This window comes from Orcinus orca, chromosome 9 (genome assembly GCF_937001465.1).
Source record: "Orcinus orca chromosome 9, mOrcOrc1.1, whole genome shotgun sequence".
Taxonomy (NCBI): domain Eukaryota; kingdom Metazoa; phylum Chordata; class Mammalia; order Artiodactyla; family Delphinidae; genus Orcinus; species Orcinus orca.
Window position 1 is genome coordinate 49,319,937 of NC_064567.1, and position 137,825 is coordinate 49,457,761.

General features: G+C 41.3%; 1 protein-coding gene and 1 long non-coding RNA gene across 5 annotated transcripts; one reads left to right on the forward strand and one right to left on the reverse strand.

The window, feature by feature from the left end:
* Positions 1 to 8,216: 8,216 nt before the first annotated feature.
* LOC117199851 (uncharacterized) lies at positions 8,217 to 14,564 on the forward strand. Its single transcript, XR_004481191.2, has 2 exons — positions 8,217 to 9,312; positions 13,960 to 14,564. It is a non-coding gene; the product is annotated as an uncharacterized LOC117199851 (long non-coding RNA).
* Positions 11,611 to 83,109, reverse strand: SNX10 (sorting nexin 10). 4 transcript variants are annotated; one of them, XM_004265654.3, is made up of 7 exons: positions 82,823 to 83,109; positions 37,335 to 37,381; positions 25,383 to 25,469; positions 21,538 to 21,638; positions 20,865 to 20,963; positions 13,905 to 14,117; positions 11,611 to 13,449 (listed from the first exon to the last, which is right to left on the reverse strand). In XM_004265654.3, exons 2-7 carry the CDS (start codon positions 37,356 to 37,358, stop codon positions 13,368 to 13,370), a joined length of 606 nt encoding a protein of 201 aa, XP_004265702.1. In that variant the 5' UTR covers positions 37,359 to 37,381; positions 82,823 to 83,109; the 3' UTR covers positions 11,611 to 13,367. The 4 variants fall into 4 exon arrangements, with proteins under 4 accessions (XP_004265702.1, XP_033276466.1, XP_049570738.1 ...); XM_033420575.2 differs by having other exon boundaries at positions 82,696 to 82,832; XM_049714781.1 differs by lacking the exon at positions 82,823 to 83,109 and adding an exon at positions 69,064 to 69,181.
* Between the last annotated feature and the right edge of the window lie 54,716 nt (positions 83,110 to 137,825).

Consider the following 137,825-nt stretch of genomic DNA (forward strand, 5'->3'; position numbering starts at 1 on the left):
GTCCCATACAGGATAAATCCAAGGAGAAACATGCCAAGACACATATTAATCAAACTACCAAAAATTAAAAACAAAGAAAAAATATTAAAAGCAGCAAGGGAAAAACAACAAATAACATGTAAGGGAATCCCCATAAGGTTAACAGCTGATCTTTCAGTAGAAACTCTGAAAGCCAGAAGGGAGTGGCAGGACATATTTAAAGTGATGAAAGGGAAAAACCTACAACCAAGATTACTGTACCCAGCAAGGATCTCATTCAGATTCCACAGAGAAATTAAAACCTTTACAGACAAGCAAAAGATAAGAGAGTTCAGCACCACCAAACCAGCTTTACAACAATGCTAAAGGAACTTCTTTAGGCAGGAAACACAAGAGAAGGAAAAGACCTACAATAACAAACCCAAAACAATTAAGAAAATGGTAATAGGAACATACATATCAATTATGACCTTAAATGTAAATGGATTAAATACTCCAACCAAAAGACATCGACTGGCTGAATAGATGCAAAAACAAGATCTGTATATATGTTGTCTACAAGAGACCCACTTCAGACATAGGGACACATACAGACTGAAAGTGAGGGGATGGAAAAAGATACTCCATGCAAATGGAAATCAAAAGAAAGCTGGAATAGCAATTCTCATATCAGACAAAATAGACTTTAAAATAAAGACTATTACAAGAGACAAAGAAGGACACTACATAATGATCAAGGGATCAATCCAAGAAGAAGACATAACAATTGTAAATATTTATGAACCCAACAAAGGAGCACCACAATACATAAGGCAAATGCTAACAATATAAAAGGGGAAATCGATCACACAATCATAGTAGAAGACTTTAACACCCCACTTTCACCAAAGGACAGATCATCCAAAATGAAAATAAATAAGGAAACACAAGCTTTAAATGATACATTAAGCAGGATGGACTTAAATGATATTTATAGCACATTCCAGCCAAACAGAACAGAATACACTTTCTTCTCAAGTGCTCATGGAAAATTCTCCAGGATAGACCATATCTTGGGTCACAAATCAAGCCTTGGTAAATTTAAGAAAATTGAAATCGTATCAAGTATCTTTTCTGACCACAATGCCATGGGACTAGATATCAATTACAGGAAAAAATCTGTAAAAACTACATATACATGGAGGCTAAACAATACACTACTAAATAACCAAGAGATCACTGAAGAAATCAAAAGAGGAAATCAAACAATACGTATAAACAAACAACAATGAAAACACAACGACCAAAAACCTATGGGATGCAGCAAGAGCAGTTCTAAGAGGGAATTTTATAGTAATACAATCCTACCTCAAGAAACAAGAAACAACTCAAATAAACAACCTAAACTTACACCTAAAGCAGAGAAAGAAGAATTTAATAAAACCCCAAAGTTAGCACAAGGAAAGGAATCATAAAGATTACATCAGATATAAATGAAAGAGAAATGAAGGAAACAATAGCAAAGATCAATAAAACTAAAAACTAGTTCTTTGAGAAGATAAACAAAATTGATAAACCATTAGCCAGACTCATCAAGAAAAAAAGGGAGAAGACTCAAATCAATAGAATTAAAATGAAAAAGGAGAAGTAACAACTGACACTGCAGAAATACAAAGGATCATGAGAGATTACCACAAGCAACTATATGCCAATAAAATGGACAACCTGGAAGAAATGGACAAATTCTTACAAAAGCACCACCTTCCGAGACTGAACCAGGAAGAAATAGAAAATATAAACAGACCAATCACAAGCACTGAAATTGAAACTGTAATTAAAAATATTCCAACAAACAAAAGCCCAGGACCAGATGGCTTCACAGGCGAATTCTATCAAACATTTAGAGAAGAGCTAACACCCATCCTTCTCAAACTCTTCCAAAATATAGCAGAGGGAGGAACACTGCCCAACTCATTCTACGAGGCCACCATCACCCTGATACCAAACCAGACAAAGATGTCACAAAGAAAGAAAACTACAGGCCAATATCACTGATGAACATAGATGCAAAAATCCTCAACAAAGTACTAGCAAACAGAATCCAACAGCACATTAAACGGATCATACACCATGATCAAGTGGGGTTTATTCCAGGAATGCAAGGATTCTTCAATATACTCAAATCAATCAACGTGATACACCATATTAACAAATTGAAGGAGAAAAACCATACGATCATCTCAATAGACGCAGAGAAAGCTTTCGACAAAATTCAACACCCATTTATGATGAAAACCTTCCAGAAAGTAGGCATGGATGGAACTTACCTCAACATAATAAAGGCCATATATGACAAACCCACAGCCAACATTGTTCTCAATGGTGAAAAACTGAAACCATTTCCTCTAAGGTCAGGAACAAGACAAGGCTGTCCACTCTCACCTCTATTATTCAACATAGTTTTGGAAGTTTTAGCCACAGCAATCAGAGAAGAAAAAGGAATCCAAATCAGAAAAGAGAAAGTAAAACTGTCACTGTTTGCAGATGACATGATACCATATATAGAGAATCCTAAAGATGCTACCAGAAAACTACTAGAGCTAATCAATGAATTTGATAGAGTAGCAGGATACAAAATTAATGCACAGAAATCTCTTGCATTCCTATACACTAATGATGAAAACTCTGCAAGAGAAATTAAGGAAACACTCCCATTTACCACTGCAACAAAAAGAATAAAATACCTAGGAATAAACCTACCTTAGGAGACAAAAGACCTGTATGCAGAAAACTATAAAACACTGATGAAAGAAATTAAAGACGATACTAACAGATGGAGAGATATACCATGTTCTTGGATTGGAAGAATCAACATTGTGAAAATGACTATACTACCCAAAGCAATCTACAGATTCAGTGCAATCCCTATCAAACTACCAATGGCATTTTTCACAGATCTAGAAAAAAATTTCAATTTGTATGGGAACACAAAAGACCCCGAATAGCCAAAGCAATCTTGAGAAAGAAAAACGGAGCTGGAGGAATCAGGCTCCGGACTTCAGACTATACTACAAAGCTACAGTAATCAAGACACTATGGTACTGGCACAAAAACAGAAATACAGATCAATGGAACAGGATAGAAAGCCCAGAGATAAACCCATGCACATATAGTCATCTTATTTTTGATAAAGGAAGCAAGAATATATGGTGGAGAAAAGACAGCCTATTCAACAAGTGGTGCTGGGAAAGCTGGACAGCTACATGTAAAACAATGAAATTAGAACACTCCCTAACGCCATACACAAAAATAAGCTCAAAATGGATTAAACACCTAAATGTAAGGCCAGACACTATAAAACTCTTAGAGGAAAACACAGGCAGAACACTCTATGACATAAATCACAGCAAGATCCTTTTTACCCACCTGCTAAAGAAATGGAAATAAAAACAAAAATAAACAAATGGGACCTAATGAAACTTCAAAGCCTTTGCACAGCAAAGGAAAACATAAACAAGATGAAAAGACAACCCTCAGAATGGGAGAAAATATTTGCAAATGAAGCAACTGACAAAGGATTAATCTCTAAAATTTACAAGCAGCTCATGAAGCTCAATATCAAAAAAAACCAAACAACCGAATCCAAAAATGGGCAGAAGACCTAAATACACATTTCTCCAATGAAGATATACAGATTGCCAACAAACACATGAAAGGATGCTCAACATCACTAATCATTAGAGAAATGCAAATCAAAACTACAATGAGGTATCACCTCACACCAGTCAGAATGGCCATCAACAAAAAATCTAGAAACAATAAATGCTGGAGAGGGTGTGGAGAAAAGGGAACCCTCTTGCACTGTTGGTGGGAATGTAAATCGATACAGCCGCTATGGAGAACAGTATGGAGGTTCCTTAAAAAACTAAAAACAGAACTACCATACGACCCAGCAATCCCACTACTGGGCATATACCCTGAGAAAACCATAATTCAAAAAGAGTCATGTACCACAATGTTCATTACAGCTCTATTTACAATAGCCAGGACATGGAAGCAACCTAAGTGTCCATCAACAGATGAATGGATAAAGAAGATGTGGCACATATATACAATGGAATATTGCTCAGCCAGAAAAAGAAACAGTATTGAGTTACTGTAGTGAAGTGGATGGTGGACCTAGAAACTGTCATACAGAGTGAAGTAAGTCATAAAGAGAAAAACAAATATTGTATGCAAAAAAAAAATGATTCTGAAGAACCTAGGGGCAGAACAGGTGTAAAGACGCAGAAGCAGAGAATGGACTTGAGGACATGGGGAGGGGGAAGGGTAAGCTGGGACGAAGTAAGAGAGTGGCATGGACATATATACACTACCTAATGTAAAACAGACAGCTAGTGGGAAGCAGCTGCATGGCACAGGGAGATCAGCTCGGTCCTTTGTAACCACCTAGAGGGGTGGGATAGGGAGGATGGGAGGGAGACACAAGAGGGAGGAGATATGGGGATATATGTATATGTATAGCTGATTCACTTTGTTATAAAGCAGAAACTAACACACCATTGTAAAGGCATTATACTCCAATAAAGGTGTAACAAACAAATAAATAAATAAAATTAATTAAAAAAAAAAAAGAAGGGGCCTACATAGGACAGTAATTCATCCCTGACTCTGGAACGTGCTCCTTATTAAACTGTGGCTGGCGCTGAGAGGGCGGGGCGGGTCAGAGATAAAATGCAGTCCTCGCCCTCCGGGGACTACTGCCTGAAGAGAAGATGGGTGGACAACGATGCAGCACAGGGGGATGGGTGCTTCCAGAAAGGCATGTGCGAATATGAGGCAGGTCCTGCCCAGAAAACACTGCAAGTGTCCCTGCCCTGTAGAGGGTGTTGTCAGAGTGGACATCTGCACCGGGAGGCATTTCATCAGAGTCCTGAAAAGGAGAAATTAGCCAAGGAAGAAGGCATAGGAGGGGAAATGAAAAGACCCTTCCAAGTACCGGGAACACGCAGTGATTTCATCAGTACCTCACACCTGCCCTCAGGTTGTATTATTATCTTCATGTGGTAAATGAAGAAACAAACTCCAAAAGTTAAGGGACCTGCCCCATGTCACTCATCTTTAGGCAGTGAGCCTAAGATTTAAACTTAGCACCATACTCCCTGACTCTTTACAGAACCTAGTCTCAGAAGGGGATTCCTTCTCATTTGGTGATGTCCACACATCCCTCACACCTTGGCCTCAGGAACACTTAGGATGAACACAAGTGTCCCTTAACCATTCTGGGAAGGAATCCAAAGTATTATAGATTCAAAAGATCATAAAATTTTTATTGTCTTCTTGGATACGGTTTTAAAAAACAGTATCTCACACACACACACACACACACTCTCTCTCTCTCTCTCTCTCTCTTTCTCTCTCTCTCTCACTCACTCACTGTATATCAACATATGAAAGGCACTGAGAAGTCCTGCAGAAATAATGTAATAGACCATGAAAACCTCCGCCCTCTCTTTCTTCCTTCCTTCCTTCCTTCCTTCCTTCCTTCCTTCCTTCCTTCCTTCTTTCTTTCTTTCTCTTTTTCTTTCTTTCTTTCTTTCCTTTCTTTCTTTCTTTCCTTTCTTTCTTTCTTTCTATAACCCTTATTAACACCTTTAAAGACATTCTGTATTGTCTTCTTATTGTAGTGATGAGGAAACTGCAGTCTACAGAGGGTGGGAGCTGCCTTTGGGTATATGTTAGTGGCAGAGCCAGAACCCCGTTCACTAGACTTCCTTCCTGTCAACACCCTCTAGGCTAAATCACACTTCAAAGTGTCCATTCCATACTTCCAATATATAAACAGTACATACAGCACATAAGCTGATAACCTGGTAATTGTCAACTTACAAATTACCCTTTTAAAAAAATACAAAGAAATCCCTAGGTGAGAGCTGAGATAGTGTATACAAATTTGAAGTGTGTTTATATACACTATTAATCGCCCTTGTCAAGGTTTATACTAGTTATCCAAGTCTTGCTGATATCAATTGTTTATCTTCACAGACTTCCCACTGAAATAATAATACCAATAACAACTACTAGCTCTTTTTTTGCTCTCAACGTGAAGGAAAACATTAATATACTGATGCAAATTTCCAGTGTTTATGCATGCGCTTAAATGGAACCAAAGCTGAAGAAATCACACCTTAACAAGATAATCACAAAACAAACCTTTGTACCAAGCACTTCATTGCTAGATCATATTCCATTATCACTAAAAAAAAAAAAAAAAAAAATTCTTTACTTTGGAATTTGGTTGGACTCAAGACAGCAAAAAAAGTGGGAGAGGAGATTGGAAATCCTTTCGTTTTTGCAAAGATTCACATTGTAACAATATTTCTTATATTAAAATTAAAGTTGTTTGGAAAATTTTTAAAGTAATATACAAATTTAAAAACACATTTCAAGAGCAGTCAGTATCCAACTTTGAATAGTATTTATGAATATTCTAGTATGAATAACATACTAGAAAAGGTCAACTGGGCTTTATGTCTAAAAAGTTAAATATGCAGTGCTTGTATTCTGCATTAGCAGAAGGAGGCAAATGATACCCTGAAAATGTTTTAAACGTGCAACTTTGCTTATCTTCCTGTATTAATGATCCTTATGGCAGTTGTTATATTAACCTTATCACGTTGCACAGTAATTGGGGAAACCTATTGTGAAAGAAAGGGAAGGAAAAAGCATTTAGTTTAATCTTCGAACTTTTTTCCAACCTAGCATTTTTCTGATGATCAAAGAGGGTGAAAATGAAAGTTAGATTTTTAATGGATTTTCTTAAAATCTCAAAGAAGAAACTAGAGAGTTCCAAATGGATGATTCATTAAACATTGTATTCTGTGAAAAGGACACAAATTAGATTATCGACAAACTGCTCATTATGTGAATTCTGGGTTTCATGAGGTCCACGAAGGAGCTCTGACTAGGAGACAGTCAGTGGCTCCTGAGAAAGCCAGTTTCTCCTTCAGGGCTCTGAATCGCTCATTTGTGGATATGATATTCAGAAAATGCCATTTGCCCCTCATAAGACTTCTATGTCCTTCTGCATCCATTTCTGTGTGCACACAGAGGAAATTCAAAGGCTCCATCTTTTAATCCCTTCTAACTTTGACAACTATACTAAACCTGACCCTGAGACTCTTCTACCTTCACCTGCTCTCAAGGTGCTTGAGAAACCAGCTAACTTTATGATTGAAATTAATGTTTTCATTCAACTGCAGATGCTTGTGCTCAGTACACATGCCAGCAGTGTGAGCACCAGCCCCTTCCGCTCCTTCAGCCAGGTAATATGCTTTTGCCTTTTTTTTTTCCTTACTTTTTTTTTTCCCCATTATCCTTTTAATACAGAGCAGGGCTACTGATTACAAAGAGGCAGTTTGACTCCAGCAATAGGTCTTCTTCACTAATCCTCACTGTCATGGAAATTCCAGCTGCTACAAGAATAAGAGGCTCAATCCATATTTGCCAGCTCTAATATGAAATCTGTCAGAACCCAAATTAATGAGTTCCAAATTCCTTACATCACGATAACAGGTTAAGACTGGTCAATTAATTACATAAATCCTTCCCGATTCATTGTGCATTTGCAGCCCAGATTGTGTCTTACATTACTCCATGACACAAGGCCTTTTGGCTCCTGTTGTTCTGCAGAAAGGCCCCATTTAAGTGGAGGCTGCCTGCCACAGGAAAATGTTAAATGTCACACGTTAAATTTGCACTTTTCTGTAATTGCTTTTGTTAAAAAAAAAAAAAAAATTAAACTACAGCACAGGGCTCCCAGTACACCACTATGCAGAGGGCTGGGATTGTACTGAATGGATCCCAGGGCAGGCAAGCTATCTTTTACAGTTTACACAGGTCTGAGAGTTTACAGTCTCCTTTGTACCTGGTGCCCAGTAGGCAGCGGAGCCCAGAACGTGCACGTTTGTGCAAATAAGCCAAAGCTTCCCTAAGATCTGCGGCAACAAAAGCATATATTCAGAAGATTCTTTTCCTTATGAAAGGATTACAATAGGATTCTTTAGCCAGTTTCCCTTTTGTTTACCAGTAAAAGTATTAGATATATAAAACACTGTTGATCTACTCACCTTTTCAGGACCATATATTGTACAAATATATACTTGTGCAGGTCTTTGTGTAGGCTTTGCTATTTGTATTTGTAACTGGCACACACCTACAGAGGGAGAATAATTGAGGATTAAGATCTCAAAGGACTTCAAAAATTATCCGGGCCTTATCCTTCTTAAAACATCAAAATGCACCTAGAATCACAACTAGTTAGATTTAGACCTAGAACTATAGGCGTCCAGTGCCATCTCTCTTCACCACACTACATTTCCTGATGGAGTGGACTTTTTAAGTACCTAGGTACTCTGTATCCAATGGAACCTGTTCCGGTTGTGTTTCCTGCATCATCCTTTTGAGGGCTGGGTGTTCGGCGAATACACAAGCGAGCAAATGATGCTCCCAAGCACCGATGGAAAGCTGTGTGAAGCGTGGGTTCTTTCCACTTGGGAGCCCTAACATCACGCCACCACACAGACAGCTAGCCAGACCCCAGGCGGCGCGTTCTGCCGCGGACCGCCGGGCCACCGCGCTGGCCCAGCAGCGCCCCCCTCTGTCCTCCCGCAGCCTTGCATCGGGTCGCCACTGGCCGCGCGCTTTTTTCCAGGGTAAAGGAAGCTCGGCCTCTGGGCTCCAGGCCTGATGGGGTGAGGGACTTCTCCCTCCCTATACGTCCCCCACCCTCCCACATACACACATTAAACCCTGACCCAGGGCCGTTTCTGGATCCAGAGGCACGCGCTTCTTACCCGGCGAGCAAGTCCCGACACCAAGCGTCGTCGGTCCCCTCCCTTCCCAGACAGATTAACGGGTTAACGCGACGGCGCGCCCACCCGCAGGTTTTATTTAGGGTTCTGGGGAGACTAGAGGAGAAAGGGGTCGACTAATGTGTGCGGTGCGTGCGCAGATAAAACTTTCGCAACGCGTGGGCTTGGCCCCAGCCCCGTCGCGACCCCGGGACGCTCCGGGGCCGCTCTAGGCCTGAACCACACCCGCGCCGGCGGCGCGTCGTCGCCCCTTCTCGGGCCGGGCGGCGGGGCGGAGGCCGCAGTGCCGCGCGAGCATCTGCAGAACAAAGACTCGGGTCCAGCCCTAGACTGAGAACGGCCGCCGCCGTCTCCCCGGCCCGGCCGCCCTGACCCAGCCAAGCCCGAAACCCACCCGAGCGGCGGGGGCCGGCTCCACGCGCGCTGCCAAACCAGCGGGGACCCGGAGACGACTGAACCCGGAGGCCCCAGGGGGTCATCGGTATTCAAAGCTCCCTCCTGCACCAAACCCACCACCCCAGGCCCCTCTGCATTATTTTATTTATTTTTTTCAAGCCGCCAAGCTGTCACTCTAACCCTGGGAAGGGGGCCTCGCGGTGCCCACGTTCGAGGCAGGTGGGCAGGGGAGGGAGCGCTGCAGGTCGGTGCTGTAAATCCTGTCTCTTTGCGGTTGTTGTTCCCACTCACCACCCGCTGCCCCCCTCCACCCGGGTTCCCCCCCCTTTCTTTCCGCCGCGCAGTTGCTATGGGTTACCAGGGCGGTTGCCATGGGTTACCGGACCGAGGCCGACTGGCTCGCTACCTGCCACGCAGTCGCCGCCGCCGCCGGAGGCTGAGCGGCCGGGGCGGGAGGCAGCGGGAGCGCGCGTGTGCGGGCCGCATCGCGGGGAGTGTGCGCGAGCCGGCCGGGCGCTGCAGCCAACAGGCGGCCCGGGTGCAGCCGCGGGAGCGCCGCCGCCGGTGGGGTGGGGGGCAGAGCTATAAAGAAGGCCCAGAGGTAAGAAACAAGCAAAAACAACCGCAAGTTATGCCCGTGCTGTGCCTCTAGCGGCAAAGACAAGCGGTGTGGGGCTTTGGATGCGTCTACACTTCTCGTCGGGGGAGAAAGGGTATTTTCCTCTTTGGCATAAACCATTTGCATGGTCTCTTTAGACCAGAGTTTAAATTCCTTAGAAAACTGTAGCTTAATTTTTTTCTCGTTTCCTATCTTTTGAAAACCAGTCTTTGGAATTTTGGAGAAAGAGAAAAGGGTCACTACCAGAGTTTGCGCAGCTAAAATAGTGTCCAATGCACTGTTCATAACAATGATCTAGAAAAGTTTCCAGCAAGAGTGAAGAGCAATTGTGCCTGACTTAAAGGAACAATGGTGACTCGTTTGTGAGCTGCATATGGCAAAGAATAGAGCCAAAATCCTTTGTAAATACTTCAAACTTAAAGAAATTGTTGCTTATTTACGTCCTAAACTTTTTGAACTCCATTCTACTAAAATGTATTAATTTCTTATGACCTTTATGTGCAAAGGAAATTGTATCTATGCTTTGACTGTCAACCTGCAATAACTAATTTCAGACAGTTTTGTGTATTCGAAAATATGTGTATATATTATATATACAATAAAGGTCTATATTCCAAACAAAAGCAGAAAATTGTATTGAAATAAATTGTTCCTACATTGAAAAGATGCTGCATTGTATTCATAGGATACCAACTAAGTGATTTAAATATTAAGAGGAAAACTATTTAGAAATAGAATAAACTTTTGTTATTTTTATCTTAAAATTTTAGAGGCCTTTCATGGAAAAGGGTCTTCATTTATAGCTGAAATACTGAAAACCTTATTTGTATCACAGTAGCTCAATGATGATGACTCCTTAAGGCACCAAAAAACATAAACTGAGTTCAAAACAACATTCAGTTTACTGTTGGGATATAATGGTAATTGTGGCTAGGATAAATGAATTTGTTTAAATTCTTAAGAGCCATGAAAGAAATTTTATTTTTTTTACCAGACTATAGTAAGGTTATTGCGTATCACTTGTTTGTATTTAATTACTTAGTAAAATGTGAACTAGGCTTAAAAAGCTCCTGCAAGATATTTAATATCTTAAGGGACATAACTAAAGATTAACATTTCTGTTTTTCCTTAGTAATTTTTAAAACTTGAAATTTTAACTAGAATTTAAATCACTTTCTTCCAAGTGAGACTTTGAAAGAAGCCCTAAGTAACAGGTATTGACTTTCATTGTTGACACCTTTGGGTTATATATAAAACCAGTTCTCAAACAGAACACATAAACCATCTTTATAGGTGAATAAGTGTGCCCTTTAAGAATTAGCCAGGGAAATACAGTTTTTTGTATGTAAATCATAAAGCAACCAGGATTAGAATTCTTTAAATTTGTTACATTTAAAATAGTTTTAAATAAACATCTATGCTATTTAGTTATTTAAGTAATTGTTTTCTTTTTCTAAAGAAAGCTTTATAAAAATATGGCGGAGAAAAATAAGAGACTTGAACAAAACAAGAAAGCCATTGGGGGCTGAAGTTCATTTAAATATTTCAGCTGCAGGAAATCAGTTTAAAGAAGCCAGTGCTTAGATATCAAAACAACCAAACCAAGGCTAAACCTTAAATGTACACAACTACAGTGAATATGAAACCAAATTTTACCAAAATTATTCATTAAAAATTACTCATCATTCAAAACACACTGAATTTAGATCTAAGACAGAAGAAATATATTCTCTTGTATAAAATAAGCGATCCAACAAACTGAAGTTGATTTTTTCATGTTTAATGTGAAAATGAAGATCTCATGAAGTTTACATATCACAGTATTAGGCATTACTTAATATCAATTTTGATAGCTATAGTTACATCATCTGAAAATCACATGACGATTGGTGGCACGTTATATGCTTTTCAAAACTGCAGTAAAACAGAAATAACGTGAATGCAAATACGTATTGCCAAGGACCTAGGGATCACACTCAAATGACTGGATGGCAAACTTTACATGTTAGCAAGATAAAAAGAAACTGCTAAATCTTTTTTTCCCCCGTATTAAAATAATGAGTCTTAGATGACAAAGTAACAAGATCCAAGATACCTTAAATCAAAATATTTACAAAAAGTTCAATAATGTTTTAGAGCAAACAAAAAACAAAAAGGCGAAATTAAGGAGATATTCGTATTCTAAATTTAATTTTTTCTGTTGGTTCTTAGTTACAAGCATTTCAAAGACTCTTTAAATAACACTTTTAAACTCCTAGTTAAAATAAAATGAGGTGAGGTAATATTTAATTAAAGCAACAAGTTATACCAGTTATGTAAAAATATCTTCCTGTTAATTTCAGAGATATTTTGTACCATTCAACCAGGAAGAAACTTGAACAATTATCTCAAGAAAATGCTGCTTTATCTGAAATTTGAAGTTCAACGTACTTTATCTAACACATTTAATCTTTGGGCCACTAAAAAAAGAAAAAAAAGACATTTAATTACTGCTTCATAAAATAAGCATTTATAGATGCTCAGGCAAATGCCTTAAAAGAAAGGACTTTTTAAAAATGAATAATTAATTCTGAAATTAGCAAGTTCATATCCTTTTCTAAATTATGGGAATATTTGTTGGCAAAATTTATTAATTTTTATAAGATCCTACTTTTAACTTAAAAAAGTAACAAGCAACTGTCACTGATACTGAAAGGTATCTAGTGATAAGAAATTGCACATTAAGTCAGAAAATAAATCATGAACCTATAATTCTAATTACACACAGATAATGAAAACAAATGGTTTGTTTCCAGAAACCATGTGTTAAAGCTGATTTTGGACAATGAAAATGTATTTCTGAATCTATATATTGCAAATATAAGCAAAATGACTAGTGCTATTTCTGGGCTTTTTCTCTAAGATGTAAACATAATTTTAACGTCTCTCTATTCATAAGATACATTTTCCATTTATGTGTGAAATAGAATACTGGAAAGGTTAAACACTCTTAAAACATTTCAATCAACCACCCCAAAAGTAAGTGTTTTCCCAGTGCAGGGGAGGTACCCACAGAATTCCAGCCGCCTGTCTGAGAGAGGCATTCTGGTCTGTGCCGAAAGTCTTCCTAGCGGCTAAGACCATACCTGCTGTGTTTATGCTAACACTGCTCCAGTGATACAAGAAGGAATGCTCTATCTGGATTTCAAATGCTACCTATTTACCTATCTTTTAAAATACAATAAAGCCAACTAGGTTTTTTTAAACATATAAATCATTTCATTTGAGGGCAGGATCTTGTTTTACCAATAGCGTGCGCCTATCAAGGAGAATACTGCATTCACTGGCTTTTAGCTTTTTACAGAAGCTTAGCCAAAATAGGACAACATAAAAATACCACTAATAAACAACACAACATCTTTACGAATTTAAATACTTAATATGACAGTGAGCTTTAGTTAAGAATATATTATTAGCAAGCTTTCTGCTCTATGACTGGACACAGTTTGCTATTCCTAAAATGGTAACATTAGAATTATTTTTCAGGATTCCTGCAGAGCTGTGCTCATTTTACATCCGTGTGAACTGCTGTCATCACTACTATGTCCAACCCCGGAGGATGAACTGGAAAAGAAGAGAGGGGGAAAATAATAAAAAGAGGAAATTGGTTTTCACAACACACTCAAAGCCTGAGTAACAGAGGAGAACTTTAATTATCTCCAGTCACAGAGAGAGACAGGAAATTTGGACTTTTAATTAGCCATTTGGAGTGCAGTTGGATATTTTTTTAGCTAGATAATTTAAACGCGAATAATTCAAGTCTGACTAAATGAAAGTCACATAATCAGAATGCAGATAATTGAATTTCTACTGCATTCATTAATTCAGTGTGGAGGTGTGTGTGAAGACTACTATGATGAGCTGTCACAGCTCAATAAAATCTCAGTCAATTAATTTTTTCATTATCTTAGTATTACATCAACAAAAAAGTGGAGTGTGTGTATATATCTATACACACGCACATGTGCACAAGGTGTTATATAAATACGTATACATTAAATCAAAGTGCAAGGAAATACCTTTCTGAATCATAATCTATATCATTTTCTTTTTTTCCTTCTTCTTCTTCTTCAGGGAAACGTCTGTTCATCAAGGCAAACTTGTGAATTGCTTCTTCTACGGAGTACTTAGTCTGCCCGGAAACACATGCCTCGATGTCTTCTGAATTCAGATGGCTTTGCAGGAAGAGGTGAAGGCTGCTATCTGAAAGCAGAAGTGCATTCTGTAGGACCCTATGTAAAAGAAAAAAGGAGACATGACCAGTGGACAGGGATGGACAATTATAGGGTGGGAAAGAGAAAAACATTAGAAATATGCCACTGAAGTAATTTCTCTACTATGGCAAACTTGGCATCAATTACGACTCTGCCTATTGAAGGGATGAAAGCATATGTTAACTTTTATTCGATGATTTGGAAACTTAGGTGAGTAAAAACATGAAGCTAATAGTTAAGAACATCTGTTAAAAGAATAACTTCAAGGACATTTCTTCAATTTAACCATCTGTTATGACCATGTGGATTAATTATGGAAATATTTTGCTTAGATAGTCACAGAAATTTATTCTGCTTTTAAAAAAATTTACTGCCAACCAGCATGTCAATTCTGTGATCTTTATTGTCTAGGCTGTCATAAAACATCAAAACTTTCAACTATTAAAAACTATATTGAAAAGTCAATAGATTTCTCAGCATGTCTTACATTTTCAGACTTTACAAGGATGCTTATATACACGTTCACAAGGGCTCAGTTGAGAGGTGGCTTTTTTGAATACTTAAGATTGACTAGAAATTTCTACAAAATCTTCAGCAGCACTACGTATCTATTTTAAAATGAGTCCCTAAATAAAATTGCTCCCAGCCAATTTTACCATATATGTAATTAAAGTATGATAATTTTGTAATAAGTACATACTAGCCTTCCCACACGCAAGATCAAAGTTTACAAAGAGAATACAAATTTCAGCAGGTGCATCAGAACTGCATGGAGAATGAAAAACTGCCCTGTAGCAGAATCTGCACGTGCTCAAATTCATATTAGCAGTGAATGTGTCTTTTTCTGAAATGCATGTCAAAGAATACCCTTATATTTAAATAAAAACTGGTTTTCTCTTTTTAGCAAAGATTTTGATGTAGGATAATTTAGTCTCTATTAATAGCTCGATAATGATATAACACAGACACTAAGACCAGATATAGGGGACAAAACTGAAACACTGAAACCCAAGTATAATTCTGTCCAACATGGGATTTTTTTCATATAGAGATCTATGAAAAACAGAGTATGTATTTCATACCAAACGAAACTTACTTTATATTCTGCATTTTTAAAACAAGGAATTAGATAAGTAAATCTCTTTTGGCCATTCATATTAATTTACTTAAAATCCAAGGTCACTGGAATATTTCCTTCTCTTCCATATAAAACAGAATTATTTCTTCAAGAAGGCAAGCGTCTAAAAATGCACAGGATCAAAACCAAAATCTAGCTGTCCTCTTTGCTTCAAATAGGCTTACAAATGTAGTTTGAGAAATACTCTTTACTGACCTACTAAAAGGAAAAGGAAAACCTTCGTGCCTTTTTAAAAGGCAAAGTCTCAAGCGAAGCAGTTAAATATTTACACTCCCTCCATGTCCTCTGCCCTGGGTGCCCTCAGAAGATGACCATATCACATGATAAAGATTAATTTACCAAGTATAAGGAGTAAAGTAATAAATCCCTTTTACTACTCTTTGAGATTTATTTTCTACCTTTATAAATGTTTACGACTCTTGTTTTGAATGCTTCAAATCAAGAGAAGATTTATATAGCAACGAGCCATTAATATTACCTTGCATTTGCTGTGAAGTTTGAACGGAGTGTTTCCTGTGTCCTTTGTCAGTGGTTTCCTGCCAGCGATGTTACAAGTAACTGTTCATAGGATTATACTTACTGCTTTGTTTCTGCTGGAAATGTATTTTCTTTATAAAATAATGGGTAATCTTTAAAACTGATTTTAGATGGTTTGAGGCATTACACCACAAAAGTAATGAGCGCTAATGCCAATGATATTGGACACAAATTCATTTTAGCTTTATTTCATGTCTAAAGCAATTCTACTGAGCCTTGAACTGGTCACACACTGTTATTAACTTGCTAGTAACCTAACACATGGGTACAGCAAACAAAAGTGATCAGAGTTGAGGTTGATCTGCACCTCAAGGCTACTGTCCTTTTTCTTGAGCTATAATTCAATTTCCAATTTTACTGTGCCTTAGACTCATTTCCCAGTGTTTTCTTTTCTGCTTAATACTGCCATCTGGAGGACATACAGGTGAACAGCCAGAGGGAGCCCGGCACACCCAGCTCACAATTCTGAACTGGGAGAAGGATGTTCAGGGAACATCTGAACACCCACACAGGCCCTGAGTTCAAAAACATGTGCCAGGCACAGTTTAGGTTTTTTGAATTGCTTCTGTCTGATTGGCTAAATTTATGTCACCGTACTCCATGGGTATGAGTTTTAAATAAGCAAAAATACTTTTTTATTGTATTTAGGATTTTTATTTGCAGTCCAGTATTTCATTCCAAAATTAAAAATACAAAATTTTTAGAGTGTTTTCCCATCTGGTTCAGTGAGCATAATTAGTTCATTTTAAGTAATATCTGGTTTAGTATATATCAGAGAGTGTTGTGACTGCCATCATAATATTAAACCTTATTTTACCTTAGTCATACTTGTGCCACATTTTCCACCAACAAATCTAACAGCAGAAAATCAACTTCAAACTTAATATAAAGAGTATTTAGTAAAACAGTCAATAAAATGTCATCTTTATAAGCCTCCATAAAAATAAATGTATACAATTTTCAGGCCTTTATAAAAGGAACAATAAATAGCCTCCAGAATTTTAAAGGAATTTCTGAAAGGATATTTACAACACAAGTCAAAAGTTATTCCTTTCTCCATACCAACTTTTAAATTAAACAAAGCAAAACCTGTTTTTCCTTGAATTAAACACAGCTGAAAATCTGGTTTTCCTCAACGTGATTTTATTAGGTGTATTATATATTGGCTCAGCTGAGAATATATATAGCTATGCAAAACCTAACTAAGGATGCCCTGAGTCTACTGAACCCAATATAATGATATGTATACATCTGTATAGCGTGTGGAAGGTTAGCAGTTTGATGTAGGAAAAAAAAATTAATTCAGCCTGTTTACCTCTTACCATGAGAAAAAAATAAAACCTACAAATCTTCATTGAAGACACTCATGATCTGTGCTGTGGTGCCCTCTATTGAACACAAAGACTTATAAAAATTGTGTGTGTGTGTGTGTGTGTGTCTGTGTATAAAACTAGCTGTAGTGTTTCCATCTTTTGCAAAAAAAATTTTTTATTCAATTCCTTAATTTTTTAAGAAATACAAAACTGTAATACAGAAGTCTACATTGTAAGGTACATGTAGTTACATTAATGGGGTGGATTCAGTAAAGAAGGAAAGCTGGCTCCCATCTGTGATAGCAATCAAATGTAAAAAGTTAGTAGGAATGCCAATTTCATAGTTAGAAACTTATCAACAGAATTTATCATTTAGTCTATAACTTCTTTTTTCACAACTATTAGTAAAAGTGATTTACAATTTAAAAGTAACCGGGGGGCGGGGGGAGACCCAAAAGGGAGAGTATAGCCAAGATTGAGGAAAAATGAATATATTTGAAAAATCTCACAATCATACTGACCAAATTTAGCTAGCATTTAAGAGTTCTAATTATAAACCTGCCAGTTCCTGGGATTAATATAGTGCCTCTACCTTTCTTATAATTTCCTTGTCTATAAAACTGAGATGAAACCTGACTCCTAACGTGGTAAGTATTGAGATAAAATATGTAAAAAGCTAAACATAGCCAGTGTTCAATAAAATAGTATAAATTACTCTTATTTGATATCCTGGCAAAGAAACAACTTTCTAATTCCTCTATGAAGAGTGGCCTGGATATGTACTTTGCTATTAATTATGCATTACTTCACAAATGACCTTAAAATGGAAAAATATATATTTGTATTACAGACATACACCTATGCACAGAGACAGCAGCATTTTGGTTTCAAAGGGTTTGAACATATATAGCGCTCTTAGTTCATAACTTCAAAACTTACCTAAAAACCAAGTTTTAAAAGTACCTGCTAAAAATCTACAACACAGGCATGTTTCACATTTTAATGCTGTGGTGTTTCCCTCTCAAGTTCCGAAAGCGCTCTACAAGCAAGGTACAGGCTACTAACGGTGGCCCTACTTAATGGGTAACCATCAGGGCCTCAGAGGACAGCAAGGTGGGGTCAGGACACAGATGGCTGGCTGAGTTGCATGTCACATCCAGTTTGCCAAAGCGGGCTTACGCTGGGGTGACAGAGGGGGTGTACCCGGGGCAAAGACATGCGAGGTTGCTATTTTTACACAAACTAGACAAAGAACATGAAGACCATGCATCAGAATCTGAGGGGCACAAAAAAGAAGGTGGCGAGGATTGGAAGGGTCACAGTATTCAGGGCATTTAGGTCAGGACTGAATCCAACCGTGTGGTATTAGACTCCTTACTTCCTTCAGGTTCAAACCACGTGGAAGCACCAGCTTTCATTTTTAACGTGAAACTCATCACTTGGAGACTAATGTTCACAGACCATAAAGGAACAAGTAACATCACAAGAGAACTTGGTGTCCGTTTCATGATTTGACTTCTGCATGGTAATCCAGATCCAATTTTAATGAATCTAGCCATCCCTGGTACATATATAGTTGCTTCCCACTAGAATGGAAGCTTCAAGAGGTAAGGATATGTGTCCATCTTGTGCAGTCCTATATCCCCAGTACCCAGCCTGGTCCAAAGCAGTCACTTAATAAATAGGTTTGCAGACTCCTTTCCAAGCCATCCTCTGAATGACTTAACTACCCACGAGGTCGGCAATACATGTGTTACATTATTGCGTTCTTTCTAGCAAACCAAGGCTCACAGGAACGAGGTGACTTTTCCAAGGTCGAAGAGTCAGAAAACACTCAGGAGCCAAGATTCACAGGAGACCTGGAACCCAGTTCCTCAAGCCCCTGACCCACGACACTTTCCATTATGACCTCTGCATCAGATTCAACCAGCTAACTGCGAAACGACACAGCACGCCCAAACAACCTAGAGTAACTAAGCACAACCCCTCTGCAGCCCAGTGACTCTCACTCTGGCATGAATCTGGTTGACCAATTGTGCAAGGAAAGGTCATGTTTAAAACAATGAAGTGATTCCTGGTCGAAAACCACATGCCCTGCACTTAACCAGCAACATAAATATAGAGACACAGACTGTCCTTTGATCTCAAATAAGGAGATTTCTCTACCAAAAACATGTAGCTGCCCAACGCTTCTGGGGACTGCAGGATTTGACTAGCTCTGTCCAGGTCTCACTGGCGATGGCCAGTCTGCAGCTTCCCTGAGCAGCATCTGGAGCGACAAGCCACTCTGCAAACTTGGCTGCGGGGACCACGTCTTAAGGGAGAGGCCATTAGCCACCTGGGTCCCATACAGACAATTAAAATTGGAGCTATCCCCAAAGGGAAAGGGCAGAAGAAATTTGACTGGGTCTTTGTCATGCCTATGATACCCCAAAGAACACCAGTGTGAGGTTTTCTGAGAACTTGGCTCGGTTAATCCATTCTTCTGGTCTCTTGTCATTTTTATTCCTCTGCCTTCTTTTTCTCTTCCGACCCTCCCTCAATTTATAATCTTGGATGTTTCTGTATGTCTCCATGACCCCCTCAAAGGAAAAGCATGATATCAATCTAATAGAAATAAATGTTAATATTCATGTGGATACTTAATACCCAAACCCTTGATGAGTGAGCCATGTGGGGAGAGGGCAGTATATTATTTCAGGCTAGCTCAAAGTTACTGTGTAGGAGACTCAAAAGGAGACGGCTTCAGATCCTGAAGCTAGTAGAAAAAGACAGTTCAGGAGACTGGGCCCCGCCACTAACTAGTGGTCATAGGACTCATCCTATTTCCTTATCTACAAAATAGCAAAATAGCAAAATTAGCTCAAAGCTATTTCATTTAAGTGCATTAAAATAATGGCCGATACTTGGCTACCACACATTATATGTCAGTCTGTTGTGAGTGCTTTACATTCGTTAACTGATTTAATCCTCTCGACAACCTTATGAAGTAGATACTATTATTACCCCATTTTATAGATGGGCAAACACAGGCACAGAGGAGGTAAAAGACTTGCCCAAGTCCCCAGCTAATAAGTAGCAGAAGCAGGATTTGAACTCAGGCAGTCTGGCCATAGGGTCTGTGTGCAAACCACTGTGTTGTCCCGTGGGATAGGTAGGTATTCCAGCATTCCAAAAAGAGGGGAATTATAGCAGTGTGAATTCAAGTCACTTTCACTGCAGTACCAACCATCACCAAGTACCCCAGAGTTAATAACCCACTGAGACTATTCAAACACCAATTAATACTCCCTTATAAACATTCTCTCCAAAGAGTATCATTAAGCTATTCATTTAGAGGAGCTCAGAAGGGTATTAGCAGCCCATCGTACAGCTGACTTCGGTCTGTTGATCCTAAATGTTGTAAATAAAGAGAATTTCTAAGAAGTGCCTTTTTAATAAGGCACATTTGTTTCCTGGCAAATTTTACTCTTGTCAGCTAAACTCCCAAGCAATTTGGCTCTGCTTTATAACTTAAGGGAGTATATATTTATTATCTGATTCAATTAGTTTATTGTTTTCTTTCTGGAAAGTTTGGTCCTGGATATGCACTGTGTGATGTGAGCCACAAGATGGTGCTCTAATATAGAAGATGAACTACTGAGCGTCCCTCCAGAGCAGATCACTAGCATTTTAGAATCAGAAACATTCTCCCCGACTTGATCACAGGACACTCAACTCTTGCAAAGCACTGTGCTCATATCTCCCGTCTGGCTGCAAACGTTTCTGCACACTTACTTTCGGAGGAAATCTTCCAAACCCTGACGGCGTTGATCTACATGCTGGCGATTGTTCATGTTGAAAAATAGGTTTTTAGATGGAAGTTCTGGCAGTTGTCTTATGAGAAAGAAAAAAAAAATGCTTTTAATCATCCAATTAAGGTGGTTTCGTTACAGAAATCCCTCAAGATGAAAGCAAACTGTGCATAATAATTATCACACAACTATTATATACATGTTATATGGTTACATTATATAATAAGGGTGTGAGAAAATCAATTAACTTAAACAAAAAAAAACATTTTTGAGGACTTCCATGGTCAATACTCATACAAGTCGGTATAATTCAAGTGACAAATTTTGAATTCAGATGCAGTAGTCAAAAAAAAACTAACTAAAGCTATATATTGCGATCAAGAAGAAAGCCTACGAAATCCTTCGTATTTTATATATCTTAATACATGTCAAATTTTTAATTGAAGTATAGTTGATTTACAATACTGTGTTAGTTTCAGGTGTTTTCCATTGTTTTTCAGATTGTTTTCCATTATAGGTTATTACAAGATATTGAATATAGTTCCCTGTGCTATACAGTAAACCACTGTTGTTTATTTTATATATAGTGGCATGTCAAATTTTAAAATATTGAATATAATAATAATGTCCCTCAATATACTCTTTAAATCACTTACACCAGTAATGCATTACTTTGGAGTCTCTGCCTCAGCCACACAAATTCTCTGTATCTTCTTCGTACACAGGATGTCTTCATTGTAAAACACATGCTATTGGTCTGTTTAAAGAAAACAAAAAATATAAGCCTCACCTGAGGAAAAAATGCTTTTCTTATATCTATAACTCCCTATATGCCCCCCAATATTCATCTAAAGTAGGATTTTAAAAATCAAAAATACATTTGCATTTATGCAAGACTCAAATAGTGCACATAACCCACCAATATAGCATCCATGAAGACAGCTGGGGTGACATAAATGAGCAGTGTTGTCCTGGGGCAAGGCAGGACCCTGCCCTTCCCTGAGTCCTGAAGTAGCTTCCTGCTCACCTATTAGCACTCCCTTCAGAGACAAATCATAAACATTAAACAAATCCTGAAGAATAAATGACCAATAAGAGCTCAGGGTCATCCACTGCATTCAACCCCATCCATCCATCCGTGGAGAAGCCTTTGGGGATTAGAAACACCTTCTCTTGGTCCTTCACATGACATCGCAGAAGCCGTTGTGTCCTTGATCTGGCCATCGCCGCAGATCACACAAATCACCCAGAATCCTGAAATCACTTTTAAACAAGAGTTCAGCATTTCCCTTCTCTACTTAGATGTGCAAGGAAGCGTGATCAAGTAAAAAGAGACATGTGGTGCACAGGACGAGTATGTGCATGGAGGACCCAAATTCTAGTCCTGGCTCTGCTATAAGGCAAGTCACTTCAACTCCAGTTCCCTGAATGGTAAAATGGGGATGAAATAGTACATCCCAATTTCACAGGGTTGTTGTTATTAGGATTGATAATATGCACATGGCAAATGTTATCTCTTAATAGTATTATTAGTTACTGGACATTGGTTTCCTTCCAGCTACCTTAAGGCAAACTTAGAAAAAGCCACCCTCAGAGTCCCTACCCAAAGCAAAACAGCAATGCTTCTCCTTTGGGTAAACACAAGGCTGGTAAATATGTGTGTTTCTCCTTTCTGTAAAACCAGAGACTGGCTTATGTGTCTGTTGGTTTTGTAAGAAGATCTCTATTCTACCTATTAATTTCAAAATTCTATTTCATAATCTTTACACTGCCAAATGGGAAATTGTTTTGCCCCCAAGATTTATATCATTTCAAAAACTGTTATCAACCTACCACTTAATAAGCACCCAGCCGCTGTTTTCCTTGGAAAGTGTCAGGGATGGTGTACATTAGTTCCTAACCGTTCCCATGAAATGTATGGCACAGTTCCTGGTATTCCTGAACTTCCTAAAATTCAAAGAACCTCAGGATGCAGAGAGGTTAAGAGACTTGCCCCCAAAATACTTATTGGCCTAAATCCTGTCATGGACGATATGGCAGCAAACGCACTGGATGGAGTCTGTGGCACAATACTAACGTTGTGGGACTTCCCTTGGTGGCGCAGTCATTGAGAATCCGCCTGCCAGTGCAGGGGACACGGGTTCGAGCCCTGGTCCGGGAAGATCCCACATGCCGCGGAGCAACTAAGCCCGTGAGCCACAACTACTGAGCCTGTGCTCTAGAGCCCACGAGCCACAACTACTGAGCCCGTGTGCCACAACTACCAAAGCCCGCGTGCCTAGAGCCTGTGCTCCGCAACAAGAGAAGCCACCGCAATGAGAAGCCTGCACACTGCAACGAAGACCCAACGCAGCCATAAATAAATAAGTAAAATAAATTTATTAAAAAAATAATAATAATGTTGTGTGTGTGGATTTCAAAGCACACCAGGGCCTCCCTCTAACGTGACCCTTAGGGACTCAGGCAGCAGGCCGTTTACTCCAGAATTCGTGCCCTAACAAGGCCTGGGTGAGTATCCTCTCAGTGCTCTCTCCCCAGAGAGGACCAGGCCACTGCAGGGCCTCTTGAACCTCAGGCAGAGGTGGAGTTCAGTTCAACTGCCTTTCATTTCTCTGCTCAGAATCACTGTGCATGCAATAACTGGAGATCCATCTGGTGCTTACACCAGACAAAGGTCTATCTATAAGTCCTTCATTTGCAGGACAAGCTCAGGAGAGGATATATGAAGGACTACCCACCTTGACAGTCCACTAGTTTAAAATTCCAAGTAAATGCTACAACTTCGGAGTTGCCTGGTATCATTTCCCTTGAGGTTAATTTAAGTGCGTTAAACACCAGCTTCTCTACCTGCAAAGCTCTATGGGTACAGCATCTAAATGAGGGTAACAAGAACTCTCCAGTCTCCCCACCCATTCCTAATCGTACAACAATAGGTAGAAGCCTCTTCAGGATCGGGCTACACTGAGATCACTAATTTATCAAGTTCCTCTAAATCTAGTTGCTTGCTTCTGCTATCTATCAAGCCAAGAACATTTATTCCTTGTCAATTTATAAGCATCTCAGAGAAACACCAGAGCCGCCACCAAATAACATGTGTGGAACCCATTATTTCTGGTTTTAGATGGACATTTCTGAATTCACATCATATTATTTATGTAGAAGAGAAGGATCTATACTTTCATTAACTCCCTGAAGATAATTAAATTTCATACCTACTATAAAGTGTGTCATAAGGACCCACAAATTTTTTAGAGGGAGTCAAAAGGCAACTAAAGAATTTCATTTCGTTTTCAAATGCTTAGTCTTACATACTTGTGTTATAATTTTCCACACAGAATGCATATCCGGTGTGACCTCAGGAGTAAAACGAAAACAAAATCAAAATACAAGGCGCACCCTGGCCATGGGCTTCAACACAATCATCAAAGAAAGCAGTTCTGAGTTTTTACTTTATTTTCCAAGTTGGGGAACTTTGAAAGAAAAAAGGGAAGAAAGGAGAAAAAAGAGAAGTTTTGTGGGTGGTATCTGGGTACCCAATATACCAATGTAGCTATTAACAATGTGATGATCAAAGGATGGCTAAATTTTATCTCACCTGTTCTATACAGAGTCACAGATAAAATCTGAGCCCATTTCTATGCTCTCAAGAAAAGTCTGGACTAAATTAGACAAAAGAAGTGACTATCTTCATGATCAAGGGCCAATAAACTATATACACCTGGGGGCCAAATCCAGCCGCCACCTGTCTTCACTAATAAATTTTTATTGGAACACAATTACACTCATTCATTTATGTATTGTTTATGGCTACTTTCACCCTACAACAACAGAGCTGAGTAATTTTGAGAGTCTGTATGGCCCACAAAGCCAAAGATATTTACTACCTGGCCTTTTACAGAAAAAGATTGCTGACCCTCATTCAAGATAATCAGAGGAGGCGACACACCACACAACACTGTTCAAGAGATTATGATACAGTACTATTTCCAAGTAAAGTAAATCATTTCTAGTTATTTACTTATCTTAATTACTCAGAATTGAGACTAAGGCAAAATAATTCCATATATTCATTTCCTACTTTCCTGTTCTACATATAAAACACTGCACATCTCTTTTCCAGAGAACACTACGTCCTCTCAAAACCTAAGATTTATCAGGCAATATAGTCTCCAGAAATATGCTATAACAGATCATAAAGACATACCATTAATGAGCTATAAAAACTCTTTCTGAATTTTAGATGTATTCACATCTTCATACATGAAGGCAATAAATATTAAAATATTAACAAAGGTACAATAAGGAATTCAAATAAACAACTTTAGGAACCATCGTACTACTTCATTTAAGAGACAAGCACTAATTGTAATCATTCAAATTCAGTTCTTTGAATTAGAAAATTTTTTATAAATTTCAATTATAAGTATATCATAGTATCCCATCAAATGTATGCTACCTAAAAATTACTGTGATTTCTATGGACTACTGACGGCATACTTACATGAATACATATCTCATAGTCAATATAAGAATGCCAGAAGTCCTCCTTCTGAATCCTAGGATCTCGAACCCAAACACTTACAAATTCCTGTAAAGGCATCACAAGCAAAGAAATAGGTTTCAGAATGGCAAGTAGGGCTAAGAAGGGCTGAGAGAAATGACTGTACAAGAACAAAACTGAAATAAACTTTAACCGATGTGGCTGTAATCCTTTAAAAAACAAGAAGTTAATGAATCAAGCACCACAGGAAGTCTAAAAAAACGCTGTTGCCACAAATGGAATTTTTACAATAACGCAAAACCGAGCTGGGTGCACTTTTGGATAGTTTTACAGGTTATGTGAAGACAATAAGAACAGATATTCTAAAACTGATTTTCAATTTTGCATCATGAAAAATAGGTTCACATTTTTATCCAGTTGTAAAAGTGGTCATTTCTTACTTTCTTCATTTCTCTGAATTAAAACTATAGGCCCTGCCTGCTAAATCACTTGCTAGAACACAAGAAAGAGTGACAAAGGCCATGTGAAAAGCAAGCAAGGAGAGCTGAAAATGACGTTGTGTGTGCACCCCAACTTCCTGAGAATAAGCACTACTAACTTAGTAACAGAAAGATGAGCGCCTTTGACACCCTCTTCTATTTTTAAAATATACCTTCCCGTGTAGTTAATCATTTCATCTTCATAACAACCTCATGTTATAGATAAGAGTTAGAAAAGTTAAAAAAAATACAAAGTAGATCATTTTGTTCCTTTTTAAAGATAGTAAGAACAGGAAATGGGGGTAAAATTTCAAATACAATATTTTTTAAAGTGCTCTTCATTAAATCAGCTCAATTTTAAAATATGAAAACGTACCACAAAAAAAGTGTTATGTTTGGCACAACAATTCATTGCTAACTGAATTTCATTTTAAATATTTTAACTTTTTGTTTTGAAAAAAGACTTCAGGGCTGAAATTTTAGGCATTCCTTACTGCTTTGCTTTGGCACATCTGAAAAGCAGGCCGTCAGCACTCTACAGCAGAAGAAGAAAAAAGATCATGAGGTTTTCTGGACAGAGCACCTCCATTCTGTTATGCAGATAATAAAATGAGAATTTTTCAGGACAGAGGATTAAGAGAGAAGGAGAAAAATAGTCCACATTCCCTTAAATCGCTTTTGCCACCTATCAAGTTCACCTTCTAAAGTAATGCTTTGCTCTTGCATTGGACACTTCTGCCCCACTGCTTGCCCTCAGTATATATACAGGGATGATGAGTTAATGTTCCAAAAAGTCTTATTTTAAAATCTTTTCATTATGTATTTTTAAAGTCATTTAGAAGACAGACAATAAAAACAAGACAACAATATAAAATACTCTAAACGTTTTGGCCATTTTTTCTTAAAAGCGTATTCTAAATTATAAGAGGGACTGTAAAGACAATTGTTAGTAAGAAGCCCTCTTACATATAGTGTGATTGGCTCAGGGTAAAGTAGATCCTGCCCAGAGGTGGAAATGAAACGGAACCCAGGCACCCTGCCCTTAGTGCGTATGTGTGCGTGTGTGTGCGTGTGTGTGTGTGTCTGTGTGTAACTCATTTTCCCAGAGTGCTTTTCACACATCCATAGTTCTTAGAAAGAGTGAATCAATCACCAATGAATCAATGAACAGAAGGACAAATAGGTCAGGAATAGGAGAGAAGACCAGAATCCAGGGTAGACCACATCTAACCCTCCAAATGCCCCCAGCACACTCAGGGCAAGGGAGAATGTTGACAAGGGCTGACAAGGTTATCCTACCCCCGTTAAGCCAGCCTAAGGAGAAGGCTGCTAGTCATCAGGTCACATGTAAGCCACACTCCCTCCCAGGGTGCTGGCAGTTCCACTTTTCCACTGGAGAGGCAGAAGTTCTTGAATATCCCACAGGGGAAATTAAATATTTCCAACAGCTCAATGTTCCATATTAACAGTAGAAGATATGCACCTGTTACTGAAATAGTGGGCCTCCACTCAGGTAAAACAAAAATGAAAAGACAAAGAAATGCATTTGTCAATTTTCTACAAACCTGTCATTTAAAAAAAGGTTTCTGAACTAAAATTATAAAGTCCACAATTACCACAGCATCACAGACCCCTTGAACACTCAACATATTATTAATTGAAGATGGTAGTAATGACAAATAGTTCTCAAAAAAATCAGGACTTCTTCCCCTGTATCTGTTCGCTACTGTCTAACTACTGACATCTACACTTTGAGTAACATGTCCCTTTTCATGGAAAGAGCACTGAAATTGTGGTCACAAGACCAGGGGTAAATTCTGATTCACTTACTTCCTAAATTATGAACTTATCCACTGAGCCTCTGCTTCTACATCAGGAAAATAGGAATGATGCCTGTCCGGCCCATCTCAACTGCTGGTTAGGAGGATCAAATTAAAAAATACCTGTGAGAGCACTGGGAAAATTTTCATTAAGTGCTACATGAAAGTCAACGATTATTACGTAGAAAGGAAAATGCTTATAAACCCAGAGCACAGAGGTCTTCCCATAGACCTTGGCAATAAGCAATTCAGAAAAGCTAATCCAGATGTCTACCTTTTTTTAAGTAAAAATTGATTAATTTAAGAACCTAGTTGCAAACACTTTAATACTGTCATTTCTCAGTGAAAGGCAGAGTGACCTAAAGATTTCACAGAAATTGCTTGGAGCAGGCCCCTCATGATATGTGTAAAAGGAATGAACATCCTAATGAACACTGTAGATTCTACAGTAAAGAATCTACTTTCCTCATCTTAGTGGATTGCAATTCTTGGATTGTACCATTCTTATTACTCATTATGACTAATCTTTATGTAGGAAAGATATGTTGAAAACATATTCTAAAGCCATGCTGGAAAAAGAATCCCCTAAGAACACAGCAATGCACTTTAAATGAACGCTCAACACTAACTGTGGAGCTAAGGCTGCAAACGCTTTTTCAATCCTGAAAATCTTTAACTTGGTTGAAGTGCGAAATGGCGAACTTTCTTCCTTCTCGTTCCCTTCAACGTTGCTGTTGCCCTGAGAGCCATCCCAGGCTGCTGTTCTTCACACCCTGTTAGGATTCCAGGATGACCTCATCCGAACATATGGTTTCAAGTGCTCAGCGTGACCTGATGATTCTCTCTCCATCCCAGTCCAGGCATCTCCCCACGTATCCAGGCTTCTGCCTAGACAGCTCACTGGGAAATCCCACAAGCACAAAGAATCCACGCCCTTCCCACATCCTCCTCTTCATCTCATCCCCAGCAACCCCAGCCAGAAACCCAGAGTCCCCAGACTTCTCTATCTGACTCACTGACCACGTCCTCCAGATTCACCCTTCTTTGACCCACCCACAACTCTATTCCCTCTGTGAGTGCTTTGACCCAAGGACTGCTTGCCCAACATTAATGCATGGGCTGCTAATTGATCCCTGGGCCCGTAATTCAGCCCCCACACTAAAACAAGAATGGCTCCAAAGCACACATCTGACGGTGTCATTTTCCTGCTGAAAATCCTACAAAACCTGCCCCATAACCTTCAAGACCAAGTTCAAACTCTGTAGTTAGCACAATATAGCCTTTCATGATTTTTCACTCTCCTAATCTCCAAAGGCGAAGCTTACATCCCCATACACAGCATGCAATTTCACACCTGCACGCCTTTGAACATGCTGTTCTCTCTGCCTGCACTGCTGTCCTCACCCCAGTTTCTGCTTTTTCCTTCATCGCCATCATCTGGTTCTTTCTTTTATTTTCTGCTAACTCCAATCCATTTTCAAAAGGCAACTCAGTCTCTAGAAATCCTTCTGGAATTCCTCTGGAAATCCTCAGATTCACCCAGTCTGATTAATTTGACTCTACTCCAAGCCCCTACTGTCTCTGGGCAGACCTTGGGCATCCTCCCTCTTCACCATGCCTTACTGCACTGTAATGACCTGCAGGCCTCCTCCACTAGATGCTAAGCTCCTTTAGGGTAGCTTAGGCTGTCCAGCATGACTTGAGCGCCTGGCACACCCAATGCAGTCCATTAATATCACTTAATGAATAAATGCATGTCTGCAGGAATAAATGAACTGGCTTCAGGAAAAAAAAAAGATGAGATCAAACTTCAACTGAAATGAAAACCTCATCCACTTGGGTTCTTGGACTCCATGAATTAATGATGTTATTTAGCAGCTGGTCTAAAGTTTATCTTAATTTAACAAACCCCTTCCTCTAAGGGTGTGCCAATTAACAGCACGTGGCTACAAGAGCAATGTTTAAGGTCTATGAGAATGAACTGTTTTCAAGCACCCTAAAGAACTCCGGAAGCACCTATTTACATAGAAGTAATTGAAAATCATTCTGAGAGCACCAATAACTTGAGTCCCCTAAGACTTGTACCAGACAACGATTTGTTTGCGTAGTTGGAGTTAAAATATGTACTTGAAAGTAATAAAAGTACATTTATTTTAAAATATTCTATAATTCAGATGGGCCCCCCTCCCCCAATCTGCAATTAGTAGGAATTAGTGAAGTTTCACGATACTTCCAGCTACGAATAGCACACCCAGGAAGCCAAGGTTCACCTGTAATGTCTTAATTAGACGCATCCCTCATGATGCTGCCCACCATCCTTCAAAGGAATGTTGACAGCCTGTCAGCCACAAAGGACAGCTCCAAGTTCCATAACTAGAATCGTATGGATTTCCTATGAAAATTGCTTCAGTAGCAGCAGTTAGTCAATTTAATAACCTTATTAAACACTTTAATGACTTCTTGGGCCTAATGATTATATCTAGTATGAAGGAAGAAATCAGGCAGAGTAGAATTAAAAATTTAAGCTAACTGATCCCTACTGTTCTCCATGTGAAAACAAACTTCTGAAGAAAGAGAACTGTACTCTTTGAAAGTCTAGTTCCTGTGTTGTCTTATAATAATCACTCTTCAATTTCAGTGTACCCCCTTCCCTCCCCAACTCCCACCCCAGGTTCAACCTTTATCCATCTACCTCATCTTTTTTTCCTTAGCCCTGATATATGAGAATAAATCAACAATAAAATTAACCATACTGAACAAGGCATGTGCATGTGCCAGGCACTGTGGTAAGTGTTTTATACATGTTTTCCTTTAATCTTTATGACAATCCTAAGAGGTCAGTAATATTATCACCCCCCTTTTTACAGATAAGAAAAATAAGGCTTCTTAAGCTTAAGCAACTGGCCCAAAGTCAAATGGCCAACAGACTGAGCTAGGTTTCAAACTCTGGTCTGCCTTGCTCCAAAGCCTGTGCTCTCAAACATGTTCTACTGGGTGCTTCTTTAACAATAAATAATAAATCTCTGATTTCACTATATTTCCAATTTCACCAAAGTGCATTATTTTGGAGGGGAAAAAATTATTCTCTTGCTATTAGCTAAAACATCAATTCAAACAACATGTTCTTCTGAAACTCTGTCCCACTAGCTTCTCAAAGGCCTTGTATTTCATTTTTATATCTCTAGCACCAAGCACAGTACTGGCACTCATTAGTAAGTGCTCATGAAATGTCTGAGAATTAACCAACTGATTATAAAGAAGATTCAAAACCAAAGGATGTACAGGTTCTGTATGCTGAAAACTATAAGATGCTATTGAAAGAAATCGAAGAAGTATATACTTCTTTGTATATATCTGTGTAAGTATATTCTATACTGTGTTCATGTATTGGAAGAGTCAACATAGTCAAGAGATAAATTCTCCCCAAATTGATCTATAAGTTTAATGCAATTCCTGTAAAAATCCCCGCCAGATTTTTGAAGACACAGCTGACCTTATTCTAAAATTTACATGGAAAGGAAAAGACCCTAGAATAGTCAAAATAATTCTGAAAGAGAATAAAGTGGGAGGAATCCTTCTTCCTTATGTTAAGGCTTACTATACAGCTATAGTAATCAGGATAGTGTGGTACGGGTAGAGGGACACAGGTCAATGGAACAGAACAGAAAACCCAGAAATAGACTTATGCAAATATGCCCAACTGATTTTAGACAAGGGTGTAAAAACAATTCAATGGAGGAGAGATAGCCTTTTCAACAAGTGGTTCTGGACCAAGTGGACATCCCCAGGCCAAAAGAGGAATCCTGACCTGAACTTTGCCCCTTACGTAAAAATTAACTCAAAATGGACCGTAGATTTAAATGGAAACATAAAACCATAAAACCTTTAGAAAAAAACATAGGAGAAAATCTTTGCGACCTATGATTAGAGAGAGTTCTTAGACTTGACACCGAAATGATAATCCATGTAAGGAAAGAGAGCTAAATTAGACCTCGCCAAACCTAAAAAGCTTTGCTCTGCACCTCCTGTGAAGAGGCTGAAAAGAAAAATTACAGGCTGGAAAATATCTGCAAATCACTCATCCCTCAAAGGACTTGTAGCTAGAATACATAAAGAACTCTCAAAACTCAACATGTAAAAAAAACAAAGAATTCAATTAGAAAATAGGCAAAACACATGAAAAGGCATTTCACCAAGGAAGACATACAGATAGCAAACAAGCACATGAAAAGATGTTCAAGATCATTACCCATTAGGGGAAATGCAAATTAACACCACAGTGATATGTCACTACATACCTATCACAGTTTCTTCTATTTTTATAGTACAGTAAACCTAACTGTGTGCTGACTGTAAAAATATTTATTCTTATTACAAAAAGATGAGTACAGACAAAAGCTAACAAACAAAGAATCTCTAGGTGTTAGTATTAGTTTTTCATAGCCTTGATGAGAATCTTCTACCACAAAAATGAAAACTTGTTTCATTTTATGCTCACTTTCTCAGGCCGTTTTTATCCTATTCCAAAGTATATACCCATTTTATATGTTTATGTATTTGAACTGGAGACTCATTCATTCAATTAAAATGCATTGAGTCCTGGTTCTGAGCGAGGCACTGACATTTAACCAATGTCTTATTCACCAGGGTTCTATCCAGGGCTCCCACATAACAATCTCAAAACTAAAATTTAGCCCCTTTCACACACACTACATTCTCTACAAATAACATGCTTGAAAGGCAGAAGGAATGTATCAAGCAACCTTCCTTTATTTCCTAATAATATTTATGACAAATAACCTAAAAGACATCCTCCAAGGAATGTTTCTTGTCACTTTATAGCTTGGAGTGTGTTTAAATGCCGTTCCCTGGCAGTTTTGAACGATGACTTTTAAGAAAGCTTTTATTACGTCGGAATATATAGCTGTGAGTGAAATTCAACTAGGCCTGCCTTTTACATGACTTATAATAATTCATGATGTTATGAGTTTCTTTACACAAGCAGTGTCCAGAATTAAGGAGAGTTACCTTTTTGTATTTCATAATACATTAGTGGAAAACACTCATCTTTTACAACAAGAAATAATTACCAACCTGTGCTAAACTACACCACAAGGACACGATCAGCAAAATCCAGAATGTGAAAACATCTATAGGTCAAAAGATGCAGTTTCTTCAACAAATAAATTGCACAAGGGGGAAAATGGGCAGAATGAGAGGTTTTAAGCAATATATTAACAAAATGCAATGTGTAGTTCCTATTTGGATCAAGATTAGAACAACCAAATATACAACTTTTTTTTCAACGTAATCAGGGAGACTTGAACACTGACTATTTGATTATATGAAGGAATTAATGTTAATTATTTAAGGTATGATAATGTGGTTTGTTTCTAAGAAGGGTCATTTGTTATAAATGCATACTAAAATATTGACAGATGAAATTACACTATGCCTAAAATTCGTTTCAGATAATTCACTGTGTGGTAGCAGGAGGGAATGGGTGGCGGTGGGGCGATAGCCTGGTCATGAATTAATAATGTGTTAACTCTTGAACCCCCAGGTACATAAGGGCTCATTATATTAGTCTCTCTACTTTGTGTAAGTTTAAAATTTATAATGAAAAGTTAAAACCAGTAAAGGAAGAGAAGGAAGAGAGGAAGGGAGGAAGGGAAGAAGGGAAGAGGTCATCTCAAGGGGACTGCTTTATGAAAAGAGACACATGTGGCACTTGAAAACGAAAGTAAGTCAGAAACATGAATCTGAAAGCATTAACCATGAGTTCAACAGGTACTGACACCGTTAACATAATGACATCCCAATACTTATCTACCTTTGAAAAATAAGATATTTTCATTATTATAAAAATAAAATATGTATGTGGTTAAAGAAAGAGAGAGAGATCATTTCAAGTACAGATGAGAACACCCTGAAAATGAAGTCCCCCTCCTACTGGACTTCCAGTTTCTTTTCAGCCTATCTAGGACTTTTACATACTTCTTCTATTATACACATAATTGGCACATATATGTATATATATGTGTGTGTATATACATGTATATATAATTTTTAATGCAAATGGGAGCACACTGTAAATACTGTTTTGTACCTTGATTTATTCATTGCACAGTCTTTTAGAAATCTTTATGTGTGAGCACGTATAATTCAATGTTATCTGTTTTAAAACTAACTGTTTTAGAGCAGTTTTAAATATACAGAAAAATTGTTCCAAGACAGTAGAGAATTCCCATGTATCCCATACCCAGTTTTCCCTATTATTACATCACGTCACATAGGCAGGGAGGAAAGGAGGAAGGAAGAACAAATTGAGTTTTGGGGATTGGGAAAGGGTCTTGTCTTGTCACTTCCCTTCAAAGTCCCCAGCATCGCAGGACACCAGGTGGAGGTGTTGCTTATGGGATATCCTTTGATGTTACTCACTGGTCCCAGCTCAGTCAGTTTCCAATCAGAAATCAATATTAAAACCATGCTTTCCTAGAGCAAGCCCAAAATGTTACCATCAATCAGTGTAAGTGTATCTTGAACACTTAAATGTTAAGCTTAGAGCCAACACGTCCAAAACAGCAGCACATCCTTCCCATCTCTCCCTGTAGGGCCCTGTGTGGCAGGGTCCTCACGGTGCCTGGAACCGTCCTGGGCCCACTTGGTTCTGCTCCACTCAAGGTATCTCCTGCCACGGAGTTGTAGATTTACTGTCACTCAAGTGTCAATAAATGCTAATTGCCATTATATCCAATACCAAGTATGTACATTTTGAAGGAGAAAAAACTCTTATACAAAAGGTATGAATCTCTAAAGGTAGAATTCAGCCATCATGATCCAGGAGAGTTGGGGAGACACACACACACACACACACACACACACACACACACAGAGAGAGAGAGAGAAAAGAGGTTTCAGCCCACCCTTCCAGTCACATCACATATGTAGGACTATCCCACTTACACCAAGCAAGCCCTGGGCAGAGACACAAACACAGTTCCTTGGAGGGGCCAGAATGTCAGACTCCATGAAAGAGTGTAAACTGCTTATTTACATATCACATAAGATGAGCTCAATGTGGCTGAAGCCAAGGGTCCTTAGTGACGCAGGAAGATCAACCTGTTCATTCCGGGTGTTAGAATATAAAGAGAACGAAAACGCCTGGCTCCACACAAGACGCCGTCTGAAACGCGTTTCCTGTCACAGCCACCTGCCTTTTCATTAGGGTTCCGGGTTCTGTCTCATTAAACAGAAGAGTTGATTCAGTTGGGTCCACCTAATTATTCTTATTAAAATATGTAACCATAATATTTTAATTGTAAATTAAAGCGGCATGCATGAATGAATCTGAATTCATTTTAATTTAACAATGGCCTGATGCCAAGGCCTTTTTACGGGGAAGATCCATCAGCACGGATACTGCTCTCGTGGGAATTCAAACCAATGTGCAAATGGAACATGTTTAGCTAACAAGGGAGCCTCTCCCTCCCTGTTCTCCTCTCTCTAGATTTATTGCGGTAATAAAGCTATTTTAACAAGAGAGACTGCAATCGACTCCCCACTCTACCCCCGCCATCTTAAAAAAAAAATTTTTACCAAACTTCTAAACTGGCACTACCAGCTTAGGTAGAACCAAGATGTCAGTCCTGGGCCATTTGCATCTTGAACAAGGATGGTAACTGGGTGTCAATTCACATGTCAACCTTATGATTAATTAGCAATGTCTCCTGTGGGCACCAAGTGCAAAGGGCTTACACACACACTGCCCCCCTGGTCTAGATTCTAGAACAATCAGGGATATTGCATTCAGCCTTGATATATGCAGTTAGGTGGGACTTGAATTATTTTCCACTAAACCACCACCAGCCACTAGGATATTTAAAGGCTCAACCAAAACCTCCTCCACTTCTAACTGGCATTAACTACAGGGTGCTGATGGGGCAGCTGCTGAGATAAAAATATCTTGATAATTGAGGCTTTAGGAAAGCTTCCCCTTGACTTCCAAGCTGAGGCCTGAAAGATAAGGAGTCGTCAGCCTGTCAAGGTGGTGTGAAGGCTGGGGAGAGAGATTATTCCAGGCAGTGGGAAAAACATCTGTGAAAGCCCAGGGGCCAAGGGCACACAGAGCAATCAAGTTTCCAGAATAAGGCATGAGAAGGGCACTGGGTGGAGGGAGAAGCGGGAGACGAGCCTGGGGAAAGAAGCAGGGTCGGATCACACAGGGCCTTGGAAACCACACTGAGGAGTGTGGACTTTGTTCTAAGAGCAACGTAAGAGAAACCAAGAAATTCTGGCCACACATAGAAAATGAATTGATGTGTGATGGACAGTAGTATGTTACGGTACATCCAGAATCTGGTCTTGCTGTGCTTATTTCTTGCTGACAGAGACTCAAGTATATTTCTGGGCATTATACCCCTTTCTCAACTTAATGGTATTTTCCTTTTCAATTGAAGGACTTTCCAGTTTAAAACTGCTTAATGTTATATTATTATTATATAATTAGTTATAATAAAGGACTTGTAAGGTCACTATAATGCTTTCTTCATGCAGTTGGTTAAAGTCTGTCTCTAGTTTTTATTAACTGAAATGAACTTTAAAAATCGTGATTAAACCAGCCAAAAAAAAAAAGCTTCTCATTGGAAAAACGTCTTTGTTACTTTCATGGGGAGCTTTCTCCCCCCAAGAACAATTTTTAAAATGTGCCTCTGGAATAGTGCCGGCTGTCAGCACAGCTCCGCTCTCAGGCCAATATAGGTGTGTAGTGAAGCATTCAGCTTACCTGAAAGGAGGTCTGTCCTCTGCCCTTGGCTTCTGGGAGGTGATCTCTAGGCCCCTGGAATGTCTTGCCTGACAAGAGTATCTTTGTTTGCCTGGGTTTGGCCACTGGACAGTCTAACAATGTGAATATGATGGAGGCTTAGGGCCACGCTGTATCAGCTGTGACCTCTGGAGGAACTAGAGACTAAAGGTATTAGCCTGATCCCAGGAGGAGCGGACAGAAAGGTCGGCCATGCAGGCAGGATGAGCCCCAATAAAAACTCTGGACACCAAAGGCACAGGGGAGCTTCCCTGTGGAAATTATCACACACTGACTCCTTGTGGAGAGAATAAGCAGTAGCTCTGCATTTGGGCCCCTTCCCAACCTGGCCCTCTGCATCTCTCCCTTCAGCTGGTTCTAACTGGTATCCTTTCCCTGTAATAAACCATAACAGTGAGTATAACTGCTCTCAGTGAGTTCTGTGAGTCTTTCTTGTGAATTATCAAAACTGAAGGTGGTCTGGGGAACCTCCAAATTTGAAATTGGGATCAGAAGTGAGGGCAGTGTGGAGGCTTGCAGTTTGGCCACCTTCACAGAGAAGGTATTTCCTGAAGCAAGCACCTTGGTCCCAGTACTGTTTAACACAGGGACAAGGAAGAAGCATGCCTGGTCTTCGTACTGGGTAGGGCCACGAAGACTGCACGGATGCTGGGGAGTGGGGGTCAGGAGGTTCAGGAGGGCAGCTGCTTTGTTCTTTCATTAGCCCCCTTCTATGACGTCCTGTGGTATCTTGACTCTCCTCTACAGATTTATGGTCAGAGAATGAAGAACTAACCTGTAGTGAGTTAAAGGACGTGGATTATCTATTTGGGGATTTCTGATGACATACCTCTTTCTGCTGTTCTGGAAACATCTTCAACACAGGACACGATCGATCTGAAAAATAAGATACCAACACTCAGTGATTTGGAACCTCCATACAGGAGCAGATATGCCTCTCAGGGCCTCCCACCCAGATCCCCCCTGAGAGCCTGCCCTCCCACAGTCTCTGAAAAGTATACCTGTGCTTCTCCCCTAACCCTGTCTCCTGCTGACCCAACCAAGGGGAACATCGGTCCACCTGGGAATTGGGAGTTTAGGATACGGCAAGGCCAAGACAGCCAGATGATGACCGGCCCTCAAACTGAAGGCCAGGCAGGGTCAGGCTGGAGTTGGAGCCTTGGGGAAATCAGAGGAGGCTGGAGATATTGGGGAGCAGAGGGCCATGAGGGGCAGCAGGGGATGCTGGTTGGCAGTGAGGTGAAGAGAATGGAAAGGTGCCCAGCGATCCACCACTGAGAACAGCCCTGACGGTTTCACCAGCAACCCAAGCTTTCAAGGAACAAGTCACTCCTGTGACATTTAAACTACTCCAGAGTTCAGATAAGAGATGGTGTGGCCCCAAGAGGGATGAAGATGGGAAACCTGATTCTGAGCCTCCAGTCAGTGCAGTCAGCCACTCGGCTGATTCCAGGCCCTGCATGTTCCTAAGACTGTCTATTGTTCCTTAAAACCCCACTTAGCTAGTTGGACTTAACACCTACTCCCTGCCAAAAAAAAAAAAAAAAAAGAATCCCCTCACTATATGCACATGTATTTTACAACAGAAAGGTGGCTATGGCTGCACGGTCACGATTTGCCTTTATTTTGATCATGTAAGTCTGACCCCACTTTCCAGATGATTATTATCCTCCACAAGTACTTCCTGAGTCTCCACGAACATCCCTGGCACTGTAGGGAATACGAGGAAGTACGTGGGTGCTTCCCACATGGTGGGTGTCGGGGAGGAGAACCCAGAGCAGGCAGAGGAAAGAGCTCCCGAAGGAGGTGAGCGAGCTGTGCTGCCAAGGGGAAGGAAGGTCCTTTCAGCCAGAGTGAGTGAGCAAGAGGACCCACAGGGGAATTTCAAGGTTCACGGAAAGAGGAGGAAGAGGTGTGACAGTGGCATACACAGAGGATGGGGGAAAAGCGTGATGGACAATCCAGAGATGGGGACCAGGCCGGTTCAGCTGAGGGAAAGGCTTCATGGGAGGTGGGAAGCTGCCAAAAAGGTAGGTCTGCATCCTAACCTCCGGAACCTGTGAAGGTGATCTTATTTGGAAAAGGTGTCTTTGCAGGTGGGTGGGCCCCAAATCCAATGACAAGTGTCCTTCTTATAAGAGACAGAAGAGAAGAAATCATCCACACACAGAGGAGAAGGCCATGTGAAGATGGAGGCAGAGACTGGAGTGATGCAGCCACAAGCCAAGGACACCTGGGGTCACCAGAAGCTGGAAGAACAAGAAAGCCTTCTCTCCTAGAGCCAACGGAGGCAGCACAGTCCTGCCAACACCTTGATTTCAAATTTCTGGCCTCAGGAATGGTGAAGAGAATAAATTTCTGTTGTTTTAAGCCACAAAGTTTGTGGTAATTTCTTATGGCAGCCACAGGAAACTAATACGGAGAGGCTCTCTGGGGATTAGACTAGAAAGGTAGGCTGGGGACGTAGCTGGGGAAGGGGGAATTCATTCATTCACTCACTCACTCACTCGGTATTTATGTGCCACGTGCTGGAGTAGGAGTGGGACACACAGTGGAGGGCAGAGCAGACTCAGAGCTTACGAGATGACTTCATAAATATAGTATAGAAATGACAGAAAGGAAAGGAAAGGACAGCCTCTTGAAAGAACGGAAAGACTAAATGGGGAAGTGGGGGAGTGTCGCCTGGGAAGGCTGTACTGAGAAAGTGGCACTTAAGCTGAGGCCTAAAGGGTGGTGTCATTTAGCCAGGAAGGCTACAGGAGAAAGGCATTTTAAGCAGAGGGACTGGCGTGTGCAAAGGGGCGGAGGCTGGAAGGAGGAGCAGCTCGAGAGTTCAGGTTATTGAAGGAATCCCTGCATCGGCTGAAGGCTAGGCCATGGGTGACATCCATCTTGGGATTCTGCCGAAACACTGATCGGGTGGGTCCTTGACCCCAAGCCTCCACCCCTTCCAGATCGTCCTGCCAACTCCCATCCCTCTTCCCCGCTCCTGCCCCAGCTCTTCACCCCCATTACACAGCGTGTTGTGCAAGTCCCTGCTGGCATGAACCTCACTTGCATCATAATATTTGTATATTCTCCTTCTCCCAGTTGACTGAATGTCTCCAACAAAGCACATCTGCGTTTTCTTGTGTAAACTTCACAACCATTCTGTGAGGGAGATTTGAGTGTCCTCACTTTACAGGTAAGAAAACAGAAGGCTGGAGGGAGCAGGTTGCCCCAGGTCACACAGGGAGGGAGAGAGCTCAATTAGTCCAGTGTGAACTCAAGTCAGTCTGCTTCCCAGCCCAGGTCTTCCCATTGCCTGAGGCTGCCTCCATGACTGTGTGGCTGGACAAATGGTTCACATTTGGGGTCTTTAATTTAATTCTCCCCAAGGGACTTGAGCTTTTCACCCACCCCCACCCGAGGCAGGAGGATTCAACAGTTCTCACAGGGCATTGGCCACCTGAGATGCTAGAGACCAAGTCAAACTGTACAGATAGGAAGCTGAAAGTTTAAACTGGCTCCAAAACATCACAGAGAACACACAGTCAAGCTTTAATATTTTAAAGCTGGATAGAGGGATGGGGGTGGGGTTAGAGGGGAGAAGACTTGCATTTTCCACTCCAGCCACTTCCACATTGTTTGAATTTTTCCAGTGAACACAAATTAATTTTACACTTTTTCAGGTAACAATCATTTAAAAATAAACACAATAATTCTATCAGAAGTATTAAAAAAGAAATGACAGGCCCAAAATGGAGACACCTGTGCCAAAACCAAGACTTAATACCTAACCAAACTGCCATTACAACCTTCCCCAGGAATGTAATCCCAACTAGAAAATGTGAAATTTTCAAGTCAGCACCGATTAGGTCACTCTTTTGATCCCCCCAAAGGAAGATGAGGTAACTCCTTCTGTCCCCCATAGGGAGGTTACCTAAGCCAGAAATAATCTTTTTGTTTGTTTATGGCTTGCCTTGCCTTTGAAAACCTCTCCCTCTCTGCAGCCCTCTGGAGCTCCCCTCTACTTGCTAGATGGGATGCTGCCCAATTCATGAATCGTTCAATAATGTTAATTAGATCTTTAAATCTACTTGGTTGAATTTTTGTTATTCAACAGGAGAAATAATGACTCAAACATAAATTATGGAAGATTTTTACTTGGTTGAATTTTTGTTATTCAACAGAAGAAATAATGACTCAAACATAAATTATGGAAGATTTTTACTTCATTATGGAAGATTTTCCTATGCAGATTCAAACATAGGAAAAGATGCTAGCTTTATAACTCAATAGAAAATGTCATCAGGTACTGGACCTTGCCATGGCATTTACTGATGGGGGGAAGGAAATTAAATGATAGCACCATAGAACGGTTTGAGAGAAAAGGTTAGATGTCTATAATTTAGCAAACAGAAGCCGCTAGTCAGAAACTGCCCCCTGATAAACTATGCCCTCCTGGTGGGTTGTAAAATTTTTCATTTGTTTAGATTTCCAAATTCCCCAGGCTAGCCCCTATGCCTGTCAGAATAATGGATATGGAGGATTCTTGCCTCACTGAAAGACTTACAGGAACCAGTGTGGAGATCTGACTCCAGCTAACCTTGAAACAGAAAGTAGAACGGTGGTTGCCAGGGCTGGGAGGAAGGGGAAATGGCGAGTTCTTGTTTAATGAGTATAGGGTTTCAGTTTTGCCAGATGAAAAAGGTCTGGAGACTTGTTACACAACAATGTGAATATACTCAACACTATTGAACTGTATGCTTAAAACAGGCAAAATGGTAAATTTTACATTTCTTACCACAATTAAAAGTAACATTTTTTTAATAAAAAGGTCAATAATCTATTTTGAATGTTTAACCTTGCTGTAAGTGCAAATAAAAATGAGATGCCATATTTCTGTCTATCAAATTAGAATGTTTCTTCAATGAAATCCATTGCTGGCAAGCATCACAGGAAATGAGACGGAATGCTGCTGGTAGGAATGTGAGCTATTTCAATATTTCTCAAAGACAATTTGGCCATATGTTTCAAAAGCATTTTTTGTTTATTTATTTATTTTGCAGTACGCGGGCCTCTCACTGTTGTGGCCTCTCCCGTTGCGGAGCACAGGCTCCGGATGCGCAGGCTCAGCGGCCATGGCTCACGGGCCCAGCCACTCCGTGGCATGTGGGATCTTCCCGGACCGGGGCACGAACCCGTGTGCCCTGCATCGGCAGGCAGACTCTCAGCCACTGCGCCACCAGGGAAGCCCCGAAAGCATTTTTGAATTACTTATGTTCTTTGACTCAATTATTCCACATCTGGAATCTCAATGTAAAAAAACTGGTCAGACATGTGCAAATAATTTTTATATGAATGTTCACAATGCAGTATTTTTCATTTAAAAAATCAAATAAAATAGAAACCTAAATGTCCATAAGTAGTACACTAGGTAAAGTGAATTATGGTAGGGCTGCATAAGAGACCACCTCGTAGCCATTCCAAATTATGTTACAGAAGAATACTAAATGATAGGGACTGTTCAAGAAGTATTAAGTGATCTTTTTACATATGTTTTTATTTCTTTACTTATTTATTTAAGAACCGAAGCCTACATGTGACAAGTCAACAGTGGTCATTTCTGTTTTATTTCCTTCTTTTCTGTATTTTTCCAAAAGTTTACAATGCGTTTGTTAAAGTAATAAAACCATGATGATATCACTTATATTCAGAATCTTAAAAGATGATACAAACGAACTTATTTACAAAACAGAAATAGACTCACAGACATAGAAAGCAAACTTACAGTTACCAAAGCGGGGGGAGGGATAAATTGGGAATTTGGTATTAACAGATACACACTACTATATATGAAATAGGTAGACAACAAGGATACTGTATAGCACAGGAAACTATATCAATATCTTGTAATAACCTATAATGGAAAAGAATCTGAAAATGTCTCTGTGTGTGTGTGTGTGTGTATATATATATATATATATATATATATACATATATATATGACTGAATCACTTTGTACACCTGAAACATTGTAAATCAACTACATCCCAATAAGAAAGTGGGAAAAGAAAAAGGAAACTATATATATATGGGTTTTTTGCCATATGGCTCGGCATGCAGGATCTTAGTTCCCCAACCAGGCCTACGGCAGTGGAAACACCAAGTCCTAACCACTGGACCACCAGGGAACTCCCAGAAAACCATATATTTTTAAAAAGATAGTAAACAATGTATTCAATTACTTTTATTATTCCCCCTCCAAAAAAAACAAACAATAGTTAATTTCACTTTCAGTGTTTGTTTCATTTCCTCCTAAATGTTCAGCAATTTTTCTACTTAAATTTAAAAAATCACTGGCTTCTTACTTTCATCTGTACAAGGATATGACATCAGTGGGGTTATTTAAAATTCAAAGTTTAATTTAGTGCCAGTTTTTCCCAGACCTGCTCTCGGTGCTACCTATGTCCTTTGCAGGTCTGTAGTGGGGATAGGGGCGGGGCAGGGGGGGCCGGTATAGCCCTCCCAAATCTCCCCTAGGGGGAAGTTCTTGGCCAGGGTCTTGCTGGAGGGGTAGTTCTACAGGTAGCCCTGTTTTCTAGCACCTGGGGGGCCCTCCTCTGACACAGGAACCAGCAGCAGTGACGGGCATCAGACTCCAGGGAGGCCCATGCCCAGGTTAGCCAGGTGCCTGAGGCATGGCCTGGCATGGAAAGCAGGGATGGCTGGGCACCAGCTCCCTCCCAGCATTTAGACTAGGAAGCACCAAGACTAGGCAGTTCTCTGGGTCCTGAAGCTAGGAAATGATGATGAGAAAAGGGAGAGATAACGACGTCTTAACTGGAGTTCTAAGGGACCAGAGCTTATACTTAAACAGAAGCCATGACGTAAATAAAAGATCTCTTGAGATACTGAAGAAACTGGCCACCAGAAAAGTTGAATTACAGAAGCCCGCTTCAGCTGCTGATGTCCGCAGGGTTGCCTGGTGCCAGCGCCGTAACCCAGAGTTCTTACTTCCCCAGTGGCTTAAGTGCCCAGAGTCTCCTGGGTCCCCATGCACAGTGTCCTTACAATAAGCAACCCCGTACTCGAGGTAGCTTGAGGGAGATCCCAATTTGTGCAATCAAAAGAGCTCAACCAAAAAGAAAAAGAAAAAAGAGCTACACCAAAACATGAGAATGGATTGAAGTGGGGCAGCCATGCACTTTTGAGGAGGGCTGGCAAGGTGTGCAGAACCATGTGTAAATCAGGCCCAAGCTGTTCTTCCTCAGTCTGATCTTAGAACTTTAAAAAGGCAAAACCAAAATGGAAAAAAAAGCAGAAATCTGAAATTCAGTTAATGTTGGAAAGACAAATAAAATTACCATTAAATTTTTCCAGCATTTATCACACATACACAAAAATATATTAAAGAGGGTTAGCAGTCTAAAACAATACTGGTTCATAACACATAAAATAATGAAACCACTAACTTGCTAATCTCTATGATATAATCTCTACAATGGGTTCCATTTATGGTCATGAATATGATGCTAGGACAAATTTAGGGTTTGAAATCCAGAGACAAGAAAAAGAAAAAAAAAGTGTACATGTGTGTATATATATATATATATATATATATATAATTTTAGCATCACAACCATTTTGGTGGCATTTAGGAAAAATGCTACCTTAGATTTACAGATGCTCCGGACACAGGCATGTGCATGTTGGGCCTGACTTCCACCTCCCTTCATACACACGCTAAGGAGAGCCACTGAGGGGAGAGCAAAACACAACTAGGATAAACAGAGGAAGGAAAAAAACCATAAAAAGCAGATGTAAGAGAGAGGAGCAGACCGCTAGAGCAGACAGGCAGGTAACAATGGACTTTCTAACTTGTGCTGTGACATCCTCTTTCCTCACAAGAACCTTAACCTCCCAGATCAAATCCAAAAATATTTTTCACACTTCCCAAACGGTCTCCTTCCTTTTTTTATGCTACTAAGTTTCTCCTATTACTGATGCGTCTGGGCTACTCATTTTCCCCTTTTAGAAAAGCAGACAAGTCTCAGAAGTTGGGGAAGGGGTATTAGTAACTTAAATATTAATGTGAATTAGTCCAATCGGATTGCATTCCTATTAACCAAGAGTGATCAATCTTCAGCTACTCACTCTCCTCCCCCACCACACAAAACCATCGGCTTTTGGGTTTATGGAGTTCTTTGCAGTCTGATGTATCCCTCAGTGCCCTGCCACAGGACCATGAAAGACCTAAACACACAGCCTCCTAAAGAATGACAGAAAATGCCCTGCTCCTCTCTCCAGCCAACAGTTGGAGAGACTTTTTTTTTTAACTCTCCACTCACCCTACCCCTTCACGTGATAAGAAGACTTTGCAAAAGTATTACCACAAAAGTTCCCATCAAAACACTACCTGAAGAATAGCATCAAAAGAATAAAATACCTAGGATTAAATTTACCAAAAGTGCAAAACGTATACTCTGAAAACTACAAAACACTGTTGAAAGAAATTAAAGAAGATCTAAATAAATGGAAATACATCCCGTGTTCATGGATTGGAAAACTCAACATTATTAAGATGGCAATTCTCCCCAAAATGATCTATAGATTCAGTGCAATTGATCAGAATCCCAGCTGAATTCTTTGTACAAATTGATAAACCGATTCTAAAATTCACATCTAATTGCAAGGGACCCAAAACAGCCAAAACAACCCTGAAAAAGAAGAACAAAGTAGGAGGACTCTCACTTCCTGATTTTAAAACTCGCTACAAAGCAACAGTACTCAAGACAGTGTGGGACCAGCACAAGGACAAACAAATAGACCAACAGAATAGAAATGACAGACCAGAAATAAACCCATATTTCTATGATCAACTGTTTTCATCAAGGGTACCAAAACCATTCAATGGGGAAAGAACAGTCTTTTTAATAAATGGTGCTGGATTTGATAAAGGAGGCTGGAATGTACAGTGGAGAAAGGACAGCCTCTTCAATAAGTGGTGCTGGGAAAACTGGACAGCTACATGTAAAAGAATGAAATTAAAACACTCCCTAACACCATACACAAAAATAAGCTCAAAATGGATTAAAGATCTAAATGTAAGGCCAGAAACTATCAAACTCTTAGAGGAAAACAGAGGCAGAACACTCTATGACATAAATCACAGCAAGATCCTTTCTGACCCACCTCCTAGAGAAATGGAAATAAAAACAAAAATAAACAAATGGGACCTAGAAACTTCAAAGCCTTTGCACAGCAAAGGAAACCATAAACAAGACCAAAAGACAACCCTCAGAATGGGAGAAAATATTTGCAAATGAAGCAACTGACAAAGGATTCATCTCCAAAATTTATAAGCAGTTCATGCAGCTCAATAACAAAAAAACAAACAACCCAATCCAAAAATGGGCAGAAGACCTAAATAGACATTTCTCCAAAGAAGATATACAGACTGCCAACAAACACATGAAAGATGCTCAACATCATTAATCATTAGAGAAATGCACATCAAAACTACAATGAGCTATCATCTCACACCAGTCAGAATGGGCATCATCAAAAAATCTAGAAACAATAAATGCTGGAGAGGGTGTGGAGAAAAGGGAACACTCTTGCACTGTTGGTGGGAATGTGAATTGGTACAGCCACTATGGAGAACAGTATGGAGGTTCCTTAAAAAACTACAAATAGAACTACCATATGACCCAGCAATCCCACTACTGGGCATATACCCTGAGAAAACCATAATTCAAAAAGAGTCATGTACCAAAATGTTCATTGCAGCTCTATTTACAATAGCCCGGAGATGGAAACAACCTAAGTGTCCGTCATCGGATGAATGGATAAAGAAGATGTGGCACATATATACAATGGAATATTACTCAGCCATAAAAAGAAACGAAATTGAGCTATTTGTAATGAGGTGGATGGACCTAGAGTCTGTCATACAGAGTGAAGTAAGTCAGAAAGAGAAAGCCAGATACTGTATGCTAACACATATATATGGAATTTGAGAAAAAAAAATGTCATGAAGAACCTAGGGGTAAGACAGGAATAAAGACACAGACCTACTAGAGAATGGACTTGAGGATATGGGGTTGGGGAAGGGTGAGCTGTGACAAAGCAAGAGAGTGGCATGGACATATATACACTACCAAACGTAAAATAGATAGCTAGTGGGAAGCAGCTGCATAGCACAGGGAGATCAGCTCGGTGCTTTGTGACCGAGGGAGCACCTCGGAGGGAGACGCAAGAGGGAAGAGATATGGGAACATATGTATATGTATAACTGATACACTTTGTTATAAAGCAGAAACTAACACACCATTGTAAAGCAATTATACTCCAATAAAGATGTAAAAAAAATAAAAAATAAATGGTGCTGGGACAAGAGGATAGCCAAGAACTAAGCTGGACCCCTACATTATGCCATATATAAAAATTAACTCAAAATGGATCAAAGACCTAAATGTTAAGAGCAAAAACTATTAAGACTTAGGAGAAAACAGGTAAATCTTCATGGCCTTGGATTTAGCAAAGGATTCTTAGATATAATAAAAGCATGAGCAATAAAAGAAAAAATAGATAAATTCGACTACACAAAAATTAAAAACTTTTGAGCTTCAAAGGATACTATCAAGAAAGTGAAAAGTCAACGCACAGAATGGGAGAAAATATCTGCAAATCATTTATCTAATAAGGAACTTGTACTATCCAAAATATATAAAGAACTCTTACAACTCAGTAATAAAAAGACTTAAGGATCTAATGTATAACATGGTGACTATGGTTGATAACACTGTATTGTATAACTGTAATTTTCTAAGAGAGTAGAATTTAAATGTTCTTACCAAAAAAAAAAAAAAAAAGGTAAATAAGTGAGGTGGTGGATGTGTTAATCAACTCAGTGGGGGAATCCTTTCACAACGTATACACATATTATCATGTTGTACACTTTAAATATCTCACAAATTTGTCAACTGTACCTCAATGAAGCTGGAAAAAGTAATAAAAAGACTAACAACTCAATTCAAAAATGGGCAAAGGATCCTGTATAGACATTCTTCCAAGGAAGATATACAAACGGACAATAAGCACATAAAAAGATGCTTGATGTCATTAGCTATTGGGGAAAGCAAATCAAAACCACAATGAGATACCACTTCACTTCCACTAGGCTGGCTAGAATCAAAAAGTCAGATAATAACAAATGTTGGCAAGAATGTAGAGAAATTGGAACTGTCACGTATTGCTGGTGGATATATAAAATGGTGCGGCCACTTTGGAAAACACTCACATTTTCTCAACCAATTAAACATAGTTTACCATTTGACCCGGCAATTCTATCTTAGGTATATACACATATGTCCACAGAGGAACTGGTATATAAATAGCAGCATTATTCATAATAGTCAAAAAGTGGAAACAACCCAAATGTCCAGTAATGGGCGAATGGACAGACAAAGTGTGGTATATCTATACAATGGAGTATTATCCGACAATAAAAAAGAATGAAATACTGACACATCCTACAAGAGATAAACCTTGAAAACACCATGGTAAGTGAGAGAAGCCAGTCACAAAAGTCCACATATTATATGACTTCCATTCACGTGAAAAGTGCAGAATAGGGAACTCTATAGACAGAAAAGAGATTTGGGTTGCTTGGGGCTTGGGTGGAGTGGGTGGAAGGGTGGAGATTGGGGGTACAGAGGGTGATAGCGAAAGGACAGTGAAATGAGGTAGTGAAATATTCTAAAATTGGCTGTGATGACGGTTGCACGTATCTGTGAATATGCTAAAAACCACTGAATTGTACACTGCAATTGGGAAATTGTATAGTAAGCAGATATCACAACAAAGCCACTTAAAAAAAAAAAGTAAAGTACTATCTGAAACCCTTCATTCGTGGCCCTAGGGTCACTCCTCCTGCAACCACAATGTCTGCCAAGCTGAAGGCCCTCCAGGCATCATCCCTCCCCTGGGGTTCTCTCATCCCGACCTGGCTCCTGTCCCTCTGCCATCTCTCCTAACCCTGCCTTCCAATATGCCCCTGGAGCCCTCAGTCTAGAGCCAGCAAATGTCCCACATTTGCACTTATCTCAGCAGCTTTATCTTAGCTGGGTCCTGGTTCTTCCACCTTCCCCTTCCATGGTAACCCTCCAAGTTAAAGCTGCTCATTTCCTCAGCACTCCTGTTTTTCAGGACCAGGAGAAACCAAATTTCCCTGGTCACTGTTATCTCCAGACAATAACCTACCAAGAAGTACCCAGAACCTAGGCATGGGACCAACGAACTCCCTTCTCCTCACTTCCTAGCATCAATTCCTTCTCTCCAGGCTCCTGCTCTTCATTTCTACATTTTTAGGGACCTCCTCTGTGTATTCCTCCCCACTTTTTCGTGATCCCTCCAAGGAGGACCTCATTCACAGAATGACCTAACATTCCCTGGTCTCACCTTAGCCTGTTCTCCTTCACTCCTGTGACCTAACACTTTGTTTACCAACAATGTATTTACCATGTGGCTACATCCCAACCAGGAACTGTTCTTTGAAATGGAAAACTAAAAAGTCCCCTCTGACCACCACCTGCCCACCCTTCGTTTTCTCACTTCCTCATTCTCACCCAATTTGCTCTTCCATTTGAATGAAAAGCCACCAGAACTTTTGATCCTACCCTTCTTATTCTCCCTCTGGACTTCACTTCCTTCTACCATTCAAATATCCTCCCTCCTCCAGCATCTTTTTTTTCCTGCTCCATTGACACATAGCTCCTTCTACCTGCCAGTCCCCCAAACATGGATCAACATAGCCTCTGCCTCCTCCACTTTCTCTCTTGTCCTGTCCAATACGGAAGAAAAATCCAGTCGTTCTGTGACAGGCTCCATCACCAGGTTCTGAGTTCCAGCCTAAGGGCGGCCCTCCAGGGTTCAGGGGTCTTTCCACTCATCCAGCAGCTTCAGACCATTATCTCTCATACCCAGCCTCCTTCCTCCTCCCAGTCTACTCCTCTATCATCTGATAACTGTATCTCCCACTTCATCAGATAGTAAGACCATCAGGTTTACAATCTTCATCTTGATCCTCTGCCGCCTTGAAATCTACCCATATATTCACCCACTTCCCTTAGTCTCAAAGAAAAGCATCAAGCTCTCTCCTGTCTTCATGATCTTATCTCCCTGACCTCCTCCGAGACCTCAGCCCATCAATTATTCCACCCCCTTAATAACTACAGCTTCTTTCTTTTCATTAGTCCCTTCTCCTTCCCCAACAAGCAAGCTCAGGTTCTTCTCATCCCGGTGTAGATGGGCAGCCCTGCCTAATTCATCAACCTATGAAAGACCAGGCGCTGCTGCAGACATTGGAGATGGGGCAACAAACAAGACAACCCCGGGTTTCACTTACATCAGAGTGGGAGGAGAAGGAAAGTTCTCCAATAAATGTACAACTCAGCCATAAAAAAAGAATGAAATTTTGCCATTTGTAATAACATGGATGGACTCAGAAGGTATTATGCTTAGTGAAATAAGTCAGACGGAGAGACAAATACTGTATGATATCACTTATATGTGGAATCGAAAAACTACAACAAAACTAGTGAATAGGGGCTTCCCTGGTGGCGCAGTGGTTGAGAGTCCGCCTGCCGATGCAGGGGACACGGGTTCGTGCCCCGGTCCGGGAAGATCCCACATGCCGCGGAGCGGCTGGGCCCGTGAGCCATGGCCGCTGATCCTGTGCGTCCGGAGCCTGTGCTCCGCAACGGGAAAGGCCACAACAGGGAGAGGCCCGCGTACCAAAAAAAAAAAAAAAAAAAAAAAAACTAGTGAATATAACAAAAAAGAAACAGAATCACAGATATAAAGAACAAATTAGTGGTTACCATTGGGGAGAGGGAAGGGAGAGGGGCAATATAGGGGTAGGGGATTAAGAGGTACAAAGTATTAGGTATAAAATAAATAAGGTACAAGGATATATTGTATAACACGGGCAATATAATCAATGTTTTATAATAACTAAAAATGGAGCATGACCTTTAAAAATTGTGAATCACTATATTGTACACCTGTAACATATAATATTGTACATCAACAGTACTTCAATTTTTAAAAAGATAATAAACAAGCTTAATGACAAAAATGGAATAGGATGATGTGATCAACAGTCATTATGGGGACTTGGTGGGGACAACTTCACATTCGGGTCATCAGGGAAGGCTTCTCTGAGGAGGTGACATTTGAGCCGAAACCTGAAAGGCAGGAGGGAGCCAGTGCAAGGCAGTCTGGGGAAAGAGCACTCCAGGAGGAGCAATAACCTTGTGCCAAAGCCCCAAGGCGGAACAAGCTTGGCCTACCTGGGGAGCCAAGGAAACCATGTGGTCAGACGGAGTGTGGTGGATGAGACAGAGGAGCTCAGAGAGGGAGGCAGGTGCCCTGTGGACCACAGTGAAGAATCTGGAAGCCACGGGAGCATCTCCAGCAGGTGAGTGACATAGTCTGACTTATGCGTTAGCAGGATCCCTCTGGCTGCTGGGTGGGGAATAGATTATCAGGGGCCAGAGCCGAAGCAGGGAGGCCCGTTGGGAGGCTACTGACATGGTGCAGACCAGAGGTGATGGTGGCTCAGACACAGGAATAGCAGCAGAGGTGTGTATGAGGGGAAGTAGCTATTGGTGTGCTTCCTCATCTGTGCATATCCAATTGGACAAGAGAGAAAGTGACATGCCACAGTTGCTAAGAGAGAGGGACCACAGCATCTATTCAAGAAGGGTCCTATGAGACATGCTGCAGGGGAAGGAGACAGACACTCGCTGCAGCTTAGGGCCTGCAGGTGATGCAGTGAGGCCCCCATGGGGAAGAGGGCATTCTCCCCACCTCCGCACTGACACCACAAAGGCTGGTCTCGACCTGCAGACTGTGAGCGGTGTGTGGTTGGAGGAGGACATGAGCAGTTTCTGTGGTGAGGAACCACACATGGCTTCCCAGGAGAAGCCACAGACTCACTGTCACCTTCCACTTTAATCAGGGCAATGCCCCAAAGGGCCACTGGCAGCCCTCTTCTCTTCCACTCTACACTCGTTCTCCGTCTTGGCCACCACCCCCATCTCACATGCAGAGGAGTCCACAATCAGAACCTCCTAGTGGACATCCTTCAGGCACCTCAAACTGACTGTGTCCAATCCAGGCTGGTTGTCACATGACACCTCTTCCTGGCCCTTCCAAAATGCAGCCAATTTACCACCTCCTATGCCGTCCATTTTAGTTAGTGGTGTCAGTATCCACACGTTGACTCAAGTGAGATCTCAGAGGCTGTCTTTGATTGCTTCCTTTCCCTTACTTTCCAAATCCAGCTGGTCAGCAAGCCCTGACCATCCTCTCTCTAACTGCCTGCTAAGTCCATTCCCTTCTCACAGCCCCCAATGTCACTGGCCTAATTCAGCCTCTTGTCATTTTTCTCCTGGACCCGAGCTGGAACCATGGTAGATTCCTGGGCCCAACACACTTAGCAACTGCTCATAAATGATTTTTGAACAAATGAGAGAGAATGCATGAATAAAGAAAATGACTGAGCGGACAGATGAATGAGGAAATCAAACAAAAGAATCAATGAATGCTGTGTAGAAATAAAGAAAACTAAGGAATATATAGTCTAATGGAGGAGATGCAACCAAGCAGGTACAAGGCATCAGGTGATAAACAGAGTGCTATGGGGGGGAGGGGAACGGAAAAGAACACATATAGATTGTCTTCCAGTTGTCAAGTACTAAGCCAGACACTTCACACATGGTTCACACATGACTCACCCAGAAACCATGTGATATATTGTGCTCCAGATGGGGAAACCGACATTCAAAGAAGTTAAGCAACCATCCAAGGCCACCCAACACATAAGGGGCAGTGTTCAGACTCAAACTTAGGTCCGCAGTCCCTAAATCCCACGTTGGTTGGTGGACACAGGCTTATAGGACAGGCCAGACTTCAAGAGATAATAATAATAACCAACACCCAGAGAGTCCTTCTGACCAACAGGCACTGTGCTAAGCACTTTACATATATCCTCATAAAAATCCTATGAAGCAGATATGAATATTATCCCCCTTTTAGAGTTAAGAAAACAGAAGTACCAAGAAGGTAACAAGTCATTTGTCAAAGGTCATACAGCTACTAAGCGACAGAACTGAGATTTGAGCCCAGGCGGTCTTGCTGCAGTGCCCATGCTGGTCATCCCTTTAAGCTTCTGTTGTGTTGCCCTAAGGATGGAGGTAAGATGGCAGAGGTGGGTTCGAGGTGAAGGGGACAGTCTGCTTACCCCCAGGGAGGCAAGAAGTTGCAAGCCACTTTGGGGAACAGGAAGTGGCTTGCTGTGGCTGGGCTCCAGGGAGTGGTGGAAAGTGAGACTCCAGGCAAAGGTGGGATGGGACATGCGGCTTCCTGTCACCTGGCCCAGGTCCTTGGGTCTTGTTTGATATATAAAGTTCCTCCCTCTTTCACAAGGTAGTGAACAGTTGGAGGAGCACGTTTGCTCTGTTTTCTTAACAAAGTATTTCATTCTCTTGCATCTGAAGGTGGAAAAGCTAAATGGCAAAGGAATCACTGATTTGTTGGTCTTACCGTTAACTAGACGGTACGACCTTCTCCCCCACAGTCCATGCAGATAAATATCAGTGCCATGATCCCTTGGCATTGATCCTTTTTTTTTTGGCTGCATTGGGTCTTCATTGCTGCGCGCGGGCTTCTCATCGCGGTGGCTTCTCTTGCGGCAGAGCATGGGCTCTAGGCACGCGGGCTTCAGTAGCTGTGGCATGCGGGCTCAGTAGTTGTGGCTCGCAGACTCTAGAGCACTGGCTCAGTAGTTGTGGCTCACGGGCTTACTTGCTCCGCAGCATGTGGGAACTTCCCGTACCAGGGCTGGAACCCGTGTCCCCTGCATTGGCGGGCGGACTCCTATCCACTACGCCACCAGGGAAGTCCTGGCACTGATTCTTGATACAGATTTAGTTTGAAAAGGTTACACATACTTTAAAAATCTGTCTCTGATTTTATTTCCTGGTACTATAAGTGTGAGCCGATACACTGCCATCTTTACAGCTCACTACTACAAGGTTATATAAAAGTCAGTCAAATATAAATTTATATTAGGAACACTTTAGGAGAAGCAATTAAAAGGCAGATCCCCAAAACTAACATTTAATTTGAAAACTGCTTTGGGAAATTAAAAAAAAAGAAAAGAAAAGAAGACCAGGTCTGCCAAGTAATCTAAGCAAGCCCTTGGGTCATTTTGAACATACTGGGGTCGTAATCTCATCAGTCACAGGAAAAGGTCATCTTGGAATCTGCAAGTGCTATTCCAGTTCCTTCCTGCATGAAAATCTAGGGGGAAAAAATGATCACAACTGGGAAGCCTCCCAGCTTGAAGGAGACCAACATAGTCATTCCACATGGTCAGGAGGACGGACTAAGTAAAAGAGGCCAAAAATATTCTCTGACCTCCGAGAGTAAATATTCCAAAGCAAAATAATTATTTTTACATATTACAGTTCAAATTAAATTTAAAGTAGTATAATTCAGGAAGTTTGAAAAACAGAGGAGTAAAATTACCACCCATAATTAGGGTGACCACATACCCTGGGTTAGTCAGGACAGTCCTGGTTTATACTCAACACACTGTAATTATTAATAGCACACACACACATACACACACATTTTAAGAGTGCTCAAAAGTACTGTGGTTTAAATGGTAAGTTATTTCTGGTCACCCTAGCATAATCCACTGCTATAAACAATCGTCACCACGGTTTGGGTATATTTCTTTGCTGTCTTTTTCTCACATGCATATTTTTTACCATCATAATCAAGTGTTTTCACAAACCTATATATTCTTTTCTTCAACTTTCATTACAACAAAAATAGCATTCTATGTTCCTAGATAATAAGTCATAGCATTCCACTGGGTAGATGCTACCTTTCCTCTATTGTTGAACATTTAGGTGGCTTCAAGATAGTTTTAAAGGAAATGAATTTGTGGGGTACTTACAGGACCAGTGTATAGGTGAGGAAGAGTCAAAAAAATAGTAATTAGGAGGAAATTTCACAAATTCTATTTTTTATGAACAAGGGAGTCCCCTGTTCCCTTCTAGACCAACGAATTTCTTCGTTCTTCCCTGATCAAGGGTTCCCAGACCCATTCCAGTATGTGTGTGGCCTTTGCATTCTTGCCCATACAATCCATGTGCCACACATGCAGTGATCCTCTCAATACAAAATTCAGATCAAACGCCTCTCCTGCCTGAAGTGCCCCCACGGCTTCCCACTGCAATAAGAATAAACTCCAAAGTCCTTGCCGTGTCTTATACGCCCCATGTGGTCTCATCCCAGCCTACATTCCTGCTTCACCTGCTTCCCCTCTCTTCTTTACTCTCTGCCCCTCTGGCCTTCTCTCCATCTCTCATATATACCAACTTCATTCCATCCCAGGGCCTCTGCACTTACTAGTCCCTCTTTCTAGAATGTTATTCTCTATACCTTCTCTGACCATGTCCTCAACTCAGATGTCACCAGAGTCATCTTTGCTGCAATACCTTAACTAAAATTTCCTCCCAAAGTCATTCTCTTTCCAGTTACACTATTTTATTTTCCTTATGGCACTCAACACAATCTGAATCTATATTATTTGTTTATATGTATTTTTTTTTCCCCTGTGATGTGGACTCCAAGAGGGCAGAGACTCTGCCCAGTTCACTGCTGCACCCCAGTGCCCAGCCTGTAATAGCAGATGGAAAGCAAGTAACTAGAATGAGTGAACGACTCTGGACAGGAGAGTTGCCGTGAGAACAGATCCTTATTCAATCAGCAAAGTACTACAAACCCCTTTTTGTTATTCTGCAAAATGATCAACCAGTACTATTATGTGGAAATAATGAAATTAATGAAACAAAATATTCATCCAAGAACACATCATCAACACCAATAAACAATATCACCTGGATTAAAGGAATTAAATTTTTGCTTTGTAGGACCCCCCCACCAAAATATAAAGAAAAAACTTCTAGCAGTCTGAAATATATAACAGGGGTCCCTATATGGCATTTAGGTCCATGACCAAGTTTTTAACGGTCCACAGTAAAATGGGGAAAAGAAGACAATGCATTGAATTTTTAGAAAGCTAAAATCTTTCAATTTAAAGGACTCTCCATTATTCTTAGATTATGCCTTTCCTACTTTTGGGGTATCAAAATATTCTTTTATACAACAACAGGGATTGTATCCAACAGGTGTGAGGAGGTTTTTATGCCCTTTATATGGAAAGCAAAAGGTGAGCAATCCTGGGGCTTCCCTGATGGCTCAGTGGTTAAGAATCTGCCTGCCAATGCAGGGGACACGGGTTCGAGCCCTTGTCTGGGAAGATCCCACATGCCGTGGAGCAACTAAGCCCGTGAGCCACAGCTACTGAGCCTGTGCTCTAGAGCCCACGAGCCACAACTACTGAGCCTGCGTGCCACAACTACTGAAGCCCACGTGCCTAGAGCCCATGCTCCGCAACAAAAGAAGCCACTGCAATGAGAAGCCCGTGCACCGCAACGGAGTAGCTCCCACTTACCGCAACTAGAGAAAGCCCTCGTGCAGCTATGAAGACCCGAAGTAGCCAAAAATAAAATAAATTAATTAATTTTTTTAAAAAAAAAGGTTACTGATCCTGTGCTAGGTCTCAACCTTCTTTTATCATTTTAAAAATCCAAGAATTCCACAGATCTGGGTACCATTCATCTCTGCATTCCCCTCACTCCTTCTTCTCAGCTGTGGCCCTTGGAAGTTTTACTAAGCCCACAGTTGTACCAACTCTAATCCTAGAGTGCCAGGCCCTCTGGCTCTATGGGAAAGAGGCAGGATCAATCAATGATTCGATCAATTAGTGATGCCTGCCATGATGAGGAGGAGGGTGGGCAGGAGATGGGAGATGCAGTGGAGGGAGAGTGGCATGAGCAATGCGTCTAGAAAAATAACCCCTCTCCTAAGACATGTCAGAGCCCAATATTAAAACCACTTGGAAAATTATAAGTGAGAAATCTAAGTGACTTGTTCAGCCCCTTAACATAAGTCGTTGCTGAACACAGAGAAGTGAGGACAATGAAGTCACGAGGGTGCCCAGCGGTCAGCCAGCCTCCCTCGCTACCTCCTGGTGCGTGACTCATTGCCTGTCTCACCAAAACCGTGGGAAGCTGTCGGTGCGGAACCCATGAGCTCACCGGGCTGCGGTGCACCTGGGAAGGAGCCTTGGCCAAGGTAGTCTGGCCAGGAAAGGGCTCAGGGGGAAAGGGGTCACAAAACTGACCAAATTAAACTAAGCCAGTGGGAGTCATTTTCAAAGAAGGCTAATCTTGTGATCTTGTCAGCAATTTTAAAGTCCAACGGTTAACAAAATACCAAGAAGGAAAACAAATGCAGGTGGCTGGGGAGTGGGAAAGAAAACCAACACCAGCCTTGTTCTAGGAGCAGACCTGGCATACTGGAGTTCTCTGTGAATTCATCTGGAGTGAAGCGGAAGTCAAGATTTGAAACTTGTCACCTTCGTAAATTGGAAAAGGGTGAAACAGCTGGGACAAGCATCACGCCCATTAACTAGCTCTGTCCAGGCCCAGGGCTCCGGGCGCCGCTGCTTTGTCCACCGCATGGAAACCAAGACAGGATTCCATCCAAGTCAGGCCAGAGCTCGCACCTCCACCCTGACCGGAACACAGGGTCACTGGCTCCGAAGTCTAGAGCTCACACACCCTTCCACCTGGCAGCCCCACCTCTGGGAAGGGACCCTCGAGAAAGACCAGCACCCAGGCGCCAAGCCACACATGTGAGGCTGCTCCCTGTGGCCGTGTTTATAACTAAAAAGGTTGAGACAACCGAATGCCCATTCCTAAGGGAGTGATTAAATAAAGTGAGCCGCATTCACGGAATACCTTGCCGTTGTTCAAAAAAGAGGGAAATCTGGAAGTGCTGAGGTGGGGGGATGCCCATGATGCATTAAGTGGAAACAACAAATCGCAGAACAACATGCAGTGTGATCCCATTGTTTCAGTGTGTACGTACACTTGTATACACTGATATGCTCAGAGATGCATAGAAAAAGATTCCAGAAGAATTAAAAAAGACACATGCACCCCAATGTTCATTGCAGCACTATTTACAATAGCCAGGACATGGAAGCAACCTAAATGTCCATCAACAGAGGAATGGATAAAGAAGATGTGGTACACAGTCAGAATGGGCATCATCAGAAAATCTACAAACAACAAATGCTGGAAAGGGTGTGGAGAAAAGGGAACCCTCTTGCACTGTTGGTGGGAATGTAAATTGATACAGCCACTATGGAGAACAGTATGGAAGTCCCTTAAAAACTAAAAATAGAATTATCATATGACCCAGCAAGCCCACTACTGGGCATATACCCAGAGAAAACCATAATTCAAAAAGATACATGCACCCCAATGTTCATTGCAGCACTATTTACAACAGCCAGGTCATGGAAGCAATCTAAATGCCCATTGACAGCCGAATGGATAAAGAAGATGTGGTACATATATACAACGGAATATTACTCAGCCATAAAAAGGAATGAAATTGGGTCATTTGTAGAGACGTGGATGAATCTAGAGACTGTCATACAGAGTGAAGTAAGTCAGAAAGAGAAAAACAAATATCGTATATTAACGCATATATGTGAAACCTAGAAAAATGGTACAGATGAACTGGTTTGCAGGACAGAAACTGAGACACAGATGTAGAGAACAAACATATGGACACTAAGGGGGGAAAGCGGCGGGGGGCGGTGTGATGAATTGGGTGACTGGGATTGACATGTATACACTGATGTATATAAAATTGATGACTAGTAAGAAACTGCTGTATAAAAAAATAAAAATTAAATTCAAAAAATAAAGTATTTTATAATTTAAATTCAAAAACATAAAAGATGTGGTACATATATACAATGGAATATTACTCAGCCATAAAAAGGAACGAAGTTGGGTCATTTGTAGAGACATAGATGGACTTAGAGACTGCCATACAGAGTGAAGTAAGTCAGAAAGAGAAAAACAAATATCATATAATAACACATATATGTGGAATCTGAAAACACTGGTATAGACAACCTTATTTATAAAGCAGAAATAGAGACACAGACATAGAGGACAAACGTGTGGATACCAAGGGGGAAGGGGGGGGGTGGGATGAATTGGGAGATTGGGATTGACATATATACACTATTGATACTATGTATAAAATAGATAACTAATGAGAACCTACTGTATGGCACAGGGAACTCTACTCAATGCTCTGTGGTGACCTAAATGGGAAGGAAATCCAAAAAGGAGGGGATATATGTATACATATGTATACATATAGCTGATTCACTTTGTTGTACAGTATAAATTAACACAATATTGTAAAGCAACTATACTCCAATAAAAAAAAAAATCTTTAACTTAAAAAAAAATGAATGCAATTGGAGCAGGGGAGGGGAACTTCCTTTTTTTTTTTTTTACTTTATACACTCCTGGATTGTTAACTTCTTTTTCTTTTAATATATTACCTTGTGATTTGAAAATACAGATCAAATAAATATGTAAGTACATATAACATATATAAAATAAACAAGAGCCCCCCCCTCAAGTCATCTTTATTCCTCTTGCTGAATCAGGAAAAACCAATTACTAGGACAGAAAGCAAGGCTGGAGAAGGGACCACTCAAGCCCTCTCTCCAGCAGCTGTTTGATATTTCTCCCTCCCTTAGCTGACATGTCAGGTTGGATTTTTATTTAGTTCTGATCAAGAACACTTACTTTTTGAAGCAGGGTTTGAATTAGCAGAAAAGAAAACAAGAAGTGCAGAGCGCATCGGTTTAGAAGTGAGCTCTGCCAGTCTGCCGCAGTATCAGGCACTGACAGCCAACAGCTCTTTTGGCCGAAGGTCTCATTGATATACCTTTCCAACTCCACCCACAGAGCCTGCACCCATCTCTGAATATACTATTTATTTATAATGCATCCTCCCCTTGCTTCCAAATGAATGTGAAGTAGTTCCCCAATAGATTCAAGGCAGCGAACAATGGTTGACCTGAAGATGGTAAAGCTATTAATATAGGAATTGAGGTAAGAATAAGGAAAAAACTAAAATGTTATTTTAAGTTTAAACCCTTAACACACATAAGCATATTTAATTTTTGCTTGATATACACTAATGCTCCTTAAGGTCTGTATTGCAAAACCAAGGTTTATAACAATCAGGAAAATCATCTAGAAGACATTGCTACAGTGTCCACTTCTGATTCACTGAATAAATCTAAATTCCATAAGCTTTCTCATGCTCTTCAGAGGCACCAACATTTTTCATAAGCCTTTCTCATGACCATATAAAAAGTATAATAAATCTTTGGACACATACCTACCTTGCTGACACAGGGGTTTGATAATCTTCAAAAACTAGCTTGAAAGGCAGCATCAGAGTGTTTGGAGCTCAGGTTTGGAGCCACTCACATCTGGGTTCAATCCCAACTATGCCACTCATGGCTGTGTGACCTTGAACAAGTTATTTAACCTCTCTGAGCTTCCATTTTCTTGTAGGGGGAGAAAGCATCCTTAACAGTGCCTATTTCATAAGGTTACTGTGAGAACTAAATCAGGTAAGTAATTAAAGCACTTAGCAAGCATGCAATAAAAATTAAGTTTGACCACTGGTACCTTTCTTTTCAAAATGTAAGGACAATGGAAAATGCATAAAATTACATATCCAATCCAGTAAAAAGCTGGACTGGATATATGCATATACATGTATATCTCCACAGATCAAAGAGAGAAAAGCAAGACTTGCCTTTCCCAAAGGATGCACAGGGACCCCTGCACATTTAGCTATAAGAAATATCCATACATAACTACAAACACTGCAGCAAAAATCACTAGGCAAATAGAATATGGTGTTAGAACAGAAAATACACATTAGCCTAGCTACGTATGATTGACTGCCATGAGAAATGTAGGAGATGTGATCTAATAATACTCGTGTCTTAAAATCCTAGTATATTCCAATTGCTTCCAAGGCAGCCCCATCACGAATGTGACTTCACACCAAAGGCTCTATAAGAACCTTTCCCACATCTTAGATGCTGAGGACACTTGGCCTATTTGAAGCCCATCATTAAATCTCCCTTTAGCTTCCATTTTCCAAGTAAACTATTCTCAGTTATTTAGTGACTCCTGCTACTGTTCTGCTACTCCAGAACAAGGAAAGATTTAAGTAAGTATCTTTTCAAAGTTTCCAGCAAAATAAACAGAAAGCACAGACAGTAATAAAAACAGCTACCATTTACAAGCGTCAACTGTACGTTGGCACCATGCTGAGTATATGCTGTGCACTGTGTCATTTAATTCTCACAACCATCCAGTTCACGGGTGAAGACACTAAGGCTTAGAGAGGGGAAGTAACTTGCTCAAGGTCACCACCACAAGGTCACCAACTTGCTCAAGGGCAATGCTGGAATTCAGACCCATCTGTCACTAGATAACTGCTACTCACTTTTCAGATCTCGGTTCCATTCTCACTAACTCAGGGGGGCTTGCCCTAACTTCCTCCAGCACAGGCAAATCCCCTTCGTTACACTTCCGCTGTACCATGGGTCTAACTCTAGTTCTGATCTCAGCGATAGTCTTACCCTTATTCATTTAAGTATTGAATTAATGTCTGTCTCCCCACCAAACTGTAGGCTTGGGGACAACACAACTCTCACTGTTCTTCATCTAGGGCCTCTGGCCTCTATCACAGTACCAGGCACTTAATGGGTCCTCTGCACACATTTACACTGATTGAACAAATAAATGGGAAAAAACAGTGCTCAGAAATCACCCAGCCACTTGGGCAACGCACTAAGGAAGCACAGGCAGCCCAGTGTTCGTCAGTGTGCAGGCACCACACGCCAGCTGCTCACTCGGAGGGTCAAGATGACGCTGAGGCAGAGGTCTTTTTCGGAACGGGAAAAGGATCTCAGGTACAAAGCGCTGCAGTGGTGAGACGGACACGGCAGCATCTTCGCATTTGAAGGAGGGCAGTGCGAGGTATGGACTCTTCATCAATCCAATTAATACACTGTTAACAATAAATCGCTTTTCTGATTCATTTTGGTTGATTTTTTCACTACATATGGCTCATTTCTGTTTTGATTACTTTTCCCGCTATTGTAATCTGCTTTCTAGTCCCTTCCTTGAATATCTTTTTTCTTAAAATATTTTAAGCAGAATCACATGCCATTCACAGGCTAGGTTCTTAACACGCAACTAGAAAACTGAAATCAACTGAAATAAAGGAAGCTATATACACAACAAAAAAATAGTTATCAATGGTACCTCCCTGGTGGTGCAGTGGTTAGGAATAAGCCTGCCAATGTAGGGGACACAGGTTCGATCCCTGGTCCAGGAAGATCCCACGTGCCGTGGAGCAACTAAGCCCATGCGCCACAACTACTGAGCCAACCTGCTGCAACTACTGAAGCCCACGCGCCTAGAGCCCATGCTCCACAAGAGAAGCCACTGCAATGAGATGCCCGTGCACCGCAAGGAAGAGCCAACGCAGCAAAAACAAAAACAAAAACCATTATCAAATCTCAGCACTTCTTCACAAGTCACTATCATAAGGAAAAGCCCAAGGGTTTCAGAACACTATATTTTAAGCAAGTCACATAGCACCATCCCACATTATACTCACTCCTGGTATAAAAATATTAAACCAGAAGAAGGATTAAGTCCTTTACGAGAATAGACTACCCTTTGAAAACACATCCACAGGCAACTTATTTTAGTCTAAAAAGATTTTTTTAATAAAAGGAAAAAGGGGGCTTCCCTGGTGGCGCAGTGGTTGAGAGTCCGCCTGCCGATGCAGGGGACACGGGTTCGTGCCCCGGTCTGGGAAGATCCCATATGCCGCGGAGCGGCGGCGCCCGTGAGCCATGGCCGCTGAGCCTGCGCGTCCGGAGCCTGTGCTCCGCAATGGGAGAGGCCACAACAGTGAGAGGCCCGCGTACCGCAAAAAAAAAAAAAAAAAAGAAAAAAGGAAAAAGAAAATTATATGTGTTGCCTGTCAAAAAGTGAGGTTCTTAGGGTCTCAGGATTTGATTATCACGATGACAGGCTCGATTTCATAATGTTTTTATTTTTATGCCACAAGTGAACAGCGAACTTTAAGAGGAGAGAGAAAGTAGAGACAAGCAGGAGGCGGGACTTTGCTACATGAATGTTCAGGAAAAACAGGGAAATAACAAACTTAGCTGCACTGGTTTGGCACAGCCTCAAACTCACGTAAGGCCTAAACTATTTGTCCCTTTTTAATAGGTAGATAATTCCTCTGCATAGTCTTTTCAGAGAGTTACGGATAAAGCAGGTCCTACCAGACAAGCAAAACCACCTTGAAAAGCCCAGTTAAGCAACTTCCTGACCAAGAAAAGTGCCTCAGGTGAGTGAAACCCTGGGGAGGCCTTGGGGAGGAAAGAATTCCATTTATGAGTTCTAACAAGGTCAAGTATCTGCTAGATGAATACATTCTAGAGATCTGCTATACAACCTTGTACCTATCGTTAATGATACTGTATTGTTCACTTAAAATTTTACTAAGAGGGTAGATCTCGTGCTAAATGTTCTTACCACGATAAAATTATTATTATTTTTTAATAATCAGGTATCTACTAAGTGGTTTTCTAGTGAGCCCTTCAGGAAGGACTAAGGGAGAGAAACACCAATATCCCTAAAATGCCGCTGACACAAACACCCCTTCATGCCTCTTTGACACACACACACACACACACACACCCCCTAGCTTCTCTCTCCTTTTCCTTGCTAACTTCACATTTTTGTTTCATGTGACCCCTCGGTTCTTTCCTGAGAGGCAGCACGGTGCAGGATGTACCATGTGATACCTTGGGCTCCAGGTGGGGAAACCGGCTGAGGGAAAGGAAAAGCACAGCGCTCTCAGCCATCTCCCCACCACCGCCCAGGACCAAGGAGACCACCAGCCAGGCCGCTGCTTCACAGGGAGGCCTCGGTCCTGGTCAACCAAAGGCCACCATTTCAAATCACAACTCGGCCCTGTCATAGACATTACCGTGTACCTGTAAGCCGACATCACATAACGCTTTTATTTGCTGTTTGTTATCTGTCCCCATAAGAGCAGGGCTGGCGCTGTGTCTGTCTCATCACTAGCTGTAACCAGCTGCTTGGCACAGAACCAGCTACTAGGTAGGTGCCCTATTTTGGGATGGATCCCTGACCTCTGGGACCTGGGCAGCCCAGAGTCAGCAAGAGGAATCTGAGCAGCTGTGGCAGAAGAGGAATTTCCACAAGGCAGAGGGAGAACACACAGGGAAGAGGCCCTGGATCTGGGAAATCCAGATTCCCATTTCTGCTTAAAGTGCCCCTCCCCCAGGGCCGTTCTCTCCAAGAAAACCCCGAAGAGCCTGGTGGCTCAGCAGCTCTACGTGCTGAGAGGCAAAGCCCAGAATGGCCGAGGCCGGAAGGAAGCCAGCTTCTGAAAGACAACACGGCAGGCCCAGCCGTCAGCCCCTGGGGACCTGCCAAAGCCACAGGGCTGGGGTTTCTGCTCCTCTCTCTGCGGGGACACAGCAGAGGCAGAAAACTGGCTTTGAAGTAGCAGGTAACCATGAGTGTCCGTGCAGGAGAGCCATTATAGACCCCAGAGTGTTCTCTCTCTAGAAACACTGAGCCCTGGGGTCTAGTACCAGGTACTAGGTGGTGGCCCCTGATCCGGACATACCTGCAGGGTGGCTCGGGGAGCAGAGAGGGAGGATGAGATGTGATCATCTTGGTTAGAGGTCAGGCCACTCAGGGTAAGGAGACAGAGAAGACAAGGGCAGGGGGAAGCAGATTCTGGAGTCAGGGCTCAGAAACTAAGCCTGCCTCCCCACTTAAAGAAACCTGATCAGCACCCTAACTGCACTCATTGTCATCCTACCTGCTGAACCCCCTCAGGCACTAAGTGGACACGCCTCAGCCCAGTTTCCAAGGCCACCATCGTCTGGCTCCATGTTCCTCACCAGTGCTCCCACCACTGGGATGAGCGCCCCCCTCCTCCTCTCCCCGGCAGGAGGCCTGGCATCCCTGGATGCCCCCCTTCCCCTCTCTGCCTGCCCCTGCCTTATCCACCCCAGTTGAGGGCAAAACATCAACTGCAAACACTCCCACATCCCTTAGGGAGGCCAGGAACTACTCCAAGCACTTTACACACATCCACTCCTTTCCTTTGCACAACAGCCCCTCAGGAGGCATCATTAGTATCCCCACTTTACAGATTAGAAAACTGAGGCACAGAGAGATTACGTGACAGTCTCAAGGCCCCATAGCTAGCAGGCGGCAGAGCCGGCAGGCAGAACCAGAGTCCCTGCCCCCAAGCAGGGAGCTGCAGTGCCTCTCACAGCACAACTCAACTGCCACCTTCTTCCCAGGCCTCCCCTGACCCCTTGCAAATCTCCATGCCACTTTCCACACTGGCTGGGCGTGAGGACTGGCTAGGTTCTTGTCTTCTCTCCCCTTCTAGATTAGAAAGCTCACGAGTAAAGCTTCAGGGTATTTCTACATCATCTTCGTATTAGTTTCCTGTTGCTGCTGTTACAAATTGCCATTGACTTAGTGGCTTAAAAACCACACAAATTTATGATCTTACAGTTTCGTGGGTCAGAAATCCAACACAGATCTCTTTTGGTTAAAATCAAGGCGTCTGCAGCGTTGTGTTCTTTCTGGCAACTTTAAGGGAGAACCTGTTTCCTGGCTTTTTCTAGGTTCCAGAGGCTTGGCTCATGGCCCCTTCCTCCATCTTCAAAGCCAGCAACACATCATCTCTTTGACCCTTCCGTGGTCACATCTCCCTGAGCACAGCCAGGAAAGGTTCTCTGCTTTTAAGGACTCTCGTGATCAGACTGGGCTCACCTGCATAACCCAGAATAATCTCCCCATCAATCGAGGTCCTTAACTTAATTACACCTACAAAGTTTCTTTTGCCATGCAAGGAAAAATATTCACAGGTTCCAGGGGTTAGGACGTGAACATCTTCGGAGGCCGTTATTCTACCTACCACAATCGTTGTACATAAACCTTGAACACCATGGTCCCCATCATACTTCAGCTGCACCAGCCCCTGAAGGCTTGATTATATGGTCCTCTCACTGGCCTCTGATTGAGGTGGACATTAGTTCTGTGCCCCCAAGTCAACTGAGAATTCTTTGAAGGAGTATCCCCAAACAATGATAGTGATAGTACACGGTGGACACATAAAGATGTTTGATAATCTGAGGATCAAGTACAATGCTAGGGCTTCCCTGGTGGCGCAGTGGTTGAGAGTCCCCCTGCCGATACAGGGGACACGGGCTCGTGCCCCGGTCTGGGAGGATCCCACATGCCGCGGAGCGGCTGGGCCCGTGAGCCATGGCCGCTGAGCCTGCGCGTCCGGAGCCTGTGCTCCACAAGAGAGGCCACAACAGTGAGAGGCCCGCATACAGCAAAAAAAAACAAAAACAAAAATAAAACAATGCTAATGAATCTACTGAATTCGGTTCAATTCCTACTTCATCACTACTTTCTGCTTGCTTTGTATTTTACTTTTATAATTTTTTTTTTTTTTTTTTTTGCGGTACGCGGGCCTCTCACCACCGTGGCCTCTCCCATTGCGAAGCACAGGCTCCGGACGCGCAGGCTCAGCAGCCATGGCTCACGGGCCCAGCCGCTCCGCAGCATGTGGGATCCTTCCGGCGGGGAGCACGAACCCGCGTCCCCTGCATCGGCAGGCAAACTCTCAACCACTGCGCCACCAAGGAAGCCCCTACTTTTATTATTTTTGAAAACAACCTTTGTTTCAAAATGTAAAAAAAATGAAAAAGGGTCAAGAATAAACGTTCTCACTCTCTCTCTTCTGCCTCTTAGTCATCTTTGGTATCCTTCCAGGGAAATTTTATGCATCTGCAAGTAGAATATACTCCTGTTTATTACCTCCCCCGCCTTCTTTTCTGTAAATGGTAGCATCACATACAGTCCTTCCCATGCCTCCCTCTTTACTTAACAGCATAGACTGCTCCACAGCTATCCACAGAGCATCCTGGTTCTCTTTTTGTGTACTATTCCACTGTGCAGCCACAGCATAATTCATTTCACCAGCCCCCACGGATAGATACTCTTTTGCTGTTAGAAACAGTGCTCAGCGAATACCTGTGAATTTGTCTGAGGGATACATTTCTATAAGTGGAATGTCTGAGTCAAGCAAGGCCATGTGAATTATTAACTCTGATACTGGCAACATGCCCTCTGTGGGGAACTAATACACATTCGCCAAGTGTGTATATATGAGTTCTGTTTTCCCACATCTTCCCTAACACGGATGGTTATCAAGATCCTTTATTTTTGCCAACCCCAGATAGGTGAAATGTAGTATATTTCAATGCACTTCAGTTGGTATTTTTTAAATTGTGTGTGAGGTCAAGCATTCTTCATGTGTTTAGGAGCCACTAATTTATTTTATATGGATTATTTGTTCATATCCTTTGACCATTTTCCTATAGAGTTCTGTTCTTTTCCTCATTGATTTGTAATTCTTTACGTATTAGGGAAATTAATCCCTAAATGCATAACATGAAGCGCAAATATATTCTTCCATTTGTAATCTGTCTTTTGTTTTGCTTACAGGGCTTTTGCTATGCCAACTGTTTTGAAGCAATGAATTTTATCAATCTTTTCCTTATGTCTTCTAAGTTTTGTACCATACTTAGAAAGCCCATTCCTACTGCAAAGTTATAAAAATATGCTCCTTTAGATTATTCTAGAGACCAGTCAACTATGAGCAGTGAAAAGTTATTTTCTATGGTCTTGGATTACATCCTGGTTATAATGTGCTACTGGCCATAACATATGCAAACAAATTTTAATTTTTATACAGAAACTTTTATTTTCTGATACTTTGCAGTTTATAAAACATTGTCCCATGACAATCAGTGAGACAGGCAGCACAGGACTTATCTGTCTTATTTTACAGAAGAGAACTTCCCAAGCCAATACCCAGAGAGGGTAAACGACCACCCAAAGCTGCACTGTGTGGTCCAGACTCACACTGAGGACTCCTGAAGCTGTTCTCTCCTCTCTGCTCCACTGCCTCTCTCCACAAAAGGACAACAGCCACATGCATTAAAATCTTAAAGGACATTTCCAAGGGCATTTCCAAATAATGTCCAAAGAACGTGAATAACTTTTCTTTTCAAAAAACAGTATTTATTTATTTAAATGGGCCACACAGTGATCCAATGAAACAGTGACTCATCCTCAAACGTCCGTGCCAATGTTCTCAGCAACAGACAGAATTCCGTGTTTCTACAGTGTGCCTATATAACCCTGCAAAATTTAATTGAAAAGTAAGAGATGTAAATGTGCCCAGATCCCAAGGCTTCTGAGTGGGTCATCAGGAGCAGTACTTCTCAATTTATGGAGGGGGAGAAGGTGAGTTATATTTAAATTATGGAGGGCTCTTTTCAAATCACACATACCCCAGCATTCCCCATCACCCACCCCCCAACAGTGCCACCCCAGGAGTGCATAGCATGCCCCTTCAAGTGTATTGATGGTAGAAAATTTTTGAAAATCACTGTCCAGAGGACAGGGTCTGTGTCTGCACAATCCCTATACAACACACCCTTTGGTTCTCCAAGCAACCCCAGCTTTTCTGCACCATCACACTTTGAATTCACCCTAACCAGGTAATTTCTGAAACTCCCCCCTCAGGCCCTTTGCACCTCTTGCTCCCTCTGACATCCCCCCACCTCCCCGGCCCAACCCACCAAGGTGGCTACTTGGTTTAAATGACACCTCCTCAGAGAAGCCTTGCCTGACCACCCACTAAAGCAAATTTCCCCAGTAATGCCCTATCCTTTTATTTTTTCCCCTAGAATGTATCATAGTCTGTATTATTTTTATCTATTAATTTACCTTCTTGTTTATTGCCTGTCCTCTCAGAAGTGCCATGAGGTCAGGGACTTGTCTAAATCATTCACACTTTATAACCTTAGCACTAAGCATAATGATTGGCATATAGTAAGTGCCCAATAAAAAATGGGTCAATTGAGAATCACAACTAGCTGCTGGACAATCATCAACAGGAAGACACTGGAACTCACCAAAAAAAGATACCCCACATCCAAAGACAAAGGAGAAACCACAATGAGATGGTAGGAGGGGCGCAATCACAGTAAAATCAAATCCCATAATTGCTGGGTGGGTGACTCACAATCTGGAGAACACTTATACCACAGAAGTCCACCTGCTGGAGTGAAGGTTCTGAGCCCCATGTCAGGCTTCCCAAGCTGGGGGTCCAGCAACGGGAGGAGGAATTCCTAGAGAATCAGACTTTAAAGCCTACTGGGATTTGATTGCAGGACTTCGAAAGAACTGGGAGAAACAGAGACTCCACTCTTGGAGGGCACACACAAAGTAGGGTGCATACCAGGACCCAGGGGGAAGGAGCAGTGATACCATAAGAGACTGAACCAGACCTACCTGCTAGTGTTGGAGGGTCTCCTGCAGAGGCGGGGGGTGACTGTGTCTCACCGTGGGGACAAGGACACTGGCAGCAGAATTTCTGGGAAGTACTCCTTGGCATGAGCCCTCCCTGAGTCTGCCATTAGCCCCACCAAAGAGCCCAGGTAGGCTCCACTGTTGTGTTGCCTCAGGCCAAACAACCGGCAGGGAGGGAACCCAGCCCCACCCATCAGCAGTCAAGTGGATTAAAGTTTTACTGAGCTCTGCTCACCAGAGCAACAGTCACCTCTACCCACCACCAGTCCCTCCCATCAGGAAACTTGCACAAGCCTCTTAGGTAGCCTCAACCACCAGAGGGCACAGAGCAGAAGCAAGAAGAACTACAAACCTGAAGCCTGTGGAACAAAAACCACATTCACAGAAAGATAGACAAGATGAAAAGGCAGAGGGCTATGTACCAGATAAAGGAACAAGATAAAACCCCAGAAAAACAACTAAATGAAGTGGAGATAGGCAACCTTCCAGAAAAAGAATTCAGAATAATGATAGTGAAGATGATCCAGGACCTCGGAAAAAGAATGGAGGCGAAGATCGAGAAGATGCAAGAAATCTTTAACAAGACCCACAAGAATTAAAGAACAAACAAACAGAGATGAACAATACAATAACTGAAATGAAAACTCCACTAGAAGGAATCAATAGCAGAATAACTGAGGCAGAAGACCAGATAAGTGACCTGGAAGACAGAATGGTGAAATTCACTACTACAGAAAAGAATAAAGAAAAAAGAATGCAAAGAAATGAAGACAGCCCTAAAAGACCTCTGGGACAACATTAAACACAACAACATTCACATTATAGGGGTCCCGGAAGGAGAACAGAGAGAGGAAGGACCCAAGAAAATATTTGAAGAAATTATAGTCGAAAACTTCCCTAACATGGGAAAGGAAATAGCCACCCAAGTCCAGGAAGCGCAGAGAGTCCCATACAGGATAAACCCAAGAAGAAACATGCCAAGACAGATAGTAATCAAATTGGCAAAAATTAACGACAAAGAAAAATTATTAAAAGCAGCAAGGGAAAAACGACAAATACAAGGGAACTCCCATAAGGTTAATAGCTGATTTCTCAGCAGAAACTCTACAAGCCAGAAGGGAGTGGTATGATATACTTAAGGTGATGAAAGGGAAGTACCTATAACCAACATTACTCTACCCGTCAAGGATCTCATTCAGATTCGATGGAGGAATCAAAAGCTTTACAGACAAGCAAAAGCTAAGAGAATTCAGCACCATGAAACCAGCTCTACAACAAATGCTAAAGGAACTTCTCTAAGTGGGAAACACAAGAGAAGAAAACGACCTACAAAAACAAACCCAAAACAATTAAGAAAATAGTCATAGGAACATACATATCGATAATTACCTTAAACGTGAATGGATTAAATGCTCCAACCAAAAGACACAGGCTTGCTGAATGGACACAAAAACAAGACCCATATATATGCTTTCTACAAGAGACCCACTTCAGACCTAGGGACACACTCAGATTGAAAGTGAGAGGATGGAAAAAGATATTCCATGCAAATGGAACTCGAAAGAAAGCTGGAGCAGAAATACTCATATCAGATAAAATAGACTTTAAAATAAAGAATGTTACAAGAGACAAGGAAGGACACTGCATAATGATCAAGGGATCAATCCAAGAAGAAGATATAACAATTATAAATATATATGCACCCAACATAGGAGCACCTCAATACATAAGGCAACTGCTAACAGCTGTAAAAGAGGAAATCGACAGTAACACAATAATAGTAAACAGCTGTAAAAGTAAATAGTAACAGCTGTAAAAGAGGAAATCCACAGTAACACAATAACACCTCACTTATACCAATGGACAGATCATCCAAAATGAAAATAAATAAGGAAACAGAAGCTATAAATGACACAATAAACCAGATAGATTTACTTGATATTTATAGGACATTCCATCCAAAAACAGCAGATTACACTTTCTTCTCAAGTGTGCATGGAACATTCTCCAGGATAGATCACATCTTGGGTCATAAATCAAGCCTCAGTAAATTTAAGAAAGTTGAAATCATATCAAGCATCTTTTCTGACCACAATGCTATGAGATTAGAAATGAATTACAGGGGAAAAAATGTAAAAAACACAAACACCTGGAGGCTAAACACTACATTACTAAATAACCAAGAGATCATTGAAGAAACCAAAGAGGAAATAAAAAAATACCTAGAGACAAATGACAAAACACGACAATCCAAAACCTGTGGGATGCAGCAAAAGCAGTTCTAAGAGGGAAGTATATAGCTATACAACCAACCTCAAGAAACAAGAAAAATCTCAAATAAACAATCTAACCTTACACCTAAAGGAACTAAAGAAAGAAGAACAAACAAAACCCAAAGTTAGCAGAAGGAAAGAAATCATAAAGATCAGAGCAGAAATAAATGAAATAGAAACAAAGAAAACAATAGCAAAGATCAATAAAACTAAAAGCTGGTTCTTTGACAAGATAAACAAAATTGATAAAGCATTAGCCAGACTCATCAAGAAAAAGAGGGACAGGACTCAAATCAATAAAATTAGAAATGAAAAAGGAGAAGTTACAACAGACGCTGCAGAAATACAAAGCATCCTAAGAGACTACTACAAGCAACTCTATGCCAATAAAATCGACAACCTGGAAGAAATAGACAAATTCTTAGAAAGGTATAAGCTTCCAAGACTGAACCAGGAAGAAACAGAAAATATGAACACTAATCACAAGTAATGAATTTGAAATCGTGATTAAAAATCTTTCAAGAGGGCTTCCCTGGTGGCGCAGTGGTTGAGAGTCCACCTGCCGATGCAGGGGACACTGGTTCGTGCCCCAGTCCGGGAAGATCCCACATGCTGCGGAGCAGCTGGGCCCGTGAGCCATGGGTGCTGGGCCTGCACATCCGGAGCCTGTGCTCCACAACAGTAGAGGCCACAACAGTGAGAGGGCCATGTACCACAAAATAACAAACAAACAAAATCTTCCAAGAAACAAAAGTCCAGGACTAGATGGCTTCACAGGTGAATTCTATCAAACTTTTAGAAAACAGCTAACACCCATCGTTCTCAAACTCTTCCAAAAAATTGCAGAGGAAGGAACACTCCCAAACTCATTCTATAAGGCCACCATCACCTGATACCAAAACCAGACAAATATACTACAAAAAAAGAAAATTACAGACCAATATCACTGATGAATATAGATGCAAAAATCCTCAACAAAATACTAGCAAACAGAATCCAACAACACATTAAAAGCATCATACACCATGATCAAGTGGGATTTATCCCAGGGATGCAAGGATTCTTCAATATATGCAAATCAATCAATGTGATAAACCATATTAACAAATTGAAGAATAAAAACCATATGATCATCTCAATAGATGCAGAAAAAGCTTTCAACAAAATTCAACACCCATTTATGATAAAAACTCTCCAGAAAGTGGGCATAGGGGGAACCTACGTCAACATAATAAAGTCCATATACGACAAACCATAGCAAACATCATTCTCAATGGTGAAAAACTAAAAGCATTTCCTCTAAGATCAGGAACAAGATAAGGATGTCCACTCTCGCCACTATTATTCAACAGTTTTGGAAGTCCTAGCCATGGCAATCAGAGAAGAAAAAGAAATTAAAGGAGTACAAATTGGAAAAGAAGAAGTAAAACTGTCACTGTTTGCAGATGACATGATACTATATATCGAGAATCCTAAAGGTGCCACCAGAAAACTACTAGAGCTAATCAATGAATTTAGTAAAGTTGTAGGATACAAAATTAATGCACAGAAATCTCTTGCATTCCTTTACACTAATAATGAAAAATCTGCAAGAGAAATTAAGGAAACACTCCCACTTACCACTGCAACAAAAAGAATAAAGTACCTAGGAATGAACCTACCTAGGGAGACAAAAGACCTGTATGCAGAAAACTATAAGACACTGATGAAAGAAATTAAAGATGATACCAATAGATGGAGAGATATACCATGTTCTTGGATTGGAAGAATCAATATTGTGAAAATGACTATACTACCCAAAGCAATCTACAGATTCAATGCAATCCCTATCAAATTACCAATGGCATTTTTTACGGAACTAGAACAAAAAATCTTAAAATTTGAAGGGAGACACAAAAGACCCCGAATAGGCAAAGCAGTCTTGAGGGAAAAAAACGGAGCTGGAGGAATCAGACTCCCTGACTTCAGATTATACTATAAAGCTACAGTAATCAAGACAATATGGTCCTGGCATAAAAACAGAAACATAGATCAATGGAACAAGATAGAAAGCCCAGAGAGAAAGTCAGACACTGACTGTGGCACCAGACACTGTACAAAGACTATAACATGAAAGATCTCATCTCATCCTCAAGATAGCCCCAACATGGAAATAGCGTCCAAGGTCACGTAGCTCGTAAGTGAAGGAGCCAGGGTCCAAACCCAGCTAGGTACCACACGGTACCTGCGTACATCTAAGACGGCATCCAAGCTACATGCTTAGAGAGAAATGCTTAAAAGATAGCAATGAGTGGAGAATATCAACCAACACATTGAGTTATTAATGTCTCAAATGCTTTAGGGATGTCAGGTTGCGGGCAGGGTTCTGTCTATACATGAACTGGGAAAGCCAACAACCAAACATCTGGAAATGACTTTTTCATCCTCAGAAAGGAGGTAATGTTGAGAGAAGTGTAGTGCCTTCATATGACCTCTTTAGGGTCATTTAGCTATAAAGGAGGACCCCCAAGAATAACTAGAGGACAACAAAAATCCAATTCAATGAGCAATCACTGAGAGCCCACTGTGTGATGGTTCTAGGATTGGTCCTGGCGAGGGTTAAGTCACACTCCCTGAGTTCTAAGACCTAAAGATGTCCAGACACAGATATGAAACAGTTTGCTTCTAATGCAAAGTTCACTGTATGTGCCCAAAAAAATAGCACTGGTAACAGGATTACAGGAAGGAGGACAGTGGAGAGAGAGAAGCTTCACGAAGAACGTAGCACTTGATGAGGCCTCGATGCTTGCATGAGGACAAGAAGAGAAAACAGGACCAGCCTGGGGTGATTAGGAAGCAGCACCACATGGGACTTCCCTGGCGGTCCGGTGGTTAGGACGCCGAGCTTCCATTGCAGGGGGCACGGGTTCGATCCCCGGTTGGGGAACTAAGATCCCGCAAGCCACATGGCATGTCCAAAAATTAAAAAAAGCAGCAGCACCACCACTTTCAGTACACCTAGGGGTCCAGTCAACCAAGAGTGAAGGGACTGTGTTGGCAGAACATCACAAGGAGGTAAGTCTGGAAGAGCTTCAGTGGGCATCCTAGGATGGGGAAGTCCTGAATGATGAGAGGAGGAATGCTGACTTCTGTTAGAAGGCAGGGGTGTAGTACACGGAAGCCTGCCACGATGGTGATGACTCATCTGGGGATGGGGTGGAAGATGGATTGATAGGCCGTGAGCTTCATCACAGGGCTGCTGGAATGCACCGGCCAGCAGAAGAGATCATGAACTCAAGGTGGGAGGGGGGATGGCCAAGCGCATTTGAAAATAACAAGAAGCAGAGCCCAGAGGATTTGGAGGGCAGTGAAATCATTCCGTGTGATACTATAATGGTGGACACATCATATACTTGTCAAAATCCAGAGTGTACAACACTATGAGTTAAATGAACCTCAATGTAAAGTGTGGACTTTGGGTGACAATGATGTGTCAGTACAGGTTCATTGACTGTAATAACATATGTACACTCTGATGCTGAAGTTGATAATGGGAGAGGGGAGGTAGGCAGGACATAGGATGTCTCTGTATTTTCCCTCAGTTTTGCTGTGAACCTAAAACTGCTCTCAAAAATCAAGTCTAGGGACTTCCCTGGTGGCGCAGTGGTTAAGAATCCGCCTGTCAATGCAACGGACTTGGGTTCGAGCCCTGGTCCAGGAAGATCCCACATGCCACGTGACAGCTAAGCCTGTGCGCCACAACTACTAACCCTGTGCTCTAGAGCCCACGGGCCACAACTACTGAGCCCACATGCCACAACTACTGAAGCCCGTGCACCTAGAGCCCACGCTCCGTAACAAGAGAAGCCACCGCAATGAGAAGCCCGTGCACTGCAACGAAGAGTAGCCCCCTCTCGCAGCAACTAGAGGAAGCCCGCGCGCAGCAATGAAGACCCAACGCAGCCATAAATAAATAAATAAATAAATACGAAATGGTCCTTTAAAAATAAATAAATAAATAACAACCAAAAAAAAAATCAAGTCTATTAGGGACTTCCCTGGTGGTCCAGTGGTTAGGACTCTGTGCTTCCACTGCAGGGGGCCCCAGTTCAATCCCTGGTCGGGGAACTAAGATCCCACAAGCTGTGCAGCCAAAAAAAAATCCAGTTTATTGAAAAAGATGTACGTAACAAGAATAACTTGAAGACAGAGCATGATGGAAGAAAGGGAGTCAAGGATGACTCACCAGCCAGGTGACTGGAAGAAGGCTGGGGTCGTAGGCAATGGGGAAGTTGGAAAGGAGGTCTGTTTTTAGAGGTAAGAGAGAAAGAAGCTGAGTTCAGTTGGGAACAAGCTAGGATGATGATGGACATCCACATGGAACAGTCTTCAGGCACCTGGAGAACAGTTTGGGGCTGAGATAAGAAAAGGGTACAGGCATGCAAATTGGAGACAAAAGTCAGCATTAAATGTTCCCCTTTTAAACTGAGTGATAAATTCTCTTTCAAAAAGGAAATCACTGCAACACACTGGAAATAGTCTTCCCACCAAGCTCGCCACCTCTGTCACAAAGAACTGCCACTGGGGAGGCAAGTTCAATTACATGGGAAGACAGCAGCACCAGGGGTAGTGATCTACTGGTCAAGTCAAGTCTGCCCAATGTGACATCAGTCCAGATAGGAAGAACTGGCAAGTCATCTGAGGGGCCAGCAAGAAGGGAGATTTCACTTTTGAGCAAGAGTGTCTCCCTAACTGGAGTAGGAAGGGCACAGTGAATGCCAAAAAGCCTGGCTGCGAATTCTTATTCTGCCTCTTGCCCAGGGAAATTCTTTCACGTCTCTGTGCCTTAGCTTCCTCATCTGTAAAATGAGGATAAGAGCCTGCTTCATGGATCCACTGTAAAGATAGATCACATGAGCGAATGTGGAGGTACGCACCTGGAGCTCACTGTGTCAGCTACTGTCACTGCTCATTATTGTCTAGATTCTTCCAAGACCCTTGAAGGGGGAAATGCTGAGGTCTCTTCTTGATGATCACAGAGCACTGTGCCTTTTTAAAAATGTCCCCTTCAAGTATCTGATTTGTCAGGTGGGACAGTCATATTTACAGGAGCAGAATATTTTGAATCTATACGCTCTGAAACAGCCCACGCAGTGAAGCACACACCTTGGCCATTCCCCGCGGCACACACTTACCCAGGGGTGTCCTGGCCTTGACCCAAGAAGGCTGAGATAAGACATAGAGAAAGTCCTTTTAAAAGTGAGTAAAATGCCAAACTTATTATTCCTTAAACTATCTGCCCGAAGCACTGACTGCAATCCTACGCATCTGACTCATATCTGTCCACAGACTCAGTTCGGCAAAGTTCTCAAAACAGAGGTCACATTTTTTCAAGGTTTCCCAACCGTCAGGGAGATGAGCTGGCTACAAAAAGCCAGCGACCAGTCTGTGCCTCCCTGTAAAAGGTTAAGTTGATTTCCTGGTGTAGGAATTTTCACGTGCAACCGGGCAGAAGGAGTCCCGATTTCTCGGGGTCTGATCACCCAGGGATAGCCCACAGAAAGGCTCCACGTCTCCTGCTCTGAGACACCAGAACCCAGGGCTGTGGGAACACCTGCATTCTCCTCAGCTGTCCCAAATGCCACTCTACAGCAAACAGAGCCACTGTGTCAGTGAGAAAGGGGAGGATAATTGTCAGTAATAGAAACCTCCTTCCTGTGTATTGTGTTTATAATTTCTAAGAAGCATAGTTTCCCTACGTACAACGCCCCCTGCTCTGTTCCGCACTTGGAACCATTTGGGTTTGTAAGTCTGAGAGGAACTGGGGAGCATCCACAGTCATCAAAATAAAGAGAAAAGACCCTGGAGCTCATGGGAAAGGGAGGAGGGGGAGGGGCAGGGCTGAGAGACCGAGAGAGGGACCCAGGAGAAAGTGGAAGGTCAGGAGCCCCGCAAGGTGACTGCTCCACTAGCTTAGCAAAGTCCTCTGAACCAGTAAAGCACGTGGTGGGGTGGATTTCTCCATCAACATGTCAGGGCTGTCACCAAGGTAAACCAGGACGAACACGTGAGCCCTCCCCCAACACACAGCCCAGGGAATTAGCAGCAAACCTGGGAGGCCTTTGGAATTCCCTGGGCCATGGGCTTGTGGGTTCTCACCAAGATTAATTGGTTCTCTAAGGAACAAGGACTAGCAGGCCCTCAGATGACACCTAGGTTAGAAGAGAATGTGTCTTTCTTCTCCAAAACTAAAGATAGTCTAATTTTACTATTTAACATCTAAGCACCAGAGGAATGCATTGAAAAGACTGAAGGGACATCCACCCCAGCTTGCTTGGTTCAGCAGGGACAGGTGCCCTACACTGATGACAGCCCTTTAAGGTTCTGGGCCCCCGAGGCTTGAGTTGCGTGCGTCCTTCCATGTTTTCTCTGATGCCCAGGGAACTTTGGCCAAATGCTGCAGGAGCCTCAGTGGAATCAGGGAAGCATAAAAAGGCCAAAAAAAAAAAAAAAAAAAAGATTTATTACTTTCGGTCATTGTTCTGTAAGGTTAAAATCATTTCAAAATTAGAAGATTTTTTTTTTTTTTTTTGGCGGTACACGGGCCTCTCACTGTTGTGGCCTCTCCCGTTGCGGAGCACAGGCTCCGGATGCGCAGGCTCAGCGGCCATGGCTCACGGGCCCAGCCGCTCTGCGGCATGTGGGATCTTCCTGGACCAGGACACGAACCCGTGTCCCCTGCATCGGCAGGCGGACTCTCAACCACTGTGCCACCAGGGAAGCCCCAAAATTTATAAGATTTTTAAAAATAGGAATCTACTGATGAAATCCTCCATACTACCAACCCCTTTCAATTCCACTGCCCAAACATAATCACTGTCTACAGATTAGGGGCATATCCTTATAGACTATTTTTTCCCCAAAAAAATGAGATCATAATATACCTACGGCTCTGTACTTTGCTTTCATTACTTAATATATAATAGACATTCTCCATATCAGCTCATTTATAGCAATTTCTTCCTTTGTTCAAGGAGGCAAGTATTTCTGAGGGATAAAGTCCTAGAAGGGGAACTGATACATCAGAAAGTATGCAAAGTTTTAAATGTTATAAATACTGCCAAAGTGCCTTTCCAAAAAGTTGTACCAATTTACACACCCCAGAGAAGTATATGGTGACAATCTATTTTCCCATGCCCTCACCATGGCTGCTTTTTTCTTTCTTTTTTTAAAAAATTTTTAAAATTTATTTGGCTGAGCCAGATCTTAGTTGCAGCACACGGGATCTTCATTGCCACGTGCGGGATCTTTAGTTGTGGCATGCAGGATCTAGTTCCCTAACCAGGGATCGAACCCAGGCCCCTGCACTGGAAGCGCGGAGTCTTAACTTCTGCGCCACCAGGGAAGTCCCACCGTGGTTGCTTTTAATCCACACTTACCTGATATTAATGAGGTTTAGGACTAAACCTTTGTAATAAGACTAAATATTAGTCCTATTTAGTCACTGGGGCATCAAGCTTTGGCTAAGAGGTGGCCTGGCTTCCCAGTGATTCACACCCTACCCTTAATCTCAGACTTACTGGAATTTTGCTTGAATTTACAAATCTCTCAGCAAAAACTTTCCAACACTACAATTCTACCAAGAGGCCTAACCGGCCTCCTTGTGCCTCAACCAATGCATGTTCTGACTCTTTCCAAGTCTTTTCCCCAAATTTTATCCTCTTGGCTTGTATTTTTCAGCATTGTAGATTCCCATCCTAAATCCCTGTAGAGTGGTTCAGCTAACAAGATGGCATGCCAAGGATGATATATTTTGATAGCGCTTCCAGGAAGCTTTGCTGGTCTCTCCCACAGTGGGGAAGCCTAGTGGGAGAGTTGGGCGTCTTTTGGCATTTCGTAATTTATTCATCTGGCACCACTCATTCCAAAAGGAGGTATTGGGGTGTGATGGAAAGAATATGAGACTGGAAGTCAGGAGACCTGAGTTTTAGTCCCCTTCCTACTTCTAATTAGCTGCATAGTTCAGATTAAACTATGCTGCCTCTCCACTGGGCCTCGGCTGCCTCATTTGTAAAACGAGATTATTGGACTAGAATAGTCATTACTAACCTTTCTTTCTACCATGGGTGACCCTTTAAGACTAAAGTAAGTTGTGCATTCTCACCCGCAGAATAATATACTCTTGCACAAGAGTATGAAATCATACATTTTCAGGGAGTTCACAGACTCCCTAAAGCCTATCTCTGTATTCCCAGGGTCAAGATCACTGAGACCTAAGCTTTTTAAAAATAACAGAGAATACAACAGAAATGTATGCAGAATCACAAAACCTTAAGTGAAGTTGAATCATTTCCAGAACTAAAAGCATCTCCTCCGCAGAGACTGGGAGGAGGAAGTGGTTACTTAGGGAAAAATAAATGAAAATGCCAATTAAGAGCTGCCCTTGATTGAGGTCTGGCTAAGCCCTTTACCTACATTCACAGAGGAGTGGCTGAGGGAGAGTACCCATTCCAGAGCCAGGCTGCCTCATTCAAATCATGGCTCCATCATTTACTAATTGACTTAGGCTCTGTGCCTGTTCCTCCTTCTGTTATTAAAAAAAAAAAAAAAAAAAGGAAAAAAAGAAAAGAGGAGGCGAGGATTAAAACAATACCTATCTGAAGGATTGTTAATATACATATGGTATTTTAAACCAGGCCTGGCACACACTAAGCCCTAAATAACTATTCCATATTATAGAAATCTGGGACACATTTGCTGGGTGGTTAAGATTGTGAGCTGAAGAGTTTAGGAAAGCCATAGATATCTTGATAACTCATTTTCTCCCAGATGTAAACAGAATCTGCTTCAGAAGTTTGTTGTAAGGATTCAAATGTATAGACACCAAGGGGGGAGAGCGGCGGGGGGAGGGGGATGAATTGGGAGATTGGGATTGACATGTATACACTAATATGTATAAAATAGATAACTAATAAGAACCTGCTGTATAAAAAAATAAATAAATTTCAAACATTCACAAAAAAAAAAAGAAGTTTGTTGTAAGGATTAATGAGCCTGCCACATAAAAACTCTTTTCACAATGCCTAGCACATAATCAGTGCTTATTAAATGTCAACTAATGTTATGAACAATTCTGGGAGGCAAGGATTATCAGTTCCTTTTTTTTTTTTATCTCTGAATAAAGGATAAATCAGACTTTGAGAGTTAAGTGTCCTGCTGACAGTACCTCAGTTAGCAAATAATTATCCCAGATTTCAACACTAATGAGTCTGAAACCAGAAGCTGTAACCACTACCACATATAACCTCTTAGTTTGAACAGGGCTTAGAGAACATAAAAGCTGATTCATACCTACTAGATTCTAAGAGAAAAAAAAAAAGATGTTGGTGATAACAGTTCAAAATGCGGGGTATTCTCCGTGGAGGTCAACCATGACTTTGGCCAAAAGCCCTCCTTTGCCACTCTTAGAAATGGAAGACTGCAAAGGCTGGACCCTGGTCTCAGTCAATTCTAAACCCCTCGCAAGTGGTTCTTAAACCACAGCCCTGACACCAAAAGAGGAAAAAGAAGCCATTTCCCATAAGAGCTGAACTAACAAACTGAGCTCTCTAAAATGAAAGTAGAGACCCTAAGGCTGAGAGGAGCTATTATTAAGAATGTTCCAAGGGAGGGTGGGAGGGAGACGCAAGAGGGAGGAGATATGGGGATATATGTATACGTATAGCTGATTCACTTTGTTATAAAGCAGAAACTAACACACCATTGTAAAGCAATTATACTCCAATAAAGATGTTTAAAAAAAAAGAAAAAAGAATGCTCCAAAAATCAAGTAGAAATGCTGCAGTAGAACACAACATTAGTCTTTAAACAACAAACTTCTATGTGGGAAAGAATGAAGGTGTTTATTTCTATGTTTGGATACCAAGATCCGGGAGGCCTTCCCTTAAGTAAAACAAGAGGAAGTTACCACAGCCCAGTATGGTGGGGGGAGAAGCAGAATGCCTGTCAGTCAAGAGACATCTGGTGAGAAGCAGTGTCACCTGAGCAAGAAGTCCCCACTCTCAACACCAATTTCCTCCCTAGTGCAATAGTCACCTCAGAAATGAGAATAAAATAGACCGACAGGCGAAACAGGGTGATCCAGTGAAATACAGGTCAGTGCTAATCACCTTACTTCACATCTTATATATATTTACTTCTGGATGTATTTTATTTTGTATCTTTATTCAAAACAGTCCCATTAGGCAACCTTAAATCTCCCATGCCTTAAAAAAAAAAAAAAAAAGCCTTAGGACTAGGCATCACTGGAAGGGATGGTAGAAGCAGGAGAAGCACCTCACTCACCTCCATTCTCAGACTGAGGCACCCCAGCTGAGTTTGGTCCAAGGATGCAGCAGCCAGTTCTCCCCAGTGGCTTCACTCACCCAGCCCACTCCCAGGGGAGAAGAGGTTGTTTATGTATTCCAAGCCTACACCCACCTCAGGCCCCCAGGGGTGGGGAGAACGCTGGAGTCAGAAGTCCGCCAGAATCTAGGCCTGTTTCTTCTCCCACCCGGCTGAACAGCTGAACGACTCTCCTCCCTGAGGCCTTAGTTTCCCATCCCTCAAATGAAAGGTTTGAAGATCACATGGAAGCCTCCTTCCTGCTTTCTAATTCCATTATTCTTACACGTAAACGTGCCTTGCAGAAATAGAAGCCCTTCCTTTCAAGCAGGACGTGTGGCTCTACGTCCCCGTGACCATTCCCCTCAATCACCCGCAGACCGTCTTACAGAAGTATAATGCATCAGAGAACAAACGTATGGACACCAAGGGGGGAAAGCGGCGGGGTGGGGGGGTGGGATGAATTGGGAGATTTTGACTGACATATATACAGTAATATGTATAAAATAGATAATGAACAAGAATCTGCTGTATAAAAATTAATTAAATTAAATTTAAAAAAAAGAAGTATGATGCATCAGAACTGAAAAACAGGCTGTTGCTTTCCCGTGGCACCAGACCTAGTAATCAGTCAACGTGGATTTTCTCTCGGGCCTTTTCCCGCAATCCCACAATCCCACGAAAACCCTCTGCGTACCCCTCCCAATTTCTAAACTCAAAGCTACCCTTTCGTGAATTAAAAAATAACCCACCCAACAACCCGGCCTGGTGTAAGGTGTCTCAGCACTTTTCCTAGCATCCAGGATTCCACCTCTGCCCCACCCTCTCCCCGGGGTGTCTTTTTAGCCGGATCGATCCGATCCTTGCCCTCCCCTGGCAAACAGGCCGACCAATTTCTCCTCCCCGGCAGGAAAGAAGGCAGCTCCCGGCTCCAATCCCAGGAGACCCAAACCTCTTCCCAGCCCGCAGGGAGTGGCACCTGGTCGCAGCAGGAAGGGCCCCACGCCTCGGGAAAGGAAAGGAAAGGGCGGCCGGCTCGCTGCCAGCAGCGATCCTCCCCCCAGCGGCGCAGGGGAGGCCTCCCTAGCAGGTCTCCTGTCACTTACGGGCTGCACCTCCGGGCAGAGCCTGGCACAGCAGGACCGGCGGGCAGGCGGGCGGCGGAGTTTGCTGACTCAAAGGCGCGTCGGAGGCGGCGGCGAGCGCACAAGAGCGCAGCCCCGCGCTCCCAGCGCACGTAGCGGCCCCGCGCCCGCGCCCGCGCTCCGCGCCCGCCTCCCGCTTCCCTGGCCACCGCACCGCCCAGCCCAGGTGCTGCCGGGCGCCGGCCCGCCCCGCCCCCTGCCGCGGACCTGGAGGCGGTCCCTCGGCCCCCGGGGCTAGGGAGAGCCGAGCGGCCGCCGGGGGGCGCAGCGCGCTCGGAGCCCGCTTCCCCTTCCCGCATCCGCGAAACGGGGCTGCGGAGGAGGCACCTGTGTTTGGCCTCAAGCTGAGGCTGAAGGGGTGCGAGTCGCGCCCTTGGAATCGCCACTGGAAAGCCACCTTCAGCTTGCTAACCCCGCCCCGCCCCCTTAGTTAAGGGGAGGATTGATGAATGAGGAAGAGGGATGGTAGATAACGGTAGACTGTCAATGATAGAATGTAGGTGGTGGGCGTATGGATGTTTACTGAAAAATTCTTTCAACTTTTCAGTATGTTTGAAATTTTTCACAAGGAAACTTTGGGGGGAAAGAAAAGAGGTCTGGCAAGGAGCCTGAATCAGTAAACCATTTTCCAGGTGGCACCTTGGGCTGCATCTGACCCACCTGTTTGCATGGAAAACCGCAATAATCACTTAAACCGCTAATGGGTGACTACATGGCAGAATAATGTAGTGTTTAAAAAAAAAAATTCCACTGAGTACATTTTAAAGATTTTATTGGCTTTATTCAGTGATTCGTGATAGGGCAGCATCCAATCCAGCAGATAGGAGGGAGCTCTAAGGAGCTGTACAAAATGAAAGACTTTTACAGACATAAGGAGGCAAGACAAGGAAATTATCACAGCAAAAAGCAGATTGGTCATGGCAAGGTCATGTCGTTTCTCTAGGAAAAGACAGGGGTCTATCAAGGAGATTCACCTTGCCAGTGCTGACCAGGGAATTGCAGATTGACTGCATTCCTTTACTGGGAGAGGCTGAAACCACTATTAAGTTAGGTACTAAGTTCCCATTCGGTGATGTCTCCGCAGAAGTGCTTAGCATAAGTGACTCCATTTGGAGCCTATCGTCTCTTTTTTTAACAGGAGCCTAACATTTCATTATTTAAGCATGAATTTTCCCATTAGACACAGCCAGCTCTGATGACCATTCAGGGCCATTACAGGCCCACCTGAAAATGTACACGTCTATCCTCCATACCCCAATTGGCTTAACAACAAAACTTCTAAATCTACAACGTTGTGTCTTAATATCTTGGATCCTGACATTGCATCGCTGAATCTTGAATCACCTGTGTTTAATTTCCTAAAATTGCACCCCAGTTATAACACACAAGTGACTGTAAACATGATCACTTCTGAAAATCGAATTAAAGTGTATTTTTCAAATTCTTTTCCCTATGCTCCACAAAGAAAAGCATTGACTGGAAAACAAAATGCAATATGTGTCTAAGATCCTAAGAGCTTCTGCAAAATTAAAATCTTTCTGGATTACTATCATCAAGAGCACACCCTTACAAATGTGGGCAGAGCAGCAAAAAAAAAACCTTTAGAGAGTCTATAGGAGGTCGTTTAAGTATCTGTTAGAATTATGGCCCTAAAAGAAAGGAAGAATATGAAAAGAATTCAGAATAGAATGACGCAATGGATTTTAATCCACTCCATCAGGGTAGCTGCTAGGTGGTGTTTCTAGTTTAAGAATTGTACTGTGCAACCTGAATCCAGGGGACTGAGCTAAGTGACCACCAATTTTTTTAGATTGTGACTTTTTGTTATACTATCAGTGGGCAGGTAAAAAACTGGGACTCTCTTGTGCTTAAGAAATCCTAGCATGCTAATAAAACCACCATAAAATTGCTTTTAAGAAGAAATTCCCTTACCTGCCCCAATCCTGCCTCTGCAGTAGCTCCTAGGGTCAGGTTAACTGATTCAAACCCCAGCTTTACTACCTCTCACTATGTGATCCTGGGGAAATAACTCTGTGGGCCTCATTTTATCATCTGAAAAGGGGAGATGATAATAATAATAATAGATGATAATAAAGGGGAGATGATAATAATGATGATAATAGAACCACCCTCATAGGGTTGTTGTGAGTGTTGAGTGAAATAATCCGGTAAAGCTCCTGAACTGTGCTAGATACATTGTAAGTGCTCGATAAATTTTATTTATTATTATTGAAACCAAGCGGGGCCCTATGGGGCTCCCAGGCACGGAGGCCTTTTTGTCCCCCATTTCTTGTAGGCAAGACTCCAGCCTCCATGATCTTCCCTGAGGTCCAAAGGGCAGATTCAACAGTTGCAAATCAAGGGAGGAGCAGCCAGGAAACCAACTGAGACAAGATTAAAGGGACCAGAGAAGCTCATCAAGATTAGGAGACTAGGGGCTTCCCTGGTGGCACAGTGCTTAAGAATCCACCTGTCAATGCAGGAGACATGGGTTCGAGTCCTAGTCCCCTGGTTCGGGAAGATCCCACATACCATGGAGCAACTAAGCCTGTGTGCCACAACTACTGAAGCCCACGCCCCTAGAGCCCGTGCTCCGCAACAAGAGAAGCCACCACAATGAGAAGTCTACACACTTCATGGAAGAGTAGCCACCGCTCGCTGCAACTAGAGGAAGCCCGCACACAGCAACAAAGACCCAATGCAGCCAAAAATAATTAATTAATTAATTAAAAAAAAAAGATTAGGAGACCACCTGAGACCCTGCACACCCCCTAATCTTGTTAGCAACCTCACCCTTTTGAAACTCTGCAGAAGAAAGAAGAATGCAGGACTGTTACTGCCTTGATCCTTATCCCATACTCCTGACCACAAGCCCTGACTATAAGAACTCTCCCTATTCCCCAGGGAGGGGAGCACAGTTCTTGACATGCCAGCCTGCTGGGTTCCCCTCTTTTCCTGGCAAAGAATGAAGCCACCCTTTCTTTCTCCTCCAAAACTCTGTCTCCATATCTCATTTCTGCATCTGTATACAGGGAGCCAAGATTCTGACAGCATTATAATGCTGTTATTATAACGTGATCCTCTTCTTGAATCTCTTCCATCTCCAGGTAAAGTTAGACCTATTAGGGAAAGCCAGCTTTGTGCCCTGCCTCTAACTCAGGAGTCAATAAAAAGACACTGAGTTCTTCGTCCATCTCCTGGGAAAACTGCAAAATCCACAGACAATAAAAATGGAAGCTGCCTGAACTTGGTGTTCAGAAGTTATAATTAACTGATACTATACTATCTAAAACTCTATCTTTAAATTTACATAAATTGTCCCACCTTCTTGAGAAACACTGTCATGGTACATACGCATACTGTACAAAAGATGGTTTTATCGTCAAACAACTAATAATGGGATGGGAGCAAATATTTTAAACAAATAATTTGGATTTTGATTTCTCATTTTACATCATAATCTTTTTCCAATAGTATGAAGGCATATAGATTAATGTGAATAAAAATAATCACTCGACTATTGTTGACGAAAAATTAATCAGTCAATGTAAGAAAGAAATGGAAAATTTTATTCATGCCAAATTGAGGATTATAACCCAGGAACAGCCTCTCAGAAAGCTCAGAGAACTGTTCTACCCATTAGAGGTCAAAGCACTGTTATATAGGTTTTTGAGACAGAGGGCTGTATATTAAATGACATAGTCTTCACCATCCGGATCTGCAGGTACACAGTGGTGGGTCACTGTGACTCCTTACGAAATCAAGAAGGAATGTTATCTTTAAGGAGTTGTCTTGTTGGTGCCAGGAGAATGTTGTTCTTTATGGTTGAGCAGGCATTTCTGCTGGTGGGTAGGTCTGGTAGATGCATAATGCAGATACACAATGCACAGTAGAGCAGGGAGAGGAGGCCAAGGGGCAGACAAAGATTTTTATGTTTAAATTTTCCTTGACTTACCTTAGAATATGAATGTTAGGCATGTCGTCATATGCTTCCTCTCCTGCTCCAACAATCCCATATTACTGTCCACTGCCCATAAATCTACTTCAAGGAATTTCCCCTCGGTTGCTGTGATGGAGGCAAATTGGGAGAAAAACTTTGTCTCTTTCCTCTCGTGTGAACTTCAGCCCTGACCTTGCCCAGATGTTCTCCCACATTGCTCTCCAGTGCGTGAGACACACCGCCCCAATCAAGTCCGCCTATTGCTATGTCACTGCGCAGGAGAAGACATTTAGCTCTTTCCTCAAGGCAAGGCAGCTTTGAGGAGCGTTTCAGGGACTCAGACAACCTGACAACTTCAGAATGGTTTCCTGCCAGCTATGGTTTCCCTTCCTACCCTGGCTGGCACTGGCTCTACTCTACCAGCCTCCCAGCAGCAGCTGGTCTCTGTCTCCATGGCAACAGACAGGCCTGAAGGAGCACACTCTCCAGCTTCCCTCCACAGGACAAAATTAGGGTGCCCACAAGTAGTTCATTAACGAAACAAGCACAGTGGATTAAGAGAAAATGGGAGAAATACAGGAGCAACTGAACAATGATCTGAACAATGAACAAAATAAAAGAATAAAAAGAATAAAATGCACATATGGACCTAGAGATTACCATACTAAGTGAAGTAAGTCAGACAGAGAAAGACAAATACCATATGATATCAGTATATGTGAAATCTAAACAAATGGTACAAATAAGCTTTTTTACAAAACAGAAACAGATTCACAGACATAGGAAACAAATTTATGGTTGCCAAAGGGGAAAGTCGGGGGAGGGGTAAATTAGGAGTTTGGGATTAGCAGATACAAACTACTATATGTATAATAGATAAACATCAAGGACCTACTGTATAACACAAAGAACTATATTCAATATCTTGTAATAACCTATAATGGAAAAGAATCTGAAAAAGAATATATATATCTGAGTTGCTTTGCTATACACCAGAAACTAACACAACATTGTAAGTCAACTATATTTCAATTTTAAAAAGTTAACAAAAGCAAGAGAAAATATGTAAGGGTGGAAAGAAGCAGTGGAAAATGGCAGGTTATAAAAGGTGTGTAAATTACCCTTTCATTTTTGTTTTCTTAGAGAAGGCACATATAGTAAGTACAAAGTGGTTACCATAATCTCATTTTTTCAGCATATGACCCATTTCTCTATTTTGTTTAAGAAAATAAATCAGACTCTAAACCCTACTGCACTGGATTAGTGGGAAAGTCAATCTTAGGCGTTACTAAAGGCCTCTTAATGCCTTCCCCACAATCCAATTCCTGCTTCCGTGCCCTGCTAAAAAAGGAGCCAGAGATTTTACTCAGAGCTAAATATATGAGGAAGTTTCAGATCTCTAGTCTCCACTGGTTCTCACTGAGATACCCGTTGTCCAAAGTCTCATGGTCCTTTTATGTTATTTTTGTGCCATGGAATTTGATGAAGCTGCATGGGAAAAAAACACTGAATGTTCTAAGGATGTTAAAAGAGACAAAAAAATGAGCAATTCCATTAAAGAAAAAAGAAATTATAAATCCATAATAGGCAGAAGAAAAACAAGAATACTTGGATATAAAAAATTGCCAGCTGAAACGCTGAGGAAAACTGTAGTCAATGAAATTTAGAAGTCAATGCATGAGATAAACTCTAGGCTGGACACAGGTGAAGAAAGAATTATTAAACTGGAAAACATATCTGCAGCATTTGCCCAGAATGTATCACAGAGACAGTTAAGAAATGTGGATAATAACATTGAGAGAATCCAAAATAAATACAAGTAGTGCTCAAAAAGAAGACATTGGATTAAATGGTAGTGAAGTGATGTTTAAGGTGATGACAGTTGAGAATTATCCAGAATTGTTAAAAGGCATGATTCTTCAGATAGAAAATTCACTCTAAAATCCAAGAAGGAAAAATAAGAATAAAACTACACTTAGAGCAGTAAAAGTGCTATTCTAGAACATCAGGGATAAACGGGTATCCATAAACGGGTATCCAAAAGTGCTATTCTAGAACATCAGGGATAAACGGGTATCCAGAGAGAAAAAGCAGATTATAAAAATTATTTAGGGCTTCCCTGGTGGCACAGTGGTAGAGAGTCCACCTGCCGATGCAGGGGACACGAGTTTGTGCCCCGGTCCGGGAGGATCCCACATGCCGTGGAGCGGCTGGGCCCGTGAGCCATGGCCGCTGAGCCTGCGCTTCCGGAGCCTGTGCTCCACAACGCGAGAGGCCACAACAGTGAGAAGCCCGCGTACCGCAAAAAAAAAAAAAAAAAAATTATTTACACTGGCCATAGAATTCTCAGCGGTAGCAAGATATCAGAAATGCTTAGCAAAAACAACTGACAACCTAGAACTTTTTATCCAGCTAAGTGATCATGCAAGAGTGAAATCAAAATTTGAGATACACATAGATGAAGGGAATTTCCTACCGACAAACAAACAAAATCAGGGCTCTTGAAGCAGCCACAGCTCTGGCCCACAGTGAGATCAGGTGTTGCCAAGAAAATGCACTGGCTCTGAAAACAGCTGCCATGAATTGGTGTCCCATGTGCCAGGCATTCTTATGTACCATCTTACTTTATCCTTCAATGCCCCTGCCACGGGAGTGGTCAAAGTACATAAATGTCAAATGGGGGAAATACAGGTATTCCCTGCTGTGCGTTACTCTCTCTCTGCCATAACTCATTTGTTTGACATCCTTGGGGAATAGTGTTACACATTTTCCAGATGAGATGAAATAGAAAATAATACCTCCACTCACTAGAGAATTCTGGCCAGAACAATTGCTTGCAACAAAACTCCACAATTATTGCAAAGAAGGTACAAGCCCCATTCCTAAGGCCCAACATCTCACAGGTAGGAGACCCTTGAAACTCAGCCAGACCTCTTTTCCTTTTATTTACTGCAATTCTTCACTATCAGGTAGCCCAGAAAGCAGAAGTGGACAGGAAATGTTAGAGGTAGATATGACAACACCAGCAAAGAGGGAGAAAAACTTTTTGAAAGCAAGTCTGAAAAGATTCTTGAAGTTCCAACCCTACCACAAGGCTGATGTCCACCCTCCCCACAAGACTATGAGCTTCCTGAGGGCAAGAACTGTGCCTGCAGACATCTGTAGCTCCAGACACAGTGCCTGACACACAGATAGTAGGGCCTCAATAAATAGTCACTAGGATGGAACGGGGAGATGAGGGAAGGAAAGGAAAGGAAAAAGGAAGCAAGCTAAAAGGAATGCTCTGAAAAAAAAAACCAAACAAACCCGCTGAGAAAGCCTCAGTCAGCTTATCCTAAGGTGTATTGATTTGTTTTCTCTATATTTGATGCTCTGGTATTTGGGGTCTTGATCCTGGAGAGACTGTTCCCCACCCCATCCCCAGGGCCAGCCAATTCCTAGAAAAAACAAACGACTCCCCTGCAAGTACGCTTTTGATATACAAACAAACAAACCAATCCAGACAATGCAGCGGTCTCACCCCAGCCCTCTCCTTATCAAACTGTCACACATCAAGCCAGTATTCTCCCTGCCCTAAAATGCCCCAGGGCCAGGTGCTGGCAAGTAGGGACCACCCAAATAGCCCAGAACCTGCTGAAATTATTCAAACCATCCAGTCCTAAATCTCTTCAGTGTACCTACTCTGCCTGGCCATTCCTTTCCAAAAGCATCTCGATAAGGCTCTGGGCCATGCTCTGCCCTCTCCCACTCTGTGCCTCCTGACTGTCACTGGTCCTTCCCCATGTGGCCCTGTGTGGACGGCGTGGTATGCCTCCTGTATCTAGCGTTTAGGGAGGATAAACATCTTCCTTCATGACAATCATGTCCACGTCTGTGGTCTTACCACATCTGATGAAAACAAATTCTAGGTGCATTTTTAACACAAAAAGGTAACCTTTCTTTCCTTAGAAATACATTTCCTACTAAATAACAGAATTGTGTGGAGAATAGAGAAAGCATTTGTGAATTTTTCCTGTAATATCTATTTCATAAAGCAAGGGGAACCTTGAAAAAAAACCCACAAATTTTCTGAGAAGAAAACAAACAGCCCATATCTTTTCATCAAGCCAAAGATATGAGTTATTGAAAGAGAAGGTCTCTTCTAACTCAGGTTACACCTTGGTCAAGCCCTAAAAAGATTATAGCTTGGTTCTGGAATTTTTCTAAGTGTTACTATCTAGAAAGCCTATTTCAATTTCCAGTTGAGAGAAAATGAAATTAACAATAGAAATGTTCAGTTCCTTTTGTAATCAATACAAGTAGCATTGACTTGAGTGAGGCAGCATTGAGACAAAGCTAATCACAGTCTGTCCTTTTCCAGTGCCTTATTTGGAATATTTCTCTTTCTTCGGTTTCACTGTGATTCACTTTTCCTGGAAATTAGTGTGGACCAGATGAAGCCAGTCACACGCTGTTCTGGAGTATTTTTCCTGTACAGAAATTAATATACTTCAGCTGTATATCAATGCCCTAGTTAGAAAACATCACCTCCATACCTACTTATTTTTTAAAAAATATTGAAATCTCTGTTCTCCACAATTCCCTCTGTGTAAGAAAGACCATCAAAGTAAACTCAGAACCATAGATGATTCCCACCCTTTCCTTTGCCCCTGCTTTGGTTTATATTTATCTTCTTAAAGTTTATTCATTCATTCAATATGTATTTACTGAGCACCCACTAGGTGTCAGTCCACAAGCTAGCTGGCTCACTAGATATTGTCCCTCTCCTCATGGAGCTAACAGTCTAATAAGAGAGACAGATGTTAATCTAATCACCAAAAAGTTAATAATTAAGTATCATCTGTATTAAGTGCTGTGAAGAAAAAGTATTGAATGTTATGAAGGTAAAAACCAAAAGACCTGACCTGGGGGAATCAAGTGGAGTTTCACTGAGAAAATGGGATTTGACACAAGATCTGGAAAGGTAGGGAAAGAACACAGGAGAGTGTTTGAGGCATTTGGAACAGCATGTGCAAAGGTCCTGTGGCTGAAGCACAGAGCTGGGGGATGACAGCAGGAGATGAAGCTGCTAAGGTGGTTATAGGATAGATAATCACCAGGTTAGAGATTTGGGGCTAAATTCTAAAGCATCATGAAGCCGGTGAAACATTTTACATAGGACAGGAATATGATCAGCTTTCTTTTGGAGGAAGATCACTCCAGATTGTGTGGAAATGCGGAAGGGAGTGGGATGGAGAAGAGTGAATACAAGGAGACTAGTTAGGAAGCTATTACAAATGTGTAGGCAGGAGATGATGGCCTAGGGTGTTGGCAATGAATGTGGAGAACATGCAAAGTTTTGAGAAACATTCAGAAAGCAAAATTGACAGTCTCGATTAACTACAAGTGGTTTGGTTGGCAGTAATTTCAGAAAAGAGTGCCATTCTCATAATGCCTGAGAGGTAGCAAGTTAGAATGGGAAAAGCCTGGATTGTGGAAGGAAAAGTACATTCAATTTTTAACTCTGCTGCTTATTAGCTGTGTAGTCTGGGATGTGTTATTTAAACTCTCTGAGCTTTAATTTCTTTGTTTATAAGTAACCCATATTAATGTCACTCTATAAATTCAGGTGTACAAGAAACACCTTGACTTTCTTTATGTCAACCACCTGGCTCTGGTTCCCCATTTCACTTGACCTGTTAGAAATTCAATCTTCGTTATCCTTGGTGTTACCTCTGCTGTGGTTGGGCAAATGTCTTGGGGTCTTACACAGTGCCAAGGGACCAAGGAGCCCTTGGGTCATCAGATAACAACCTATGCTAGTTACCATCAAGTCACCCACAGGTTTAGAGCCCAGGCTCTGCCTCTCTCATGCCTGGCAGGAGGAAAGGATCTGGGGTAAAACCCAGAGGTCATTTGTCAGAGGTCAGACTTCTAAAGGTACCACCAAGCCCATAGGCCTCCCAGGGCCCTGGACCTGCCAGAAAATGAAATGCAGCTACCCAGTCCTTCCAGGCAGAGTTCAGAAAGAGGCATTGTGTGTAGTTACGACAAACTACCCAGCCTGAAGTCTGGAAGAGGGTCTAGGACCCAAATATAAACTCATGTAAAGATTTTAGGCTGGGGCACCCTTGCAGGAGGGCCTCCAGTTTTTTCTACCAGGCAGAACAAACTTTTGGTTGTCCTTCTTGGAGGACTCACATACCTTCCATCCAGGGAATCTTTCCATCACGTGACATCTCAAAGGCACCCCCTTCTTTCAATCCCTCTGGGACACCTTGAAAAATGATCTCCATCAATGATCTACTCACAACGGGTAGAACAACACCTTGTCAAGGTGGCAGGGAGAGTAATATATGAATAAATCTAGCTAAGGTTCTGACATGTTGTCATTCCCCTTCCCTTAAGATTCTGGAAAGGTGATAAGTTTGGGAAAAAAAAAAACATGAAAAAAAAAAGTTCAGGACAGAACAATACACTGAAGATAGTATCTAGAAGGGTAGAAGGCAGGTATAAATCTGCCAGCCTCAGCTGAACACGGTAGCCATATGGACACAGTACTGTGGGACAGAACCACAAGAAGCAAGGGAATAGGATCCTGTTAAGGCTGAGGTTAATTTCTACCAGTCACTGAAGGAGCAGCTTTTAAAAGGAAGTTCAGCCACCGAATGCAGGCAACCATAAAGTTAATCCTGACAGAGAAACACAAGAGGCCAAGATAGCCTGAGGAAGAAGAGTAGGCTGTGTAATTTCTCCCCAGAAAGTATCACTCTATCCTTGTGACTCTAAGTAGTCTCTTTCCACACTCCAATATCCGGTCAGATTTTTCTCCACATCAGTTTAAATCCAACATGTATGGTCAGGGAAACAAATTACATACTTAGGTTGTTCTCAGACTTTTTCAGAATTGTTTTGAATTCTTGATGTTCTAGTCAGTTCTCAGGTCTCTACCTGAGAGTGGGACAAAGAACTGCAAGGGATAAGAGGACTACACACTGAGGTGAGAGCTGGGCCTGGGGTGTTAACCTAGATGCAGGTCTGGCCTCCACATGCTAAGCTCTAGCCATCATGAACCACTGTGGCAGGATAATATTTTAAAGATATTATCTCATATTCTTCCTTCTCCTCTCCCCACCTCTTGCTCATCCACAGTGCTTTCCTTTTTTTTTTTTCTCTCCATTCAAGCAAAAACCAGAAATATCATTAAGTCTCCTGGCTGGTTTCCAAAATCCTAACCCCACTGAGATTAACCTAAGTGTCCCTGAGTGACACATCAGGAAAAATCAATACGACTATTAAGAATGCATTTAATCCAACAAACAGTGGTTTAATAAAGAGGAGTTTCTTTTTTCCTTATACAACAGATAGTCCTGAGGTAGGACTTTGCTCTTTGGGTTCAGACACTCTTCCATACCAGAATTCTGGGTTCGCATCTCTTGAGTTCTATCTACCTTCCCATCATGGCTGCAAGATGGCTGCAGTAGCTCTCACAACCATTTCAACAGGGCAAGCAAGGTGTGTGTAGCAGATGCGATCACCCCATATTCCTATGGCCTGTTCCATTTTCAGGGGTGCTGGCCCAGCTTCCAACTGCCAGCATCCCTCACCCTGCTGAGGTCTCTCTCTGGCCACCAAAACCTCCTTGAGCAGCACTCAAGCAAGAGTTGATGAGAGTTGGTGAGTAAATCCTTCTCCTTCGCCCCTGGAAGGGGGATCACATTAAAGTTATGTTCTACATTGCTCCCCCCAGGGGGAATATGTCTCAGCCACACTGGGTGACTTGCCTTGATAACTCATCTTTTATTGGCTTCATGACCTTCCTGGTCTCTCTTCCCCACTTCCCTACCAATGTTTCCTGGGAACACCTTCCAAATAAACCCCTGATGCTCAAATCATTGCTTCAGAGTTTGCTTATAAGTGGACAGGAAGTGAGTGACAGCAGCACCAGAAGCCCTATTGCCCTGGTGCTCTCCCCTTTGGGGGGAGGGGGAATTTCCCAGAAGCCCTCGGGGGACTCCTCTTACAGCCTATTGGTCAAACTGGGTCACGTGGGCTCCCTCAGCTGTTGAGAAGCTGGGAGAACAGCTCTGGTGGAAGATGGAGGAGAGAGCAGGGCTTGGTCATGGCGCTTGAGTTGGCCAGTATATTAGTTAGGATAAAGCTCAGGGGTAAGGGACGGAAAACTCCAAACAAGAGACTTAAGATAGAAGTGTATTTCTAACATAAGAACTGAGAGGCCAGTACACATTGGTTAGGGAATACGCCTGGCTTCGACCCCGAGTTCACCATGTGTTCTGGAAGTTTTTCTACGTGACAGGTACTGTTCTAAACCTCTCATATGCATTACTACATGTAATCCTCTTAACCTTATGACGTAAGTGCTATTATTACGGAGATACTGGAGGGCTTAAGTAACTTGCCTGCTGCAAAGTGTCAAAGCCAAATGCAATCTGCATCTTGAGCCGCGTTTTAAAGATAATATCTTCCTGTCCAGGGACATGGATATATCTGCGTTTAAGTGTTCTTTAATGTCTTGTATACTTTTACTAAATTTATTACCAAGTCCAAGACCTGGGTTCTTGGACTCTTTAATCAAAAGCAATTGATAGGGCTTCCCTGGTGGCGCAGTGGTTGAGAGTCCGCCTGCCGATTCAGGGGACGCGGGTTGGTGCCCCGGTCTGGGAGGATCCCACATGCCGCGGAGCGGCTGGGCCCGTGAGCCATGGCCGCTGAGCCTGCGCGTCCGGAGCCTGCGCGTCCGGAGCCTGTGCTCTGCAACCGGAGAGGCCACAGCAGTGAGAGGCCCAAGTGCCGCAAAAAAAAAAAAAAAAGCAATTGTTAAGAGGCCGGATGAGGAATTCAGGCAAGGCTTTATTGGGACTGGTGGAGCAGGAGTGAGTGGGAGAGAGAACAAGTAACAGGCGCCCTTGCTTGTTCCCTGAGGCGGAGGCGGGGGTGGGGAGCTGGTCCTTTAAATGCAACAAGGGTTGAGGGCGGACCTGTGGGTTGGGCGGGAGGGGCGGCTTAGGTGGTCTGCCCACCCCCTTGGTGGTGCTGTGTGCAGGGATCCTGTGGTAGTACCTTGCTTTTGCTACCTGCACCTCAGAAGTGGCAGTTGGGTTTTGGCTTTTGTGTATCTCTTTCATAATGTGCCGCAACTGTGCATGCCTGCAGTTATTTTTATTAATTAATTAATTAATTTTTGCTGTGTTGGGTCTTCGTTTCTGTGCGAGGGCTTTCTCTAGTTGCGGCAAGCGGGGGCCACTCTTCATCGTGGTGCGCGGGCCTCTCACTATCGCGGCCTCTCTTGTTTGCAGAGCACAGGCTCCAGACGCGCAGGCTCAGTAGTTGTGGCTCACGGGCCTAGTTGCTCCGCGACATGTGGGATCCTCCCAGACCAGAGCTCGAACCCGTGTCCCCTACATTAGCAGGCAGATTCTCAACCACTGCGCCACCAGGGAAGCCCTGCAGTTATTTTTAGTCTCTTATAATTTCTTTGTATTCTGCTGCTGGAGGAGACATGTGTCCAGGTGCAAGCATGACACTAAAAGGCCCCAGGTCCCAGCCTGTCTCATTACTAGGGTCTTTATTTTGCTATTGTTAATGGTATTTTGGAAATTAAGTTATCTTTATGGCTGGTGAATCTAAATATAATGGATTTTTTGAATATTGGCTTTATATCCAGCCATCTTACTAAATGTATTCATTTGTCTGAATAATCTTGGGTTTTCTGTGTAGGTATTTACCATCTGTGAGTAAAATCAATTTTGTTTCTTCATTTCTGACCCTAATGTTTGCCTGCCTTTCTCCCCTCCTTCCTTCCTACCTTCACTTCCTCCCTCCTTCTTCCCTCTTTCCCTTCCTTAATGCACTGGCTAAAACTCTAGTACAGTGTAGAATAGAAGTGATAATAGTGAGCATCTTTTTCTTGTTCCTGGGTTTTAAGGAGAAAGTTTCTAACGTTTTATTACTAAGAATTATTTTGATTGTAGGTTTTTTGTAGATACTCTTTATCTGGCTAAAGAAATTTCACTCTATTTCCTGGTTTGCCAAGGTTTTTTCCACAAATGCTTTCTCAACAACTATTGAGAATATAGGGTTTTTCTTCTTTAACCTATTAATGCAATGAATTGCATTTATTAAACGTATAATGCTAGATTAGACTTGTATTCCAGGAATACAGTGAATTTGGTATAGGTGTATTATCTTTTCTGCACATTGCTGGGTTCAGTTTACCGATATTTTGTTTAGGGTTTCTCAGCTATGTTGGTGCGTGAGATAGGTCTGTAATTTCCCCTTCTTCCAGAATGAATTGAGGAGTGTTTCTTCCTTTTGTTTTTTTGTTTTGTTTTGGTTTGGTTTGGTTTCTGGCCACACCTCTCGGCTTGTGGTATCTTAGTTCCCTGACCAGGTACCGAACCCGTGCCCCCTTCAGTGGAAGTGCGTATTCTTAACCACCGGGGACCGCCAGGGAAGTCCCCCTTTTGTATTCTTTGGAAGGCTTTTATTAAATTGGAAATGGTCTATTCCTTGAAAGCTCAGCAGAATTTTCTTGTAGGCGTGGTGATTTGTTTTATTTTTTGAACATTGTCTTAACGTTTTGTTTTTGAGTAATTTCAGCTTACTGAAAAGTTGCAAGTACACTACAAAGAATTCCCGTATATCCTTTACCCAGATTCCCCCAATTGTTAACATTTGATCGTATTTGCCTTATTTTTATCTTTATGTTGCAAATGTATTTTTCTGAGAGATTTAAGAATAAGTTGCAGACATGAAGTTTTATTACCTCTTAATTCCTCAGGGTGTATTTCCTAAAAACAAAAATGCTCTTCTACATAACCACATACAACCAACAAAATTAACATAGATATTGTATGTCCATCTATCCACAGACCCCATTCAGATTTCACTGTTAGTTCCAATAATGTCCTTTAAGGTCTAAGATCCAGTCCAAGGTCAAAATTGCACTTATTGTTATGCTTCTGTAGTCTTTTCATTCTGGAACAGTTTGTCTTTCATGTCTTCCATGACCTTCACATATTTTAAAAGAACAGTTCGGTTACTTTGTAGATCGCACTGAAATTTGGGTTTGCCCGATGATTCCTTGTGATTATGTTCAAGCTATGCACTGTTGGCAAAAAAAACCACACAAGCGATGCTGTGTTCTTCTCAGTGTAACATATCAGAAGGCACATCACATCTATTTGTTCCACTACTGGAGATGTTAACTCTTATCACTTGGTTAAGTTAATGTCTCCCATGTTTTCCCACTGTAAAGTTAATTAGTAAGTATTTTATACTATTAATAAGTAATCAATGACTATTTTTGTGAAGAGATACTTTATATAAATATCCTGTTTCTCATCCACCTTTCAACCATAAACTTTAGGATTTATTGATGATTCATTTATTACTATTACAGTGGTTGCCAATTGGTGTTTTTCTAATTTTGTCATTCCTTCTACATTTATTTGTTGGCATATTACTAAAAGGTAGAAATTACTTTCTCCATTTCTTTATCTATTCATTTTTGTGACAACCGACTCAAGGATTCCTATTTTATTCAATAGGTTATAATCTGATGCAATGGCTTATATAAATCAAAATTATTTTTATAGCACAAATTATTACATATTGTACAGTGGGAGCCCCTCAGTACTGGTTTTATGTCCTTTTGACATGCCCCCATAATTCTTTGAGCACTTCCTTACATTTCAGCACAATAAGACGTTCCAGGCCCATTTGTAGTTTCTCTGCCCTGGCCCTGAATTTCTCAAGGAGCATTGATTCCTTTTCAGGGAGAATGATGTTTAGTTAACGTAGAAATGAAGACCTGGGTGCTAGGTGTGCTCATTGCTTCTGATATGTCTTGCTTCTAGTCCCTCTCAATGGACAGAGCTGGGAAATGTAAGTATGTATACACATATATACACTTATATCTATCTCAACTTCTAATATATGTATATGTATTCAAAATCATGAGATACATCAATGCCTCCAATTCGATACCACAAGGTTTATTCTTGTCTGCCTGCGTTTCCCCAAGGGAAATCAGAGAAAATAACTCACAAGGTATTGGGGAGATTCCCAAGAGACTTACAACTCGAGGCTTGATTAGGACTATTAGGGCAATAAGTAGTAAGTGCTCAATAGCATATATTCTACAACATATATAATACCTGCTCAAGCAGTGGTCATGGATATTAATATACGCAGGGTTGAGGATGGGATAGTAGGAATTTTTCTTCCATGTTATTAGTCCCAGTAGCATAGTCTAACTGCCTTATGCATTTCTTGTAGATGAAATAGGCAATTCTGGCCCTAGTTCCAAACAGCTGGCTGATAAATGAACTATTAGAAAATAGCCTCTTCATAAGTTAAAGGCTGCTGCTGCTTTTTTACTTGTTATTGTCAATTTTGATTACCAGATACGTCAAATTTCAAGTGTATATATAGTCCAGATTGGTGAGAAATGGGAATTTTCTCTTCATTTTATAGCCAGAAACAGAATATAATTGTTCCTTTGTTAGCTCACCAGCACATAAGAATGACTGGAAGAGGACTTTGCTTCTCAATGACTGCCTGCTCTTCAGAGCCGTGCTCCATAAGGTGCATCCCAGAACCAAAAGAAGCCAACAGTAATTAAGCAAAATTTTAAAGAGATTGTGCCTTTGCATGACCAAGATATCTTTCCCTTTTCCCTCTAAGGCAGGTGCAAATAAGACTTGTTACTGTAGATTGAGTTAAGCTGCCTTTAAATTCTCTGTACTGGATTTTAAATGACCTGAAGCCAGACCGGAGCTACCAACCTAAGCAGTGCTGTTTCTTCATAACAACAACAACAATGATAATAAGTAATATGTAATATGTGATAAATCGCAACAATAGTGATATAATATGTACATTGTAAATGTAAAATAGTAGTAAAATGTCATCTGTCAAGCCTTTTCACAGGTGCCCTAATACTCTTAAAATACAAACTAATTCTTCTGGACAGATTTTTAAAAAGACATCTCTCTGAGTTTCAGATGTCTCTTCTTTAAAATGGGAATCGAGGCTTCCCTGGTGGCGCAGTGGTTAAGAATCTGCCTGCCAATGCAGGGGACACGGGTTTGAGCCCTGGTCCGGGAAGATCCCCCATGCCGTGGAGCAACTAAGCCCATGTGCCATGACTACTGACCCTGTGCTCTAGAGCCCACGGGCTGCAACTACTGAGCCCACATGCCACAACTACTGAAGCCTGTGCGCCTAGAGCCCATGCTCCACAACAAGAGAAGCCACAGCAATGAGAAGCCCGTGCACTGAAACGAAGAGTAGCCCCCTCTCGCAGCAACTAGAGAAAGCCCGCGCACGGCAACGAAGACCAATGCAGCCAAAAATAAATAAATAAATTTATAAAAAATAATAATAAATAAAATGGGAATCAGAAGTCCTTATCTGCCCATTGCAAAGGTTTGTTTAAAGAACCAAATGAAATCATGCATGCATAAGAAGTTTGTGAATAGTAACAGTTGTACAGATATAAAGCTTTGGTTTTGACTTGAGAAATATTTCCAGATCCATCAGCATTCATCTCTATAGCCATGATGAGCTCCCACCAGCTAGTTGTGTCAAGCCAAAAATTAATGTTTTGGTTATAATAAGAATTATAATGACTTAAATAGAGAATAATAATAGCAACAAACACTACATACAGACATTATTTTGAGTGCTTTGTATATATGAACTTATTTAATTTTTATAAAACTTTATAAGGTAGTACCATTATTTTCCCCATTTTATTAATGAGAATTTTGAATCATAGAGTGTTTAAGTAACTTGCTCAAGGTGACACAGCTAGACCCTTGTGTAAACAGAATTAAAATAAGGGGATCTTCTGATGTGATGCAATCAGAAATACACAATATCACCTATGCAGTGTTCTTTCTAAACGATTATGAACAAAGTATTGCCTTTCTTTATTTTCTCTAAATCAATCTAATTATTATCGAGTCTTCATCCCACCACACTGGTGAGAAATTCAATCTCAGTCATTATTGGGGCTCCCTTACCTTCCACACAAGAGACTGGAGGGCTCCAGGGCATCTAGAAAACAGAGGACCTCAGATTTCTAGGTCATACCCATTCCATCAGTCACCACTCATATAATCATTTCCAAGCCACATGGTCCCTGTTAAGTCTGGCCACCCTGCGAAGTGCGAGTGGGGGACCAGGAATCCCTGCAGAGGCTAGGATCCCTTTGTCTGGGTCTAGCTTGCCTGCCCCCTGCTGGGGACACTACCAAGTTTGTGGCCTGTTGCCCACCTCTGCCGGGATCTATTCCCGATCCACTGTCCTCCATGCCCACTCCTGGATTCCTAGCATAATCTCTTCACAAAAGGCAGGAATAGCCATTTTCAAGAAGTTTCTTTCTTCAAGTCCTGTAAAAAAGACATCAGGCAAGGACATTTAAAGAGCCTAACTACCTCCTTGGAGCGCAGAAATCAAGGAGAACAAAGCATAGAAAGTATCCAACCGCAAATCTAAGTTGTCCTGCTGATACCTGAAGACCAGATCCTTGCTGGTCCTAACAGAACAGTGGTGAAATTCCCTATAAGATGATGCATCGTCCCTATCTGCTTATGTGGAGCAGATCCAGCCACAGCCACGCCATATAACGTAAGCACCAAATCTAAAAGATGATACTGCATATAAAACCTTGATTGATTTATTTTCTGACTTGAAAGAACACCTAAGTAGAGGGCTTCTAAATGTGACACCAACTAACCAAGTTCTCACAAAACCCATTTGGAGGACCAGTGAGAAAAGGATAATTCTACTGCATTTTTCCCCCTTAATGATCCTCCTCTGATGGCAATCCTTCAATAGTTTCCCACTACAGAGTAAAAGCCAAAGTCCTTTCAGTGATCTACAAGGTTCTACATGTTCTACCACTTCTACCCCCAGTAATGTTAACTTTAAAACTTATTATCAAGGGACTTCCTTGGTGTCACAGTGGTTAAGACTTCGCGCTCCCAATGTAGGGGGTCCGGATTCAGTCCCTGGTCCGGGAACTAGATCCTGTATGCATGCTGCAACTAAGAGTTTGCATGCTACAACTAAGGAGCTGGTGAGCCGCAACTAAGGAGCCTGCTTACTGCAACTAAGACCCAATGCAACCAAATAAATAAATAAATATTTTTTTAAAAAAGACAACTGGAGTCATATCTGACTTAAGAAAAACAAACAAACAAACTCATCATCAAAAGCATAAGGCCCCACCTGTGATGACCAGTGCCTTGATGTTGTCAGAGCATTTTGGGGTCTCATGCATAGATTTGTGGCTCTAGAAATTTGCTTTTGTCCATAAGCCACAGTTAAGCAGACAGACTTAGGTTAACCATACCATGTCTATTTGTTAATTTTACAATGAAGAGCACATAAGTATCCAGTGAAGGGAATAGGCATGTCCTCTATCAACTGTATTCCTCTTCTGCCCAGGGGGCAGAATTACTGACCAAAAGGCTTCCTGGAAGCATGGAATCAGCGTATGGATTTATGGAGGTGAGGGTGGGGACGGTCTGACAGAGGTATATTTACCTTGAACCACAAGGGTTTGAACTGTGCTGTCTACTTATACCAGATTTTGTTTTCCACTAAATACCTACTGTAGTTCTACATGATCCACATTTCTTTGAATCCCAGGATGCAGAACCACTTATATGGGGGGCCGACTGTAAAGTTATATGTGGATTTTGACTTCGTGGAAGTTGGCGCCCCTAACCTCCGAGTTGTTCAAGAGTCAACTGTATTTAATCCACGAAGTGGATGCTCTCATACACTTTGATGGCAATGCAGATTGGTATACCTTGGGGGGCAATTAAGTACAATCTATTAAACTTTAAAATGCATATACCTTTTGGTATAATGATTTCACAACTAGGAATATAGTGTGGCTTTCACTTATGGAAAGGACTTCTACCCAAAGATATTCATTGCGGCATTGTTTAGAAACAATCTAAATATCTATTACCAGAGGATTGGTTAAATAAGGAAATGGAATATCAGTTGATAAAAAAGAATAAGTTAGGGGGCTTCCCTGGTGGCGCAGTGGTTGAGAGTCCGCCTGCCGATGCAGGGGACACGGGTTCGTGCCCCGGTCTGGGAAGATCCCACATGCCACAGAGCGGCTAGGCCCGTGAGCCATGGCCGCTGAGCCTGCGCATCCGGAGCCTGTGCTCCGCGACGGGAGAGGCCACAACAGTGAGAGGCCCGAGTACCGGAAAAAAAAAAAAAAAAAAAAAAAAAAGAATGTTAGTTATGGATTGAAAAATAATGTCCAAGATGAATTTGTAACCACTTTGTTAAAAGTTATGTAGAGACACTATCCCTATACTTATATAACCCAGGAAGGACAGATGAGAAATGGTAATAATGTGCAGCTATGGACAAACCACTTGGGTCCACCCCTACCAGTCAGGGGGCCACACCAGCTTTGAAGTCAGGTAGATGAAATCTGCTTAGCATCCCTGTGATAGGAAATAATGTAAAGCCCTTTTAGTGGCCCTTGTCTCTTTGTGTCCAGAAATGTCCATCCCTCTATCTTGAAAATAACTTTTGGGCAGTGTGATTAGATTATAAGCAAACGGGCTGTGAAGCCAGACCATCTGGGTTTGAATTCCAGCTCCACGGCTCATAAATCCTGCGACCTTGCTCAAGTTACTGAACTTTCTGTGATACAGTGTTCTCAGCTGAAAAATGAGATCATAAACTTAACATATTCTGAGAGTTGGGGAGGAGTTGAATGAGTTAATATTTGTAGGAAGTTTAGTTTCTGGCACGTAGTAACCACTAAAAAAAATGTGAGCTATTATCATTACTATACCTAGAGAGGGAAGGAAAGCAACGTCTAACTGGCAATCTTAAGACAAGGACACTTGCTTTTTGCTGTATAAATATTAGTAATCTTTGATTTTTTTTTCCTTTGTGAGCATGATTTCCTTCAGGAGAAAAAAATTATTCTGCTAAATTGAAAAAAAAATCCAGGTCATGGTAGGTTTGAATGAACTATCTAGCTCTCCCCCCAGGGTACCCTGGGGCAGGTCATTTATTCATTTATGAGCATTAGGGTCAGGTTCCCTCTCCCCTCCATACAACTGGCTAAATGCACCCAAATTTGTCATGCATATCGTCCTCTTTTTGTTAATTCTTTCTTAAACCACAATATAAATGATTCAGTTTGATCTTTCTTAGTCATAACCACATCAGTCCACACTGTCCTGATATTTCATCCAGATGATTTTAATTGGATTTTGACTACCCTGAAGTGCCAATCCCACCTTCACAGCCTGCTTCACACCTCAGTGCTTCACACCTCAGTATTTCACATCAGGTCTCCCTGCCTCTAGGCCTCCTCCTGAAACTCCAGCCCTCACATTGATGAGCAAAGTCCTTCCTTCCCTGCTCAGAAGTTTCACTGGCTCTCTCAACTGCATATAGAAATAAGTACTAATTAAAACCAAGATAGAATAGCAAGCTGAGGTTTTTATTTTGTTTGTTTGACTATCTGGTTGGCAAAAATTAGGAAGACAAGGAGTGCCCATTTTGGTAAAGATGTTGAGAAACAAGAATTCTCATACCCTACTGGTGAGGTTAACCATCTCTTGGGATAAATCTGGGAATATGTATTAACGTTTTTAATGTGCATGTCCATTGCCTCAGCATTTCCCCTTCTGGAAATTTAATTTAAGAAAATAATCCAAAAATACAAAGGTGGTTGTACAAGAATTAAATGTAGCTTTAAATGATAATAGTAGAGAATTTGTTAATTACTTATGGTGTATTATAGCATGGAATACTATGCTCCCATTGAAATGATTATACAGATTTATATTTATTGACATGGAAAAATAGTATATAAAACAATGTTTTATATACTATTGTAGATATTCAGTAATATTTATTACATGAATTCATTTATATTAGGTTTAAAAAGTTATAAAACAATATGTATGTTTCCATTTTTTGTTTTTTAAAAACATACATATCTCTGTGTTACATTATATTATATATATTATATATGTCTCTGTCTCTCTGACCCCCCACTTTCTCTATCTATCATCTATCTATCTCTACCTTACTATCTGAAAAAATCCTGGAAAGATATTGATAAAACAGTGGAGAGTAGAGTTGGGAGAAGCAGGGTTTTCACTTTCTGCTGATTGGTCTTTGGTACTGCTTAATTTTTTAAATTAACATATATCAATTTTATGATTTATTTCAATTCTGAAAGATCAAAACCATATTGTGTGGAATGTACAAATAAATAGAAATTCATAGTATGATGGAAGGGTAAATTCCTACAATCAAAGATAATTTGACATTTTGTTTCAAAATCCTTAAACATTAGCATATCACATGATGCAGCAATCTCAGTTGAAGGAATTTGTGCTAAGGAAGCAAATAAAATTCCCACTAAAATATCTAATAATAGAAGGTAGTTAAATAAATTATAATATCCATATGAGGGAATAAGTTGCAGTTGAACAAAATGTAATTATGTTTTGGGGAGATTAAGAAAGGATCCCCCACATTTCCTAGAACCATTTGCTCTCTCCCCATTCAATATGTGGTAGTCATCTCAGTGGAAGAGATGAAGATTTTTAAGATTCAAAAGTTGAGGAAGCCAGTGTAGATAGATGAAAATGAGCTCAGACCTGACATTAGCCTTCTCTTCCCTCCCCCCAGCCTTGGGCAGAGAAAGGGGAAGGATATGAACTCTACTGAGAGTCAATTTCTACTCCTAGATGGAAGGGGGCTTGAAAAAAATATTAAGTTCATTTATATAGAAGAGTTTCAAAAGTTACAGTCCTTGCACAGCTGAGTTTATATCTAATATGATTCTAAGATTTTTTAAAGTATGCATGAAAAAGATTGAAGAATATATATCAAAATACATAGTGAATTTTTCTCAATTTTAGCATTTCTTTTTTAGAATGAATAAGAATTACCTTTGGAATTGAAAAATAAAACAATGCTATTAGAAATGCTTCTAAGCACAACTTCTCCTGCTTTGTCTTTAATAATATACTGTAAATACTCAGTTTCCACTTTGCTCTTACCATCAAGGTGTTTTACTAATAGTTCTTGCTTTGCCAAGCTTGCCTTTTTTACTTTGTATTAAATCCAGTTTTCTGGGGATTTTTCTCTCAATTATGCTTGTGTTTTTCCATGTTCCCATGGTGAAGGCAGAAGTAGGCACTGGAAGCTGTTGTCATGGATATAGATGACACCATGTTGGCTCAGAAGTATGTGATGATATGGAAGCAACGTAAATGCCCATCGACAGATGAATGGATAAAGAAGATGTGGTACATATATACAATGGATTATTAGTCAACCATAAAAAGGAACGAAATTGGGTCATTTGTTGAGACATGGATGGATCTAGAGACTGTCATACAGAGTTAAGTTAGTCAGAAATAGAAAAACAAGGATCGTATATTAACGCATATATGTGGAACCTAGAAAAATGGTACAGATGAACCAGTTTGCTGGGCAGAAATAGAGACACAGATGTAGAAGACAAACGTATGGTCACCAAAGGGGGAAAGCCGTGGGGGGGTGGTGGTGTGATGAACTGGGAGATTGGGATTGACATGTATTCACTGTTGTGTATAAAATGGATAACTAATAAAAAACCTGCTGTATAAAAAAATAAATAAAATAAAATTCAAAAAAAAAAACGCAAGAAAAGATGGTAAGCATAGAAAGTGATTGACTTTTAGGTAAATCCAAACAAATATTTCCTTATAAAAAGAATACTGTTTAGGGACAAGGGTACTACTTCTTCGTAGCCTTTTCAGTTTCATCACTGGAGATAAGAGATCATGGAGCTGTACATATTTTCTGTCAACCACCACCTCCCACACCAGCATGTATGCTCCCTGAGAATAGGGTCTCTGTCTGGTTTGTTCACTGCTTGTGTCCAGTGCCCAGAACAGTGCCTGGCACATAGAAGGACTCAATAAGCGTATGTGATGACAAGATAACAAAAAGTAATTATGTAGTCCCTGAGACAAAATAGATCCTGTTTTAAAAAAAATTGTCAGTGAAAAATTTGACTGGTTTCCCTAGAGTATTTTATGCTTTCATTGTTCTTTTTAAATTATATGGCTATGAAGAAAGATGTCTGGTGGTGTGAAGGTCAAACCTGGACATGACACAAAGCTGATCTTACTTCCGTCACTAATCCACTGTGTTCAAGGTCCTCTGAGCCCATATCCAAAAGGGTTTAAAAAAATAACCTGGGAAAGCCTCGCAGTGTTCAGAATAGTGCCCTAGCTCCAGTTTTCAAAATCCTTTTGCGTGCAGATTTTTGTGCCTTTCTCTGTACGTTATATATTCTGAAAACAATAAGGTATTTAATTTACAGATGATGAAATTGCGAAAGAGATAGATTAAAAGTTGACCGAGGTCGCTCAGCTGGGTTGGGAGACAACAGAGATCCAAACCCAGGACTTCAGCCCCTGGAACACTAATCACTACAGGAAAAATACACAAGCAACAAACGTTTGTGAAGTGCATCCCGTGAGCAGGCATCGCAACAGGACTCACTCATGGTGCTTTAAATTTCCCCACAGCCACGAAGGCCATGGTAGAGTTATCATTCCCATTAAACAGATGAGGAGGCACAAAAAGCATTTGTGACTTCCCCATAGGAAAGGGCAGATCTCAGGCATGAACCCAGGACTTCAGGTTCCATGTCAAATGACCTTGAATGGATTTTTGAATAACCTTTTCCCCGCGGCTTGTGGGATCTTAGTTCCCTGACCAGGGACTGAACCTGGACCCTCAGCAGTGAGAGCACAGAGTCCCTGGACTGCCAGGAAATTCCTGACCAACCTTTAAATATTAACATTATGGTTAAAATGAAGGTCAGATGACCTCTGGGGTGGGGGTGAGGATTGGCTGGAGATGACCGTGAATGAACTCTGTGGGAAGAAGGAAACGTTCTCTACCTCGATCTGGGTGAGTGTCCAATAGTTGTAACCCTATGAAAAAGTCATTGAGCTGTAAACTTAAGATTTAGGCATTTTATTGTATGTAAATTATGTCTCAATAAAATACTGTAAAAATATTACTCACTGTTCTACCACAACACCTGTTTTATATCAGTGTCATCAGTGTGTATGTGCACGGATGTGATATTTTCTTTTTCACTTATTTTGAAAACATTTTCCCACGTTGTTTCATAATGTCCATATTTGTCATTTTGAAATGATGATGTTGACATGTTTAGAAATATTTTCCTATTCTTTCACTTGATTCTTAAAGCCCCTCTGCAAGATAGGAGAGACTGGCGTTATTTTCTCATTTGGTAAACAGAGAAATAAGACTCGGAATTTATTTTTAATCTGCTTTCAAAAAATATTAGAAGTGGCAGTTAAGGGACTTGTCCAAAGCGCTGAAGAAGTAGGGGTAGAACTAAGACTAACTCTGGGATTGCTACTCATTCCCCCGGACCACAGGTTCCCATAGCTGCTTCCATCTGTGCATCTGACAGGGGTGTGTACTAGGGCTCAACACCACTGTCCACATGCCACCTGGACACCAAACTAGCCTCTGATTGTTTCAGGCAAGAAGATAAGAAAGAATATGCAGCACAGTTGTATGCCTAAGTTTCTCCCCCTTTTTAAAATTACATAAGATGTACATTTTAATTGTAGAAGAATTGGAAATCCAGATTAGGCAAAAATTCAAATAATCACTGAAACAGCAATGCTCAGACATAACCACTATTAATATTTCGGACTGCATCCTTTCAAACTTTGTGTTGGTATATGCATAGCTGTATTCTCTTTAGGTTAGCATCATATCAGCAACATTTACCCATATTTATAAACATAAATCTGCATCATCTCAATAACTATACAGGTCTCAGGATGTCACCACACAGTTCTCTTGATGTAACTGACCCTATTTTTAGCAGCATAGGTTGCTTCTAATATTTCTCTATGATAAATAATGCTTATTTTGAATAATCTTAAATGTATATTTTTTCTATTTTATTTTTTTAGACTACATTTCTAGAAATAGAATTGCTGAGTCAAATTTCTAGGTTTAAAAATATTAATATATTTTAAAATTACTTACACAAGCATACTTTATCAATAAAGGCAATTCATGAAATAAAGTCATTTTAATTCTACCACCTGAACAAACTTTTCTGATCTTTTTGTTTTTCTTTTTATTTATTTATTTTTAACTTAAAAAAAATATTTATTTATTTATTTATTTTTGACGGCATTGGGTCTTCGTTGCTGTGCGCGGGCTTTCTCTAGTTGCGGCGAGCAGGGGCTACTCTTCGTTGTGGTGCGCAGGCTTCTCATTGTGGTGGCTTCTCTTGTTGTGGAGCATGAGCCTTAGGCATGCGGGCTTCGGTAGTTGTGGCATGCGGGCTCAGTAGTTGTGGCTCGTGGGCTCTAGAGTGCAGGCTCAGTAGTTGTGGCATACGGGCTTAGTTGCTCTGCGGCATGTGGGATCTTCCTGGACCAGGGCTCAAAACCGTGTCCCCTGCATTGGCAGGTGGATTCTTAACCACTGAGCCACCAGGGAAACCATGTTTTTCTTTTTAAACCTTGTCCATAAACATAAATGATTTGTATAGTTACAGTTTACTTACTTTTCTCTCTTTTTTTATTATAACTTTACTATAAACTTATTAGCACCTACTCTTTCTAATTTTCGTTTTTAACGACTGTATACTAGTTTATCAGCTTGAAACACTATTTTTATTTAACAGTCCCTTATTGTTGGACATTCAGATTGTTTTCAAACTTTCAATTTTATGCTATTTTCGTTGCTGTGGATGCAGGCCTAATAACATTTTGGCTAGTGTTTGAAGTCCAGGATTAGCCTAAAAGGCATGTTCTTGGGTTAGTCCGGTGACCAACCACAGCTTCATGATGACATGGGACATACCAGATGACCTTGCAAAGCAGGGCCTTTAACACCTGGAGCTGTAGCTGGTCCCAGTATCAGCACAATTAGGAGAGGCTAGCAAGGGCCTAGGTTGGGCTCACGTAGTCCCTGCATCTCTTGATTTACCTCTGCCACAAGAAATGGTCTTAAAACCCACTGCCTCTAAGACCCTCTCTAAAGACTCCCCATCATGTAGAGTTACCCATTAATACCACCAACCCCAGCCCTACCCCACCATGCTTGGTTGTACAGATTTTGCTCTGCACAACCCTAGGGGGTGCAATACAATGGGATACTCCCATTCTTACCACAAATCCAATCCCAAACTAAAATATATAGTTATGAACTCAACTGTTAAATTATCTGTGTGGCCCCTACCTTGCAAGGAAATTAAAATCACTTAGAAATTTTTTAAAAAGCAGTCATGAGTAGGGGTTATGTAATAGGTGTTATCTATTTACTAATACAGACGGTCCCCGACTTAACGGTGGTTTGACTTATAATTCTTCAACTTTAAGATGGTGCAAAAGTGATACGATTCAGTAGAAACCATACTTTGAATTTTTTTTATTGAAGTATCGTTGATTTACAATGTTGTGTTAATTACTGCTGTACAGCAAAGTGATTAAGTTATACACGTACATACATATTATACATTCTATTTTTTTTAAGTTACTGAATTTTTTAAAAAATTAATTTATTTTTGGCTGTGTTAGGTCTTCATTGCTGTGTGCGGGCTTTCTCTAGTTGTGGCGAGCAGGGGCTACTCTTCATTGAAGTGCGTGGGCTTCTCATTGCAGTGGCTTCTCTTGTTGCAGAGCACGGGCTCTAGGCGTGCGGGCTTCAGTAGTTGTGGCACGTCGGGCTCTAGAGTGCAGGCTCAGTAGTTGTGGCGTGTGGACTTAGTTGCTTCGCGGCATGTGGGATCTTCCTGGACCAGGGCTCGAACCCGTGCCCCCTGCATTGGCAGGCGGATTCTTAACCACTGCACCACCAGGGAAGCCCTAAATGCATTTTTGACTTAAGATATGTTCAATTTATGATAGATTTATTAGGACATAACCCCGTAAGTTGAAGATCGGTACTTTATATCTTTGGTGTGTCACAGACATCTTTCTGTCAGTTATCTGTGATTTGCCATGGTGATAGTTTAGTGGGCAAGGAAAGGTGTCTTATTTTGTTTCTTTTTATTATGAAAATGATATGTGTCATGCAGAAAACACAGTGAAGAGAATATGGTTGTTAACTCGTTGCTTGTTTAATATATAACATGCCCTTGTGCTAAATACATTACCTGTATTTTTTCATTTAATCTTCACATCAATCTTATGAAGTAGGCACTGACATTATTAACATTATCCCCATTTCATAGATTAGGAAACTACAGCATAGAGAGGTAAAGATTAACTAGCAGGCCAAAAGTTATATAGTTGTTAAGTGGCACAGCTAGAATTTTTAACTCCAGACCTACTGGTTATATTATCCTATGAGGAAACACCTCCTGCTCTACCTGCCCTACCAAAAAATTCTCCTATAATCACACTCCCAGTGACAATCACAATTAAAACTTCATGCATACCCCTTTTCTTCTTTAATGTATATTACTTAGTATTACATTACGTATTCTATATATATATAGTGTAATACTCTATAGGTATAGTTCTATATTAGCAGTAGATCCATAACGTTTCTCAATTTCAATGTTCTTCATCGAAATTCTTTCAAATGGTTCCATTAAAAGTCCATAATATATCTGTGTCATAATTTACCATTCCTCTGGTGTTTGACATTTTGCTCTTCATGTGCCACTTGAATTTTATTTTTATACCTCATTTAATAGTTTTATAGAAGTAGAAGTGCAATGTACAATTATTGAGTGAGTCGCCAACCCCCTGAAGACAAATGAGGGGAAGTACATAAGTGTTTTCTCCTTTATCTCAGCAGACATGCTCAACCTAGCATAGTTTCATGGGTGTAATGAAAAATTTTTGAAGATTATACAGATGTTAATACTTCATTAATAAAGAATAAACACTATAGGAGCCATCTAATGAGGTAGTATTCCTCCTTAAAGGATTATTCACTTGCTTGATTTTTTTGTCCTAGGTTTATTTATTTTTTCCCATGCTGGTGTTCTGCTAGATTAGCAAAACTAACTTCATCCAGTTTTCTTAGAGTTCTCTCTGTGAAAGACAAGGAAGTCATCTGTATTAGTTATCTATTGCTGCATAACAAATTATTCCAAAACTTAGCAGTGTAAAACAGCAATCATTTATTATCTCATACTAGTTTCTGAGAGTCAAGGATCTGGGAATGGCTTAGCACAGTGGTTCTGAGAGTATCTCCAGAAGGTTGCAGTAAAGGTGTTGGCTGGAGCTGCATTTATCTCCAGGCTCATCAGTCCAGTCAGAGAATCTGCTTCCAAGCTCACTCACGAGGTTGTTGGCAGCCCTCAATTCCTCACTGGCTGTCGGCTAGAAGCTTCAGCTCCTGGCCAGGAGGACCACTCCGTAGGACTGCTCACCACAGAGCAAGTGATCTGAGGGGGCAAGGGAGAGGGGTAATTTGAGAGCACCCAGACAGAAGCTTCAATCTTTTATAACCTAATCTTGGAGGTGGCATACCATCTTTTCTGCTGTATGCTCTTGGTCACACAGACCAAGGCTGGTACAATTTGAGAGAGAACTACCTAAGGGTGTGAATGCCAGGAGGCAGATTCCTTGGGGGCCATCTTGGAGGCTGGCTACCACAGCACCTAACCAACGCTTCCTGTCTCTGCAACCTGCCTATGCCTCATGAAGATCAGTAGAAACAGGGGAATATAATTTCACTTTTAAACAATGAGCTTCCTACTCAGTCACCCTGGGAATTGTAAGCTTACCCATGGTTCACCAGGCCCTATCTGGTTTGTAGAGGCGTATGTTGCTGGGAGTGGAAATTTCCTTGCTGTCTTGGTGGTATTTAATTGGCATTTTGTGCTTATCTGACACCCGGACGTTGTATACAATGTACTGTTGGTATTCGTTATTTTATCGTAGGTCTCTATTTCCTTACTGGAGAAACTAGCTTTATATAACATTTTACCAGTTCTTGACTTTACTGGTGTTTTTTTTTTTTCCCAGAAGCTTTCTACCTTTATTTTAATAATTATGACATCTTTTCATAGAGTCTTTGTTTTACTGTGAGCTCAAATTCACATATTCCAGCATGTTTTAGAAAAGAAACACACATACCATTGTGGACATTGTGGGCATGCAGCTATATAATTTACTCTTAAAGTTTCCTATACCTAAATAAAAGCTTCTAGTAGTTAACCTACAATTTAACTTAAAAATCTGTGGATGAGGACTTCCCTGGTGGCGCAGTGGTTAAGAATCCGCCTGCCAATGCAGGGCACACGGGTTCAAGCCCTGGTCCTGGAAGATCCCACATGCCGCGGAGCAACTAAACCTGTGCGCCACAACTACTGAGCCTGCGCTCTAGAGCCTGAGCGCCACAACTACTGAGCCCACATGCCCCAACTACTGAAGCCTGCGTGCCTAGAGCCCGTGCTCCACAACAAAAGAAGCCACTGCAATGAGAAGCCTGCACACCGCAACAAAGAGTAGCCCCTGCTCACCGCAAGTAGAGAAAGCCCACACGCAGCAACGAAGACCCAATGCAGCCATAAATAAATAAATAAATAAATGTTTTTAAAAATCTGTGGATGAAAGGTATCTACAACTAACATTCTACAAAAAGGGATGGGAGATCATGGAAAAAATACTAATACTTTTGCTTTCTCCTTGTGTCATAGGGTAATAGGCATTCTGTTTCTCAATAAAGGATACAAATGCCCAATAAAGGATATTAACTGTGATGGTAATGGTGTAATCTCAGGTAACTGCTCTTTACAGTTAAAAAGGAATTATGGATAGAAATCCACATTTTATTTGTTTTATGGCTTAGTTTTCTTTTGCTTACTAGATTTTTGCACAATTCAAGAATTTCTGCACACTGTCCAAGGACGCACAGCCCCTGTTGCAGGACTGAGGGGATTCCTTTCTGGGCCGTTACGCAAATTGGAGGAACGACGACTTCTGACTTCTTTTCAAACAATAAGCTGTCCTCATTCCGGAGTCCTGGCTCACAGCCAGGAGTGTGCTGCTTTCTGCTCTGGGGTGCCGAGTAAGATAGCCCACTCCTCAGAAACAGCCACACTCATCACTGACTTTTGGCCTTTCTGCCTCTCTCCCATTCCTACTTTGCGCAATAACAACTTCATCGCCCCTCTGCTCCACCAAATCCTCCAGCTGCGGGTGCCTGCTTTGGTCTTTTGCTTTGGTCTCCTTCGTCCTCCACATCCAGCCTCAGCAGGCCCCACCATCCTAACCCACCTGAGTCTAACTCGGATCTTCATTCCCTCTTCCCGAAGCCTCCATTGAAATGCAACTGCCTGCAATAGTGTTCTCACCAATATAACGTTCCTCTGACTCCAAACTCAGTCTGGCCCCTCATTATGGCACAGCTGACACAGTTCATGCCTGTCTTCCTGCCACCACAGCGCTCATGTCCTCACTTGCTACGATGGACACACAGCTTGGTGCTGTGTTTCTTGTATGTCCTCTCCCGTAAACTAAACCAGTCTCTTCAAAGCAAGAAGCATTAGGGAATAATGGTGGCCAGGGACTGTGGCAGACACTTTATATAACACCAGTAGTCCTCAACCAGGGGTTGTTTGTGCCCCCCAGGAGAGAATTGACAACATCTGGAGACATTTTTGGCTGTCATAGCAGGAGGGGGTGTTACTGGCATCTAGTGGGTAGAGGCAAGGGATGTTATTTAACATCCTACAATGCACGGAACGGCACCCACAAGAAGAATTATCCAGCCCCAAATGTCAATAGTGGCAAGGTTGAGAAACCGTGCTATACACTGTCTCGTTTAGTCCTCACAGAAGCCCCACAAGGATATTATCCTCTTCTTCCAGATAAGGAGGTTTTCCGCTCCTCAGTTTCCTTTTCCAAGAAACTGAGGCTGAGAAGTTTTTGCCCTAGTTTCACCCTGTGGTGGGAGGAGAATTTGCATTCACGTCTTAGAAAAGCTATGGTCTTTTTTCTACTACCTCCTGCCTGGAGCAGGGCTCTCCTGACTGCCAGTCAGGAACAGCTGGGCAACACTGAGCATGATCTATGGCAGCATTGTTCGAACTGCAGGCTCCCATCTATTAGTGGGTTGTACGTGAAATTAGTGGTGGTCTGGGACCAGCAAAATAATAATTATAATAATAAAAATTAGAAAACGTATTGTTTTGTGAAACTTTAATTTCAGGTATGTGTGTGGGTGGGTGTGTATACTTATTCTCCTGTGACATTTATATCTTACTAAGATTTACCATCAAAATGTTTCAGAAACCTGCTCCATATAGTTGCTGAGTTGTGGGTGTAACCCCTTAAGGAATCCTTAGCTGTGATCCCTGAGGATCATGAAGCCAATTGGATCTAATCCATGGAGGATAGGAAGGGAAAGGTAAAGTTGGGTTAATTACATACTGGAGACACTATCTCCCCAGTAATCATTCGTTCATCAAATATTTACTAAGCATCTGCTCTACCTGGGCTTATTCTAGGTGGTAAAGATACAGTGGAGAACAAAACAGTTATGCTCTAATAGAGCTTACCTTCTGGTGGGGGAAGTCAGGCAACAGGTAGACAAAAAGTAGAAATGACCCACCTAGTACAGACTGCAGTCACTTTCAGAGCTGCTATCTTCCTGGGAACTTCCCCGCTCCCCCAACTCTCCAGTTAGCCATTCCATTCACAGGCTCTACCCTGGTTTCTAGTGATTCCAGTTCCTATCTCCCTTCAGAATCAATGCAGTGATCAGCCTCAGCACACACAGAATTTAGAGACAGGAAAAATTAAAAGAAAAGGGCTGAAAATGAGTGAGAGATCGGATAGTGTAATCCCCAAACCTTATTATTTACTATAGCTTTTAAAATACTGTTAGGATGCTTCAGAGTTGCCATCAGGAGATGACAATAAATTGTAGAGCTTTTAGCCCTCTAGTTAAAAATATTATAAATTCAAGCAATTTGTCCTCCCTCCCAATTTGTTTTTTGAAGAGTGGATTTCTTTACAGCTTTTTGGGCATCTATTTCATGCTTATAGATAATGAACAATGGATTCTGTACATAGGAGCAAGTGAGCTATGAATTATTGATATGGAGTCAATAAATAATCAGACTAGTGCTTCCCTTGTTGCTGTGATACAGTAACAACTGTGTGATATAGATGTACTGTTACAATATGTTGGACATATTTGGAATTTTATAAGATGATGTGTACATACATGAACTGCATCTGTCTAGGGCTGGAAGTGTCTGGTTTGTGAAGTGAGTTGAATTGTTTTGGTCAAAGGCGGGTAAGGACATTATGAAGAATAAACCTGTAAGTTTAGACAGAAATGGTCTTTAGGCTCTGGGAGCATGTGGATGTGTGTGGTGCTTGAACAGGGGTAACTGGTTGAGATTTTATTCACATCTTTGTCAAATGGTTAATAAGAACCAGTTGTGTGTGTGCTAGACTGAGGCTCAAACAGTGACCAGGACACAGTCCCTGTCGCCTAGGAGCTTGTCATAGGAAAACAGGCAAATGAACTAGCAATTACAATACCATGAGAGGTAAGAGGTGTGATGGGGTAGAGACAGGAAGCTCATGGCAGGAAGTCTAACTCATAAATTTCTTTTTAGGGGAAAAGTGTAAATTAGTAGGTAGAGGGTAACTGAAGGCAGAAAGAATCTGGTAAGAAATGGAGGAGGTAAGTAAAAGAAGGGAGAGATCACAGAATGGCAGGGCATGTCTAAGTCTATATGAGCCTTCAAAGGGGCACTTTGAGTCCTCTAGCCTACCAGTAATTCCAACTTTGTGTTTGGGTATCGTTTTTATGACACTGTTAAAGTGCACACATATTTAAAGGATGAGGAAGGAGGGCCAAAGTATTTCCTTAGTTTGCCTAAATACTGTGGAAAAACAGTATTTTTGGAGGAGGGGAGTGGGGAATATATAACTCTTTTTAACATAGTAATTGAATTCCACCACAGAAGACAGTGCAAGATTATTTCCCTCTTTTCCATTTAACACATACAATTGAATAAAAATACTTTCTTTTGCAAGGAGACTTCCTTTCTTCCTTCTACGGATTTCATGGAAGCCCCCTGCGCCCACTCTGATGTAGCTGCAGCACCCACAGCTCCAGCTCCAGCTGTGTCCATATCCTCCCACACAAACCACCTTTCCCCTTTATGCAGAGGGCTGCATCTCATTTAACATGCCTGCAAATGTTACTTAGACATGGTTCTGAAAGATAGGAAACAGGATCTGTGGGTTTGCAAAATGCCGCAGAAAAGAACTGAAACACGTCTTGAACCAACTTTTGGTTGTAGAATTAATTGAGAATATGTTCCAATTATGGGCCACTTCCCCAGACACACACACGTGTGCACACACACACGTGTGCGCACACACACACACACACACACACAGAGTTTTGCATTAAATTCATGGGGTCTCTGGCATCAGGTTAAAAAGGCCCAGCTTAAAGCACAGGTGTGGATAGTCCCCAGTGGAGGAGAGCCAGGGCAGCTGTGGAGGAACCAGTGAGGGCACGGGGAATCTCGGGAAGTGAGGAGGAGGGACTCAAATAGAAATCTCACGATTTTCCAGACATTGGCCCTGGAAGGTAATAGTGTACGATGATTTAAAAAAAGCTATGCCACGCTGATAATGTAGGGTAAAGATTCTTAGCCATTCTTTTAGAGAGAAGGTTTATCCACACGCTTAATGCTGTAGAACAAGCATTGGCAAACTACAGCCTTCAGGCCAAATCCGCCCGTTTTTCTGTGACCCAAAAGCAAAGAACGGGTTTTACATTTTTAAATGGTTGGGAAAATATCAACAAAAGAATATTTTATGACTTGTGAAAAATATATGAAATTCAAATTTCAGTGTCAATAAAGCGTTTTATTGGAACACAGCCACCCTCGTTCATCTATGGCTGCTTTCCTGCTACAGTGGCAGAGTTGGTAGTTACCACAGAAATCATATGGCCCACAAAAGCCTGAACTATGTACTATGTGGTCCTTGATAGGCAAAGTTTGCCATCCTCTGCTTTAAATAAAGCTAGTAGGCGTCGGAAGACCTAAGCGATGATGTGAATTATTTGGGGCTAATATCAATGAAATAATTATTCTCATAAAAACAGATCATTGCACTTCTTATACACCAGTTGGACTAGAGAGATATTTTACAAAGATCTTTCTCATGTACTCACATTCATATTAATCCTTAGGGAACATATCACTAAAGCTGAGACAATTTAAAATATGCAATAAATCTACATATGAACTATTAATCTAGGGTGATTCCTTATTTAAAATATAGGGGAAAATCAAGGGATATAAAATCAAGGTATAATTTTAGAGTTAACTCACTTCACCTTCTACCCCCTTCCTGGAATTGTCTGTTCACTGATTGGTATGGGTAGCCATTCTGCCAGACTGCAGTGCGGTCCTATTTATTTTACCATCTCTAGCAACTTTCTATGCTACAAATACAAGTACTATGACAATCACAACTTAAAAAAAATTCTTCTAAAATTTAGTTGACCACTTTAGTACAAGAATCCTTTCAATGAGCATGAAATGTGACACCTCTCAGGAAAATTTCAATCAAGGACTCTTCTATGGTCTGCAAACTTCTAGAGCCTTTATCCTAAAGAGATTTATTTCTTGTGTTTGAGAATTAAACTCCTGGCTTATTGCTGCATAGGAACAAATTGGTAATAATAGTTAACTTGACACATTAGGAGAAATTATTCCAAAAATTCACCAGCTTTTTTTAGTACTTTATTGTAGGGTTTTTCTTTGGGTTACTTTAGAAATTGCTTTGCATGTTGATTTTGGAATTTGGTTTGGGGGAGGGGGTCAAGGAGAAATCAGTAAAAATCAATCCGTAAACAAACAGTAAAAAATGGGATATTTTTTAACTTTCTGTTGAAAACCTGCCAAAGCTCAAGAATTGTCAAGGCTACCTCAGCCTTTTCTTTAAAAGAAAAATAAACTATTGAGATATAATTTATATACCATAAGGTTCTCCTGCTTAAATTGTACAATTCAATGGCTTTGAATATATTCAACTGGAGGCATGACTCTTAAATGTGGCATATTCTTTCTTTCGGCTGGCTGAACATGGTGTCACAATTGCATGTCTTTTATTCAATGCTTTATTTTCAGGCCAACCTGATTGGGTATTCTCACCAGTGTTCATCTTAAAATGTAAATGCCAGCAGGAAGAGAAGTATGTCTGTCTAAAATAGACCTGGGTCCAACACCTAGGACAGTACCAAGCAAGAACAGAGCAAATGGACAACACTTATTTCATAATAATTATACCATTTTTAACTGGAACCTGTTTGTTGGAAGGGATGATAGTGATTTCTGTGGTGTGTTCCAAGGACAAAGAACAAGATAAACTCAAAAGGTCGGAACAAAGAGTTACAGGACTCCTATTGCTCTGTCACAATGAGACCATTGCAATGTCCCAGAGCCCTCCGAAGCAGTATACCTTGCTCCTTTCCCATCCCATATAAAGGTATTCATCCCACTGGAAACATGCAGACCCTGCCCAGTCGGCAGGTGACTCACAAGTCCCTTTGTTCCCTGGCTATAAAAAGACAAGCAACCCATGCTCATCATCGACTTTGCCTGGCTACCAGGAAGGCGACCCGCTGTTCTTGCAGCGACCGTTCTCTTTAGTAAACTCTATCTTCCTTACATTCTGCCTTGTGTGTGGAAATTCTTTTCCAACCTGCGCTCAGACCATGACAGTTTCCACCATTGATTTAATTCATCCATGAAAATGAACATGTACTCACAATCTCTAAGTTCTTCTCACTTCTCCTCCTTCCTCTTACTTCTTTCAGGTCAAAATAGGACGATTTGAATCCAGTTTTCTTGGAATATATATGCTGAATGGGGAATGCATATTTGCTACGGAAGACAAATACGCTTTAGTTAGACAAATGAGAAGTAATAGAAGGAGAAATTATAAACAGTTTAAAAACACTGATAAGCACAAGGAAGGCCATTACAAATTACATGGGAGTAAATTCAAGTAGGCTTCATGATTCTGTAAAAAAAAAGTGAACATTCCCAGATGTATTTTATTAATTCAGGCACTTGACTCACCCAAACGACAGTACTTTAAATTTTAAAATATATAATTTTGCCCTTTTCAGCCTTAATATGAGGTCCGTATACTGAGCTTGCTCTATTTTAGGGATTTACTTTATTCTTGCCTTTTTAAAATTTATTTATTTTTGGCTGCGTTGGGTGTTAGTTGCTGCGTGCAGGCTTTCTCTAGTTGCGGTGAGCGGGGGCTACTCTTTGTTGCGGTGCGCGGGCTTCTCATTGCGGTGGCTTCTCCTGTTGAGGAGCACGGGCTCTAGGCACGCGGGCTTCAGTAGTTGTGCCACATGGGCTTCAGCAGTTGTGGCTCACGGGCTCAGAAGTTGTGGTACACGGGCTTAGTTGCTCCGTGGCGTGTGGGATCTTCCCAGACCAAGGCTCGAACCTGTGTCCCCTGCATTGGCAGGTGGATTCTTAACCACTGCACCACCGGGGAAGTCCCTGCCTTTTTTAAATTAAATTAAATTAAATTTCTTTATTGAAGTATAGTTAATTCACAATGTTGTGCTAATTTTTGTCGTACAGCAAAGTGACTCAGTTATACACATACATACATTCTTTTTTTATATTCTTTTCCATTATTCCAGGAGATTGGGTATAGTTCCCTATGCTATACAGTAGGACCTTGTGGTTTATCCATTCTAAATGTAATAGTTTGCATCTCCTAACCCAAACTCCCAGTCCATCCCTCTCCCTCCCCTGCCTCCCACTTGGCAGCCACAAGTCTGTTCTCTACGTCTGTGAGTCTGTTTCTGTTTCATAGATAGGTTCATTTGTGCCATATTTTAGATTCCATATATAAGTGGTATCATATGGTATTTGTCTTTCTCTTTCTGACTTACTTCACTTAGTATGGTAATCTCTAGTTGCATCCATGCTGCTGCAAATGGCATTATTTCATTATTTTTTATGGCTGAGTAGCATTCCATTGTATATATATGCTGCATCTTCTTTATCCATTCATCTGTCAATGGACATTTGGGTTGCTTCCATGTCTTGGCTATTGTGAATAGTGCTGCTATGAACATAGGGGTGCATGTATCTTTTTGAATTATAACTTTGTCTGGGTTTATGCCAGATTGCTGGATCATATGGTAGTTCTATTTTCAGTTTTCTGAGGAACCTCCATACTGTTTTCCATACCGGCTGCACCAACTTACATTCCCACCAACAGTGTAGGAGGGTTCCCTTTTCTCCACACCTAGTTTACGGGTTTACTCTTTTGGCAGATCCATTTTCAGTTTTTGAATGGTAAAAACACTATATTACAAGCCCAAATTTAAATCCAGGGCCCTCTCTCTCTCCATCACTCCCTTCCTCAAATTGATGCCAGGCCCTCTTGTAGGTACTAGGCACACTACAGTGAAAAAAAAACAAGTACTTGCTCCCATAGCACTTACATTCTAGAAGGGAGAAAGTAGAAGTTCAGAGTCCTCCTCTGCCCTCAGTTGCATAACACCCACCTGTAGAGAGATCAATATTCTATTTATCTATGATAGTATGAGAGAAGTGTAATTTAAGAATCCTCTCCTGTTAGGTGTAATGTTCTGGTGCTAGAAGGTTGCTGAGAGTGGCTTTCTCTGGAGAACAACTGAGATTTCAGAGTAAAACTGAGTTTTTCATTGTGTTACCACTCTGTATAGCAAACTGCAAGAAAGCTACAGCACTCGCTCTGCAAAATTTACAAACACTTATCCCTTTCAGCACATCAGAGATAAGTTTCTAGTACTCCGAAAGTTTTCCTGGTGTAGAGGAAGCAGATATCCATGAAAGCTAAATAGAGAGACCATAGGAGTGAGGAGGTATAATAGGAGCCTCATTGTGACACTATTTGCTAGAAAGATGAATTCACTTTAAAGTGAGTCCACCTTGGGATCTATCCAAAGGTATTCAGTTTCTGAAATACCGAAAAAGCCTTGTTAAGTGCTAGCCTGGATCCTGAATGTAATATGAATCTTCTTTGGCTTACCAATCTCATTCTCAACTTTCTCCATGCCCATTCTCACCTAGATTTTTCCCCTGGATATCTGCCCCTCGTTTCTCTTCCCACTTGATTCTCTCCTACTGCTTATCAAAATGGCTAAGAGCTTTGAGATACTAAAAGTGACCTTGGAGCTCTAAAAATATAAGCTTAACTTATACAACAACCTCTTCAGGACATTGTTTTAGGGTGTTATCAGTATCCAATAAAGGCGTCAGGGGAAGAGGTAGGTAGGAGTTGGTGGATACCAATGAGCTTGATCTGTATAGTCACACTGAAATATCACAATAATGAAAAAGGTTGCTGTGCAAGGTCACAATATTAGTTTCAGTGTCATTATTTTCTCCTTTAAGAAGGTAAAATGCAGGACTTCTGAATAAGGATAAAATGTTGAATGTATGGTTTTATTTTTAAAAAGTGAGGAATGACGTCACCAAGATGGCAGAATAGGTCATTCCTGACTTTGGTCCCCTTCACGAGACGAACGACTAACAACCATTCAAGAACAAGACATCACTGAGAGAATCCTAGAACATAAGGGTGAGGCCCCTGCACCAGAGGGCCATGCTGAGAGGTCTCCCTTGAACCTCTAGTTCCTGCAGTGGAAAAAAAGAACCCAGGGAGCTAGTGGAGGGAGCTAACCCCTCTAGCCTTGGGTTGCTTTGTGGGACCCCCAACTCTGATTCACTCCACGAGGAGTGCTCAACAACTGTGAGACTCAACCACTGGGAATCTGTGATGGAGAAGAGGGAAGGGCTTGCAATAACCAGTACACAGATCTTGGCAGACCAAGTTCAAACCTGAAGTGCCCAAGTAGTAATCCCAACCAGCAGCTTTGCTCATATGCAGAACCAAGTCTAGGGTGCACTCTGACCAGGGAACTCAGCAGGGTGCAGCTCTGCCTGATTTGGATCCTCAAATGAGGAGTTTTGCTGGCCGTAGAGCTTGGTTTGCCCATGCCCAGGCAAAGAGCCTCATGCACTGTGAAGAGAGTCTTCCAGCTGCATCTGACCAGAGGGGCTGGTGACAATTTCCGGAAACTGTGTCCCAGTGCTGTTGGAGCTGAGAGGTGAGGGAGCACAGTCAGTTGCCTCCAGAGCAAAAGCCAGTACAGGGAGGGTTCCCATGCTATGAGTAGGCAGGGAGATTAATCCGTAGCCAAGGCTAAGGGTAGCTCCTGGCCCCTTCCAACCAGAGAGCTGGTTTGGGAAATTGAGAATAGCCTGGAGCAACCCCTCCCCCTCACACCCAGGAAAGGAAGCTGAGACATAGTCCCACTCACTGTGGAGACTGTCTTCTGGCCCCCTGACCAGAAGGGCTGGTGACAACTCCTGGAAGCTGTGTGGCCCAGCAGTGCTTGAGCCCAGAGAAGGGCAGGCAGAACAGATAGTTTGCCAAGTAAAGCCAGTGGCCTTATCCCGCCAGGGAACTTGGGATTTGGGTTGGCTTAAGTTAAGACAACAGACAAAACTCTTCCTCAGCTTTAGAGCTACTTCTCCTGTTGCACTGGGCAGGGAATCTAATTCACAGCCCCACTCATTGCTGAATACAGCCTTCAGCCTGTTTGACCAGGGAACCTAACACAGTTAGCTGCATAGGCCATTCAGCAGCCCTGTGTACTGTGGCACTTGAACAGAAAGCACAGCCTATGGCTTCCCTTGTCTGCAGAACAAAACCGGTAGCCTCACCCAACCAGGGAATTCAGTGCACACTTTGGCCTGATTGAGGTCCCCAAACAATGAGCTGGACCCTATCCTGTTGCCCTGCAAGGGCAAGGAAGCTAATTCATAGCCCATCTACTGCTGAATATAGTGCCCAGTCCCAACCATGTAGTAAGCCTGACCAGAGAATCCAGGCAGCCACAGAGCTCATGCTGCAGCATCTCTTGGGTATGGAACCAAGCCAGCAGCCCTATTCAACTGTTCTCACCAGAGACACCCCACCCCCATCCTCAGAGCTTGAACAGTTGCCTTGCCCCAAAACAGACCATAATAGCAGGTCCCACCTGCCGAAGGACATTACCAGCAGGCATACCCAGAAACCCATACTGAGCTGACTGGTGTAGAACGGTCTCTGCCAGAGCAAACCAGTAAAGTCTAAAAGAGGAGGCTGATCATGAAAAATTAGGTAAATAGGACACCTCCAAAGAAATCTAATGAAACTCCAATAACTGACCCTGAAGAAATGAAGATCTATGAACTGTAGGACAAATAATTCAGAATAATCCTCTTAAGAATGTTTAGTGGGGGCTTCCCTGGTGGTGCAGTGGTTAAGAATCCACCTGCCAATGCAGGAGACATGGGTTCGAGCCCTGGTCTGGGAAGATCCCACATGCCACGGAGCAACTAAGCCCGTGCGCCACAGCTACTGAGCCTGTGCTCTAGAGCCCATGGACCACAACTACTGAGCCTGTGTGCCACAACTACTGAAGCCCACATGCCTAGGGCCCGTGCTCCTCAACAAGAGAAGCCACCGCAATGAGAAGCCTGCGCACCACAACGAAGAGTAGCCCCTGCTCGCAGCAACTAGAGAAAGCCCACGCACAGCAATGAAGACCCAACACAGCCAAAAATAAATAAATGAAATAAATAAATTTTAAAAATAATAAAAATAAAAAACTAAAAAAAAAAGTTTAGTGAACTACAAGAAAATACAGACAACAAAATTAGGAAAACAAGGCATGAACAAAACAAGAAGGTAAACCAAGAAATAGCAACCATAAAACAAACAAACAAAAACAGAAAACAAAAAAACAGAAGTCCTAGAGTTAAAAAATACAATTACTAAACTGAAGAATTCAATAGAGAGTTTCAAAAGCAGACTCAATCAGGCAGAAGAAAGAATCAGTGACCTTGAGGATAGGACATTAGAAATCACCCAGTCAGAGGAGCAGAAAGAAAAAAGAATGAAAAAGCGTGAAGAAAGGGCTATGGGGATTATGGAACACAATAAGAAGAAACAATATTCACATTATAGGAATTCCAGAAGGAGAAGAGAAAGAGAAGGGGACAGAAAGTATATTTGAAGCAATAATGGCCGAAAACTTCCCCAACCTAGGGAGAAATGGACATTCAGATCCATGAGGCCCAAAGAACCACAAGTAGGTTGAACCTCTATAGGGCTACACCAAGACACATTGTAATTATCAATAAATTGCCCAAAGTCAGAGATAAAGAAGATGTCCTTCAGATACACAATATAAAAGACATGTAAATTGTAACAGCAATAACCTAAAATGTGAGGGGAAGGAGGAGTAAGAGTGCAAAGCTTATGAATTCTAGTGAAGTTAAGTTTTTATCAGTTTAAAATAGGATGCTATCAGTTTAAGATGTTTTATGTAAGCCTCATGGTAACCACAGGGAAAATCCTGTAGTAATTATCCAAAAGAACATAATAAACAAGTCAAAGCATACTTATACCAAAAGAAATCAAAACACACAAAGAAAGACAACTGGATAGGAAACAAAGAACAGTGGATCTACAAAATGACAATAAATCAATTAATAAAATGGCAATACAGGTTGTCCCTCAGTATCATGGGGAGTTGGTTCCAGGACCTACTGCAGATATGAAAATCTGCAGATGCTTAAGTCCCTTTTAAAAATTGGCATAGTATTTGCATGTAATGTAAACACATACTCCTGTATACTTTAAATCAGCTCTAGATTACTTAACACAATGTAAAAGCTATGTCAGTAGTTGCAGTCCACTGTCAAGTTTTGCTTTTTGGAACTTTATGGAAAATTTTTTTCCAAATATTTTTGATCCACATTGGTTGAATCTGTGGATGTGGAACCTGTGGATATAGAAGGCTGACTGTAGTAAGTCCTTACATATCAATAATTAAACATAAATGGATTAACTTCTCCAATTAAAAGACAGAGAATGGCTGATGTATATTAAAAACAAGATCCAACAATATGCTGCCTATAAGAGACTCACTTTAGCCTTAAAGACACATGTATTCTGGGAGTGAAGGGATGCAAAAACACATTTCAAGTAAATGGTAACAAAAAAAACAGACAAACAAAAAAACACAGTTAGCTATACTTATGTCAGAAAAAACAGACTTTAAAAATAGTAAAAAAGAAACAAAGAAGGTCATTATGTAATGATAAAGGTGTCAATCCATCAAGAAGATATAACAGTAGTAAATATTTGTGTGCCCAACGTTGGAACACATAAATATATGTAAAAACTAACAGAACCAACAGGAGAAATAAACAGTAATACAATAATAATTGGGGACTTTAATCCCCACTCTCAACAATGGATAGCTCATTCAGAGTATCAATAAGGAAACAGAGGATTCAAATAACATTATAGACCAAATGGACCTAACAGACATATACAGAATGTTTTAACGAACAACAGCAGACTACACATTCTTCTCAAGTGCACATGAAACATTTTCTAGGATAGACCATATGTTAGGCCACAAAACAAGTCTTACGTAGCAAATTCAAGAAGATTGAAATCATACCAAGTATCTTCTCTGACCACAATGGCATTAAAATAGAAATCAACTACAAGAGGTAAACTAGAAAATTCACAAATACATAGAAATTAAATAACACTCTTCTGAAGAACCAAAGGATCAAAGAAGAAATTAAAGGGGAAATAAAAAGTTTGAGACAAAGAGAAATGGAAACAGCACATCAGAACAAAATGTGTTGAAGCAAAAGCAGTTCTAAGAGGGAAGTTCATAGCAATAAATGCCTACATTAAGCAGGAAGAAAGATCCCAAATAAACAACCCAACTCTACACCTTAAAGAACTAGAAAAAGAAGAACAAACTGAGTCCAAAGTTAGCAGAAGAAATGAAATTATAAAGATTAGAGCAGAAATAAATAAAACAGAGAACAGAAAAACAGTAAAAAAGATTAACTAAGCTAAGAGTTGTTTCTTTGAAAAGATAAACATTATTGACAAACTCTTAGCTAGACTAGCCAAGGGAAAAAGAGAAAGAACCCAAGTCAACAAAAGTATAAATGAAAAAGGAGACATTACAAGTGATAACACAAATATTCAAAGGTTCATAAGAGGCTACCATAAACAGCTATACACCAAAAAACTGGAAGACTACCAAGACTGAATCAGGAAGAAATAGAAAATCTGAAAAGACCAATTACTAGTAAGGAGACTGAATCAGTAATCAAAAATCTCTCAACAAAGAAAAGCCCAGGACCAGATGACTTCACTGGTGAATTTTACCAACCATTCAAAGAAGAATTAACACCAGTCCTTCTCAAACTCTTCCAAAAAATCTAAGGGGAGGAAGCAATCCCAAACTCATTTTATGAGACCAGCATTATCCTGATACCAAACTCAGAAAAGAACACTATAACACTATTAGAAAAGAAAACTAGAGGCCAATATGCCTGATGAATATTGATGCAAAACTTCTCAATAAAATACTAGCAAACTGACTTCAGCAGTATTTTAAAAGGATCATTCATCATGATCAAGTGGGATTTATCCCTGGGATGCAAGGACGGTTCAACATATGCAAATTAATTAATGTGATCCATCACAGTAATGGAGTGAAAGAAAAGAATGATATGATCATCTCAACTGATGCAGAAAAAACATCTGACAAAAATCCGACATACATTCATGATAAAAACTCTTAACAAATTAGGCATAGAAGGAACATATCTCAACATAATAAAGGTCATATATGACAAGCCTACAGCTAACATCATACTCAATGGTGCAAGGTGGAAAGAGTTTCCTCTAAGATCAGGAACAACACAAGGGTGCTCACTCCCACCACTCCTATTCAACATAGTACTGGAAGTCCTAGTTAGAGCAATCAGGTAAGAAAAAGGAAATGAAAGGTATCAGAATTAGAGAGGAAGAAGTAAAATTGTCTCTGTTTTTCTTTTTTTTAAATATATTTATTTTATTTATTCATTTTTGGCTGCACTGGGTCTTTGTTGCTGCGCATGGGCTTTCTCTAGTTGCGGCGAGTGGGGGCTACTCTTCGTTGCGGTGCACGGGCTTCTTATTGCGGTGGCTTCTCTTGTTGCAGAGCACCGGCTCTAGGCGCATGGGCTTCGGTAGTTGTGGCACGTGGGCTCAGAAGTTGTGGCTCGTGGGCTCTAGAGCACAGGCTCAGTAGTTGTGGCACACGGGCTTAGTTGCTCCGCGGCATGTGGGATCTTCCCAGACCAGGGCTCGAACCCATGTCTCCTGCATTGGCAGCTGGATTCTTAACCACTGCACCACCAAGGAAGCCCAAAATTGTCTCTATTTGCAGATGACATGATTTCATGTATAGAAAATCTTAAAGACTCGACCAAAAAACTTTAATCAATGAATTCAGTAAAGTTGCAGGATATAAAATTAACATAAAAAATCAGTAGCATTTCTATACACTAACAATGAATTTTCTGAAGAAGAAAGAAATTGATCCCATTTACAGTAGCACCAAAAACAATAAAATACCAGGAATAAATTTAACTAAGGAAGTGAAAGATCTCTACTCTGAAAACTAAAGGACACTGATGAAAGAAATGGAAGAAGACACAAAGAAATGGAAAGGTATCCTGTGTTTATGAATGAGAGGGATTAATATTTTTTAAAATTTATTTAAGTATAATTTATATGAAGTATAGTTGATTTACAATGTTGCATTAATTTCTGTTGTACAGCAAAGTGATTCAGTTATACATATATATATTCTTTCTCATATTCTTTTCCATTATGGTTTATCACAGGATATTGAATATAGTTCACTGGGCTATACAGTAGGACCTTGTCGTTTATCCATTTTATATATAATAGTGTGCATCTGCTGATCCCAAACTCGCAATCCATCCTGTAATACCTGAAACCGTAAGACTCCTAGAAGAAGACATAGGAGTAAAGCTCCTTGACATGGTGTTTGTAGTGATTTTTTGGATATAACATCTAAAGCACAAGAAACAAAATAAAAAATAAGTGAGATTATCTAAAACTAAAACCTTTCTGCACAGCAAAAGAAACCATCAACAAAGTGAAAAGACAACCTATGGAATGAATAAAAATATTTGCAAACTATATATCTGATAAGGGGTTAATATCCAAAATATATAAAGAACTCGTAGAGCTCAATAGCAAAACCCCACAAATAACCCAATTAAAAACTGGGCAAAGGACCTGAATAGACACTTCTCCAAAGAAGATATATGAAAGACCAACAGGTACATGAAAAGATGTTTAATATCACTAGTCATTAGGGAAATGCAAATTAAAACCACAATGACCTATCACCTCACACCTGTTAGAATGGCTATCATCAAAAAGACAAGAGATAACAAAAATACTGTTGTAGATGTGGAAAAAAGAGAACCCATGTGCACTGTTGGTGAGATTGTAAGTAGGTGCAGCCACTATGGAAAACAATATGAAGGATCCTCAAAAAATTAAAAATAGAACTACAATATGATCTAGCACTTCCACTTCTGGGAATATATCCAAAGGAAACAAAAACACTACACTAACTCAAAAAGTAATCTGGGGGACTTCCCTGGTGGCACAGTGTTAAGAATCCACCTGCCAATGCAGGGGACATGGGTTCGAGCACTGGTCTGGGAAGATCCCACATGCTGTGGAGCAACTAAGCCCGTGTGCCACAACTACTGAAGCCCTTGCACCTAGAGCCCGTGCTCCGCAACATGAGAAGCCACCACAATGAGAAGCCCGCGCACCACAATGAAGAGTAGCCCCCACTCACCGCAACTAGAGAAAGCCCGCACCCAGCAATGAAGACCCAACACAGCCAAAAATAAAATAAAATAAAATAAAATAAATTTTTTAAAAAAGTAATCTGCATCCCCATAGCAGCATTATTTATAATAGCCAAGATATGGAAACAGTTTGTGTCCATTGATGGATGAATGGATAAAGAAGTTGTGATACATATGTGATATCTATATCTATATCTATCTACAGTACACACACACAAGAATATTATTTAGCCATAAAAAATGCGGAAGTCCTACCATTTGCAACAATATGGATAGACCTGAAGGCATTATGCTAAGTGAAATGTCAGTGAAATACTGTATGATCTTATGTAAATGTGGAATCTTAAAACACAAAAACAAAAAACTCATAGAAAAAGAAATCAGACTTGTGGTTTCCAGAGGTGGAGGGTGGGTGAGGGGGAATTGGAGGAAGGGGGTCAGAAGGTACAAACTTCCAGTTATAAGATAAATAAGTACTAGGGATGTAATGTACGACATGATGGCTATAGCTAACACTGCTGTAGGATATATAGGTTAGTTACTAAGAGAATAAATCTTAAAAAATTCTCATCACAAGGAGAAAAATTTTTTTCTTCTTTCTTTTCTTTTTATTGTGCCTGTATGAGAAGATGGATTTTAGCTGAACCTATTGTGGTAATGATTTCACAATATATGTAAATCAAACCATCATGCTGTATGCCTTAAACAAGTAATGTATGGTAAGTACTTCTCAATAGAGCTGGAAAAAAAAAGTGAAAATTCTCTATGCACTCATAGAGCTACAAGAGCAGTTTTGTTTTTTTTTTTTTCCCATTTTAACATCTTTATTGGAGTATAATTGCTTTACAATGGTATGTTAGTTTCAGCTTCACAACAAAATGAATCAGTTATATATATACATATGTTCCCATATCTCTTCCCGCTTGCGTCTCCCTCCCTCCCACCCTCCCTATCCCACCCCTCCAAGTGGTCACAAAGCACCGAGCTGATCTCCCTGTGCTATGCGGCTGCTTCCCACTAGCTATCTACCTTACGTTTGGTAGTGTATATATGTCCATGCCTCTCTCGCGCTTTGTCACCGTTTACCCTTCCCCCTCCCCATAGCCTCAAGTCCATTCTCTAGTAAGTCTGTGTCTTTATTCCTGTTTCACCCCTAGGTTTTTCATGACATTTTTTTTCTTAAATTCCATATATATGTGTTAGCATACGGTATTTGTCTCTCTCTTTCTGACTTACTTCACTCTGTATGACAGACTCTAGGTCTATCCACCTTGTTACAAATAGCTCAATTTCGTTTCTTTTTATGGCTGAGTAATATTCCATTGTATATATGTGCCACATCTTCTTTATCCATTCATCCGATGATGGACACTTAGGTTGTTTCCATCTCCGGACTATTGTAAATAGAGCTGCAATGAACATTTTGGTACATGACTCTTTTTGAATTATGGTTTTCTCAGGGTATATGCCCAGTAATGGGATTGCTGGGTCATATGGTAGTTCTATTTGTAGTTTTTTAAGGAACCTCCATACTGTTCTCCACAGTGGCTGTATCAATTTACATTCCCACCAACAGTGCAAGAGGGTTCCCTTTTCTCCACACCCTCTCCAGCATTTATTGTTTCTAGATTTTTTGATGATGGCCATTCTGACTGGTGTGAGATGATACGTCATTGTAGTTTTGATTTGCATTTCTCTAATGATTAGTGATGTTGAGCATTCTTTCATGTGTTTGTTGGCCATCTGTATGTCTTCTTTGGAGAAATGTCTATTTAGGTCTTCTGCCCATTTTTGGATTGGGTTGTTTGTTTTTTTGTTATTAAGCTGCATGAGCTGCTTATACATTTTGGAGATTAATCCTTTGTCAGTTGTTTCATTTGCAAATATTTTCTCCCATTCTGAGGGTTGCCTTTTGGTCTTCTTTATGGTTTCCTTTGCTGCGCAAAAGCTTTTAAGTTTCATTAGGTCCCATTTGTTTACTTTTGTTTTTATTTCCATTTCTCTAGGAGGTGGGTCAAAAAGGACCTTGCTGTGATTTATGTCATAGAGTGTCCTGCCTATGTTTTCCTCTAAGAGTTTGATAGTTTCTGGCCTTACATTTAGGTCTTTAATCCATTTTGAGTTTATTTTTGTGTATGGTGTTAGGGAGTGATCTAATCTCATACTTTTACATGTAGCTGTTCAGTTTTCCCAGCACCACTTATTGAATAGGCTGTCCTTTCTCCACTGTACATTCCTGCCTCCTTTGTCAAATATAAGGTGACCATATGTGCGTGGGTTTATCTCTGGGCTTTCTATCCTTTTCCATTGATCTATATTTCTGTTTTTGTGCCAGTACCATACTGTCTTGATTACTGTAGCTTTGTAGTATAGTCTGAAGTCAGGAAGCCTGATTCCTCCAGCTCTGTTTTTCGTTCTCAAGATTGCTTTGGCTATTCGGGGTCTTTTGTGTTTCCATACAAATTGTGAAATTTTTTGTTCTAGTTCTGTGAAAAATGCCAGTGGTAGTTTGATAGGGATTGCATTGAATCTGTAGATTGCTTTGGGTAGTAGGGTCATTTTCACAATGTTGATTCTTCCAATCCAAGAACATGGTATATCTCTCCATCTATTTGTATCATCTTTAATTTCTTTCATCAGTGTCTTATAATTTTCTGCATACAGGTCTTTTTTCTCCTTAGGTAGGTTTATTCCTAGATATTTTATTCTTTTTGTTGCAATGGTAAATGGGAGTGTTTTCTTGATTTCACTTTCAGATTTTTCATCCTTAGTGTATAGGAATGCAAGAGATTTCTGTGCATTAATTTTGTATCCTGCTACTTTACCAAATTCATTGATTAGCTCTAGTAGTTTTCTGGTAGCATCTTTAGGATTCTCTATGTAATGTATCATGTCATCTGCAAAGAGTGACAGCTTTACTTCTTCTTTTCCGATTTGGATTCCTTTTATTTCCTTTTCTTCTCTGATTGCTGTGGCTAAAACTTCCAAAACTATGTTCAATAAGAGTGGTGAGAGTGGGCAACCTTGTCTTGTTCCTGATCTTAGTGGAAATGCTTTCAGTTTTTCACCATTGAGGACGATGTTGGCTGTGGGTTTGTCATATTATTATGTTGAGGAAAGTTCCCTCTATGCCTACTTTCTGGAGGGTTTTTATCATAAATGGGTGTTGAATTTTGTCAAAAGCTTTCTCTGCATCTATTGAGATGATCATATGGTTTTTCCCCTTCAATTTGTTAATATGGTGTATCACGTTGATTGATTTGTGTATATTGAAGAATCCTTGCATTCCTGGAATAAACCCCACTTGATCATGGTGTATGATCCGTTTAATGTGCTGTTGGATTCTGTTTGCTAGTATTTTGTTGAGGATTTTTGCATCTATGTTCATCAGTGATATTGGCCTGTAGTTTTCTTTCTTTGTGACATCCTTATCTGGTTTTGGTATCAGGGTGATGGTGGCCTCGTAGAATGAGTTGGGGAGTGTTCCTCCCTCTGCTATATTTTGGAAGAGTTTGAGAAGGATAAGTGATAGCTCTTCTCTAAATGTCTGATAGAATTCGCCTGTGAAGCCATCTGGTCCTGGGCTTTGCTTGTTGGAAGATTTTTAATCACAGTTTCAATTTCAGTGCTTGTGATTGGTCTGTTCATATTTTCTATTTCTTCCTGATTCAGTCTTGGCAGGTTGTGCCTTTCTAAGAATTTGTCCATTTCTTCCAGGTTGTCCATTTTATTGGCATAGAGTTGCTTGTAGTAATCTCTCATGATCTTTTGTATTTCTGCAGTGTCAGTTGTTACTTCTCCCTTTTCATTTCTAATTCTATTGATTTGAGTCTTCTCCCTTTTTTTCTTGATGAGTCTGGCTAATGGTTTATCAATTTTGTTTATCCTTTCAAAGAACCAGCTTTTAGTTCTATTGATCTTCGCTATCATTTCCTTCATTTCTTTTTCATTTATTTCTGATCTGATTTTTATGATTTCTTTCCGTCTGCTAACTTTGGGTTTTTTTGGTTCTTCTTTCTCTAATTGCTTTAGGTGCAAGGTTAGGTTGTTTATTCGAGATGTTTCCTGTTTCTTAAGGTAGGATTGTATTGCTATAAACTTCCCTCTTAGAACTGCTTTTGCTGCATCCCATAGATTTTGAGTCATCGTGTCTCCATTGTTATTTGTTTCTAGGTATTTTTTGATTTCCTTTGATTTCTTCAGTGATCACTTCGTTATTAAGTAGTGTATTGTTTAGCCTCCATGTGTTTGTATTTTTTACAGATCTTTTTCTGTAATTGATATCTAGTCTCATAGCGTTGTGTTCGGAAAAGATACTTGATACAATTTCAATTTTCTTAAATTTAACAAGGCTTGATTTGTGACCCAAGATATGATCTATCCTGGAGAATGTTCCATAAGCACTTGAGAAAAATGTGTATTCTGTTGTTTTTGGATGGAATGTCCTATAAATATCAATTAACTCCATCTCGTTTAATGTATCATTTAAAGCTTGTGTTTCCTTATTTATTTTCATTTTGGATGATCTGTCCATTGGTGAAAGTGGGGTGTTAAAGTCCCCTACTATGAATGTGTTACTGTCGATTTCCCCTTTTATGGCTGTCAGTATTTGCCTTATGTATTGAGGTGCTCCTATGTTGGGTGCATAAATATTTACAATTGTTATATCTTCTTCTTGGATCGATCCCTTGATCATTATGTAGTGTCCTTCTTTGTCTCTTCTAATAGTCTTTGTTTTAAAGTCTATTTTGTCTGATATGAGAATTGCTACTCCAGCTTTCTTTTGGTTTCCATTTGCATGAAATACCTTTTTCCATCCCCTTACTTTCAGTCTGTATGTGTCTCTAGGTCTGAAGTGGGTCTCTTGTAGACAGCAAATATATGCGTCTTGTTTTTGTATCCATTCAGCCAATCTGTGTCTTTTGGTGGGAGCATTTAGTCCATTTACATTTAAGGTAATTATCGATATGTGTGTTCCCATTCCCATTTTCTTAATTGTTTTGGGGTCGTTATTGTAGGTCTTTTCCTTCTTTTGTGTTTCTTGCCTAGAGAAGTTCCTTTAGCAGTTGTTGTAGAGCTGGTTTGGTGGTGCTGAACTCTCTCAGCTTTTGCTTGTCTGTAAAGGTTTTAATTTCTCCATCAAATCTGAATGAGATCCTTGCTGGGTAGAGTAATTTTGGTTGCAGGTTTTTCTCCTTCAACACTTTCAATATGTCCTGCCACTCCCTTCTGGCTTGCAGAGTTTCTGCTGAAAGATCAGCTGTTAACCTTATGGGGATTCCCTTGTGTGTTATTTGTTGTTTTTCCCTTGCTGCTTTTAATATGCTTTCTTTGTATTTAATTTTTGACAGTTTGATTAATATGTGTCTTGGAGTATTTCTCCTTGGATTTATCCTGTATGGGACTCTCTGTGCTTCCTGGACTTGATTAACTATTTCCTTTCCCATATTAGGGAAGTTTTCAACTATAATCTCTTCAAATATTTTCTCAGTCCCTTTCTTTTTCTCTTCTTCTTCTGGAACCCCTATAATTCGAATGTTGGTGCGTTTAATGTTGTCCCAGAGGTCTCTGAGACTGACCTCAGTTCTTTTCATTCTTTTTTCTTTATTCTGCTCTGCAGTAGTTATTTCCACTATTTTATCTTCCAGGTCACTTATCCGTTCTTCTGCCTCAGTTATTCTGCTATTGATCCCATCTAGAGTATTTTTCATTTCATTTATTGTGTTGTTCATCATTGTTTGTTTCATCTTTAGTTCTTCTAGGTCCTTGTTAACTGATTCTTGCATTTTGTCTATTCTATTTCCAAGATTTTGGATCATCTTTACTATCATTATTCTGAATTCTTTTTCAGGTAGACTGCCTATTTCCTCTTCATTTGTTAGGTCTGGTGGGTTTTTATCTTGCTCCTTCATCTGCTGTGTGTTTTTCTGTCTTTTCATTTTGCTTATCTTACTGTGTTTGGGGTCTCCTTTTTGCAGGCTGAAGGTTCGTAGTTCCTGTTGTTTTTTGTGTCTGTCCCCAGTGGCTAAGGTTGGTTCAGTGGGTTGTGTAGGCTTCCTGGTGGAGGGGACTAGTGCCTGTGTTCTGGTGGATGAGGCTGGATCTTGTCTTTCTGGTGGGCAGGTCCACGTCTGGTGGTGTGTTTTGGAGTGTCTGTAGACTTATTATGATTTTGGGCAGCCTCTCTGCTAATGGGTGGGGTTGTGTTCCTGTCTTGCTAGTTGTTTGGCATAGGATGTCCAGCACTGTAGCTTGCTGGTCGTTGAGTGAAGCTGGGTGCTGGCTTTGAGATGGAGATCTCTGGGAGATTTTCGCTGTTTGCTATTATGTGTAGCTGGGAGGTCTCTTGTGGACCAGTGTCCTGAAGTTGGCTCTCCTACCTCAGAGCCCCAGCACTGACTCCTGGCTGCAGCACCAAAAGCCTTTCATCTACAGGGCTCCCTAATTTGGGATGATTCGTTGTCTATTCATGTATTCCACAGATGCAGGGTACATGAAGTTGATTGTGGAGCTTTAATCCGCTGCTTCTGAGGCTGCTGGGAGAGATTTCCCTTTCTCTTCTTTGTTCTCACAGCTCCCAGGGGCTCAGCTTTGGATTTGGCCCCGCCTGTGCGTGTAGGTCGCCGGAGGGCGTCTGTTCTTTGCTCAGACAGGATGGGGTTAAAGGAGCCGCTGATTTGGAGGCTCTGGCTCACTCAGGCCGGGGGGTAGGGAGGGTCACGGAGTGTGGGGCGGGCCTGCGGCGGCAGAGGCCGGCGTGACGTTGCACCAGCCTGAGGCGCGCCGTGCGTTCTCCCGGGGGAGTTGTCCCTGGATCCCGGGACCCTGGCAGTGGCGGGCTGCACAGGCTCCATGGAAGGGGGTGTGGATAGTGACCTGTGTTCGCACACAGGCTTCTTGGTGGCAGCAGCAAAGGCCTTAGCGTCTCATGTCTGTCTCTGGGCTCCGCACTTTTAGCCGCGGCTCGCGCCCGTCTCTGGAGCTCTCTTAAGCAGCGTTCTTAATCCCCTCTCCTCGTGCACCAGGAAACAAAGAGGGAAGAAAAAGTCTCTTGCCTCTTCGGCAGGTCCAGACTTTTCCCCGGACTCCCTCCCGGCTAGCCGCGGTGCACTAACGCCCTGCAGGCTGTGTTCACGCCGCCAACCTCAGTCCTCTCCCGGCGCTCCGACAGAAGCCGGAGCCTCAGCTCCCAGCCCCGCCCGCCCCGGCGGGCGAGCAGACAAGCCTCTCCGCTGGTGAGTGCCGGTCAGCCCGACCCTCTGCGCTGGAATCACTCCGCTTTGCCCTCCGCACCCCTGTTGCTGTGCTCTCCTCCGCGGCTCCCAAGCTCCCCCACTCCGCCACCCGCAGTCTCCGCCACCCGCAGTCTCCGCCGCCGAAGCTCCCCCACTCCGCCACCCGAAGTCTCCGCCCGCGAAGGGGCTTCCTAGTGTGTGGACACTTTTCCTCCTTCACAGCTCTCTCCCGCTAGTGCAGGACCCGTCCCTATCCTTTTGTCTCTGTTTATTTTTTTCTTTTGCCCTAACCAGGTACGTGGGGGGTTCCTTGCCTTTTGGGAGGTCTGAGGTCTTCTGCCAGCGTTCAGTAGGTGCTCCGTAGGAGTTGTTCCACGCGTAGATGTATTTCTGGTGTATCTGTGGGGAGAAAGGTGATCTCTGCGTCTTACTCTTCCGCCATCTTCCCGGAAGTCTCTACAAGAGCTGTTTTAAATATCAATGCTCTCGTCCGACTCTCTCAGGTCAATTTTTCCCCCAATACTTAAATTTAAGTAAAAGGGCAGATTTCAACCTTCATTTGAAACGTAGAGTTGGTAGGAAGTTCCAGGGTGTTCTAAGACACTGAAAATATTCACATTAGAAGTTTTCTAAAAGGCAAGGACAGAGGGTATTTTAAGAAGGTGTTTTCAAATTGGCTGAAATCCTTTGCATTAGTTATACATTTTGTTTATATAAAATATCGACCTTTTTTCTGGAAAGCACTCTTCCGGTGATTGATCCAATTATATTTCTCCACACATTTGGTTATAGTTGATAGTTCCAGGGAGGACATCTGACCCAAGCCTAACAGACCTCTTAAAGGATTTTTGAATTGGACGTCAGAGAAAGAAAAACTCATCGTTTCTTTAGAGGCAGATTTGGAGATCT

Coding starts and splice junctions, on each gene's coding strand:
- SNX10 (XM_049714781.1), bottom strand. CDS start 69,166: ATGCCAAGGAGTACTTCCCAGAAATTCTGCTGCCAGTGTCCTTGTCCC. Junction 25,470..37,334: donor TTCCAGAACAGCAGAAAGAG/GTATGTCATCAG, acceptor ATGCCTTTACAG/GAATTTGTAAGTGTTTGGGT. Junction 14,118..20,864: donor TTGGAAGATTTCCTCCGAAA/GTAAGTGTGCAG, acceptor TCTTTTACATAG/GGTCCTACAGAATGCACTTC.